Raw genomic sequence first — 144,179 nt, forward strand, 5'->3', positions numbered from 1 at the left:
AGATGAGTGATGAGGGTGAAGGAAAACAAGAGGGAAAGGACAGGAAGCGGCGATGGAGTCGGGGGACACTGAATTCAAGTTTTAGGTAGTGTAGCCAAGGGCTCTTTTTTCCTGACTTTGTTGAGAAGTAATTGATAAATATTCTTGTGTATGGGTTTCCCTGTAGCTTAGCTAGTGAAGAATCCACCTCCAATGCAGGAGACCCTGGTTTGATTCCTGGGTCAGGAAGATCCCCTGGAGAAGGGATAGGCTACCCATTCCAGTATTCGTGGGCTTCCCTGGTGGTTCAGCTGGTAACGAATCTGCCTGCAATGTGGGAGACCTGGGTTCAATCCCTGAGTTGGGAAGATGCCCTAGAGAAGGGCATGGCAACCCACTCCAGTGTTCTTGCCTGGAGAATCCCAGGGACAGGGGAGCCTTGGGGGCTACAGTGCAGGAGACTGCAAAGAGCCAGACATGACTGAGCACCTAAGCACGCACAGCACAGCACATTCTTGTATGTACCTGAAGTGTACCATGTGATGATTTGATGTACACATACACTGTGGAATGATTATCAAGGTCAAGATAATGAACACATCCATCTTGTCACACAGTTAACTTTTTTTTTAATTGAGAACTCAGGATTTATTGCCAGCAAACTGCCAGTGTACAATACAGCATTACTAACTACAGTCCTTTAGGATGGACTGGTTTGATCTCCTTGCTGTCCAAGGAACTCTCAAGAGTCTTCTCCAACATGACAATTCAAATGCATCAATTCTTTGGTGCTAAGCTTTCTTTATAGTCCAACTCTCACATCCATACATGACTACTGGAAAAACCATAGCTTTGACTAGACAGACCTTTGTTGGCAAAGTAATGTCTCTGCTTTTTAATATGCTGTCTAGGTTGGCCATAGCTTTTCTTCCAAGGAGCAAGGGTCTTTTAATTTCATGGCTGCAGTGACCATCTGCAGTTATTTTGAAGCCCAAAACAGTTTCTCAGTATCACTAATTGTCAGGAAATGCAAATTAAAACTGGACTTCCCAAGTGACGCTCATGGTAAAGAACACACCTGCCGATGCAGGAGACATAAGAGACACAGCTTCAGTCCCTGGTCAGGAAGACCCCCTGAGGAGGGCATGGCCACCCACTCCAGTGTTCTTGCCTGGAGAATCCCATGGGCAGAGGAGCTGGCCGGAGACAGTCCATGGGGTCACAAAGAGTTGGACACGACTGAAGCAGCTTAGCACGCACTCACTCAAATTAAAACTCAAATGAGGTGATGTTTTAATCCAGACCTGAATGATGTGAGGGCGTAAGGCATGTGGCTTTCTGGGGAAGAGCTTCCAGGTGGAAAGAGAAGCAAGGGCAAAGACCTAAGGCAGGGTGGAGCTGGTCTGTTGGGGGAGTCACCCCAATATACTGAATGCATAAGACAGTGGGAGATGATAAGGCCAGAAACTTGAAGGGGTAGGAGGGAGGCAGCTCAGAAACACCTGAAGGTCATTTGAAGGACCTTTATTTTCATCAGAGAAATCGGGAGAGGCCATAGGGTCCAAGCAAAGGCGTGCCAGAATCTTTGAATTTTAACTGGATCACTCTGGCTGCTGGCTGGGGAGTATATTGAAGGAAAGAGGCAGTGAATTTCCTCAACTCCATTTTTGACAGTTTTTCCAATTTACAATGATGTGAATACAAGGAGGGAAATATAGCTGTGCAGAAGTAAACCAGGGGGATCGAGAAGAATGGAGTCACTGGTCAGGAGAGAGAAGAAAACCTGGAGAAAAATGGCTATAAGGAGCAGAATGGAGGGCGGGAGACCAGTGTGGTGGCCAAGCTTTCAGGACCACGTGCCTGGGGCTGCGAGCAGGAGGTGTGCACAGAAGTGCTGTCTTGGTGCCTCTACAAGTCTCCTGCAAGGACAGAGGCTACATGCCTGGAGGGTGAGATCATATCCTCCAGGATTAGCAAGGTTTCTCGAAAAAATTTAGAAAATGATTCTCCTCTGATTAGTTTTCATTTCATCATAGTTTGTTTGTCATGACTTTACCTGTTTTAGTCACAAGTTCACAGCCTGTTTACATTAACGTTTAAGCCCCTGAACTTGGGATTCTCAAGGGCTAAGTCTGAACTTTCTGTTAACTAGTATTGATGTTGGTTAAGAAAGCTATACCCTTAAATTAAATAAGGCAAGGCTTTGGTACGAAATCTATTAAATCATTCTGGAGTCTTTTGGAATGGAGAATTTAGATTGCCTTCTTATCATGAAACCAAAAATGTAGAACACTGTGTTCAATTAATCCATTTTTATCTCACAAGAATAGAACTGATCAGTATACATTTATGTGCTTGACCTAAGAGCAGGTGAGGTGGGGGGTAAGGGAGTTCCCTGAGCATTCTCAGGAAAGACGAGATTTGGGACTTGGCCTTGCTCCCTCCCAGGTCTTTGGAGCTTGCTTGTAGAGGGTGAGTCAGCTTACTGTACGAGAACCAGTGTGACCTTCTGAGTGAGAGACATATAGAGATAACATGGTGTAAAAGCTAAGGCATATCCAAACACGCAAGTCAAATCTGCCCACCAATGCATCACACAGCTACCTTCACTGAGCCTCAGGGGAAAACAAGATTTGTGCTACTTATGAAAATGGGGAATAATATATGAAAGTACAGATTTCCAGATTCCTGTGGAAGTTCACACCGTGTTACGAAGCTGGGCAGCCTTCCAGAATGGAGACAGCGCTGTGGAGGTGAGAAACATAACCCACCCAGTCCCCCTGACACCCCTGGCTCCCTGCTGTGTCCCCTGGCTAAGAAGCGAAAGGTCTGTGTTCATATATCCTCATATTTGTGCTGCTTTCCCCCTTTACAATAGAGAAATATTTCTCTGTGCCCGTGTTTCTATTAAGAGTATAAAAGAGGTACAAATTTCCCAACAATTGGGTCCAGTGGGAAGGGGAAGTACCCCCACATGTCTTGGTGGGCATCCTGGCTACATGGGTTTTCCTCTGCCCGACTGATCCCCTTGCTTGCTGCGCCACCAGCCCTGGAGCACTGAGCACTTGTGGTTCATCAGCTCCTGTGCCCATATGAGATGCCAAGGCTCCCTCTTTGGGCAATTATGTTCCGGCATGAGGCTCCCTCCAGACCACTGGGTGCCTGGCTCAGGAGGACACCCAGACCCTGTGCAAGGTTTTTGAAAACAAAGGCATCTGGGAATCAAAGGGCTATGTGGGGAGTAGCTTCAGCGTTGCAGCTAGGGGAGGTAGACCTCTCTGACAAGCCACCACTGTGCCCTCTCTCTGACACCAGACTGTGTGAGATGAAGAGCATGCCGCTACTGCTGCTAAATCGCTTCAGTCATGTCTGACTCTGTGTGACCCCATAGGCAGCAGCCCACCAGGCTCTGCCGTCCCTGGGATTCTCCAGGCAAGAACACTGGAGTGGGTTGCCATTTCCTTCTCCAAGGCATGAAAGTGAAAAGTGGAAGTGAAGTCGCTCAGTCGCGTCCAACTCTTAGTGACCCCATGGACTGCAGCCCACCAGGCTCCTCCATCCATGGGATTTTCCAGACAAGAGTATGGGAGTGGGGTGCCATCGCCTTTCTCTGATGAAGAGCGTAGGATTCCTCCAAGTCTTAGTTTCTCCCTCTGTACCTGGAGATGCTTTTTTTGGCTCTGCCAACCTCAGCATTTTGTCCAGTCACCAAGTGAGAGAGTAGGCATGTGTTAGGTAGTAAGTTCTACCAAATAAGAGCCATTTTCAGGAAATGGATTTGGCTGCAGGGGCTCGTGTGAAGTCAGGGCAGCAGAATGGGGCCCTGCATGGCTGGTCTGCTGCTCTCTGGAGCACAGAGGGTTGGCAAGGGCTCCTGGCTGTCCTGCTACATCCTCAGTGGGTCCTTGAGGAAGAAATCCCCAAGAGTGAAGGCAAGATATCCGTGTTTGTCTAGAGCTTTGCAGTTTCCAAACTGCTTCCCAGGACATTTTCCTCTTTGAGAAGCAGAAATAGTCCCCGCAATTCAGAAGACCAGGTCGTTCCAAACTATTTCTGCTTGAACTGAGAACCATTGCCACATTTTCTTTTATGTTAACTGTTTTGATTGAGCTAATGTATGAAAAGAGAGTGCATTGCTAATACTCTCTACCTGAAGCGGTTGCGTGTCAGGGGCAGGCTCCCAAGCCTGCAGGCTTTATGACTCCCTGCTGCTCCGGGGAGGGGCAGGCTGAGAACCGCCCCTCCCCTGACCCCACACCCCTGTGCCTGCTGCTCCGGGCGGGGGCAGGCTGAGAACCGCCCTTCCCTGACCCCACACCCCTGTGCCTGCTGCTCCGGGGAGGGGCAGGCTGAGAACCGCCCTTCCCCGACCCCACACCCCTGTGCCTGCTGCTCCGGGGAGGGGCAGGCTGAGAACCGCCCTTCCCCGACCCCACACCCCTGTGCCTGCTGCTCCGGGGAGGGGCAGGCTGAGAACCGCCCTTCCCCGACCCCACACCCCTGTGCCTGCTGCTCCGGGGAGGGGCAGGCTGAGAACCGCCCTTCCCCGACCCCACACCCCTGTGCCTGCTGCTCCGGGGAGGGGCAGGCTGAGAACCGCCCTTCCCCGACCCCACACCCCTGTGCCTGCTGCTCCGGGGAGGGGCAGGCTGAGAACCGCCCTTCCCCGACCCCACACCCCTGTGCCTGCTGCTCCGGGGAGGGGCAGGCTGAGAACCGCCCTTCCCCGACCCCACACCCCTGTGCCTGCTGCTCCGGGGAGGGGCAGGCTGAGAACCGCCCTTCCCCGACCCCACACCCCTGTGCCTGCTGCTCCGGGGAGGGGCAGGCTGAGAACCGCCCTTCCCCGACCCCACACCCCTGTGCCTGCTGCTCCGGGGAGGGGCAGGCTGAGAACCGCCCTTCCCCGACCCCACACCCCTGTGCCTGCTGCTCCGGGGAGGGGCAGGCTGAGAACCGCCCTTCCCCGACCCCACACCCCTGTGCCTGCTGCTCCGGGGAGGGGGGCAGGCTGAGAACCGCCCTTCCCTGACCCCACACCCCTGTGCCTGCTGCTCCGGGGAGGGGGGCAGGCTGAGAACCGCCCTTCCCCGACCCCACACCCCTGTGCCTGCTGCTCCGGGGGGGGGCAGGCTGAGAACCGCCCCTCCCTGACCCCACACCCCTGTGCCTGCTGCTCCGGGGAGGGGGGCAGGCTGAGAACCGCCCCTCCCCTGACCCCACACCCCTGTGCGGGGGAGGGGCAGGCTGAGAACCGCCCTTCCCTGACCCCACACCCCTGTGCCTGCTGCTCCGGGGGGGGGCAGGCTGAGAACCGCCCCTCCCCTCACCCCACACCCCTGTGCCTGCTGCTCCGGGGAGGGGCAGGCTGAGAACCGCCCCTCCCTGACCCCACACCCCTGTGCCTGCTGCTCCGGGGAGGGGGGCAGGCTGAGAACCGCCCTTCCCCGACCCCACACCCCTGTGCCTGCTGCTCCGGGGAGGGGGGCAGGCTGAGAACCGCCCTTCCCCGACCCCACACCCCTGTGCCTGCTGCTCCGGGGGGGGGCAGGCTGAGAACCGCCCCTCCCTGACCCCACACCCCTGTGCCTGCTGCTCCGGGGAGGGGGGCAGGCTGAGAACCGCCCCTCCCCTGACCCCACACCCCTGTGCGGGGGAGGGGCAGGCTGAGAACCGCCCTTCCCTGACCCCACACCCCTGTGCCTGCTGCTCCGGGGGGGGGGCAGGCTGAGAACCGCCCTTCCCCGACCCCACACCCCTGTGCGGGCTCTTCCGTTAGTTCCACACCACAAGCATTCTCTCCACGAAGGGAGTGAAAGCCTCTTTCTTTGGATGTATCTGGAACCTTTAACTTCTAATGAAATATTTCACTTTCCTCTTCTGTTTTTATCAGGTGGTAATGCAAGCCACTAGAATAACAGGGTTTTGGGAAAGCAAGCTCCCAAATCTAACCTCCATTCTTGCACCCATCCAGTGCTTCTCCTCTGCCCCAGGGCACCTGCAGGAGAGTGGCTCTGGCAAATTCCCCAGCGCTCTGTCCAGTCTCGCTTCTCTCCACTTCAGAGCGAGGGTTTCTACCATTTCCTATGGGAGATCTGGTCCCAGTTTATCATCTCTGACATTTACAGCAGGAAGATTGAGGTCGTTGGGAATGCTGGGCTGGGAAATGGGGCCGGCTGACTTGCATGGACTTACAAGGCGAGTGGAAAAGATCCAAATGACTGAATACCTAGGAGATATCTGAGGAGCCATAAAGCAGTAATGATGGGTAGTCTTGGAAGGGCACAGCATACCTGTGGCCACTAGGCACCTGTTTGCAGAGCGATTCCTCAGCTGCCCAGTGACTGACAGCAGCCCTCCCTTTAGAAGAGGCACCAACGTCCGAGAGATGTGGCTGTAGAAACACTGACAACTCACCCTGGGGACACAGTGGGCAGGGGACAAGCTCTGTCTCCCCCAGACTGACACTATCTATTTCCCCTCTTCCTTCTGTCTCTTTCTTCTTTCATTTTAAATAACAGTCTTATTAAGATACAATTCACACACTATATAACTCACATATTTAAAGTATATAATTGAATAGTTTTTCTTATTCACAGATACATGCAGCATCACCACGGTCGGTTTTGGAGTGTTTTTATCACCCCCCTCCGCCCCACCCAGTCCCATACACATTAAAATCACATCCCCAAGAAAGTCGTGAAAGAGAAAAACAAATATTGTATATTAAGGCATAATATGGAATGTAGAAAAACAGTGCTAATGAACCTATTTGCAGGGAAGACTTAGAGAAAGGACTGTGGGCACAGCCAAGGAAGGAGAGGGTAGGATGAACTGAGAGAGTCATATTGGCGTGTATACACTATCATGTGTGAAATAGCTGGTGGGAAGCTTCTGTTCAGTGCGTGGAGTTCGACTTGATGCTCTGTTATGACCCGGAGGGTGAGATGGGGATTGGGGCGGGAGGCAGGCTCAAGAGGAAGGGGATATATACATACATGTTATAGCCGACTCATGTTGTTATACAGCAGAAGCCAACACTGTAAAGCTCCAACTAAAAATAATTTTTTTTAAAAACTGACAACAACAAAAAAAGAATCGCGGCCCCTTCTCCCACCCTCAGCCCATCATCAAGCAACCCCTTTCTTCTTATCGCTGTGGATTTTCCTGTTGTGGACGTTTTACTAAGTGGAACCATACAATTTGTGGTCCTTGGCATCTTTTACTGGGTATCATGTTTTCAAGGTTCATCCATGTTGTAGCATGTGTCAATACAGCACTCCATATAAGCTAGCAATTCCCCCACACACGTACCCAAGAAAAGTGAAAATGCATGTCTACACAAAAACCTGTCCATGAATATTCTCAGTAGCATTATTCATAAGAGCCCCAAAAGTGGAAACAACTCCAGTATTTGAGTGACGAATGGATAAAATTTATTTATGTAATTAAATATTATTTGCAGATGAAAAGCATGAAGTATTGATACATGCAGCAACATGGGTAACCCTTGAAGAACACATTGTATAATTCCACTTATGTGAAAGGTTCAGAGAGAAATGTCTGTAGACAGACCGTAGATTAGTGGCTGCCAGGGGCTGGAGGAGACAAATGAGGGCCAGTGACTGCAATGTATATACACTTTCCTTCTGGGGTGATAAAGATGTTCTGGAATTATTAATAAATAGTGCTGTTGGTTGCACAGTGTAGTGACTATGTTAAAAATCACTGAGCTGTACACCTTAAATGGATGCATTTCCTAAGTGAAATTCTCAACAGAGAATTTAAAGGAGTAGACGGAGGAAAAAGAAGAAATAAAGACTGAGTCGAGCTTTGGTGTTTCAGAGAAGATGGTAAAGGTCCATCTCTTCCTGCTTCTGTCTGCTAGGTACAACCAAGGCTCTGGGAATAATACAACAGGCAGTGAAACTGGAAAAGCTGAGACCCTTTTCTCCCACTAGAGACACTAGGGCAGCTGGGGTCACTGTGAAGGGGATCCTGTGACAACACATGTCTGGCCAGAGAAGCCCCTAGTGTCCGGGAACCTGACCTTCCCTACCTGTGAGGTCATGCTGGTGCTTTTCCTGGAGACACGTGTCCCACCTCCTTTGGTAGCACCAGCAGGATCAGTGGGAGTCCCAGAAGCACCAGATAAATAAGCAGACTGAAATGAGATGGCAAAAGCCTTGATGATTAGATTGTCATTGGAACTACAGCCCACAAAACAGACCAGTATCTGTGTGTTAAAACTGAACAGGATGACAGCCTGCTAAAATAAAAGATTTAAATAACTCAGTCTTCCAACACCAATCATCAGCCCACCTTTATGCAGGCAAGACTGAGTCTTTCAATCTCCATGGTAGTCTTGTGCTCTGGAAGCATAAAAGCTATGTTTTTATTGTACTTTATTTATGTATGTATTTATTTTTAGATTTTTTTTTTTTTATGTGGACCACTTGAAAAGTTTTTATTGAATTTGTCCCATCACTTCATGGCAAATAGATGGGGAAACAGTGGCTGACTTTATTTTTCTAGGCTCCAAAATCACTGCAGATGGTGATTGCAGCCATGAAAGTAAAAGACACTTGCTCCTTGGAACCCCACTCCAGTACTCTTGCCTGGAAAATCCCATGGATGGAGGACCCTGGTAGGCTGCCGTCTATGGGGTCGCAAAGAGTCGGACACAACTAAAGTGATTTAGCAGCAGCAGCTCCTTGGAAGGAAAGTTATGACCCACCTAGACAGCATATTAAAAAGCAGAGACATTACTTTGCCAACAAAGGTCCGTCTAGTCAAGGCTATGGTTTTTCCAGTGGTCAGGTATGGATGTGAGAGTTGGACTATAAAGAAAGCTGAGTGCAGAAGAATTGATGCTTTTGAACTGTGGTGTTGGAGAAGACTCTTGAGAGTCCTTTGGACTGCAAGGAGATCCAACCAGTCCATCCTAAAGGAGATCAGTCCTGGGTGTTCATTGGAAAGACTGATGTTGAAGCTGAAACTCCTATACTTTGGCCACCTAATGCAGAGAGCTGACTCATTTGAAAAGACCCTGATGCTGGGAAAGATTGAGGGCAGGAGAAGGGGATGACAGAGGATGAGATGGTTGGATGGCATCACTGACTCAATGGACATGGGTTTGGGTGAACTCCGGGAGTTGGTGATGGACAGGGAGGCCTGGCGTGCTGCAGTTCATGGGGTCGCAGAGTCAGACAAGACTGAGCGACTAAACTGAACTGAACTAAACTATTGAATTTGTTGCAATTTGTTTCTGTTTTGGGTTTTTTTTGGGGGGGGGGGCACAAGGTATATTCAATCTCAGCTTCCTGACCAGGGATTGAACCCACACCCCCTGCATCAGAAGGTGAAGTCTTCACCATGGACCACCAGAGAGTCCCTTTTGTTGTATTTTAAATGTTTCTTTTCTTTTTTTTCCAGATTGCAAAATGATATATGTATATTGAAAAAAATCCAGAAAACAGAAATAGAGAAGAGATTATAAATCACCTATAATCTCACAACTCAGAATATTTGTATGTATGTGTGCATATGTATCAGTATTACTCATATATCATTCCAGTCTCCATATTTTCATATACAGAAAGTTTTTTCTTTTATAGAAAATAAAATTACTCTATGTATAACATATTTGTAATGTATCCGTGCCCTATAGAATATTTCCATTTCTAACTCATTAAATGTTCTTCCTACATCACTTTCAGTGGTTGCATAGTATTTATCACATCCCTGTAAAGAATGTGTGTTAGTTACTTTTGGGCCACCTACTCGACGCTTACTCCTTGGAAGGAAAGTTATGACCAACCTAGATAGCATATTCAAAAGCAGAGACATTACTTTGCCAACAAAGGTTCGTCTAGTCAAAGCTATGGTTTTTCCTGTGGTCATGTATGGATGTGAGAGTTGGACTGTGAAGAAGGCTGAGCACCGAAGAATTGATGCTTTTGAACTGTGGTGTTGGAGAAGACTCTTGAGAGTCCCTTGGACTGCAAGGAGATCCAACCAGTCCATTCTGAAGGAGATCAGCCCTGGGATTTCTTTGGAAGGAATGATGCTAAAGCTGAAACTCCAGTACTTTGGCCACCTCATGCGAAGAGTTGACTCATTGGAAAAGACTCTGATGCTGGGAGGGACTGGGGGCAGGAGGATGAGATAGCTGGATGGCATCACTGACTCATTGGATGTGAGTCTGAGTGAACTCCGGGAGTTGGTGATGGACAGGGAGGCCTGGCGTGCTGCGATTCATGGGGTCGCAAAGAGTCGGACATGACTGAGCGACTGATCTGACCCTTGTACAGTACCCTATAGCTGCTCGATACATTTTGGATGAATGCATGGATACAGCTCTGTGGCTATACTGAGAGCCACTACACCTGATTAGTTTCTTTGTTGGCCCTCAGAGAAAGAAAGGGCCTGTGTCCAGGCTTCTGGGAAATCAGCAGGCAGCAGCTATCATGCGTCCCACGCTCACAGTTCTGTCCTAGGCGGGCGGTCCTTCTGCTCCAGTGTTTCTGAGTGGAGACGCAGCCTTGCTGCTTCAGGTCCCACAGGAAGGGAAGGCTCATTTATTGGCCCCCCGGAGAAGGCTTACTGCAATTGCAGAACAACTGTTAATTCTGCCCTCCCCTCCCAATTATACCTTCAGGCCATTGTACCTTCAGGCCATTGTTCATGTGTTCCTATTGTATTTCCCTCTGAAATGCCAATTTCCCACTGGCAAAGTCAAATCTGACACCAAGATCCAGTTCCAGGGACCTTCTCATTAGACCTTCTGTGACCTCCTCTGGCCCCTCCGCTCACTCCCCTTTACCCCTCACACTCAGTGCAAGCATCAGACAGAAGCCTTGGCTATCTGTTGAGTAAATGTGTTCCTGTGTCTGTTGCACTCATTAGACTGCAAATCCCCAGCCTGGCCTCAGTCCTCACTGAATGCTTTTTTGGAAGGATTAATTGGCAGGATGGGCCTGGTCTGCCTCTGCAGAGGGGCAGAGGGGCAGAGAGGCAGAAAGGCAGAGGGCTTCAGGCCCGACAGCACCTGACCTCGAAGCTCTAGAGGTAGTGAGATGGCAGCTGCCTGGAGTGAGGCTGGTGCTGCCCAGGGAACACGTGTGCCTCCTTTGCCATGCCTGGAAGCCAGAGAGTTGCCAGAAGCGGGAGAAGATGAGGATTCTTTGGCATGCTTCCTAACCATGCTTTATGAAAGGGAAAGTCATTTTTATTGCATTTATTTAGAGAAGGGGTTATAGGCACTTCATCTGGTGTTCACTTCAGAGCAGCTGTTCAGTATTACCGAGGAGAAAAGACGAGGGACTCATGCTCCTTATTCCAAGCCAGAGAATCCGAATCAATAGACACAATGGCGTCTCTCGTGACAGACACAGTTCCTGGAGCCGGGAAGTTTTCTCTCAAATCCCTGAGGTCTAAATTTCAAGATTTTTTTTCTTTTTACCCTGAGGCCTCATTTGGTCAACAGAAATTTCCTGGCGCCAATTCTGAGCTTGCTCAGGGCTGGGTCTGGGGTCTGGAGCTCAGAGATACATCAGAGCTGCCATATTGCAGTGGATTTTTCCACCGCAGGAGAAAATGCAGGAGCAGAGGTTTAGACATAAGCAAAAGATACAGATTCTGGCTAGCTTCAGTGGTGAAAGAATTTATTGGTTGTGTATAGACATTCCCAGTTCAAGCGAAGATTGGCAAACAAGACTTGGAGAACTAGCTGTAACCAAGTAACACCAGATAACAGGATACACAGCCAAGATCAGCCCCCAGAGCAGTGTTTCAGATGACTCTCCCAAGACTTTGACTGTCTTAATATTTTCTCAAGTGTCCCTGAATGTTTTTGTGTCTTTTTCTCAAGTTTCAAGGTTCCAAATGGAAGCGACAGATTGGCCAAATCTAGGTCACCTATCTGAACTCTGCATGATGGAGAGCAGGGAGGAATAGCTGGATTTCGAGTTCCTCGGGGAGTGGCAGGCCGGAGAGACCCTGCTCACAATTAGCACATCCACTGAGATGTCTTCCTTTAAAATTGATCTTTTGATTACAGAGGACCGTCGAGATTTTCTAAGGTAAGGATTGTATTCTATTTCTTAAGCTGCGTGTGAATTTTAGTAGGACAATATCCAAGTCAGTACAGTGGGATAAATCACTACATTACTCCCATGCCTCACCAGAAAGCAAGACTTGGACCTCAGCTGTGGGAAAGTCAGTCTGAAGATTCCAGTTTGTGGACATAGGTGCCTTTTGAAAATGTTTATATTTTGAATCTTTTATTTTCTGAAGACCTCATTTCAAATTCAAATTTAACATTCCAGTGGTCAAGGTTATCTGTTTTCCTGGGTTCTGTTAAGGCAGAGTTTGCTCAAATCTTACAAAGAAATACTTTGACTTGCCAGTAACTGGAAGAAATACACTTCTATCCTCAAGAGAACTTAAATCAAATCTCTGTGGTTTTCTAGCCTAGTGAAAAGACTTGGAGTTTGAAAAGAAGGTGGTCTTGAGCTGTCTAGTCACATCTTTCCTTAAATTACAGCTGAACCACAGACTTACTCTGTGGAGTAAAGAGTTGGTTGCCAAGGTTTTCATGGTGCTATCATATCTCCTTCCTTCACACGTGCTTGTTGTGACACCTCAAGAATACACATCTGATTAATGTCAGAAGCATTTTGGTATCACTCACACTTTTTATTAACAAGCATCCATTTTTCTCCTGGATAACCCAAACTTACAACTTTATCTAAGCATCACTAGAATTTCAGTTGCATCTGCAAATGTTCACGTATTCAGCATTTGGTTTTTGAGTGCCTACCAAGTTCCATAGTCAAGGGGATGGGGACAAATGAGATATGGAAATTCCCTGGAAATTATGTTTTGAGGTGGAAGACAGATCAGCAAAGGGTAACTAGAACTCAGAGTGCAAAGAGCTCTGGGTGGGTTAATTTCAGGGCACCACAGGAAAACGTTCCAGCAATATTTCTATTCCAGCCTGGGAGTCGAGGCAAGTGGCCAAGGTTGGGAAAATAAAAGTGGACAAAGAGAAAAAGAAGTATGAGAGAGAGTTAAGAGGGTAGAACTTTTTGGATCCTCGGCTATGTGGATCTGGAGTGGTGACAATGTGGGAGGGAAAAGAACAGGGAGGCCTCTCTGGGACTGCCCTGGGGAGGGGTCCCTGTCACCGATGTGAGAAACCCTCCCTGGGACTGCCTTGGGGAGGGGTCCCTGTCACCGATGTGAGAAACCAGAGGGTGAGATGTTTAGGGAACCAGAGCAGGGGAGAGCGTGAGTTCAGGCTCAGAAACACTATTTGTTGTTGTTGTTGTTGTTGCTGAAGGAATGTTCAAGAAAATCTTTCAAGTTGAGACCTTAAATCCTCAGAGTGCTGGGAAGATTTGTACTTCAAAGTCAGCAGAATATACCTGATTCACAAATGGATGAGTGAGTTCAGAGGAACTGGGTCTAGTGAGAGGAAAAGGCATCTAGAACAGAAGCACACCTACTGCTAACATATGGGTCACAAAGTGAAAGTCCTCAAAGGAGACAGAGGAGGAGCGAGCTCCAGAGAACAGCCAATACCTTGCCAGAACTTGCAGCTCCCTGGTAAATGTCCACTCACAGAATTCAGTGGCTCTTTGATTTGACTCAGAATTTATCTAAGTTCAGATGGGGGTGAGAAATGGGGATCAGGAGAAGAAAATCTACTTTCAAGGCATTACTGAACTAATACCAAACTGCTGGCAACATCTCAGCTGCCTAAGGCTGTGATTTCGTTTAAGGAAAACTGGAGCTTGACTAGGAATTTAAAAGGAAATCCTAGGGAACTAGACTATAATGGGAAATTTTTAAAATCTCTGGTATTCCTGGAGATCTGAAAGGCTGCCCACATGCACAAGGCTGTGCAAATGGGCAGAAAAGACCTAGGAGAGGAGAAGTCACCAGTCCAGTCTACAGGAAAAGGTTGTCAGACATTCAAAGAAGCGAGCAAGTACACGACATTCATAGGAGGAAACGAAGGCTGGCAAAGGACAGAAAATGTTTTTGAGGGGCATAGGATTTTACTTACTATGAAAAGACCTTTCAGAAGCTATAAATATATTCAAATAACTAAAGGAATGCATGCCTAAGGAATTTTTTAAAAGTATGACAATGACATCTTACCACACATGTCAAATAGAGTGTCAAATAGAATGTCAAAATAGAGAGGACTCACATACACTTCCGAAAAATTGAAACAGAAACTTTGAAGATGAAGTGAAAAAGTCACTAAAGGAATTCAAGAACAAATCTGAGTTGGAAAAGAAAGAATCAAACAAAAAATATAAAATCTCTCTTACAGGATTGCTATAAAAATTAAAGAGGATATATGTATAGGTACCTGACATATAATAATCACTCAATAAATAATAGCTGCTCTTATTTAAAAAAAGAATCAGTGAACTTAAACACAGTTCAGTAGAGATTACCTGGTCTGAGGAGCAGAACAAATAATGAAGAAAAATGATAGACTGTCCGTTTTGTGAGAAAAAGGCATCACATAATAAACCAGGCAAAAACTAGTTTGAGCAGCCTAAATATTCCTCAGGTGACGAAGGACCAACGAAAGTAGTGTATCTGCTCGCGTCCATAAGCTGCAGGGTAGACCAGGAGGCACAGGGAAAGCCAAGACCTACAGTTCAAGTCTGAAGGTCACTTGCCGAAGAATTCTCTATTGCTCAGGGGAGGTCAGTCTTTTGTTCTATTAAAGTCTTCAGCTGATTAGGTGAGTCCCATCCACATACGGAGGGCAATCTGCCTTACTCGCAGTCCACTGATTTAAATGTAAATCTCATCCAAAACCACCTCAGAGAGACACCAGAATAATACTTGATCACAGTCTTGGGCACTGGGGTGAGTCAAGTTACACGTCCTCAGCAACCGGAGCCTCAGAGACCTGTAGAACAGTAACAGATAATTCAACATTTGTGTTATCAGAACTCCAGAATAAAGTGCAAAGACAGTGGGACTGAGAGAATATTAAAGGAAATAAAGGGTAAAACTTCCCAAATTTGGTGAAAGATAAAGCCCTGCGGATTGAAGAAGCTGAGCAAATTAGGAACAAGATAAACCAAAGAAAGCCATGCCAATACACGTTGCAATTAAACTTTAGAGAAGTGAAAACAAAAACAAACCTTAAAAGCAGCCAAAGAGAAACAACACACAATCTGGAGAGGAACTCCACTTGTAAAGACAGTGGATTTCTCAAGTGAGACCATAGATGCCAGAAGGAAGTAGCGTTTTATTTTAAATGCAAGTTTATTTTGAGATATAATTAACATACCACAAGATTCACCCTTTTAAAGTGTGCAATTCAGTGGATTTTAACATGTTCACAGGGTTGTGCAACCATCATCCATTATTTAATTCTAGAAGATTTCAACCCCATTAAAAGAAGCCTTGTACTCATTAGCAGTCACTCCCTTCTCCTCCCGCCTCTCACTTCCTGGCAGTCACTAATCGACTTTTCCTCTCAATGAACTTGCTCATTCTGGACAATTTCTGCAAATAGAATAATATTATACGCAACCCTTTGTATCTGGATCTTTTCACTTATCTGAATTGTTCAAGATTTGTATGTAACTAAATACACACACAAATGAGTACAGGGAAAGCTAGCGAAATCTGAATAAGATTTCAAAGTCAATATCATACTTGTGATATTGTACCATCGTTTTGCAAAATGTTACCATTGGGGAAACGGGATAAACAGTACATGAGATCTCTCTGTACTATTTTCTATAACTGCATGTGAATCTATAGTTATCTCAGTAAAAGTTTGATCTAAAAGGCCAAGAAAAGGTAGAAATTATAGGGAGAGAATCCAGTGAGCGGTAAGTAAGAAGATGAGAACGTCAAGAGGTTTTTAAAGAAAGGGAGAATGCAAATTACATTTCAGATGCGTTATTCCAAGAAAGAGAGAAAATTGTAGGTCATGCTTTTTACTTTCATTTACTCTGAGCTCAGACTCACCTACCTTTGAATGGGCTCCACATGGTCACCACTGCCCAGTCTGTACCCTCCATGCCGACAGGCTGACCTTTGATAATGGACCATCCCAGGGCCCAAGGGGACACCCTGTAAAGTTGAAGGAGTGAAGTTTCCACTCCGAGGTCAATATTCCTCTAGATATTAGAGGTCAGATCTAGATCTGCAATCAAGCAGAAATGATACTCCTGAGTCCCCTACTCTCCACATTACTTGGGAAGAAAGCACAATTACCCACTTGCCCTGTTTGGGATTCTGGAATCCAAACCCTGAGTCTTGGGTAGCCATAGCAGAGTGGTGAGTGTGAGATTCCATAATTAGCAGCCTCAGATGGAGCCTGGGACCCTCACTTACCCACTGTGACCTCAGGGGACTCACTGTCCCTCTCTACACTTCTATCCTAATCTCTGAGATTGGGACACTGATGGGATTCAACTCAAAGGCCTTCCATGAAGTTTTGTTTTTTTTTTAAGATATGTAGGGCTCATCCCTCTCCCCTTGCACACTCTGGTCCTCTTCCCCAGGGTCATCCATCGGGCTTCCCCACTGGCTTCCTTCCTAGACGTTCTTTGCTTCCTCTCCTCTCTAGGAGGATCAGAGCCTTCCGCATGAACTTCCTGTGAGGTCAATGCTGAGCAGAGAAACAGGCCTGGAGAGTTAACTGTCTGATCTGGATTAAGAAAGAGAGGAACAAGGGGATCATCTGGCAGAAATAAGGGCAGGATCGGCATGGGGGCCACGAGAGCCTGGGGGCTCATCAGTTGCCTTCATCAGAGTTATCCATCCCAAGATGTCTGGTGACTGTCACCAGCTCTAGGCTCATTTAACCAAGTGCAGTGATAGTCTTGGCCCAGGTATAAGGGAACCGTGGCTGAACAAGATGCTTACCCCCACTGCTGGTGCCTGGGGCCAAGGAAAACCTCGGGATCTCCAGGACCTTGTTGAACTAGGGGCATGGGGTCTCACATTAGCCAGGACTTGAGCAGGATTCTGAGATAAGCTACTTGATGAGAAGTGGCATGCTCTGGAAATGTGGTTCTTTCTAGTTTTCTTCTGTTTTTTCTTTGCTTTTCTTGCAAACAACCCCTGGGCTTTATTATAAATAGGCTGAAATTTCCCAGAAAAGCCATGTAACAGACAGTAGTTAGACAGCAGCCCAGGCCTAGGCCACCCAGCATGCATAGCCTCCATGTGCCAGGACCAACAGACAGTAGGTAGATCTACTGACCAAAGCCTGCCTACAGTCCACCGATCTCGCCCCACAGCCCCCTGGGCAGCCACTCCCTTAGGGAGGAGCAGGTCCCCTCCGGGCACTCTTGGTCCACTTGGCGTTTGTTGGTGGTTCTGTGCACCTGTGCCCACTCCAACACCTGACTGAACATCCCAGGCCACAAACATGGCCAAGTGCGCCATCTTGGGCTTGACCCTGGGCAGTGCCACTCGCTGTGGCTTTCTGCTGCCGTGGTTCCTTCTCAGTATTCCCAGTCCCAAGGGAGGACTGACACTTCAACCTCCACCCATAGGAACGCCAACATATATAAACCTCAACCCCAAACTCCTAAAGTGTGGTGCCTGGTGGAAGAGATATATACTCAAAATCAACACCACACAGCTCAGAAGGGACCTGTGAGCACAGAGTAAGCTGGAGAGGCTCCCAGAGGGGATGATGGGGCCACCTGGGCATCACCAGGCAGAGACAGCACCAGCCCAGGGCCACAGGACAGTTCCTCAGGGACAGTTTTTCATAGTTGCCCACTGGTGACTGCCCTGCTGAGGATCCCCTGAAATAAGAGCTTCAAGACTTCCAGAGTTTCTTTCTTTCTTGTTTTGATTTCCAGAGTGTTAAAGACAATAGGACCAGGATTAATCAGGAAAAAACCAGTGATGAAAAGGGATGAATGTCTATCATCCACTTAGGAAGCTCGAGGTCCTTCTGAGGTGGTTCCTGAAGGTGAGCCATTCAGGAGCCAGGTGGGCCTCTCTTGGTCAAGGTGAGAAGAGGTGCCCATGGAGGGAGCAGGAGGCATGGGCAGGACAGGGAGGAGTTCCCCATCTACCAATGATGCAGAGATGCAGAGATGTGTCAAGTCAAAACTTGCAGCATCTTCTGCTCCCGTGGATGGCACAACCTCCTCTGAGTGACTGGTTCATCCACTCCTCACAGATCCCACTTCCCCAAGTCTTAATACGTCCCTGAACATACAAATGTAAACCTGATGGCACGTGAATACATAACTATACCTCAATTAGTGAAAATAAAGGAGACTGCTCTCCTGGAAAATGTAGAAGTGATTTCTATCTCAACAAATAAATCACCTATAACCAAAATGGAGGGCTTCCCAGGCGGTGCTAGCGATAAAGAACCTGCCTGCCAACGCAGGACATGTAAGAGATGTGAGTTCAATACCTCAGGAAGATCCTCTGGAGGAGGGCATGGCAACCCACTCCAGTATTCTTGCCTGGAGAATCCCATAGACATAGGAGCCAGGGGGCTACAGTCCATAGTGTTGCAAAGAACCTGACACCACCAAAACCGCTTAGTACACATGCATGCACACTCAGCCAAAACGGAAAGAAGAAAGAACAAGGCAGGATTGAGTAGCTTCACAGTTTGCAGCAATATTTTCTGGGCAGTGAAGATGCTCCCTCCACAGAAGACAAACCGCATTGGAAAGCAGGTTTGTTGAGGACTATGTCAAAGAGTCAAAAGCCTGGCATCAAATCCAGAACCTGCCCTGAGCACGCCTTTCCTTCACACTTCAGCGGCTGCTTCAGGGTGCCTGGTCTCCCCTAACGCCCCTGGGAAATCCTCATCACCCAGGCTAATCACTCAAATCAGAGGTCCACTTAATGAGGAACCCTTCCGGAGGGCATGCAGGGTTCTGGAAGCATCAGGCAAGCATCAGTCCAGCACGAAACAATTAGTCCTGCAGATACATTTAGGCTCCTACCACCAAGGTAAGGGATGGATTTTTTCCAAAGTGGAAAACATATGCCCCGGAAAACAGACACAGCCAAAGGGTGCCATCCTAGGGGCACTCAGTATTCAGGTCTAACATTGGTCACGAGGGGATGGTGCCAAAGGAGAGAGCAGGTCCTCAGAGAGCACAATAATCCAAACGGCTAACATTTATCAGCATCTTCAGGGTGCCAAGCATTGCTCAAGGTGCTTTATGTGGCTAACTCATTAAATTTAACTATCCTATGTGGTAGGCTCCTAACTCGCTCAAAGTTATCCAGGTAGAGATTCAGTCTGACTTCCAAGCCATTGTCCTGTACTAATCCATAAAGGATGCCCATATGATCATGATCATATTGAATTCTTTAAAACTCTGATGAAAATGTCCACTCCAGTATTCTTGCCTGGAAAGTCCCATGGATGGAAGAGCCTGTTAGGGTGCAGTCCATGGGGTTGCAAAGAGTCGGACACGACTGAGAGACTTCACTTCACTTCAAACGAAGATTCAGAAAGGAGAAGATAATAGGCAAGGGGGCTTAGACAACAAGTAGGTGAGAGCTCAGTGGGGATGGTGGTAAGATGGACAAGCACAGAGGAGAGACTCATCATTGAGCAAGGGGAGGTCTGAGCTGCTAGGTGGATAATATGGAAAGGGATGCCCTGGGGACTGTTCGCTGCAGAAGTTGCATCATAGACACAGAAGTTGGAAGCAGCACTTCCTCCTGATAAGGCTGCTGTTTGATCCACTGGCCAGTTACGCCTTCCGGGAGTTTTCCCCCATAGCCTTCTCTTTGTAGGACACAGTGTTAGCATTAAAGATCATCTCAGAACAAAGGTTTGCCACACAGAGCTCAAAACTAGTCACACACATGCTGCTGAGATCTCACTGTGAGCCTGACCCCATGTCCCTGAGGCTGCTACAGTCCAGCCCTCCAGACAGCTGTATCCAGTTGTCTGTGGGTTCATGAAAACTGCTCCAAGAGGCATAGGAAAGAGAGGAGCAGCTCCACATGCCTTGGGGTTGTTTGCTGGTCATTTTCAAGTTTAAGCTGTCGGTCTGGGGTTGAATGACCAGAGGTCCTACATAGGTCTACAGGCTTCCAAACATGGGTTATGCTTTGAGAAACAAAGCGGTACAAATTCCAGATGCTTTTGCTAGACAGTCAGACATCTGGATATTTTAAAAGCAAGAGTTGTAATGGAGCTTTTCAGTTTTCTCATGGATATTTGGCTTCATGTAGCTGCAAATGTGAATCAAAGTCTAGAAATAATCTGTGGATTTGCACTGCAAATTCAGAGGGTACTGAGCTGGAACTGCCAAAATGAGGGTCCACACCAGCCCAAGCTAATGTCTTGATTTTCTGTTATTTTGAGATGATGACAGCACGTGTGTGTTATATTATAACAATCTGCCATGGCATTAATAGTCCTGGTGTGTGATAAATACAGCGGATCCCAAAGGAAGTCCATACAGAGGTTAACTCCATTCAAACGAGTTATATATAGCTTTTCTCTCACTAAATTCTAGCAAGCCGCCTTCTATGTTCAAGCAACATTACATTGGAGCAATATTTTGGTATAAATTTTGTTCAAGTGATGAGTGTTTCCAGGGCAGGATTTCATGTTACCCTGGATTGTGTGTCCTGTGATGCTGAGGGTAATTAGGAGTGAACGCATAGCAAGCCTGTCTCTTCGGGGAGGGGGAGTCCCTTGGAGATTATTACACTGAAGCTGTGGAATGGATGAGCCCAATGGGGCTGGACTTGGGAGTCAATTATGGGCCATTTCCAAGGTGGGAAGAATATAGAGTGATCCGCAGAAGAGAACACACACTGATTCTGTCAATGCTCGAGGCCACGCAGCCGCTGGGCTCGGTGCCGCTTGCTGAGAATAGCAAGATGAACGTGTTAGAGAGCTTGGGGTGGTGTGGGAGGCCCAAAGCTGTCGATACGCCCAGGAAGGGAAGCCCCGAGTCCTAAGTCCTGCTCTGTGCTGGGTTTGCTCTGCGACCTGCTCTACTTCTCAAAGGTACACACGAGCATCTTGACAATAGGCCCCATGCAAAGCACCGCGGGGACCGCTCCCTACAGGCACCTCCCTTGTGACTACAGCTTCCATCTGCTCTATTTGAATGAGTAAAAGAGGAGATCTGGCAGACAAAACGACCTCTGCTTGGAGTCATTCTTTAAGAATTCTGGACTGAAAAATTCCTGAGTGAAATGAGAGGCAGAAAATGAGGTAGTCTGTGCACTGGATCACAGTCTCTGTGAGATTTGGTGTGTGGTTGCGCCGAGCATACTGAGGAGGCATGTCACCACGCAGCACGCACTTAAGGCCTCTGCTGGCCATCTGCTTTTTTGTGACATTCACCCTCCCTTTCCCATCCTGAAATCTTATTTCAATTTGTCACTTTTGAAGAGAGGAAAAGTCTTTATTAAAAGAAAGATACAGAAATGTAGTTTGGATGAAAAGGTTATTAAACACCAACTAGATGATTACTCTTAGGTAAGGGGTGTAGGATGTTATCATTGTTAGAGGGTCTCTAGCATGTACCCTTGGCTCTATCTTTTGCCTTTTATTTCTAACATTAAAAAAAATGTTGGGTGAAGATGGAGCAGGAAAGCTCATCAAATTTGTGTAGGGGAAAGAAGCAAAGTTTTTAAAAGATACTAATGAGTTGCCTCCAACAAAGAAATACAGGAATGTTTTTATCTAGTTGTCTTCTTGCCAAAGAAGAAATTTATGTTCATGATAACATTTAAACAATTTTAGAAGAAATTTATGTTCATGGTAACATTTAAACAATTTTAAACATATACAATATCTCATTCCAGATACTCTAATCATAGCTGTCTTGAAATAGCAATTATTAATGGCTTCTTGTATACTCTTCCATAAAATTTTATTTCTATGCAAATACAAAGGTGTAAAGTCATATGTATATGTGTGTACATTTAAATCTACACTTTTTTACACAACTAGGAGCTGCTGCTGCTAAGTCGCTTCAGTCGTGTCCGACTCTGTGCGACCCCACGGACTGCAGCCCACCAGGCTTCTCCGTCCATGGGACTCTCCAGGCAAGAATACTGGAATGGGTTGCCATTTCCTTCTCCAATGCATGAAAGTGAAATAGGAGCAAAGTTATATAATTCTTTGTATTTATTTTTCTGTTTTGGTCAATAAGTGCCATTATACACCAGAGAAGAAAGTGGAATTTGACCCGAGATCATGGATTTACAATGTCCCCAAAGGCTTCCCTGGTGTTTCAGATGGTAAAGAGTCTGCCTACAGTGCAGGAGACCCAGGTTCGATCCCTGGGTTAGAAGATGCCATGGAGAAGGAAATGGCAACCCACTCCAGTATTCTTGCCTAGAGAATTCCATGGACAGAGGAGCTTGGTGGGCTATAGTCCATGGAGTCACGAAGAGTTGGACACGACTGAGCGACTAACACTAACATCCACAAAAGGGAAGGACTGGAGAAGAGCCAGCCTCGCAGCTTTCTCCGTGACTTGGGGTTTCATATGGCTATAGAGGGCTCAATTTGATATGTTACTTATTATAACAGCTGTGGCAGTGGTGTTTTAAATGCATCTGTGACCTTAAAATTGAATTAACAAAATGATGGCATCTGAAGATAAAAAGTAATTATTCAAATCTCACACTTGAGGAAGAAATAGGTAAATTGGAACTTAGAGCAACCAGAATGGCAGGAGGGACTGAAATTCATGTCAGATGAGCTTTGAGTGATGCACTGACAAACTGTATCTCCTAGGTAACAGCACCACCCCACCACCACCACCAGATACCCGTGAGACATGATGAGAGTCCGCTTATAATTTTTATCTTATTTTGGCTAAGTTAAGAGGGGTCTTGATGGCTACATGAAGGTGAGTGGGCGAGGGAGCATCTTCCACAGGATCAGTTGCATGGATTTAAGATCGCTGAGTGGGGGCCCCACCAAGGCCACTCAACGTGGAGCTGGGTACCACCACGGTTTCACCCAGCGGTGGGTCCCCTGGCTCTGAAAGTATTCACGTGTAAAGATAATCATGTGAAAGAAATACCATGACATGATATTTCTCAGTCTCCGATTTCAATAAAACTCCTTCTATTGGACTGGTTGCTTCCCATAAAAACTTCTATAGAAATTTCAAGTTTAGAAACACTACCTTCAAACAAGTTAAGCTGTATCTTTACTGCAGACTTTCCCAGGAAGGAGCTAAGAATGCACTATACCACAGAGTGATTAGACAACGTAACGTTTTTAAAGGCATGCGTGTCCACCCTTGTACAATATAACAGAGACTGGACAATTTCGGGGCCAGGGGTGTTCTAGCTCACAGTTTGGGAAACCCTGCTCCAGCACAAGGAGGCCTCCTTGAATGACCATCTGGGTCTTTCTGAGCCTGCAGCTGTGACTCCAGATGAGTGTGTGTCTACAAGACAATCTAACCCATGCGGTGGACCTCGCAGACCAGGAACAGCAGACATTAGGTGTGTGCTCCCCCGTGTCACAGGCATGCTGACACACTTCATGAATATTGTCTCATCTCACACTCAAAACAAGCCTAGGAGGAGATCGATCAGATTCATGCCATGATCAGATTCATTCTACTCTTCCTCTTGAGGGAACAGAGAGGTCTCACAGGATGCCCCAAGTCACACAGCTAGGGACTTGAATCCAGGCTGAGTGCTTTGAACAGTGTGCTATTAACTGAGAGGAGACATCAGGCACTAAAACTTAAAAAAAAAAAAATAGGAGCACCTGTGAAGTATATATCTTCCTGGGAGATTGCATAATCCAGTCTGACTGGAGGACTTTGGCTTCCAAAAAATAAAGACATAGAATGTGTGAGTCTGTGGGAGGAGGGGAGGGCAGGGCAGCTGAATTCTCAGAACAGAGAGCTGCCTGTTCAAACAATTTGCAACTTTAACATATCATCATAGACCTGCCACAGCGTCTGCTGTTCCACCGTTTGAAATAGATTTATTTGATAAAGATAGACCAAATCTCTGAGCATCACTTCATGCTGTTGAAGATTACCTAAGAGGGAGCATCAGTCATTTCTATGCTGGCAGGAATTTGCATCGCTGTGTTTGTGATTTCTAGCTGAGTGGAGGTTGGGAGGAAACATGAAGAGAAAGTCAGAATATGTTTTACTGAAAGCCCACCAGGGGGTCCATGCGGCCTGTACTGGTCATCAGGAGAGGCGGCCAGGAGATGAATGTCCTGTCAGTCCGGGAGAACTTCCAGATGCCGTGGGGTTCTAGAGACATGGGGCGGCGTGCTCCCCAGCAGCTCCAGCCTGTCTGCTTGCATCCAGCTCTCTTTCACTGGGTGCGTCTCCCAGATCCAGCACGTTCAGGTGTGGGGACAGGGAAGGACCTGCTCGCCTTCTGACCATGTGCCCATGTGTTCTGCCTCAGAGATTTCAGAAGGATGACCAGCAAGGTAAGATGAACTGGGGCGGGGGGTAGGTGTGTCCTCCAGGAGGGCAGCACATGGTAGAAGCCCCATCCATGGTGCACCCCCATCCATGGCGCACCCCCACACCCGCATCCTGGGCCTCAGAGTGATGCCAGTTCCAAGGACCAGTCTAATGATGTCTCAAGTTAGGCATTTTGCCTTAGGCCTGCTTGTATTAATACCAGACTTTGCTTGAGAGCCAAGAAAATGCAGATTAACTTTACCTTCCTCATGGCAACCAGTGTTTATCTTGAAGATGGGAGGGGAAACCCGGACCGTGCTTCTCTTCTCATGCTTTTGGAAAGCGCTGGTGCCATTAAACATTCCCAGACTTTGGATCCTCCCAGGCCCTCACCCTGTGCACATAGCTCAAAGCCCGGGGAAGGGGCACCATCCTGCCAGCCTTCTGAGAGATACATCCCTCCGAGCTCAGGAGGGGCCAGCTAGGCTGCGGCCAGCCTCAGCACAGAGCTTTTCACCTGAACAGGAACTGTCAGGAGTGTGAATGAAACACAGAACAGGACTCCAAAAGGCTTGCAGAGATTTACGGCATATTTCAGACCACAGAATCTTGTAAAGTAAGATCCCAAAGCCTGTCTGAGCAAAGCAGGAGAACTGGCCATCATAGGCAGCTCATCGGGAGCTGTGACTAATTTCGCCTTCCTCCACATCAGTTCTTAGGTCTCCCGGGTGATCTCTGTTACTGGGCGTCCTCAAGCCCTTTGTCCTTCCCTCCCCAAGTCTGGGCCTTCAGGTAGCAGGGTGACTGAGTGAGAACACAGCTGACTTCTGGGCAGAGGGTTCTTGAAAGGCCACAGCACAATCAGCATGATCTGGTGAAGCCAGAAGGAGCAGACGAGGGGTTGCAGACGTGGTCAAGCCCTGAGGACCGATGGCTTCTTGTCCTACAGGTCATGATGGCTATGGGTGGAGATGCCCTCAGGCTTTACTTGGAGAGAAAACTTTCTGGACTCCAGCAGCAGGGATTTTCTGAAGTGGCCCAAGGATGGGCTGGTCACAGTCTCATTTAGAGGGCTCGCTTCTTTTCCCTTTTTCACTTTCATCCCTTCAGGAGTGTACAATAGAGTTTCTCAGAGTCTCCACAACAAGAGATGATGCTAAGAGACCCAGTGCAGATACGAGAATCCAGCCATCTTCCCAACCAGTTTACAAATAGAAAACAATGTCTAAAACAGTCTTCTAATTATGTTTTCAAAAAAAAAGTTTTTAATAAATATCTATTACTTATTAATGTTAACAAAGTAATGTTCTTTTTTATTTAAAATGAATCAATATTTTTTAAAATTCTCAGTTTCAGCTGCTAATATGGTAAATGTTGATCAATATAACCCACATAAACAAAAGTTCTTTGGCTCCTCAAGAATTTTTAAGCATATAAAGTAATCCTGAGAGTAAGGGTGAAGCGAAGTGAACATTGCTCAGTCATGTCCAACTCTTTGAGACCCAATGGACTATATAGTTCATGGAATTCTCCAGGCCAAAATACTGGAGTGGATAATTTCCCTTCTCCAGGGGATCTTCCCAAACCAGGGATCAAACCCGGGTCACCCACATTGCAGGCAGATTATTTACCAGCTGAGCCACAAGGAAAGCCCAAGAATACTGGAGTAGACAGCTTATCCCTTCTCTAGCAGATCTTCTGGACACAGGAATTGAACTGGGGTATCCTGCATTGCAGGCTGATTCTTTACCAACTGAGCCATTAGGGAAGGCCATAAAGAGAGTTTCCCAAGTGGAGATGCCAGAGATTGAACCTGGGGCCTCATGCACACTAAGCATGTGCTCTGCCACTGAGCTATACCCCCCTGACCTAAGAAGTCTGAGAACCATCAAAGGTGGATGGGACTGAACTGGAGAAGACTAGATTAGAGAATGTTCCACACAGGATGGTGTGGGTAGGGAAAGGCTCTCACAGGGTCACTTGATAGAAGCCAGAAGTTTTCAAATGTTTCTAAGCCACCTGGGGGTGGGGAGTGGGAGGCGAAAGGCCCTGAAGACAACCAATCTTCTTCCCTGCAAAGAGGGCTCACTAAATGTGAAACAGGAATGGGCTAGCTGCTGCTGCTGCAAATCACTTCAGTCATGTCCGACTCTGTGTGACCACATAGACAGCAGCCCAGCAGGCTCCCCCGTCCCCGGGATTCTCCAGGCAAGAACACTGGAGTGGGTTGCCATTTCCTTCTTCAATTCATGAAACTGAAAAATGAAAGTGAAGTCACTCAGCTGTGTCCGACTCTTAGCGACCCCATGGACTGTGGCCCACCAGGCTCCTCCATCCATGGGATTTTCCCGGAGGGGTACTGAAGAAGGAAGCCATAAGGACTGTGGCCCACCAGGCTCCTCCATCCATGGGATTTTCCCGGAGGGGTACTGAAGAAGGAAGCCATAAGGACTGTGGCCCACCAGGCTCCTCCATCCATGGGATTTTCCCGGAGGGGTACTGAAGAAGGAAGCCATAAGGACTGTGGCCCACCAGGCTCCTCCATCCATGGGATTTTCCCGGAGGGGTACTGAAGAAGGAAGCCACAAGCCCAAGAGATCCACTGCTGCTGCTGCTGCTGCTGCTGCTGAGTCGCTTCAGTCGTGTCCGACTCTGTGCGACCCCATAGACGGCAGCCCACCAGGCTCCCCCGTCCCTGGGATTCTCCAGGCAAGAACACTGGAGTGGGTTGCCATTTCCTTCTCCAATGCATGAAAGTGAAAAGTGAAAGTGAAGTCGCTCAGTCATGTCCGACTCTTCACAACCCCATGGACTGTAGAGATCCACTGTTCTGTACCAAACGTCCCCAAAACTTGCACTTAAGATAACAACTATTTTATTACATCTCATGACGTTGTGAGACAGGAATTTGGTCAGAGCTTAGCTGGTAATTCTATTTCACATGGTGTTGAGTGAGTTCCTTTGGTGGTTGGTCCTCGGTGGCTGGGCTGTCCAAAAAGTACAGATGTCTTTACTCACATGCCTGATAGCCAGGAGGGGACAGATGGAAGGGTGAGTCCAGCTGGGTCCCTCCCCTACCTCAGCAGTGTGTGGATTTCTTCCATGTCACGTGAGTCGGGGCTCTCGGAACTGGCATGTGTCACCCACATGATACTCGGCTAGTCAGGATACCGGCTAGTCCACATTCTAGGGGAGAGTACAAAGGGCCTCCTCTTGAGAGGAGGTGTGTCAAAGAATGCACAGGCATCCTGAGTCGGCCACAGCCACCTTCACATCTCTCTTTTCCTTATTCATGTAGGACTTACTGAGTCCTCACAGTACATAAGGTTCTGAGCTGCATCATACGGAAAAGGGTAGGATAACACTAATATGTATAGTTTATTATGTGCCAGTCACTGACCTAAGGGCTTTACCTATGTTGACCCATTTCATTCTTGCATTAACCTATTTTATGACAAAGAAATTGAAGTTCAGAGAAGTTGCTCAAGATAAAAGGTAAAACTCAAAACTGCCCCAGTTTGTCTCGACTTCAAAGCCTGTGTTCTTACCCCTATCCTAGAGGGTCTTGCGTATCTCATCTGACACAAGTCCTGCTTCAAGAAGCCCATGTTTTGTGAGCAAAGTAAGGTATCTAAACAAATAACCACAACAGGGCAGGAGTAGTAAACCAACAGCTCCAGCCGTGTTCAACGGCCGGCCGCAGGGGAAGGAGGTGACTGTCAGTTGTAAAAACCAGAGGTTTTACAGAGAATATTTCACATATCTGTTTCTGGGTACAAAACCAACATAGTGGCCTGAAACACCATTTGATTATCACTAGCGTTGCATTCGCTGCCCTGGCAAAACACCATTTGATTATCACTAGCATTGCATTCGCTGCCCTGGCAAAACACCATTTGATTATCACTAGCGTTGCATTTGCTGCCCTGGCAAAACACCATTTGATTATCACTAGCGTTGCATTCGCTGCCCTGGCAAAACACCATTTGATTATCACTAGCGTTGCATTCGCTGCCCTGGCAAAACACCATTTGATTATCACTAGCGTTGCATTCGCTGCCCTGGCAAAACACCATTTGATTATCACTAGCGTTGCATTCGCTGCCCTGGCAAAACACCATTTGATTATCACTAGCATTGCATTCGCTGCCCTGGCAAAACACCATTTGATTATCACTAGCATTGCATTCGCTGCCCTGGCAAAACACCATTTGATTATCACTAGCATTGCATTCGCTGCCCTGGCAAAACACCATTTGATTATCACTAGCATTGCATTCGCTGCCCTGGCAAAACACCATTTGATTATCACTAGCATTGCATTCGCTGCCCTGGCAAAACACCATTTGATTATCACTAGCATTGCATTCGCTGCCCTGGCAAAACACCATTTGATTATCACTAGCATTGCATTCGCTGCCCTGGCAAAACACCATTTGATTATCACTTAGCATTGCATTCGCTGCCCTGGCAAAACACCATTTGATTATCACTTAGCATTGCATTCGCTGCCCTGGCAAAACACCATTTGATTATCACTAGCATTGCATTCGCTGCCCTGGCAAAACACCATTTGATTATCACTAGCATTGCATTCGCTGCCCTGGCAAAACACCATTTGATTATCACTAGCATTGCATTCGCTGCCCTGGCAAAACACCATTTGATTATCACTAGCATTGCATTCGCTGCCCTGGCAAAACACCATTTGATTATCACTAGCATTGCATTCGCTGCCCTGGCAAAACACCATTTGATTATCACTAGCGTTGCATTCGCTGCCCTGGCAAAACACCATTTGATTATCACTAGCGTTGCATTCGCTGCCCTGGCAAAACACCATTTGATTATCACTAGCGTTGCATTCGCTGCCCTGGCAAAACACCATTTGATTATCACTAGCGTTGCATTCGCTGCCCTGGCAAAACACCATTTGATTATCACTAGCGTTGCATTCGCTGCCCTGGCAAAACACCATTTGATTATCACTAGCGTTGCATTCGCTGCCCTGGCAAAACACCATTTGATTATCACTAGCGTTGCATTCGCTGCCCTGGCAAAACACCATTTGATTATCACTAGCGTTGCATTCGCTGCCCTGGCAAAACACCATTTGATTATCACTAGCATTGCATTCGCTGCCCTGGCAAAACACCATTTGATTATCACTAGCATTGCATTCGCTGCCCTGGCAAAACACCATTTGATTATCACTAGCGTTGCATTCGCTGCCCTGGCAAAACACCATTTCATTATCACTAGCATTGCATTCGCTGCCCTGGCAAAACACCATTTGATTATCACTAGCATTGCATTCGCTGCCCTGGCAAAACACCATTTGATTATCACTAGCATTGCATTCGCTGCCCTGGCAAAACACCATTTGATTATCACTAGCATTGCATTCGCTGCCCTGGCAAAACACCATTTGATTATCACTAGCATTGCATTCGCTGCCCTGGCAAAACACCATTTGATTATCACTAGCATTGCATTCGCTGCCCTGGCAAAACACCATTTGATTATCACTAGCATTGCATTCGCTGCCCTGGCAAAACACCATTTGATTATCACTAGCATTGCATTCGCTGCCCTGGCAAAACACCATTTGATTATCACTTAGCATTGCATTCGCTGCCCTGGCAAAACACCATTTGATTATCACTAGCATTGCATTCGCTGCCCTGGCAAAACACCATTTGATTATCACTAGCATTGCATTCGCTGCCCTGGCAAAACACCATTTGATTATCACTAGCATTGCATTCGCTGCCCTGGCAAAACACCATTTGATTATCACTTAGCATTGCATTCGCTGCCCTGGCAAAACACCATTTGATTATCACTAGCATTGCATTAGCTGCCCTGGCAAAACACCATTTGATTATCATTAGCATTGCATTCGCTGCCCTGGCAAAACACCATTTGATTATCACTAGCATTGCATTCGCTGCCCTGGCAAAACACCATTTGATTATCACTAGCATTGCATTCGCTGCCCTGGCAAAACACCATTCGATTATCACTAGCATTGCATTCGCTGCCCTGGCAAAACACCATTTGATTATCACTAGCGTTGCATTCGCTGCCCTGGCAAAACACCATTTGATTATCACTAGCATTGCATTCGCTGCCCTGGCAAAACACCATTTGATTATCACTAGCATTGCATTCGCTGCCCTGGCAAAACACCATTTGATTATCACTAGCGTTGCATTCGCTGCCCTGGCAAAACACCATTTGATTATCACTAGCATTGCATTCGCTGCCCTGGCAAAACACCATTTGATTATCACTAGCATTGCATTCGCTGCCCTGGCAAAACACCATTTGATTATCACTAGCGTTGCATTCGCTGCCCTGGCAAAACACCATTTGATTATCACTTAGCATTGCATTCGCTGCCCTGGCAAAACACCATTTGATTATCACTAGCATTGCATTCGCTGCCCTGGCAGTTTTCCTCTTCCGGTGGTATTGACGGACAGGCTGGGAAGCGCGGCTGGGAGGTCATCCAGGGCTTCAGCTCAGTTCTGGATTCCGCAGAATCATTCCTCAGTTCTCCCTGTGGCCGCTGGGGTGGCTTCATGGCACACTGGCTGGATTCTAAGAAGGAGCAAACCAAAGCTACCAGGCCAAATAAGTGCCATCCCCAGACTGGACAGAATCACGTCTGTTTCATCCTATTGGTCAGAGCAGTTACAGGCCCAGTCGTGTGACAACATGCGTGGGAACTTCACGAGGGCCTGAACCTCAGAAGGTGTGTTTCGCTGGTGTCATTGAGGCAATAGTCTATTAAGAAGAAAGACTGTAAACTGATATTTGAACGACAGTAGTATCCTTTTCTCCTGTTTTTATTCTGCCTCCCGCTTTGGTTGTTTCCATTATAACTATTTGTCGTGTAAGTGTTAAAAATAAATAGTAATGTGTTATAATACTGGAAAAATGTGAAAGTATAGATACGTAACAAAGACAAGCAGGGTTTTGACAGGAAGCAATGGGACAGTTTGAGTCCTCTCTCTTCGTCAAGAAAGAGCAGACCAGAGGGAGAGACATGAGCAAAGGAGGGGAAGTGAGGTTGTTTTTCATGGAAAAACCAACGAGTTTGTCCACTGAGAAGGAAACAAAGAGAGATAAGAGAACAGGGAGATCCAGCCTTGAAATACAAATAAATGTAAACCTTTGTCTTTTCTTGCTATCCCGGGCTGACTTCCTGACTTCAGGTAGCTCCTCTCTATGTGATGGCTCAGAAGCCAGAAGCAGCCCCCCTCACGACGCTGCCATCTTCAGCGCAAGGCCCCCAGAGATGCTGCAGAAAGGAAAAGCCAGGTCACTGGGTTGTGCCGGGGTTACCACTGGTGCGCGGGGGCAGAGTCACTGTTTCTTCGACTGGAGTAGAGTTACCATCCTGTCTTGGGAGGTTGCTGCTTTCACGGTCCTCTGGCCGAGGAGAGCTGGCTTTTGTTGGGGTGTGTTTCGTCTGTGACCATTGGTGCCTCTAGGTAACTGGCTTCTTCAGCCCCATGTTTGGAAAACCTGAAGAACTCACCACAGTGCGGTCCTTGGCTCCCAGGTTTCTTAGGTGGTCTTCCTACTCTCTATTTTACAGTCCACCTAACGTTTGTTTTCTATGTAAGGTCTGGCGTTTCCAGTTGTACTTAGCAGGAATAATATGGTTAAAGCACTTTACCTTTCCATAAGAGGAAGTCTCTTACACCTTTTAAATATGGTTGATACTTACATACATAAACATTCCCTTTATTCATAAATAAGTAGCAGCATAATATATGCTCTTTCTTGCCCATCTAGCTTTGATCACTTCAGAGCAGATGTTGGCCAGCACACGACACAGCATGTGGAGCTGTCCCCCACGGCTGCTCGCTCAGTCGCCCCGCTGCGTGGGCGAGCCCAAAGCTCCTCACGGACAGCCACACGTGTCCATTTTAGTCTTCTCCTGCGACAAATAGTTCCACGGTGAATATCCGGTACCTACACTTACATATTTTCTTACTTCTACTATCCTGGTATAAAGTACCAAACACACATAAGTTCACTACCTCTTCATAGTATAATGTTTGAGGTTCGTAACTGCCATATTGGGAAGGTTTTGGGTTTTAGTCTCAATAGAAACACCAATTGGCCCTGGCGATTTATATTCATGTACTCTAGACCAAGTTAAATTATCCTTCTAAACTTCAGTTTTCTCAAATTTATTATAGTAAGTACCATTGTGTATGTCTATTAGGTTCTGAGCACTGTTTTGATTGCTTTATTTATTTCACAAGTATAAGATTGGAACTCATTTCATAGTCAGTGATCGGAAAGATTTAGAAAGGCTAAGAAACTAAAGGACAAACTCTGGATGCAAGTTCAAGCGTGCCCGATGAAGAAACTCAGGCTTTTCCTCTGATCTTCGCCTTCTGTGTTAAAAAGAGAAATAGTACTGCTTGTCTCTCAGGGTGTTACAAGGATCAAATGAGATATTAGCTATGAAAAGATTTTTAAACCATGACTCGTAAAGTACACATTCATCATGATAATCTCTTACTTTCCTTGAAAACACTTTGTGGACACCAGTGTCTATTCTCACTATGACATTTGGTAATCTTCCCATAGAGCAATCTCTCATGCAGGTGCTTAAAATCACTTATTTCCTGGTGACTGCATGAATCACTTTCTTTTTAGGGGTGGTCCTCTACACATTTCCTCTTCCCCCAAGGACGTCGCCCTGTTCTCTTCAAAGCTGCTGTGTTCTGAATGACGCACTGTCTCCTTGGAGGTCTTGTCATGGCAATGTGACATCCATGCGAGACCTTTCCCATGTCAGCTTACAAGAGCCAAAACAATTTGGGTGAAGTTCAAGGGTGCTCAAGGGAAAGGAAGAGAAAATGGGTACGGGTGACGATGCTGTCTTCCAGGCTGATGTGAATTAGGAGTGGGAGCGGGATTCCGGAGGATTTTCTGGTTCATTCTTTAGTAATGGTGCGCAAGTGCCTATCTTTACCCACCATCAATTAACCAGGGGAAACAATTACTGTTACTGGAGATAAAATAAAGCTGGTCCAAGCATGATTCCAATTAATACTAATTCTCCATTAAGTATTTATAACTTAATGATTGTTCTCCAGATGCTATTTTCAACTGTAAGAAAAATAACAAGCACAACAATTCAAACCCACAAAAATGACATGTTGCAGATGAAAAATGGGCAAAAGGTCAGTCTCAATTAAAACAATCTGTTATTGTTTTCTGGTGTTCAGCTAAGCGCTTTATTTTTCAAATGTTAAAGTGAAACACACATAACGTGAGTTTGGCACTCGGCAGCCTGCTCTCCTCACTCCAAAGCCCTGCAGATGGTCTGGTGAACAGGATTTTTCGAGTTCTCCCCTCCTGATTCACTCCTTTTCTGCCAAAAGGCTTAAACGTTATGTTGCTGTTGAAGAGGATGCAACACAAGCAAACTGATGCTTTTCCTTTTTAACTGTGGCTGCTTTGTTCCCCTTTTCTGTATTGCATGGACCTTGGCAAGTGCAGAAGGGACCACTCAGTCTGGACTGAGTCCAGGTATCTTATCAAGATAAAAACATTTTGTTTTTGCCAGTTATTTAACATCTCACCATTTCCCCACTCCGCCTCATTCCCATGACATTCTAGTGAAACAGAAGACACACAAGACGGTGCTGCTTGTGCAGTCCCGGAGGTTTCAGAAAAGTTCAGTAGTTCCAGAAAAATGTTATTTTTCTATAATGCCCTATTATCATTTTTAAAATGGGCAATCAGCCCCTTGCCCAGTCAATTAAGAACTGATTGTATTTGCAAATATTGATTACTCCCTTATATATGAAGCAAGGGGCTTCCCTGGTGCTCAGACAGTAAAGAATCCACCTGCAATGCAAATCGATCCCTGGGTCTGGAAGATCCCCTGGAGGAGGGCATGGCAACCCACTCCAGTATTTTTGCCTGGATAATCCCCATGGACAGAGGAAGCTGGCGGGCTACGTCCATGGGGTCACACAGAGTCTGGCACGACCGAGCAGCTCAGCACAGCGCAGCGCAGCACGCAGCGCGCGTGGGGCAGGCGCGACCGAGCAGCTTAGCACAGCTCAGCACAGCACGCAGCGCGCATGGGGCAGGAGCGACCGAGCAGCTCAGCACAGCGCAGCACGCAGTGTGCGTGGGGCAGGCGCGACCGAACAGCTCAGCACAGTGCAGCACGCAGCGCGCGTGGAGCAGGTGCCCGGCCTGAGCTGCTAGGTCTTTGCTTTGTTTACCTGTTTGTTGTTGTTTTTATTGTATATTTTGTTTTCTTTTAGTGGGTATAGAACTGATAGGATTTGGGAGAAAATGCCAATTTAAATCTGAAAGCCTTTTTCAGTTTTTTCCAGATAGTGTTCTTAGTTTTTGTTTTTTTTTTAAACACTTTGGGTTCAAGAACTGAGCCTCAGGAGACTGTAGGAAGGGACAACGGCCTGAAGCTCACTTCGCGCTAAAAGAACCAATATGTACAGTGGACTTAGCAGGCATGTGTGAACTTTGATGGTGGCTTTGCAGGCAGCACTGATCTAAGACTTGAGGATGCCTGTGGTCCATGATGCAGGGAGTCAGGCGGATGGATGGTGCGTGGACAGCGAATGCTGTGGAGGACCGTGGAGGGTGGTAGGTACTGAGAAGAGGAACATACAGGGTCAGAGTCACTCATTGCAAAGGAGATCCCATTACAGAACTCTTGAGCATGATTTTGTCAAGAGCTAGAAAAACATGTGTCAAATTGCTGCAGAGACTATTAGGAATGGAAGTAGAGAAGGCCAGGGTCTGCTGGAGGTGCTGAGGGAGCTGAGGAATTGCACAACTTTACAGAGGCTGGAGGTGAGGTCTGCTGGGAAGAGACAAGCACCCTCAGCCCTGGCTCCACTTGAGGGATAACCAAGGGAGGAACCTCAGGGAGCTGAAGTCCTACAGGAGCAGGGGCTGCTTCACATCTCTCAAGGCGAATGTGACCCAGTTTGCACACACAGGTGGTGAAGCCTGGAATGTTCTCGTTACCTATTTAATCCAATTCTCAGAAACCCCCACAGGGTGGATATTAACAACTCTATTTTAGAGATGAGTAGACAGACAACAGGTCAGGAAGCAACAGTTAGAACTGGACATGGAACAACAGACTGGTTCCAAATAGGAAAAGGAGTACGTCAAGGCTGTATCTTGTCACCCTGCTTATTTAACTTCTATGAAGAGTACATCATGAGAAATGCTGGGCTGGAAAAAGCATAAGCTAGAATCAAGATTGCCGGGAGAAATATCAATAACCTCAGATATGCAGATGACACCACCCTTATGGCAGAAAGTGAAGAGGAACTAAAAAGCCTCTTAATGAAAGTGAAAGGGGAGAATGAAAAAGTTGGCTTAAAGCTCAATATTCAGAAAATGAAGATTATGGCATCTGGTCCCATCACTTCATGGGAAATAGATGGGGAAACAGTGGAAACAGTGGCTGACTTTATTTTGGGGGGCTCCAAAATCACTGCAGATGGTGATTGCAGCCATGAAATTAAAAGACGCTTATTCCTTGGAAGGAAAGTTATGACCAACCTAGACAGCATATTCAAAAGCAGAGACATTACTTTGCCAACAAAGGTCCATCTAGTCATGGCTATGGTTTTTCCTGTGGTCATGTATGGATATGAGAGTTGGACTGTGAAGAAAGCTGAGCGCCGAAGAATTGAAGCTTTTGAACTGTGGTGTTGGAGAGGACTCTTGAGAGTCCCTTGGACTGCAAGGAGATCCAACCAGTCCATTCTGAAGGAGATCAGCCCTGGGATTTCTTTGGAGGGAATGATGCTGAAGCTGAAACTCCAGTACTTTGGCCACCTTATGCGAAGAGTTGACTCATTGTAAAAGACCCTGATGCGGGGAGGGATTGGGGGCAGGAGGAGAAGGGGACGACAGAGGATGAGATGGCTGGATGGGATCACTGACTCTATGGACATGAGTTTGAGTAAACTCCAGGAGTTGGTGATGACAGGGAGCCCTAGCGTGCTGTGATTCATGGGGTCACAAAGAGCTGGACATGACTGAGCGACTGAACTGAACTAAAACAGACAACCAGAGAAGTTGATCCATTTTCCCAAAGTCACAGACCTGGCAGGTGGTAAAGCTCAGGTTCAAATCTATTCTAGTGAACAGAGTGAGGTTTTCCTCTTCTGCTCAGCCCTTCATGGGGAGAAAAGCAGGGAGACAGACACAGAAAAGCAATGAATGCCCTGAGGTAGGTTGGAAGAAGCTTTCGTATTGTCAAAAGCAAGGTCCCTTACTTTATAGAGTGTTTACTCCAAAAGAGCTGGAAGACCAAACTTCCCCCCAACCAGTTTCCCTGAAGAAAACACTGGAAAAAAATATATTATCCAATCTTAGTGGGAGGCAGGTGAGCACAAATATTCTGGAGTTTGTGGTGGAAGAATTAGGGGTGCAGTGTGTGGGTGTGTACTGAGTCGTGTCCGACTCTTGAGACCCCATGAACTGTAGCCTGCCGGGCTCCTCTGTCCATGAAATTTTCCAAGCAAGGACACTGGAGTGAATTGCCATGCCCTTCTCCAGGGGACCTTCCGGACCCAGGGATCGAATCCAGTCTCTTGCGTCTCCTGCATTGGCAGATTCTTTGCCACCAGCGCCACCTGGACAGCACTAGGGGTGAAGGGTAAAGAGAAGGTATCTCTCCTGCCCACCGCTGAGCAGCTCTCTGTGACCTGATAAAGAAAACACAGTTTAACGTCCTCTAGGGGCTCTGTGTATTTATGACAGTCCAATCGTGATATTTTCTCCCTGCGGCCAATGCCCTTCCAGGAACCACATAGAGACAAGTTGGGAGCTGCCATTTGAGATACTGAACTGCAGTTTCTCAGTATCCTCTAGAGCCCAATGGACCTGAGGAGCTTTCCGTCACTGAATGGCACCAGCAAGAACAATGAATTTGCAGAGTTTCACTGGGAGGAGCTGTGAGCTCTAAACTAGGTCCACGCAGCACAAAGAGTGGGTTGACGGCAAGAATGGCATGTTTTCTCTCAGAACGTGACTCGTGCTGAGTCTGTCCTCACCTGCAGCTCCATCAGAAGGAGTGTCTGATGATGCTGATCCGCAGGAGGAGAGGGAACTCTGAGCAGTTCCTCTCTTCCTGAGGTAGGGGGGCCACGGGAAATAACAGTCAGAAAGAAAGAAGTGAGTCCCTGTTGCCTATCCTGATGAGCTCTACGGAAGGAGAGGCAACTCATTAAGAAAAGGAAGAACCGTCTTAGCTTTGTCTTCTGAACTTCACGTGAATTTCTGGTCCTTCTTCCACAGACCCTTCTTTCACTAGCATCCATCCCATAGGGATGTAAGCTTCTCTGATTCCCTCCCTCTGCTTCTGCATAGAATGGGGAAAGGAAACACGGGGCATCCTCCCTTCAGTGAAGGAGCGAAGGACAACTCAGCCTCCGTGTTTACACATAAATAGCAGGAGGTTTGGCAGGGGCTGGGCTAACACATATGCCCCCTTCAGGATCCTTGCCAAGCCCTTCTGAGAAGGCTGGAGTGCACCCACTGTGCCTGCTGTTGTGGCGGTTTCTGGGGACAGGCTGTACCTCCCACCCTTCGTTCCCTCCCACAACAGATTGCCTTCCCTTTCTTCCCAAATCAGTGTGAATTCGAACAAATTTTAGACCTTGAAATCAGATTCAGGACAGCCATGATGTGCCTATGTAGAAAGGGGAATATTACAGGAAAATGTCGTTCTAAACATGGTTTTTAGCCCAGACTGAAATTCTTTCCAGATGCCTGCACAGCTTGGCAGAGGCTTGTAGGAGCTCTTTTGATCTGCACCCGTGGACTGTAACTCTATCGTGCTCTCAGTGTGGACTGCCCCAAGGGGGGCATCACTCGTGTGTGTGTGTGTGTGTGTGTGTGTGTGTATGTGCACCCGCGCATGCACACATGCAAATCACTGGCATGCAGCTGCTCAGACTGGGATCTGACTTGGGTTCTAGCCTGCCTCACACAACCCTCTGCTCAGTCTCCTCACTCGTGAAGTAAGCCAGTGTGCTGAGTTCATGGTCTCTGGACCACTCTGGGGTTCTGATGTGCAGGTAAGTTGCTCCCTGATGAATGCTGTAAACAGGGTTTGGGTTGGACTGTTCAGAAAGCCCCCAAAGGCCGCTTTCGCTCTAATGCACTGCATCTCTCCAGCCCCACGTGCACCACCAGGCGTGGGCTTGGCACCCCTGGACTGGGCACACCTGGAGGGAGGCTCTGATAGTGCCACTCTGGGAAGTTCCTCACCACGCCTCCTTTCCTGATGGTGTCTTTCTTGGCCCCACTGCCCCCCTGTACTGATCACACCAGTGTCCTCCAGGGCAAACCCTATGTCTGGTTAGCCCGAAATATCTGGCCTTGGCGCTCTTTGCAGGCCTAGGATCCCTTGGAACAGAGCATTCAGCCTGGCCGCCATGTGCCCTGTTAAACTTCTGTGGGTATCGATGGGTGTGCCAATTTATGAAAGGCTGGCCGTAGAATGCTCAGAACCAAGAGTCTGGTCAAGCCTCCTTAGACAGTTGATGATGCCCAGAATTGTGACATTTCCTGGACCAGCCCTGGACTTATGTGAGACTGGGTCTGGCAAACTCCCCAGCAGGCTCAATCAAGTGGCCCTAGACTCTGGAGAAAGCTGTATCCTGTCTGAGCCATACTCAGGATTCTATCCCAGCCTAGCAACCCTTCCTCTCCAAAGCTCATGCCCAGGGCAGTGAAAGTGAAGTCGCTCAGAAATGTCCAACTCTTTGCAACCCCATGGACTGCAGCCCACCAGGTTCCTCCGTCCATGGAATTTTCTAGGCAAGAGTACTGGAGTGGGTTGCCATTTCCTTCTCCAGGGGATCTTCCCGACCCAGGGAATGCACCCGGGTCTCCTGCATTGCAGGCAGACACTTCACCGTCTGAGCCACCAGGGAATCAAGAGCATACCAGTTCAGAAGGAGCATGATTCATTGTTCCTCTATAAGCATTTATTCCTGCTGGGACTCGGCTCTCTTATCAAAGAAAAACCAGAGATAAACACATCAACCATATGAAAATCTTAATTGCTGTGTTCTATGAGATCAGCTCCTAGTTACATCCTGGCTCTAAAAAACTACACTGGAATAACCAGTGGCTATACCCCAGGTCCCGTTTTAAGACTTCAGGCTTCCTGTTGATTTCAAACGTCCAAAGCAGCCAAGTTCATTGTCACGGATGTTGGCAGTGGCTGTCAGGAGGGACTCACCCTGAGTCAAGCTAGCCATACCACGCTGTGCTGCTCACCTTGGGGTCCCTGAGGTCACCTGAGGGCCAGCTTTGCCCAGGGATGGGGACTTTCCACTATCCCACCATTATTATTCCATTTTATTTTCCGTATTTCTCTGTTCCTTCTTAAGGGCAGAATTCTGCTTTGCATCTTTGAATCCCTGGTGACTTGTGTGATATTCAGTTTATAGTAGATGTTCAATAAATGCTTTTGAATGCATGGATAAACAGATGGTGGTTATTACTTTGCTGAAAAGGCTAAGAGCTTGAAACTACTTGTTTAAGGCTATTGCCATCATTATGGGCTTTATTCTTGCTTGGGCCAGGAAATAAGCATTTGATCCTGAACCTTGAACATTCAGCTCCTCTTTATTCATGCATCAGTACCCATGGATGTAGAATGAGATCACTGGGATAAAGAATGCTTCTGAGTCCCACAAACCTGCTATTCTGGGCTCCATGTCAAATGATGTCAACTGTGTCTGACCAGAAAATACATTTCACCTCATTTATGTGGTAGGAAATCACCTGACTTTCCTGTCTGCCCCTTTGGAAGACTTCAGGATTTGAGGCAGTTAAGAACATCTGCCTGGAGTGAGGTAGGCTTGAGCAAGGAGCCCCATGCGTGTTGTCCCAGTCATCTGTGACTCGACTGTCTTCAGCAACAGGCCTCGTTGCTTCTGCGGCCTCGTACACACGCCAGGCACCATCGCAGCCGCTGTGCTATAGACGTATTCACCAGCATCTGTAGGACGGGGACTGCATTCGCAAATCACTACATCTGGCATCCTGGCTCCTTCCCTGAAAGGAAAAGTCTAACTTTGCCAAACCCTAGTTTGGTGACTTGAACTGCAGAGCTTCAGGTCATGAGAGAAAGAGTCGCAAGCCAGCCTAGCACTCTGGACCCTCTGTGTGGCAATGCAGGCCAAAGTTCAGGGAGGAGGGGAGCATCTTTCAACTTCCAGGGGGGCCTGCCTGCCTCCACAGGGGCCGTCAGCCACACCCATCTTCCGTAGGTGAGTCATCCTATGCTGATAGCAAGGTTCAAAGACCCTGCGACCTAAGGATTTCCTGGAAGATAGTGATCAATTTCAATTATTGTTCAATTCTGTTGATAAATGGATACACAAATATTGGTTCTATTTCTCTGGAAAACCTTGCCTAATACACAAGGTTCAGTTCAGTTCAGTTCAGTTGCTCAGTCATGTCCGACTCTTTGCGACCCCATGAATCGCAGCACACCAGGCCTCCCTGTCCATCACCAACTCCCAGAGTTCACTCAGACTCACATCCATCGAGTCAGTGATGCCATCCAGCCATCTCATCCTCTGTCGTCCCCTTCTCCTCCTGCCTCCAATCCCTCCCAGCATCAGAGTCTTTTCCAATCAGTCAACTCTTCGCATGAGGTGGCCAAAGTACTGGAGTTTCGCTTTAGCATCATTACTTCCAATGAACACCCAGGGCTAGTCTCCTTCAGAATGGAACGGTTGGATCTCCTTGCAGTCCAAGGGACTCTCAAGAGTCTTCTCCAACAACACAGTTCAAAAGCATCAATTCTTCGGCGCTCAGCCTTCTTCACAGTCCAACTCTCACATCCATACATGACCACTGGAAAAACCATAGCCTTGACTAGACGGACCTTTGTTGGCAAAGTAATGTCTCTGCTTTTGAATATGCTGTCTAGGTTGGTCATAAAACACAAGGTAGGGGTGCGAAAGTGTGTTTAATCGTTCACCCATCGAAGGGCACCATCTTGGCTGCCTCCAGCCTTCGCCTATTATAACTAAAGGTGCTATGAACATTTAGGTGCAGGTGTTCACACACCTTTCACTTCTCAGGGATAAATGGCCACGAGTGTGATTTCTAGGTTGTGTGGTAGTGCATGTTTAATTTTGTAAGGAGTTTTCATGCTCCTTCCAGTGCGGCTGTGCACTTTCCCTTCCTAGCAACACTATACGAGTGAAGGGATTTCTCTATGCCGTTTCCAGGGTTAGGTGACTTCCCATGTTTTTTATTTTAGCCGTGACTTTAGATACATAGTCATATCTCATTTTGTCTTTATTTGATTTTTCCTAATGGCTACTGCTGTTGTGCATCTTTTCCTGTGCTTATTTACCATCTACGTATACTCTCCAATGAATGTAAATTTGTCTTTTGTCCATTACATAACTAGATTTTTTTTTTTTTTGCTCTTGCATTTTGAAGATTCTTTCTATATTCTAGATATGAGTACTTTGTCAGACATCTGATTTGGAAATATTTTCTTCCTATTTTAGTTATCTTTTCAACAGTGTATTTTACAGAGAAAATATTTCAAATTTTGATTTAGTCCAGTGTATCAAATTTTCCCATCATGAACTGTGCTTTCAGTGTCAAGTGTAAGAACTCTTCACCTAATGCTAGCTCCAGAACTGGTTCCAAACAGGAAAAGGAGTACATAAGGCTGTATATTGTCACCCTGATTATTTAACTTATATGCTGAGTACATCATGAGAAACCCTGGGCTGAAGGAGGCACGAGCTGGAATCAACTGGCGGGAGAAATATCAATAACCTCAGATATGCAGATGACACCACCCTTATGGCAGAAAGTGAAGAAGAGCTAAGGAGCCTCTTGATGAAAGTGAAAGAGGAGAGTGAAAAAGTTGACCTAAAGTTCAACATTCAGAAAACGAAGATTATGGCATCTGGTCCCATCACTTCATGGCAAATAGATGGGGAAACAATGGAAACAGTGACAGACTATCTTTCTGTGCTCCAAAATCACTGCAGATGGTAACTGCAGCCATGAAATTAAAAGACGCTTGATTCTTGGACGACAAGTTATGACCAATCTAGATAACATATTGAAAAGTAGAGACGTTACTTTGCCAACAAAGGTCTGTCTAGTCAAGGCTATGGTTTTTCCAGTGGTCATGTATGGATGTGAGAGTTGGACTATAAAGAAAGCTGAGAACCAAAGAATTGATGCTTTTGAACTGTGGTGTTGGAGAAGACTCTTGCGAGTCCCCTGGACTGCAAGGAAATCCAACCAGTCCATCCTAAAGGAGATCAGTCCTGAGTGTTCATTGGAAGGACTGATGTTGAAGCTGAAACTCCAATACTTTAGCTACCTGATGCGAAGAGCTAACTCATTAGAAAAGACTCTGATGCTGGGAAAGATTGAAGGTGGCAGGGGAAGGGGATGACAGAGGATGAGATGGTTGGATGGGATCACTGACTCAATGGACATGAGTTTGTGTAAACTCCAGAAGTTGGTGATGGACAGGGAGCCCTGGCGTGCTGCAGTCCATAGGGTCACAAAGAGTTGGACATGACTGAATGACTGAACTGAAATGAACTGAATTCCAGAATAATTTCTCCCATTCTTTCTTCTAAAGGTTCTACACTTTCAAATTTAACATTAACCTGTTATCCATTTCGAATTAATTGTTCTGTAAAGTGTGAGTACTGTGTTGAAGTTTATTTCTTTATTTTTGTTGATGGATTCCAATTCTTCCAGCATCATGTGTTGAAAAGGCTATTCTTCCTCTTTTGACTTGCTTTGGCAACTTGGTAGGTCAGTTAGGGATGTGTGTATAGGTCTCATTGATTCAGTGCCTTGTCTCTACCAGTGCCATGCTGTCTAGATAACTGTAGTTCTAGAGTAAGCCTTAGCATAGGGGGCCTATTTCCATCTCGCTCTTCTTAGCTTGATCTTTTTTTAGTACTGTGCCTTTCCGTATAAGTTTTAGAATAATATTGTCTATCAGTACAAAAAGAAAAACTTCATGGGATCTCAATACTAATTGCACTAAATCTACAGGTCAATTTGGGAAGAACTGACATTTTTCTGTTGGGTTGACAATCATAAGATTCTCTGCTCCCCTGGGGTCCCCAACCCGTATACCATCCTGCTTGCATCTGTATGGTCCTCCTTTGATGTCTCTTGTGTTTATTTCCAGGGTTTATAGTTGTATTTAAGAGGGAATGGGCAGAGAGAGAGAGACATGGGTCTACCCCATCTTTTGAGCAGGATGATAAGGTTAGATTTGTTTGTGTAAACAAGAGGCAGTAGCTGGAGTCAGCTGAGTCTGCATTCAGTGCCACCCTTCCTTCTTACTCCACGCAGGGTCTTTGTGGAAGCCTCCCTATGTGTGTTTCCACTCTGTGAAGTGTGGCGACTGGGAGGATCTACTTTATAGTGTCTTTGTGGAGAATAAATGGGGCCATGGGTCTAAAGTCCTCACTGCAGTGACTGACATGCCAGTTATTGTCCACACAATCGGTGACTCTAGAAAAGTGTGGGAGGAAAAGATTGGAGCAGGATAAGATTCAGAACAGAGAGACAGTGAGGAAAATTTGTAATTGTCCAGGCAGAAATTATGAATGCCTGAATCAAGCCAGTGATGGCAGGACATTTCTTTCTGTAAACATCATGTGCTGGGAATACCAGCTTGGTCAAATCACATTAGGATTCTTAGGTAATCGAAAACTCTGAGCACACATTCCTCCCTTGTATAAAAGCGTAGCACTTGGGGGAAAGGCTCAGGAAATGCCTGAACCCTTAACATTTTATGACTAGCTCCTCTGGGAGCTCTGTGGGGGCAGGGGAGCTGGAATCCAGAACAGAGATCTAGGCTGGGCCTCCTTAGAACTACAACAGAGGAGTGGCCATGCTATGAGGCCACAGTTGTCCCAGACCCTACAGGAGGACCTGGTGTTGAAAGCCAGCCTGTCACCAACTCTTAGGGGCTGTCAGGGAAGGAGCAGACCCTTTCCCGATGAAGACTGAAGGCTGGAGAGAGTGGTCTTGCAATGGCAATTCTGTTTCCTTCAGGGAATAAACTTTTTTGAGAATTTTCATTGAGATCTGTACTGCATCACTTCCTATCCCTAAAGTTAACCAGAGCAATCTGGTGCACTTGACTGGAGTCACGGCCTGGTTCACAAACCACTCACTAGTTGTGTGACTCTGAGCAAATCACATCATCTTTCTGAACATCAGTTTTGCATCTTTAAGTTGAGAGTGCTAGTTATATAGAGGGAACCCCATGATATCTGACCTTATAATATTGGCTTTTTTGCTATGGCAGTCATTCAATTCTGCACACGTGATAAACTCACATAGAACTGTCCATGCACACATTATGCTAATATCAACTTCCTGGTTTTGATATTGTCCTATATTACATAAGATGCACCCATAGTGGGAAGCTGGGTAAAGGGTACAGGGACCTCTCTGTGCTCTTTGAAACTTCCTGTGATTACATAATTATGTCAAAATAAACATTTTTTAAAGTTAAGAAAATGCCAGTGATGGCGTTCCCTTAATAATTGGTGTGAAGATCAGACATGATAACAAATGTAAAATTGTCGTGTAAGCTGAAAGGCAGTGTGTACTCTGTGCATATGTTTCCTCTTTACCCTAGTCCTGGTGTGTGTGTGTGTGTGTGTGTGAATGCATTCAGAAGCTGGACAGCTGAATATCTACTTTGGTTACTCTTTGCTGGAGAGACCTAATCTCCAGGTGAATAAAGGAAAGAGAATCAGAGGCAGGGTGGGGATAGACCCTGCACCAAAGCCTCACCAAAGCACAGTCCCACAAAGATTTAAGTGCAGTGACATTTTCTCTCTCAAGCATGTGGGTGCTGCGGTCGAAACACACACCCTTGCTGCAGCGATGGATTGTGAGGTCACCTGCGTTCTACTCCCCTCTCTCTCGCTTTTCAGCTACCTGCCTTGGGACTAATCTCTCAGTTTCCTCCTCAGTGTAGAGACCACACGCGGTGGTGAGAGTGGCGTGCCCAGCACAGCACCCAACACAGAGAATAAACATTTATATCCTTGGTGTCCTACTGGCTCCTTCCATTAGCACATGGGGTGATAAGCTGGGTTACAAATTTACAAAGAAACTCTTCTTTCAGGGAAAATCATTTGGCCTGAGCTCCAGGAGTGTCTTAATTCCCGGAGACAACTGGCAAAGCTGTTCATGGGGACAGACATCAAGAGATCTGGCACATTCTGTGACTATGAGGGAGTTGTTCTGCAAACCCAGAGTGGCTGAGTTTTGCCATGTGGTTAGAATGATCAAGACTGGTTTGAGCAAGGCAAAGCCCCTGATTCTTTTACTAGAGCAGGTCTTCTGGTCCTAAATGGCCCCAGAGTGAGAAGGGCTCATGTGTGGTTGGGGCGCGCAGCCTGTATCCCTGCCGCTGCTGCTTTCCAATTCTGTGGCCGTGGGTGATTAGCAACATCTGATTTGGCACAGGGCCTAGACCTCTGGCATTGAATGTGTTGATCACAGAATTGTAGCATAAGGAGGCTGGATGGATGCTCAGCTCCTTCCCTGCAGAGGAGGGGAAATGAGGTTAGAGAGGGGAGTAATTAGTCCAAGGCTGTGGAGTGAAGGCCAGAGCCAGGGCTGCCTGGCTGACTCCAACACCAGGCTTCCTTCCATTGTAGAACAAGGGCTTTGCTCAAAGTGGTGGGCTTACTGTGACACACCCAGGCCCCTTGACAGCCAGTGGGCTCAGCTGCAGCTGAGTCTGAGCTGGCCCTGAAGTGAACCACCAATCCCAGCTTTTTTCAGTCTAGGCTTGGAAAGCCAAGGGGAGAGGGAAGCTAACTCCCGGTATCCAGGGAGAGGAGAGGAGAAGGGAAAACGGCGTTGCCTCCTGGCTCAATGAGGGCCCCATGCTCTGGGTTTCACCCCCTCTTCCAGGGCAGTGGCTGTAACTCCACAGGCTCCCGCACAGGCGCCATGTAGATGCTTGTCTTCCCTCTTCAGAGGCCCTTCACTGACTAAAGTCTCTCTCGTCCTCACCAAGGCTGGATTGATCATGGTTTAGTCGGTAAGTTGTGTCCAACTCTTTGCAACCTCATGGACTGTAGCCCACCAGGCTCCTCTGTCCATGGACTTTCTCAGGCAAGAATACTGTGGTGGGTTGCCAGTCCTTTCTCCAGGGGATCTCCCTGATCCAGGGATCGAACCTGGGTCTACCACATTGCAGGTAGATTCTTTGCCATCTGAGCCACCAGGGAAGACCAAGCCGGGTTAAGTCCCTCTTTTCTGTGCTTCCACAGCCCTCTGGCCATGGCGGGTGCAATGTCTCCCTCAGTGACTCAGTCTGAGAAGAAAAGATTGCATTGCTGCTTTCTACACGTTCTGGACTTGAAAAGCATCTGGCCCCTGGCAGTCATGTGACAGGTGTTTATCAAAAGAAAGTTAGTGGGCTCCAGACCTTTCCAGTTAGGCTCCAAGCCTTGAACGCTCCAGCAAGTAGGATTTGGGGAACTTCTTCAAGAGCCTGTGCCTGACACTCTGGAAGAAGCTAACCTACACAGACTCAGCTCCCTGGGGCCGCAGTGCAGAGGACATCCTGATTATGCCAAGAACAAGAGAGGGGAGCCAAACCCCTGGGCGACGCGCTTCTCCCGCCACTTAACTGGCAGCTGCCTTGCTCATGGCCCTTGAGGGAAAGAAGCCTGGCATGGGTGAGAGCCGTGGAGAGACCCCTGATGTGGGCATGCGGTGAGAGACCCACGAGGCGTGACTCCAGGGAAGTCCTGGGTGGAAGGCAACCCTCCACGTCGCACTTACTGTACGAGGCAGGCCTCCTGGGGGTGTGGGCCTCGCGGTGCTTACGCAGGCTCTGGGCCCCTTGGGTCAGAGAACCGACATTGTGTGGCGTCATCCAGAGACGGCCCTTGGCCTCACCATGGATGCACACATGCCCTGTTGCTCCCCAGACCCAGGATTCTTTCTTTCCTTTTTAACTTTTTGTTTTGTATTGGCTTATAGCTGATTAACAATATTGTGATAGTTTCAGGTGGATAGCGAAAGGATGCAGCCATACGTAGACAAGCATCCCTTCCCCTTAAAGTCCTTCCCATCTCGGCTGCCACATAACATTGAGCAGAATTCCCTGTGCTCTACAGTAGGTCTTTGTCGGTTATCCATTTTAAATATAGCAGCATGTACATGTGTCCATCCCAAGCTCCCTAACTATCCCTCCCCCATGGCAACTGTAAACCAGACCCAGGAGTCTTGAACCTCATCTCCCAAGTGCTCTCTGGCCTCATGTTGCTTGCAGGTTCAAGTCCAGGTGCTGGGCTTTCCTCTACCTGGTCCCGTTGACCTCCTGGGCACAACTTCAGCCACATTCTCCTTTCTACATCCAACTCCACTCCAGGCTCAATAGTTGCTGCATTCTTTCAGGCCCCAGGTCTTTGTTCTGGGGTCCCACTGCCTAAAGTAGACACCTCTTTTTACTCTGCTCAGTTAAACCCTCCTCTTTGTTCTTAATGCCCCAAAACAATGTCACCTCCACACAAACTCTTCTCCAACATCCCATTGGAATGAAATCTCCCTTTTCTGGCATGCACACAGTGCTTCTGTGTTCATTTTATAACATAACACTTCATGCTGTGTTAGTTAGATGGTTATAACAGTCTATGATCCATCCTCTCCTCCTTATTCCTGGTAACTCGGCTTGAAGTGGGGCTCAGAATCAGGGCACAGCAGGTGAATAAACATGTGAGTGATTGTAAGGATAAATGAGAAAGATGAAAAGTCTGTTTGGTTATTGGAGGCACCATGGGGAATCTTTGCAGGCCGGAAGACTTTTGTAGGGATTTCTGGGCATGGTAGCCAAGATAATATGGTATCCAAATAGCTGGTAATTGTCTCTATGGAAACTTCCAGGGACGCCAGCCACTGGCAAGAGTCCTGGAGGAAGGAAGCAAGACCTGGGGCAGGAGGTGGCAGTGGGGGTGGATCCTGTTACTGCTTCCCAGAGAGGCAGCACTGTGGAGTGCCCATCCATGTCTGGGCTATAGAAAGATAGGTGGCTAGGCAGTCTTGGCCTTCTCTTCCATGGCTTAAAGAAGTTCAGAAATTTCCATTTGTTTTTTTTTTTTTTAATTTTATTTTATTTTTAAACTTTACATAATTGTATTAGTTTTGCCAAATATCAAAATGAATCCGCCACAGGCACCTTTTTTTTTCTGAGGAAAAAAATACGGATTAAAGCATCGTTGATCCCCCTGGAGCCCTGCAGCCAGCATCTGTGGTCCACGCCCTGACTTGTTGGCTGCGCAGGGAGGTGGTCCCCACAGCTTCATGATCCCCACACTTTTTCTGGGCTGCAAAAATGTGCGGGCTTGACCAAGTTTCAGAATCAGTTATAGCCCTACTAGCAAGGACAAAAATGCATGATGATGTGGTTACAAGGACTTGGAGATCAAATAAGAGTTCCCGGGACAGTTTGAGGAAGGCAAAAGGAGCCAGACACAAAAGTAATGGAATGAAGTTTTGTGCTGGGTGACCCCAGGCCACTCACTTAACCATTCTGAGATTTACATTTTTATTTTTCCTGTAAAAAGGGATCCTATGTCACCTAATAATCATGTGAATCCCTGCCCTAGTTCCTCCCAGGATTGTGAAAGAGCAAAATCAGTGTGAAACAGGATGCTCTCTTAAACAAGGGAGAGCTCTGCAAATGTGAGTCATCCTTAGTTAGACATGGCAAGGCTGCTATGAAACTGTGAGGTTTGGCCTACACACTAAATTCTGGAACTCTCTTTCTAAAACTTCACTTTAAAGCAGATGGAAACACACTTTTTTTTTTTTTAATTAAGGAATAAATCCCCCCAAACAGAGAAAGCATGCCTGTCTACTTATTTGGGAGTGCCTGTTGGATATCTACAGGCATCCTGTCGATTTTGAATATAAATCTGAGTCGTTCCAGCACTTATCCTTGTTTAGCTAATTCAATTTTGAAGTAGATTTTGTTTAGACAGTGATTATCCATTTGCTCATTTGCTTCAGGCTCTCCTGCTTTTCCTTTGTGGGAAACTTGAGGAAACTTCCCCTGTGCAGACACCCTGAGCACCTCTGGGTTCAGCCAGCTTATGGGAAGCCGGGAAGCCGTGGTCTCCACAAAAGCCCCCAGTACTGTAGTTACCAGGGCAGCTGCAGTGAGTGTGGGGTTGCCAAGCAGATTCTGGAGTGACATTCTCAGGAAAGAAGTTGTGGGAAAGGTTGAGAAAATCTAGTCTCTGAACACATTTGTTTATATAGACAGATCCTACAAAAAATCCTTACCAAGGTCTGGAGAGAATCCTCTTGAAAGTCCCTTGGACTGCAAGGAGATCAAACCAGTCAACCCAAAAAGAAATCAACCCTTAATATTCACTGGAAGGACTGATGCTGAAACTGAAGCTCTAATAGTTTGGCCACCTGATGCGAAGAGCCGACTCATTAGAAAAGACCCAAAAGCTGAGAAAGACTGAAGGCAGGAGAAGGGGATGACAGAGGATGAGATGGTTGGATGGCACACCAACTCCATCGACATGAGTTTGAGCAAACTCTGGGAGATGGTGAAGAACAGGGAAGCCTGGCATGCTGCAGTTCATGCCAGAGTTGGACTGGCATGGATTTAGACACAACTGAGTGATTGAACAGCACAGGTCTGATGCACAATCTGCTGGAGCTGGATCACCACACTGACCCCTGCATGGTTCAGCTGTGTGGTGTCAGCTCATAACCCCCTTCCTGTGTCCCGGAGGAAAAGGATCTCTCGTGAATACTTAGGCAGGGTTTCCTGTAACGAGCATTTAGATTCGCCACCAGACATTCAGGTTTCCCAAGCTTTGTCCATCAGAGCTACATTTCTTTGGCAGGGAAAGTTCTAATTCCATCTGTTCTCACCTTTGTCCTGGATCTATCAAATAGTCTAGCATTCCATAATTATATAATTGGTCTTCAACTAACTGTCAGATCAAATCAGATTAGTCGCTCAGTCGTGTCCGACTCTTTGCGACCCCATGAATCGCAGCACACCAGGCCTCCCTGTCCATCACCAACTCCCGGAGTTTACTCAGACTCACATCCATCAGTCAGTGATGCCATCCAGCCATCTCATCCTCTGTCGTCCCCTTCTCCTCCTGCCCCCAATCCCTCCCAGCATCAGAGCCTTTTCCAATCAGTCAGCTCTTCGCATGAGGTGGCCAAAGGACTGGAGTTTCAGCTTTAGCATCATTCCTTCCAAAGAAATCCCAGGGCTGATCTCCTTCAGAATGGACTGGTTGGATCTCCTTGCAGTCCAAGGGACTCTCAAGAGTCTTCTCCAACACCACACTTCAAAAGCTTCAATTCTTCGGCACTCAGCTTTCTTCACAGTCCAACTCTCATATCCATACATGATCACAGGAAAAACCATAGCCTTGACTAGATGAACCTTTGTTGGCAAAGTAATGTCTCTGCTTTTGAATATGCTATCTAGGTTGGTCATAACTTTCCTTCCAAGGAGTAAGCGTCTTTTAATTTCATGGCTGCAGTCACCATCTGCAGTGATTTTGGAGCCCAGAAAAATAAAGTCTGACACTGTTTCCACTGTTTCCCCATCTATTTCCCATGAAGTGAAGGGACCAGATGCCATGATCTTAGTTTTCTGAATGTTGAGCTTGAAGCCAACTTTTTCACTCTCCACTTTCACTTTCATCAAGAGGCTTTTGAGTTCCTCTTCACTTTCTGCCATAATGGTGGTGTCATCTGCATATCTGAGGTTATTGAGATTTCTCCCGGCAATCTTGATTCCAGCTTGTGTTTCTTCCAGTCCAGCATTTCTCATGATGTACTCTGCATAGAAGTTAAATTAACAGGGTGACAATATACAGCTTTGACAAACTCCTTTTCCTATTTGGCACCAGTCTGTTGTTCCATGTCCAGTTCTAACTGTTGCTTCCTGACCTGTATACAAATTTCTCAAGAGGCAGATCAGGTGGTCTGGTATTCCCATCTCTTTCAGAATTTTCCACAGTTTATTGTGACAAGTTATGTATAACTTGCTACTTTGCCCTGCAAAAGTTTTCTGGCATTTTCAACATCTGTGTCTCTGAGCATCAACTGACAAAAATGTGGTCACAGCCTAGGGCCTTGGTCACAATAGTTCTTTACTCATTGATTTATTTCCTCTTTTCTTTATTCTACATAAATTGCTGAGTATTTCTATGATCCAGGCCCTGCTTTAGGCACTGGATCTTCAACAATGAACCAAGTGAGCAAAAAGTTGAGCCAGGTGGAGCTCACATTCTGGAGAGGACAGACAGACCACAGATGAGTAAAGTATGCAGGATGTCAAATAGTGAGAAGTGATACGGGGGAAATACAGCAAAGCAAGGGAGAGGGAGTGTTTGGAGTAGGGTTTGCTGTGTTAGGAAGGGTGGTTAGTAAAGGCCTTCCTGCTGCTGCTGCTGCTGCTAAGTTGCTTCAGTCGTGTTCGACGCTGTGCGACCCCACAGACGGAAGCTCCCCCATCCCGGGATTCTCCAGGCAAGAACACTGGAGTGGGTTGCCATTTCCTTCTCTAATGCATGAAAGTGAAAAGTGAAAGGGAAGCCGCTCAGTCGTGTCCAACTCTTAGCAACCCCAAGGGCTGCAGCCCACCAGGCTCCTCCGTCCATGGGATTTTCCAGACAAGAGCACTGGAGTGGGGTGCCATTTCCTTCTCTAATGCATGAAAGTGAAAAGTGAAAGGGAAGTTGCTCCGTCGTGTCCAACTCTTAGCAACCCCAAGGGCTGCAGCCCACCAGGCTCCTCCATCCATGGGATTTTCCAGGCAAGAGTGCTGGAGTGGGGTGCCACTGCCTTCTCCGAAAGGCTTTGCTGAGAAGTTGGTATTTAAACAAAGGCCCAGATAAGAGAAAGCAGCCCGTGCAGGTGTCCAGATGCTAACGCACTGCCACTCTAGGGGCTCGTTTAGGAACGCTCCTCTGTACCAGACACTGCTCTATGCAAACGGGACCCAGAGAGGACCAGTCTGGAGCCTGGATGCCTCTTCCATCTCAGGCATAAAAGGCCTCAGCTTGGGGTCACATGATGATCATGTGCTTTGGCAGGTGCTCAAAGCAGGACTGATCCATACTCAGAGATATTCTTGGGCAGCATTTCTTAAGTTTCCAGAGTTACAGAGGAGTTCCGGGGCAGGAAGAAGGTATTCGCGAAGCTCTGAGGACATTCCAGCAGGACTCAAAATCTCAGTTATTCCATGGGTAGCCAGCTCCATTATCAAGCAGTACACGTTGCCAACGCCTCCTTCTCTTGCCTAATGCTCTTCTATCCCTCAGGTGAGGAGAGGGTGCATCATCAAGTCAGGCTGAGGGTCTGGGATAAGCAGCCCCAGGATGGGAACATGTAAGGTTGGCTGGCTCTGGATGGGCTCTTTGCAGGAAAAAATAAGACATTGACTTAGCCCTCTTGGAAACGGGAGCTATTTAAGTGTACCTATGGGGCTTCTCTGGTGGCTCAGATGGTAAAGCGTCTGCCTGCAATGAGGGAGACCCGGGTTCAATTCCTGGGTCGGGAAGATCCCCTGGAGAAGGAAATGGCAATCCACTCCAGCACTCTTGCCTGGAAAACCCCATGGAAGGAGGAGCCTGATAGGCTACAGTCCATGGGGTCGCAAAGAGCTGGACACAACTGAGCGACTTCACTTTGACTTTCATGGGTGCCTTGAGACAGCAGGATGTTAGGAATGACGGCACTCCAGGAACCGTTGCAGTCCCCCTTAAATTTTTATTCATCAGCATCATTGACCCAAACAGCATCACCATATATGTAGATAATTTGGAGGGAAACTAGCTGGGGAAAGTTTAATGAATATTTTCACTGGAGCAAAGATCTCTCATAAAATAGGGAATTAAACTTTGAAAAAGCCATTGTGGGAGTGCTGTTTGGAGCAGACGCTTTGATGCTGTCAGCGTCTCCTGTGTTCAGCGGGTTGGGTGGAGATACCCCTCCTTACGCTGCTGTTCACCACCATCATCCCTGGTACCCAGGGACTGGGTGCTCGCTTCTCCTGCAGGCAGAGCAGAGGAGGTGGGATCTCATGCCCCTGGGCAGCCTGCAATTTTCCCATTTGTCCGCGTGTGTTCTCAGTCTTTCTCAGACGTTCCCAGCCGGTGAATCCCAGATTGTTCTCATGAATCACTTGCGCCCTAATTGGGCCTGCTTGCTTGGCTCCTCCCCGTCTCCCTCCCCTACTCCTGCTCAGGCCTCCCGGGGTCAGAGCTCACACACCCTGTGTGCGTTCTGCTGTGCCAGTCCCTTTAGTTGTGTTTGAGTCTTTGCAACCCCGTGTAGCCTGCCAGGCTCCTTCATCCATGGGGATTCTCCAGGCAAGAATGCTGGAGTGGGTTGCTATGCCCTCCTCCAGGGGATCTTCCCAACCTAGGGGTTGAACCCGAATCCCTTATGGCTCCTGCATTGGCAGGCTGGTTCTTTACCGCTAGTGCCACACCCGGGAATCCCAGGGAAGCCCTACCTGCAGCCAAATCCTCAACTCGGGGTCTGCTTTCAGAAACCTCAAACAAGAACAGCGACTATTTCTGGATTATAAAGTCGTGCTCCTGAGAAACAAATGCCATAAGATTCATATATGATTCGTAAAAAAGCCAAGAAGTCACACTAACATTCAGTTCAGTGCAGTTCAGTCGCTCAGTCCTGTCCGACTCCTTGCGACCCCATGAATCACACCACGCCAGGCCTCCCTGTCCATCACCAACTCCTGGAGTTCACTCAGACTCACGTCTATCGAGTCAGTGATGCCATCCAGCCATCTCATCCTCAGTCATCCCCTTCTCTTCCTGCCCCCAATCCCTCCCAGCATCAGAGTCTTTTCCAGTGAGTCAACTCTTCACATGAGGTGGCCAAAGGACTGGAGTTTCAGCTTTAGCATCATTCCTTCCAAAGAAATCCCAGGGCTGATCTCCTTCAGAATGGACTGGTTGGATCTCCTTGCAGTCCAAGGGACTCTCAAGAGTCTTCTCCAACACCACAGTTCAAAAACATCAATTCTTCGGCGCTCAGCCTTCTTCACAGTCCAACTCTCACATCCATACATGACCACAGGAAAAACCATAGCCTTGACTAGACGAACCTTTGTTGGCAAAGTAATGTCTCTGCTTTTGAATAGGCTACACTAACATTACTGAGAAGTAAAAGGTGATAAATCCACATCCCTGCCTTTTTGCTGTGTTTTGTGATGATCTCGGACATATCTCATGATTTTCAAGTTCCTGCTATAGATGCAAAAGTGGGTTGCCATTTCCTTCTCCAGTGCATGAAAGTGAAGAGTGAAAGTGAAGTCGCTCAGTCGTGTCCAAGTCTAGCAACCCCATGGACTGCAACCTACCAGGCTCCTCCGTCCATGGGATTTTCTAGGCAAAAGTACTGGAGTGGCGTGCCATTGCCTTCTCCGTTGTACAGATGAATTATATGCAATTATAGTTATTTTTTTTAAGTAAAAAGAGAACAAGCTAGATACCTATCATAATTATGATTTGCTTTGTCTTGGAGCCTATTAAATAAGATATGAATTATAAATAAGAAGATACTTTTGGAAAACTGCACTCAAAGTTGATCATTTTAGGACAGCATGTAGATAAACTCAAGAGGATCAAATCTCAGAGAATAAGAGTTTAATAAGGTGGCCCAAATTTTTTTTACAATGATAGCCTTTCTACACACAAGCAGTGCTTAATTAGGAAATGCAGTGCAAATGGAGATGCTATTTGCATATCAAAGAACTCAAAGTCTCTAGGGTAAGTCTGATAAAATAAGTATAGGATCTAAGTCACGAAAACATTTCCCCAGAGATGTAAAAGAGGGTTTAGGTAAACGCAGAATCTTCACAGGTGTCAGAAGCTTGGGTCATCTCTTCCCAACTGACTCCTCATTTCCATGTAATTCTCATTAAGGTGTTGATAGAAAATTCTTCGGAAGAAGCAATGCTTATAAAACATCCATTTCTGTTATGAAGAGAGAGTCCATTAAAGCAAAGTATCCAACTCAGATGGTCTATACCAGTAGAGCCTCTAGAAACAGAGACTTGGCCGTGCTCAGCGGGAGCAGCTGGGGTGGGGGTGGAGGAAGAAACCAGCGGCTGCACTGGGAGGAGGAAGGTGTGGAGACGCGGGCATCAGGGCCAGGGGCCACTTGGCTCTTGGAACAAAACTAAATCTCGGAGAGAAGGGAGGTCGTTTGTCCCCTTTTTTTAATTTTTATTTTATGTTGGAGGGCAGCTGATTTACAGAACTGTGTTTGTTTCCGGTGTGCAGCAAAGTGATTCAGTTACACAGACGTGTGTATCTGTTCTTTTTCAGATTCTTTCCCCATTTAGGTTATCACAGAATACAGAGCCGCGTTCCCTGAGCTGTACAGTAGGTCCTTGCTAGTTCTCTATTTTAAACACAGCAGAGTGTTCCTGTCCATCCCAGATTCCCAATCTGTCTCTACCCCACCCCAGCCCTGTTCTCTACGTCTGTGAGTCTGCTTCTGTTTTCTAAACAAGTTAATTTGTGTCATATTTTTAAGATTCCACATATAAGCAATATCATATACTTATCTTTTTCTGTCTGACTTGGTGTGATAATCTCCAGGTCCATCTTCTTCTGAGATGGAAGGAGAGGAAATGAGGACAGATGCAGAACTTGGGACACAGGCAGCAGAGTCCCTGTCATCACTCAGCTTCCATTGTCCATGCTTTTATGTTTTAATAATTCAAGTTGTACGTGAACATGTCCTTGAAACTGCCAAGCGATATAGGTGAAATACAAGCTCCCCTTGATCACATTACCATCCTAGTCTCCTGCCCAGAGATGGTCAGTCCTTTTAATCTTGTTTTTAATCTTGTGTCTCTTGCTTCTATCTATAAATAAACATCGACTACAGAAATATGCAGTTTTTGCTCTGTATTTCTTTAATTTTCTTTTTTTTGAATGAGATCACACTATACATATTGTTCTGCAGCTTGTATTTTTCTTCTTACTGTGTTGGGAATAATTCACCTGAGCACCTTCAGAACCATCTCCTTGTTTAGCTGCTGCGTAATACTCTGCGGTAGGCATGTGTTTAGCTGCTGCATGATACTCCGCGGTAGGCATGTGTCGGAGCCATTCAACCACTTCTCATCCACAGAGAGACAGATTGCTTCAGTCGTTGGAAACTGCAACCCCTCTGTATCTCTGTGTGTAGTTTGTTTGTTTGTTTGTTTTTTCCTGGAGAGTTAACTGGAGGCTACATTTTCCTCAGGCAAGGGGGAGGTTGGAGCCATAGGGTGCTGTCAGGGAGAGAAGCCCAGGTTGAGTGAAGAAGGTTTGGATTGGGCTGGTGGAAACCTGAGCGGTGGGTGCACAGGCAAGGCAGGTGGGAGGGTGCTGAGCCTAGACACCCCTGGGCTCGTCCTCGCCAGAACCGGGGTGTCAGGGCAAGATGCTGCTGGGAGCAGAGGTTGGTTATGGCTTCCTATCAGAACCACCCCTTAGCCCTGAGAACTTGATGGGGGTTCACACTCCTTGATGCAACTTGGACCTGTTGAATCAGAAACTCTGGGGGTAGGGCCTGGCCATGCAGCCCTTAACCAGCCCTCTGGGGGGTTTAAATGCACTCTAAAGTCTGTGAGCCACTGTTTAGGGATCTCCATGGCTTTCAAATCTACTTCTGCTTTATTGGCTATGCCAAAGCCTTTGTGTGAATCACAACAAACTGTGGAAAATCTGAAAGAGATGGGAAAACCAGAACACCTGACCTGCCTCCTGAGAAATCTGTATGCAGGTCAAGAAGCAACAGTTAGAACTGGACATGGAACAACAGACTGGTTCCAATCAGGAAAGGAGTATATTAATGCTGTATATTGTCACCCTGCTTATTTAACTTATATGCAGAGTACATCATGAGAAACACTGGGCTGGATGAAGCACAACCTGGAATCAAGATTGCCAATAACCAATAATAATTCTCAATCAAGATTGAGAAATATCAATAACCTCAGATATACAGATGACACCACCCTTATGGCAGAAAGCAAAGAACTAAAGAGCCTCTTGATGAAAGTGAAAAAGGAGAGTGAAAAAGTTGGCTTAAAGCTCAACATTCAGAAAACTAAGATCATGGCATCTGGTCCCATCACTTCATGGGAAATAGATGGGGAAACAATGGAAACAGTGACAGACTATCTTTTTGGGCTCCAAAATCACTGCAGGTGGTGACTGCAGCCATGAAATTAAAAGATACTTGATTCTTGGAAGAAAAGTTATGACCAACCTAGATAGCATATTAAAAAGCAGAGACATTACTTTGCCAACAAAGGTCCATCTAGTCATAGCTATTGTTTTTCCAGTAGTTATGTATGGATGTGAGACCTGGACTATAAAGAAAGCTGAGCGCTGGAGAATTGAAGCTTTTGAACTGTGGTGTTGGAGAAGACTCTGAGAGTCCCTTGGACTGCAAGGAGATCCAACCAGTCAATCTTAAAGGAAATCAGTCCTGAATATTCATTGGCAGGACTGATGTTGAAGCTGAAGCTCCAATACTTTGGCCACATGATGCGAAGAGCTGACTCATTTGAAAAGACCCTGATGCTAGGAAAGATTGAAGATGGGAGGAGAAGGGGACAACAGAGGATTAGATGGCATCACAAACTCAGTGGACATGAGTTTGAGTAAAGTCCGGGAGTTGGTGATGGATGGGGAGGCCTGGCATGGGGTTATCCATGGGGTCACAAAGAGTCAGACACGACTGAGCAACTAAACTGAAATGGCTCTAACAGGACCCAGGCAGCCCCGCAACACAGCCTTGTGAACCCTGTGATCATTCCTTTCTCCAGATACCCTTTCCCAACCTGCTCATTTTCTTACATGTTCTGTTGTTTGGGATTCACCAAAAACTGCTCACACACGTTTTCTCAGTTGTCACTGTGACATTTCCAGGAGGGCATAATTATCCTCAGCTGGAGTCCCAAGACATTAAGCAACTGCCCAAGATGGCACAGCTAGTCAGGAAGGGCAGGGCTGGACCCCCTTCTGACTGATGGTCCCCCACTTCACATGGGTACTCGAGGCCCCAGCCTCAGCCTAATCCACACGGCCCAGTCCTGCACCCTCCCCGCCAACATTCTCTGCCCACATCCAAGCTAGGCAAAGATGGCAAAGGCCCTGATCTCTTTCCCCATCCCACTGAAGAACTGCAAAGAAACTTTTATTTCTCCAAGTGATTCTCAACCTCGCATATACTAAATCTACAATAATAACTTACAGCATTTTGATGGCAGACTTCTGGGTGAATTTAACTCAATCTCTTCTCTCTTTCTCCTTTGCTGTGCCCCCACCTCGCACGTGGTCAGCTCTCTGCACCAGTGTCAGAACAACACCTAGAGGGCTGAGTGCTTCCCAGTGATGGGGACAGTGTGGGGACGTGGTGACCATCACTGTGTTGGTCAGCATGGCTGCTTCTTTCTCAGGATGGTCAGGTTGGGCTGAGGCTGCCCAGAGGACGTATCCCTCAGCTGTTTAGATTCACAGTCAAGCCTATTCGTGTGGAAAGGCTGGGGAGTGGAGTGACCATTTTATACAGAGCCTCCCTTCTCTCAACACCCCACCACCACTTCTGCCTGGCTTTTCTAGAATCAGTTCTATGGTGATGGCTCATTCTCTTTTAACTCTCTGCAAGGATAAGGGATTGACTGGTACCAGGGACCACTGATGGGTGTCTCCCCTCCCCTCCCCTCTTTGCCATCTCTGTCCGTCCATTCTTACCATTGGAGGCCCAGCTCACATGGTCTCCAAGCCCTGCACTCGAAGGCCTGGGTATGGAGGACAGAACTGTCCCCTGCTCTGTGTTTCCCGACAGACCAGGGGCGCCACTCCCAGGGCCTCCCCATGACAGGGCTCTGGGGTGAGGAGCACCTTAAGATGCACAGACAGCATATGGAGCAGACCACGTCACCCACAAAAGATGGATCTCACAAGCTGCCGTCAAGGCCGGAGGGGGCAGACACTGTCCAGGCCTCTCCTGACGGCTGTTTCCTTAGGAAGCTGTGATTGCAGAGCGGCAGCCCTTTCCGTCTGCTCTGAGATGTCTGGTCATCCCTGGATGAACATTTTTCTGGCGCTCCTGTGGAGAATCGCTGTTCCCCTGCTCAGTACAGATGGTCTTGGCCGACGGCTAGAGATAAGCAGGTAACAAATCACCCGCTGTAAACATGTGCAAAGATAAGCATAAAAGAGGGACATAGTAACGTTTATCATCTTCTCACAAAAACACACCAAGGGCCATGGGTGAGGCCCAGGTTTAAATAAAGGGACACCAAAAAGCGTCCTAGGTTCTATACAGGGTGGGGAGCGGCCACGGGACCCGAGGACTCAGGGCCACCAAGGGAGGACCGCTATGCTCTTTCTCTGGTTAAGCCGATCATCTGGGAGGGACAGGTACCCAGACTCTTAGCCACCAGCACACGCAGGCCCACGGGTGGATGTCTTGCTGAACTGTACTCTTTCCAGGCAGAAAGCAAGCAGATCTTTGGGAAAATGAAATTACTTGTGTAGCTGACCCACCCATCCAGATACAAGAAGTGACATTTACACAGATACATTGAGGACCACTGTGTAAGGAACACCTGCGATTTCACAGCCAGAGCCCAGGATGGTGACCCGTACCTCTGGCAAGACAGTAGAGGCTGGTAACCACGGCCTTCTGATTACTGTCCTGGATGTCAAAAGGAAACCCTCCTACATGCCTCTTTAAAAAAAAAATGCTTTAAAAAATCTCAAACATTGAAAACAACACAAGAGGCAAGACATATTCCACAGGCAGGAGAATCAGTTTCAAAGTTCTTACTGATTTGAACTGTCAGAGACAAAAATGAGTTATTTGAATTTAATTTAAAAGGAAGAAAAAGAACGATTGGCCATTGGGATGAAATTTTAAAATATTTATGTGATTTTTTGGGCAATTTCTCTGGTTCGTCCTTAATATCCTGCCTGGTACATCTTCTGCTCGTGGACCATGAAACAAGAGCCTCTTCTCACTAACTCCAAAGAGGCTTCCAGAGCTTCTCCAGGCATTTCCAAAGTGCTAATGTTTTTCTAAAGAGAGAAAACTGGGTGGTCTGGAGGGAAAGTTAAGCTCCGTTTACATCACTCCCCAGGGTGCAAACAACAGCCTCCTCTACCTTCTCTTCCTCTCCTCCTTGGCGTTCAGCTAAAGGCACGCCAGCCGCTGTCATATTTTCTCCAGACTGTGGGGTGGTTCTCCTAATGGACTAGAGCTATTTTCTTGTAGGTGAAGCTAAACCTGAACTCAATTGCCCATAGAGTTCCAATGGCTTACTTCAGGCGACTGCTGGAGTGAAGAGAACATGTGGACACAGAGTCCTGGACACAGGCCATTTATACGGATCAAAAACAAGCGCACAGAGGCGAGCGCCATGCAGGGCGAGGCGCACTCCAGGGACGGACGCGCACTCAGCACTTGGTGTGTGGCTTTAGCTTTAGTGTTAAAATGTCAGGTGTGTTAGACCTTGTCACCAGAAGGGTTCTGAGATACTGCTGCTTATTTTGGTTCCTAGGTTTCAATTAAAACACAATGCATTGTCCCTTTTTTTTTTTCAGTCACTTGTTTAATCATGAGATTATGGGCCATCATAAAAACTTCATTGCTCTCATATTTCTTCTTGGCAGAGTAGAGAAAAGTTAATTTGGGATTAGGTCCAGAAACATTTGACCAAGCCTTCCTGCCATTTATTACTCCAAAGGCTCTGACAGTGCTAACGAATGTCTGAAGCGTCTATCATTTTATAAACACTCGGCCCCCCAGGGTGGTGCCAATTAAATCTCCAACGAAGGACTGATGAGGGCCATCCGAATAAGAGGTAGTGACCTTTTTAACAACTTTCCAAAGGCTTGGCCTGAACTGAATACAGCCATGTGCGAGTCCAGGGGGAGGAATCCGCTCCTTTAGGGCCCCTGCTGAGTCCTGCAAGGGTTTCTGCTACTGAAGATGACATCCGTCTGAGCTGTAATTAAGGAGATGCAGGTGATGGTGGTGATGGGGAGCATCCAGCCCCAGGCAGCCACAGAAAGAGAGTGGATGCTGACACATTCCCACGTGCTGGCTGGGAGCTGAGGTTTGGGACTGTCTTCCTAGAAATTGGAAGTGGGGGGAGAGATTAGAGAAACATAAAAACTAGATGATAAAGTAAGCTCTAAGATCAGCTGGGCACATCCATTCTGGAAGGGGACGTGATCTGTCTCCATCGGAACAATTAGAGAAGCTGATAGGGACAGCTTGCATCGTGTTTTAAACATGGGACAGCGCATTGTGTTTTAATGTGAAACGTCGGCTGTGGGCAGGGGGATGGTCTGTCATGCAGCTAACTCACCAAGAGGTAGCCCTGAAGAGTTACAGGTGCAGACTGCTTATCTTTAAATTGGGTTTATTCCTTGCTTTTTAGTTCCTCTCTGTTAAAGTAATGGTCTCAAACTTCATCTTCCCATTCAGACACTAAAGGGCAGACCACAACTGTGTCTTGAAAAGCCACCAGGGAAAGGAAGATCTGGGGTGGGGGGGCACGGGGTGGGGGGCATTCTGCCCCAGAATGGTGTGCAGGGACCATCTCCCCATCTCCTAAAGGGTTAACAGTCAACACCTCTTACAGCCACACTCCTCAACACCATAACTCTCTCTGGTTTTAAGATGGAATGCAAGTTGACTAAAAGTCAGAGTTGAGTTGAACAGTCTGATTCTCCCACAAATATTTGCACAAGTCCCACACAGAGATGGGGGCTGCCGGGGCAGGCGGTAGTGAAAGGTGAAGAAAGCCAGGTTCCACACAGCACAGCTGGGTCATTAACAAAGGAAGCAAGAGGCTCAACCACTGGAGCCACCAATGGAGAGTCAGAAACGTTAGAGGCTGCATTTCTCGGGATGTGGTCTGTCCTGACCCCCCACCCCTCAGTCCCTGGGAGTTTGGGGGAGCTCCAACAGTACTCAGAGGACTCGGTAAAGACGAGGCACGTACTAACAGGTGGCAGCAGCTCTCTAACGGACTCAGAATTCAGTATCAGCTTTGCCGTTCTGTTTTCTTGTGGGGATAGTTTTCTTGTTTCTGAGTGGATAACAGACAGTGAGAGAAGATTCCAGAACATCCATGTTTCCTCTTCTGGAAAAGACTTCGCTTTGTTTCCAGATGCAAACAATAAAAAACAAACAAAGAAACTGGCTGGCAATGTGCTGCCAGATCCCATCACACTGGCTGGTGTGGAGGACAATTTCCCAGGTTCTGGCAGTCAGTGGACTGTCTTTTCATCTTGAATCAGTGAGTTTCTTTCATTTTTATGATTTGTTTTCATGGGCACTTTGTTGGGGAATTGAAAGAGATTGTTTCAAGCCCTTCTTACCAGATACCAGTTGAAACTGGAACCTCATACGTGCAACTGCAAAAGAAGGTGGCCAACTTGAACTTCGAGAATCCACAGAAGCATGATTCTGTGGCCAGTTGCCAAGGCGGTGCGCCACCAGGCGTCCCCGCGCTCAGCCATCCCCACCTTGCGTTTTACTACTTTTCCCAGCATGCCTCTCACGCCGCCTCCAGACGGCTCATTATTGCTCCCCGTGCTTTCCACACTCCCTCAACTTTGGGCCTTGTACCTGTTGGCTGCTCCTTCTGGAATGAGCTTTTCCACTCCATCTGCATCCCTCTATACACCCATAGGAATGTCTCACACCATATTCCACACTCGAGACTTTCCTCCAGTTTCCAGCCCCTGCTTCAGCCTGGTTGGTTGTGTGTGGATCATTCACATCTGTGGATACTTAGCCATGAACACAGTTCCTGGGTCCAGATCATGCTCTTAGAACCTACCAGGACCCACAGTGCAGAACTTTCCATGTAGGACACTCAGCTAATCTTTACTAATTAAAGGAATGAAAGTGTTCCATAAAGCGAAATAACTAAACCCCATTAGATTTCTTTGAAACATGTGGAGCATTTTTAACCCATCCAGTTTTTTTTAATTTCATACTCTCCTATCCCTTACCTCAATATGCAGCTTCTCATGTGTATAGATTGTGGGCTTGGCAGGGGTCGGGGGGGGGCGGGGGTTGGAAAAAAAAACAAGTCTGTGTATTTCCCTTTTACAATGTGTGAGACATACACACCCATCATAAGTACAAAGAAAGGTGGGTTCTACTGAGCCACTGAGCATACATAATGAGGCCCTGCTAGCATTTACATTTGCGCTTCATCTGTTTTACTATAGAGAGCAAAAAATATGAGAAAAGTAAAAAAAAAACAAACATGAAAGTCTAAGTCACACAGTAGCGTCCGACTCTTTGCAACCCCATATAATGTTTCCCACCAGGCTTCTCTATCCATGGGATTCTCCAGGCAAGACTGGAGTGGATTGCCATTCCCATCTTCAAGGGATCTTCCCGACCCAAGGATTGAACCTGGGTCTCCTGCATTGCAGGCAGATTCTAGAAAGTGCTGTTAGTTGAGGGGGACAGTTTATAATTAACCAAAAGAGGTTATTTTATAGTGCATCCAGTTTAAAAAGGAAAAAAAATGAGCATATACTTCTTAAGTGTGATTCAAAAGATCTTCTTAAGGGTAGTGTATTAGTCAGGATTCTCCAGAGATATAGAAGCAGTAGTATGGATAGATATAAAGATAGAGATATATAAACACAATTGTCTATCTATCCATGGGGCTATGTAGAGAGAGGGACAGAGACAGAGAGACACACAGAGAGAGAGATAACAACACAGAGAAAGAGAGATTGACTGGTTTTAAGGAACTGGCTCATGTGATTGTGGAGGTGGGCAAGTCCCAAATCTGCAAGGCAAGCCAGCAATCTGGAGATCCAGGGAAGAGCTGATGTTGAAACAAATCCAAAGGCAGTCTGGAGGCAGAGTTCCCTCTTTCTCGGGAAGTCAGTCTTTTTTTCTTTAACTGATTGGATGAGCCCTCCCCTGCTCCCTGCCCATTATAGAGGGTAAACTGCTTTACTCAAAGTCTACTGATCTAAATATTAATCTTACCTAAAGAATACCTTTATAACAACATCCAGATTGGTGTTTGACCAACTATCAGGGTACTGCGGCCTATAAAATTTAGCACATAATATTAACCATCATAGGTAGTATGTGATCATATATTATATATATATTTTGGGGGGAGGAGGTTACTTTACTTGAAAAAAGAAACTCCGGCTATACTGTGGAATTCTCGGGAAATTCTCTGTTAATATTACTGGCCTCCACAGAAAGATTTAAAACTATAAAATGGGAAACCTGGGTCCCGGCAGTAGCGATCTAAACTGCTATGGAATGCCATTGAGAGCAGACATCTCTGTTGTCTGTGTGCCTGCTTCCCAGAGGAGATCACCTTTGTCACGGCAGCCCTCAGGCCTTAGGGGAGGGAGCCTGGAATATTCAGGAAGGGGACTTCCTCCCAGGTTAATGACCCACAAGCCACACTTGAACCAAGGCCTTCACCCTGAAGAGTGTGTGCAGAGGGGCTGATCTGGGAAGAAAGGCATAAACAACGCCAGATGCAGACTTGAAAGGTGTCAGAGATGGCAGGATGTGCTTTAAATTTCATCAGGCTATTGGTGGAGGAGAGAGGTCCAGTTTGTGCTACGAAGCTCAGAAGGCAGAAGGTGTGAAACCGTGGAGGTTGGTGATGTATCTCAAGTCAACACAGAGCACGGTGAGCTGTCAGCTGTGAGGCACACTTTTCCTGCTGCTCAGGCTGCTGGATCACCTGTGGGGTGTGACGGCAGAGGGCAAGGCCCAGCAGCCTTTGAGATCCCTCCCATCATGTGGCCCTGGAGGTGGTGGTCTGGATAAAGAATCAGGAGCAAATGTGGGAGGTGTTTCTAATGGAAGACAGAGCCAATTTCATAGATGGTGAAGAGTTGGAAGAAGGCCGATCCCAGTTTGGACATGTTAATGTGAGGCTAAAATGCCATCCAAGGGGTGCTGCTCTATAACCAGTGCAGGTGAGGCTTTGGAGGGGACGTGAGAGGGTGGGGTCAGATTAGTTTCATGGTCATTTCTCAGAGGACAGTGGGTTAGAAGATGGATCTGATATTGCACAGGCTGTGTTAGAAGGTGATGAGGGAGAGCAGAGAGCCAAGAATCCTACCATACTTCCTAGGGGTGAGGACTGTGGGTCCCCATCCAAATATCATCTGACCTGTATCCCAGGAGCGGAAACCTCATGGGAGCTCACTGGAAGATGTGCTAAAGGAGATGCCATCTTGGTGCACCTTAGGAGACAAAGAAAGAAAGAGGGAAGGAGGAGCAAGAAGAGAAGGCTTGGGAGAAGGAAAGACAGAGGGATGGAGAGCCATTTGACTCTCTCTCATTATACACACACTTATATATAGCTAATTAAGAAATACATTGACTATTTTCCAAAAATTCGAACATTAATTATAAGTGCATATTCTTACTACTTACCCTTCACCTCTATTTCCTTCTTTTTTGACTTTCCTGGGACTTAAAGCCAGAGGCACGGCTGGATGGCCATCTCGATATGGCAGCTTGGCTTTGCTTGCAGGGTGAAGACAGAGTCTCACATGCTGATGGGGGGAGATGGTGGGTTCTGGGCCAGTTAGCGTGTGCCTTTCCTTCGAGCCCTGGGAACCCTGAGAATAATGAGTTACTTCTTCCCAGGACTATTATTTATTGCATCTTCAGTACAGATTTATGAATGTGTTACTTGCTTAAAAGTTGTCTTTTCCTTAACGAAAGAGCAGACATATCCTGTGTCAGCACTATCAAACTATGGGAAAATGTTCAAAGGAAAAAGATGCTTATGGTCATATCCTAGAACCTTGATTAATAGAAAGATACATATTAAAAGAACACTCCTGAACTTCCAGGCTCTAATATTCACACTTTTGCAAGTGTGGAAAATAAGGCCAACAAGCTGGAAGTGACGTGTGCACAGTTAGGTTACATGGCCAGGTCATCACTCAGTCCTGTGTTTTCTGGTGTGAAGAATAATATTTATTGCTGCTGCTGCTATTGCTGTTTAGCTATTAAGTCATGTCTGACTCTTTGGGACCCCCTGGACTGTAGCCCACCAGACTCCTCTGCCCATGGGATTTCCCAGGCAAGAATACTGGAGTGGGTTGCCATTTCCTTCTACAAGGAATCTTCTCAACTCAGGGATTAAACCCATATCTCCTGCTTGACAGGCAGATTCTTTATCACTGAGCCACCTGGGAAACCCATAATAGTTATTATTCCTATAATAATAGCATATTATGCTCATAATCCAGTAAGGGCCAAGATCCATAGGTGTACGCAAAGTTCAAAGGCAATGGCACAGAATTCATGGTGAGTGCTGAAAGATGAGGGGGAAGCACAGGGTCAGTCTGGGAGAGCATGGCTTTTACTCATGTGCCAGATTCCCCTAGTTCTTCCTTTCACACTCGACAAAAGATGACCTCCCTAAACAGCTGTGGTTCCTGTTAGGAATCAGGTGCTATTTTGATGATTTTGATATTTGATATTTTCTTATAACAAAACCCAGGAATGCTCAAACACTAACCCAAAGCACAACAACGCCTCTCTGTGAAATTCTAGAGGGCAATACATGCTCAAAGCTGCACAATTAGTAGTATGTACACTGATAAAGCCCCACACAGGACTGTCTGGAAAACTGAGCCACAGCCAGGGGTGCAGCCTCTCCTCCCCTTCAAGCCCAAAGAGTGTCATCAGCTGACTCCTGAACGCAAAGCCCTGACACCGTCATGGGAACGGTGAACGTGACTAAGAGGAAAGTGAGGAGGGTCTGCTGCGAATGCTGAGTGATGACGTGTGGATCAGCCTATGGTTAGGGGACCTGGGTAAGAGGAGGGTCAGAGGGCAAGGTGTGAACCAGCCTATGGTTAGGGGGACCTAGGGGGAGAGGAGGGCCAGAGGGCGAGGTGGGAAAGAAGACAGGGAGAGAGGGAGGGGAGAGAGTACGTACAGACTGTAAGCACGTCATGAGTGGGGAATGGGGCTTGGCCAAGAGCAACTCGTAATTGAAGTATTATCGATATTAGGTCCTTGAACACAAGAGAGAGGGAAAATGTGAGAATCTCAAGAGGAGGTAATTGAGTTCTAATTGAAGGCAGATTCACCTATTTGCACAAATTAGGGCCAGAAGTCCAGTCCCTACAACTCTTTGTGGGAGGTGGGGTGGGGAGGTTCAAGAGGGAAGGAACATATGTGTATCTATGGCTGATTCATGTTGTTGTATGGCATAAAACAACACAATATTGTAAGGCAACTATCCTCCAATTAAATATAAATTTTTACAAAATAAAATAAAAAATAAACCTTTATTGCTTGGGAAAGGCAAAGAGGAAAGGCATGAAATTTCCTCTTCCTCCAGCGATAGTCATAGGAGAGCAGCCTCCTCTTAATTTGCACCACTGGGTCCACCCTGCTACTCAACATCTCCCCCGCTTGCTTGCTTGCGCAAGGCCTCACCTATTAGATTGCTCTTTGACACATTCACCCCTCCATGGAAAGGGAAGTGAGGGAATCAGTGCCAGATGTGCACACGCATGATGGATGGATGTGTTGGGATGCTCACTTGTCACTGCTCACCTCATAACACGGCTGCTCCTTTCCTTCAGGGCTAGCCATCTGTGACTCGGTGACACTGGACTGGTCCTATGCTGTCAGCTCTGCGTCCATCTCTGTGAGCTACGTGCTCCATGGCCTGGCTGAGTTTGCCCTCAGTTGACTGTGGAAAGGCACGAGCTCCCTCTAGAAAAGTGTGTTAAAGAGAGATGCCCTCAGATGCTGTCTGAGGGGAAAGGGTTGGTCATTAGAAATGTGGGAAGCATGAGACATGATAATTAGGACATAGCTTATTCCCTTTATTTCAGAAATTGGCAAAAATTAGTTAAGACCTCCTCATCCCTGTGTACTTAAATTTGGAAATTCAAAGCTTTGTTTGAAAATAATTTGCAGGGACTGGAGAGTATTGAAGTTTAGAGTTGGAAGGAAGTAGAACAATTAACTTTTAAGAGAGAAAAGGAAGAAAGAGATTATCTGGTGTGATTAGCCTTTTCCAGCTCTCTCCCCTATTGTACAGATGAAGAAATAAAAGGTCAAAATTATAGTTTTTACATATAAATTCAGGAAAAATCCATTAAAAATAAAATGTTTATGCACACTATATCTAATCTTTCATTTTTGAAACACGTCAGTTTTATTAATAATTTAAAAAGTAACTTATATGAGTACACACAGATCTTTTCCAGTAATTCCCCAATTTATTCTCTTATGAAATGTGACTGTCTCAATATTCACAATCTACTCCTAGTTGGGCCGCTGGGTCATAATGTAATTCTGTGAATTTTTTTCTCATTTATATTCATCCTTACGATTATTGGAGGAGAAATATAAATGAGAAAAAAATTCACAGAATTCATCCTCACGATTATTTGTGCTTCCCTCATAGCTCAGTTGGTAAAGAATTCACCTGCAATGCAGAAGACCCCAGTTCGATCCCTGGGTCAGAAAGACCCGCTGGAGAAGGGACAGGCTACCCACTCGAGTACACTTGGGCTTCCCTTGTGGCTCAGCTGGTAGAGAATTCCCCTGCAATGTGGGAGACCTGGGTTCAATCCAGGAGACCTGGGTTCAGTCCTTGGGTTGGGAAGATCCCCTGGAGAAAGGAAAGGCTACCCACTCCAGTATTCTGGCCTGGAGACCTGGGTTCTATCCCTGGGTTGGGAAGATCCCCTGGAGAAGGGAAAGGCTACCCACTCCAATATTCTGGCCTGGAGAATTCTGGGGTTGCAAAGAGTTGGACACGACTGAGTGATTTTCACTTTCACTTTTCACTTTCACAATTGTTATTCTATGGATAATTATCTATGAATCAAAAGAACAAAAAAGTATCTTATGTCCATGATTTTGAAAACTTGGTATTATTAATGTATCATTAATACCCAAAGTGATCTACAGATTCAATGCAATCTCTATAAAAACACCAATGATATCTTTTGCTTAAATAGAAAAAGCCATCCTATACTTCATATGAAGTTTCAAGGGACCCTGAATAGCCAACAGAGTATTGAAAAAGAAGAACAAATTTGGAGGTCTCACAGTTCCTAATTTACAGGTGTAGTACAGAGCTAGGGTAATCAAAATAGTATGGTACTGACATAAAGGCAGATATATAAACGAATGGAATAGACTAGATAGCACAGAAATAAACCCTTACACACATGGCCAAACACTTTCAACTAGGGTGCCAAGCCCATATAATGGAGAAGGACTGTCTTTTCAAGAAATGGTGCGAGGAAAATTGAACGTATATTTATAAAAAATAAAGTTGGATTCTTATACTATATAAACAGTTAACTCAAAATAAATCAAAGACCTAAACACAAAAGCTAAAACTATAGCAATCCTAGAAAACATAGAGAAAAATATGACTTTGGATTTAGTGATGATTTCTTGGACACAACAACAAAAGCACGGGCAAAAAAAGAAAAGTAGATGAGCTGAACTTCCTCAAAACGGAAAACTTTTATGCATCAAAGGATACTATCAGCAGAGTGCAAAGGAAACCCATGGAATAGGAAAAATATTTATAATCATACATCTGATAAGGGGTTAATATCCAAAATATCTAAAGAACATCTACAACTCAACAACAAATAGAAAAACAGCCCAATTTTAAAATGGGCTGATGTCTTTAATAGCTATTTCTCTAAACAAGATATACAAATGGCCAATAAGAACATGAAAAGATACTCAATACCATTAGTCTGCTGCTGCTATTGCTCCTGCTAAGTCGCTTCAGTCCTGTCTGACTCTGTGCGACCCCACAGACGGCAGCCCACCAGGCTCCCGCGTCCCTGGGATTCTCCAGGCAAGAACACTGGAGTGGGTTGCCATTTCCTTCTCCAATGTGCTGGGAGCCAGCATATTGCATATTGAGTGCATATTGCATATTGAGTGCAGCACTTTCCACAGCATCGTCTTTCAGGATCTGGAATAGCTCAACTGGAATTCTATCACTGCCGGGAGCCAGCGTGAGGAGCTCCGCCCGTGGCAAAGGTCATGAGGAAGGAGGCCTGGCATACGCAAAGGCGGATCGAGCCTCAGGAGTCCCCCTGGAAATTCTCGAGCATCTACCCCCAAAACCAGAGTCTGCCTACTTTCTGCTTTGTGCTCTCACCTACACCTCTGACTTTACGGGGGGCTGTCCCCCACTACCTCTCTCTGAAAAAAAGTTAACTTACAGCTCCAGTTAATAATTCCTGGGTGTGATAGTGTTTCAACCTACAAACTCCTTTGGAAGTCCTCTAGCCTGCCTGAATAGGTTTTTCTGGCCACATGTGATTGCTCAGAGCCTCCCAACTGTGAGAGGCATGAGATGTTCTAAACTGTCTAAATACAGATTCCTTAGAGCAGTTAAAAGATTGATTAGAAATTGTATTGGTGAAGGGATTTTCACTTCTTGGGCCAATGTTTGCTGCTAAGTCTCCATATCTCTTACCTGCTGTGTTCCTGGGAGTGTATTGATTAATATAGTTGGTTTAAGTAGTAGCTTTAATGTTTGTAACCTTGGACCCTTGAGTTAATTCTTTTCTTGATTGAGCCCACCTCACCTTTGCCCTATAGGAATGAAGCTTTGTCCAATGCTTTTTGGAGGCTGGCGCCTGACTTTAGAATAATCACCTTTAGAGAAAAATAAGTTTCTTAAAATGTTAACAGGCCTCCGGGCCAGAAGATGATGCAAATCACCTAAACTTTTGCAAATGATAAGTTTGCAGGAAGAAAGCCTGGCTTGCTGCAGGACTCTACCCCTTCCCCCATTGTCCTCTATGCATAACTTAAGGTATAAAAACTACTTTGGAAAATAAAGTGCGGGCCTTGTTCACCGAAACTTGGTCTCCCCATGTCGTTCTTTCTCTCACCTTCTGGCTGAATTATTCAGCCTCTTTTCTCCACTGAATTTCCTCACTGAGCTACCCTTATTTCACCACTCTTTATATCCCTAATTAACGTTTAATTAAGCAGTTGTTTCCTGATCCTCGCCGACGCCGTCCCCGCTTCGAATTCCCTGGATCAGCCGGGGCTGGACCCCGGCACCAATGCGTGAAAGTGAAAAGTGAAAGTGAAGTCGCTCAGTGGTGTCCGACTCGTAGCGACCCCATGGACTGCAGCCCACCAGGCTCCTCCATCAATGGGGTTTTCCAGGCAAGAGGACTGGAGTGGCTTGCCAGCCACATCACACCTACTAAAATGGCTATTTTTAAAAAACAGAAAATAACAGCAAGTGGATGTGAAGAAATTGTAACACCTACACATTGTTGGTGGGACTGAAAAATGGTTCAGCCACCACAGGAAACAGTTTAGTAGTTCCTCAAAAAACTAAACAGAATTTCTCTATGACCAAGTAAATTCACTTCTAGAAATATACCCAAAAGAACTGAAATAGGATTCAAACAGATGCTTATATACCAATGTTTATTATGGCATTATGTACAATATCCAAAAGGTGAACAACCATAGCAGCCATCAAGAGATAAATCAATAAACATATGCATGCAATGGAATATTATTCAGTCATAAAAACTGAAATGCTGACATGTGATATATGCATGAACTTTGAAACATAATGCTAATTGAAATAAGCCTTATAAAAGGACAAATATTATTATATGATTCCCTCCATGTAAAATAAAAAAAAATTTATACAGATAGAAAGCAAATTAGAGGTTATCAGGGGCTGAGTAGAGGAAGGGAGGGGAGAATTACTGCCTAATATAGTTTCTGCTTTGGGGTGACAAAAAATTGGGGAGAATATATAGTGGTGCTAACTGTAAAACACTGTGTAATGCCTCTGAGTTATATAATTAAAAGTGGTTAAAATGGCAAACTTTAGGTTATATATATTTTCAGTCGTGTCCAATTCTTTGTGACCCCATGAATCGCAGCACACCAGGCCTCCCTGTCCATCACTAACTCCCAGAGTTCACCGAAACTCATGTGCATTGAGTTGCTGATGCCATCCAGCCATCTCATCCTCTGTTGTCCCCTTCTCCTCTTGCCCCAAATCCCTCCCAGCATCAGGGTCTTTTCCAATGAGTCAACTCTTCACATGAGGTGGCCAAAGTACTGGAGTTTCAGCCTCAGCATCATTCCTTCCAATGAACACCCAGGACTGATCTCCTTTAGGATGGACTGGTTGGATCTCCTTGCAGTCCAAGGGACTCTCAGAGTCTTCTCCAATACCACAGTTAAAAAGCATCAATTCTTCAGTGCTCAGCTTTCTTCATAGTCCAACTCTCACATCCATACATGACCACTGGAAAAACCATAGCCTTGACTAGATGGACCTTTGCTGGCAAAGTAATGTCTCTGCTTTTTAATATGCTGTCTAGGTGGGTCATAACTTTCCTTCCAAGGAGTAAGCATCTTTTAATTTCCTGCAATATAAACAAATTTAAAATGCATTCTCAGTAATAAGTGGGCTCCTCTTTTGAAAGAAATTATGCCACAAGGAACACTGCTTTGCTTCCACTCTCTTCTGCCTGCTGATGCTGTAAACTTGGGCAGGCCATTCACCTTTTCTGGACATCAGACGCAATTTAGATTTAATGATGATTTATAGAGGAGTAAATGTGCATGTATTCAATAGGCTTTGTTAATATATACGATCTGTTGTCTGCAGAGAGTCCTCTCACTAACATAGAAAGAAGGAATAAAGTCTGATGATAACAAATTTCCAATTTCTGTTTTTCTGTTTTAGACTCTTTTGTTCTTCTTCTTCTAATTTGAAGCCTTTTTTCCCCTGGCCAAACGCACACATAACCCAGCTTACACTGGAAGGGTTTTATTGCCAAGATAATTTTTTCGGTATTGGCAATGCATTAATTTCCACTGCTACTCTGAGGGCCCATTCCATTTCTCCATGTCTCCAAAGTGGCCCCAGAGCATTAGCCTGTCCTTGTCCCTCTTAGGGGCAAGGAAGGAATTCTTTCTTGCAGTGTTACTGGTGAAGATTTATTTCAAGTTTCTGAAGGGAAGTCAGGTAAATTGACCTCCAATATACCCTTCAGCCATGAGATTCGACGATTCCTGGATTCTAAAACCTACTGAAGAAATGAGATATGATCCACTTCTCTTTCCATCTGTCCCCCAATAAAACGAACAGGACGGGGCCCCAGGTGATTTCAAATCTCCTTTCATGGATAATGGAATTCAGGTTTTTGTAGATACTGATCTTTATGACTCTTCTTTATGCAGCTTAAGAAGGTCTGACCTATTATTTGGACCCAAATCTCCCCTGAATCACGTTCCTTCTGATTTACATCCAGTTCAGACACATGGTGCTCTTTCTTAACTATATTCTGCTGGGAGAGAAAGGAAATATGAACTGTGACAATCTGCAAACGCCTTCCATAGATTTGCCAGACTTGAGAAAGGCACGCAGGATTTTGTGTGGCCCTAATTAGTGTGTTCCTTCCACCCTCCTGGTTTCTGGAAAAGCCCTGGGTGTAACCGACAGCAGGTGGGCAGTGTCTTCCTGCAAGTCCTTTCCCCACAGCCCCGCAGTGCCCAGTCAGAATCACCACAGGGCCCTGTCCACACTCAGGCCTGACTCGGTACTTTCTGCTCCTTTGACTTCTCCCAAGCTGAGCCTCTCGGTCCCTCAAATTCAACCCTTGGAACTTGGTCTCCCACTTAGTAAGTTCTTCTCTGTCTTTCATTAGCTCCTCTGATTTCATTCCGGTCCCTTCAAAACTGTTCTCCACACAGTTTCCATAGTACTAATTGGAAAATTCAAATCATATTATGTTCACTGCTTTTGTTCAAATAGAATTGTCACTTAAAATGATGCAAAATATTTGCCTGGTGCCATCAAAGCTAAATATATAAAACCAGATACATTTCACTTGTATTATGTCTAAGACTTTCATTTTTGTGTTCGCAGGTGAAACTGGTCTGTGGTTCTCCACCTTTTGTGGTTCTTATCAGCTTTGTTATCAAGGTAATGTGAGAAATATTTCCTCTTTATCTACTTTTCTTGAACATTTGTGTAAGATTAGAGTTAAAATTTGTTTTCCTGTTTTCTTCTTCCTTGTTTTCTCCATAAGAATATTTTTTTAGTAAACATTTAATTTAAACCTTTTTTATCTTATTCATAATTGGCTTAGTAAACATGTTTCTCTATGAACTTGATTATTTAAATTTAGATGTTTCTGTACTTATTAGGATACACATATGGCTATTTTAATTAGAATTAATTAAATTAAATATTCAGTTCCTTACTCACACTCAGTAGCCCATGTAGTTAGTGGCTACCATACTGGGAAGTGCAGACACAGACCTTCCATCATCATGAAGTTCCAGTGGACAGCCCTGGGGTAGAGTATCCTCTGTCGGGTATTTTCGCAGCTGGCCTTTTTTAAGCACTGTGTCCTAGCACACATCTCCATCAGTGAGTCCACGGCCTCCACATGCCGTCACTCTATTTTATTTTATTCATAGACCTGCCACTTTCCAAAAGAATCTTATTCATATGTCTTCCCCTGTTTTGATATATATAGCCCATAAGAACAAGGGCTTCTCTATTTTTTTTTTTTTACCACTGAATCCTCAGAGTATACAAGAGGGGCCTTGGAGAGAGGAGGTGTTCAAAAACTATATATTAAGTGAAGTAGATTGAATGATAAGGGAACTACATTGATGGCAAGTTAAGATTTTTACATTAAAAAAGACATAAATTTGTACATAATAGTATCTTATCTTTCTAATCTATAGTGCCCCTCATTTTATTCTAAATAGTTTTCATCTGTGCCCTTTCATTCTCTCTTACTTATGTCGTATTTGTCAGGCACACCAGAAGTTTGTTTATTTCATTGATATCTTTCAAGATAAAACAACCTGACTAATGATCTCTATTGTATATTTGCTTTCTCTGCCATTAACATCTTCTCTTACTTTAGTGTTTCCTTCTTTTCTCCATCTTTGGGTTTATTCTGTTAATCTTGTGCTAACTTTCTTTTAACTTAGTTCAATAATGTAAGCTTTTTCTACTTTCTAACATAAGTAAAAATATTTAGGTCTCTTTTGATGTATTGTTTCAGCTAAACACCATACATTTAGATAGGTTGTATCGTCACTAAATTTTTAAGGATTTTTAAGAATGTCCATGTCTCCTTTGCTGCATGAGGTAGTTACAGGAGTGGCTTTTTCTTTTTGGTTTTTGTTTTCTTTTTAGTGGTTTCTTTATTATTATTATTACAAAATGCATGAGGCTGGTTTTAGTTACCTTACATCTTGGTGAGGAAAATCTTTTCTGCATGTTACAGATTCTTTGGAATTTGTTGAAACTCGCTCTAAAGGTTGATACTTGGTGAATTAAAGCACACATACACCATGCGTTCTTGAGCAGAACGTTTGTTTAATTACTGGGTACAATGTTCCATATGTGTCATTAAATTTTTAATTTGGAATATATTGTTTTTCTGCACCAGAAGTGAGGCTGGCGTGACCCTCGTAGGAAAGAAAAAAAACAGGAAAAAGATAGTCCTTTCCCTCCTAACCTTGGGCTCTCCCTCTAGCGCCATCTGGTGGCAGAGACTAACAGGGAGTCGCTGGCCAAGAAGAAGTGGTGTTTCAGGGTCCAGCCCCATCACCACAAAGCCTAGTATAGGAAGATGAACTCAGAGCAGAGAAATGATGTCTTAATAACTGGCACACAGGCTATGGAATTATGATTATGATTTGCTTACTTGTGTATGCCTGGTGTTCCAAAACATTGCTACAAATAGCATCGAACCATGAGAAATTCATCGTGGTGGATAAAATCGCTAACCTGGATTTGTAAGAACAGCTCTAGAGGGAAATGAAAGCAGTGATTCGATAACTCTTTTGCAAATCTAGTCTTTCCTGTGTCTTACCTTTTCAAATACCTCTGTCCACCCATTTACCTTTGAAGTGTTCCTTATTCAGTAGTAAAAGACCTTTATGTAATGAAATAAAAAGAATTTTTATTAGATGGAAAAGTCTCCAAATCATTTTAGTTTATCCATGTGGTCCATACCATTGTATCCACACCGTGTTTCTCAGGCCTCGCTGATGTCACTGATCATAGCTGCTCACAGCCTAACCAAAGAGGCCGCCCCATACTTTGTGAAGTGTAACAAGGCAGGGTCCGTTCATACTCTGATGCAGCATACCAAGTGTGTGGAGGCTGCACGGACGAAATAGAACCTACTTCAGGGGACTCACACTGTGACAAAAGAGGAAAGACATGCAAAGTTGACCATAATAGAAATATTCAATCATTTTTCAAGGCACTGGTACATTTCCACATTCCTTCAGCCCAAGCTGCTGGCATAGTGAGTAGCAGGCTTCCCTGGTGGTTCAGATGGTAAAGAACCCATCTGCAATGCAGGAGACCCAGGTTCAATCCCTGGGTCAGGAAGATCCCCTGGAGAAGGAATCACTACCCACTTCAATATTCTTGCCTGAGAATTCCGTGGAGAGAGTCCTAGAGTTGTCCAACTCTCTCCCTGGCTCACAGCCAGTCAGTAATCAGATGCAGTTTATTTTCACAGCAGTGTCTCTAGGAATCCCAGTTCTTTTCTTCCCAAAACCTCTTTTAGAGGACCTCACCAGCCCAGCTCCCCTCACTGCCCAGTTTGGCTTTCCTTTGCAGCCTCATCTCTTGTTTCCCCATCTACCCCCATGCTGCTTATTTACATTCCCTGGACCTTGTATCTGCTGCCTCCTACCCTTTACCATTGTGATCAGAGAAGGAAAGAATGATTATTCTTTTAAACATATTTTGGGGAAAAACCACTTTTAAGAAATTAGTCCCAGGGAATGCTCACATTTGAAAGGGAGTCATCCTGATTACCTTATCCAGTTTTACAATTTGGATGTCTAAAATGATTAAAATTATTTTAAAGAGTTCATTTTTTTCATTCTCTGGGGGAAAAAATGCTGAGTCGTTACTACTCACAATTTACAAAATAAATATCCATGTATTCACAAATGCTTCTTTGGAAATTTTATAATGCTTCCAAGGACACTTATGTAATTTGCAGGGTCTACTGGCTCAGAGGTAAAGAATCTGCCTGCAATGAAGGAGACCCAGGTTCAGTGTCTGGGTCAGGAATATCCCCTGGAGAGGGCATGGTGACCCACCCCAGTATTCTTGCTTGGGGAATCCCATGGACACAGGAACTTGGTGGGCTGCAGTCCACAGCGTAGCACAGAGTCGAACATGACTGAAGTGACTAAGAGGCAGCGGAGCAGAATAAAAATGTAAGACCCTGACTTGAAAAACATCTTTAAAATGTCAAGAAGGCGATATTTGGGCATTCCAATTCCTGAGCTCAGAGCCTTCTACAACTGCACAGGTTATATGCCCAGGAACCCAGCCTTGGCCCTTCCTTTGTATCCTTCACTTTATTCCATGGGAATTATAAGAAATATGAGCTACGTGCAAGACTTAAATACATGAACTTCGCTACTATGAAGCCCTTGATGTTTCCAGTAGAGGCAGACAACCTCTTGGTTAAGAGAACAGCACCGAGAACAAGACTGTGTGCATCTGGCCCTAATGCTACCTCTTACTAGAAGGTTACTTAGCTTTCTGCAGCTCAAGTTCCTCACTTGTAAAGTTGGGATAATAAGAGCCCCACACCATGGAAATTAGTCTTAAATATTCATTAGAAGGACTGATGTTGAAGCTGAAACTCCAATACTTTGGCCACCTGATGCAAAGAACTGACTCATTAGGAAAGACCCTGATGCTGGGAAAGATTTAAGGGAGGAGAAGGGGACAACAGAGGACGAGATGGTTGGATGGCATCACCGACTCACTGGACACGAGTTTGAGCAAGCTCCAGGGGTTGGTGATAGACAGGGAAGCCAGGCGTGCTGCAGTCCATCGGGTGGCAAAGAGTCAGACATGAGTGAGCCACAGAACTGAACTGAACTGATGGGATTCTTATAAGGATTTAATGATTTGATATAAGTAGTGTGCTGAGGACAATTCTTGGGATGTAGAATGCTCTATAAAATTTGCGCTATTAAAATCAGAAAACATGTCTGATTTTACTTTAGCTAAATACTTTCAATATGTAGCAACATTTTATTACAAGCTTGAAGTACCAATTAGAAAAATCAAGCAAATTACAAAGTTGCACAAATTCCACTTAGAGCAGTAGGATCGGGCATAAAAAAGAAACAAGTAAACTTTGAAGCCAAGTCTAAAGTAAGTTATTAATTGGTGAATTGATTTCTTTATTCTTTCCTTTTAAAGTGCTCACTTTTGCTTACTGATTACCAAAGAGCTGGAAAGGCATGAATGAAGAGAGCAGAATCCCAGCCGTTAGAATGCAATGTGCAAAACCCCAAGGAAAGTAAGCAAATACCACTCAGAATGCTCAAAGGAAAGCCCGTGGCTTAGTCCTAGATGAGAGTATCATGGACAGAATCTGAGAAGTCCTTTTAAAGGTGATTGTTAAACTATCTCTAGAAAGATGAACTGACATCTCCCAGGTAGATTCATTCAGGGTAAACAGTATATTCAAAAGAATAAAACATAGACAGAAGTCACAGGAAGTTGAATGGAGTACGGGGAAGGGGTGGGCAGTGAGACAAGTCACACTTGACAAGGCGACTGCTTGGAAGGCAGTGGGTTCTCCTTGTTTGAACAGCATCATGATACACCGGGACCTTGTCCAGGGACTATGATCCCGCTCCTCTCCTCTACCCAGCTGACCCAAAGGCAGATGCCTGATTCAAGCTGTGTTTAGAAAAAGTGCTCTTTTTTGTTGATTTGATGTTTGCAATAGAGGAGATACTTTTGCGCTGGAATGCATGCTGCAATGTTAAGTCGCTTCAGTCGTGTCCGACTCTTTGCCCCCTGTGGACTGTAGCCTGCCAGGCTCCTCTGTCCATGAGGATTCTCCAGGCAAGAATACCAGAGTGGGTGGCCATGCCCTCTGCCAGGGGATCTTCCCGACCCCGGGATCCAACCCTTGCCTCCTGTATTGCAGGCAGATTCTTTACCGCTGAGCCAAGGCTAGACACAGTATCAAATGGAATTTAGAATTGAAAGGCTGTTTTAATCTCTGCTATTGTAATATGACAACTAAATTCAGGAATCTATCCCTTGGTAGACTGTATATGATACTTTCTGTTTAATCACAGAACTTAAACAGAAATTTTGGCATTAATGGTAAGAAGGGATTTTTGTTTGATGGGTATTTGCATTGCTGCTAAGTCGCTTCAGTCATGTTCGACTCTGTGTGACCCCAGAGACGGCAGCCCACCAGGCTCCCCCGTCCCTGAGATTCTCCAGGCAAGAACACTGGAGGGGGTTGCCATTTCCTTCTCCAATGCATGAAAGTGGAAAGTGAAAGTGAAGTCGCTCAGTCGTGTCTGACTCTAGCAACCCCATGGACTGTAGCCCACCAGGCTCCTTTGTCCATGGGATTTTCCAGGCAAGAGTACTGGAGTGGGGTGCCATTGCCTTCTCCAGGTATTTGAATTAGAGAAAGGTAAATTCTTTTTTTTTCCATCAGCTATCAACTATTTGACTCTAAGTCTACACTGAGTATTTCACTTCAAAAAAAGGAAATCTATTTTTTAAAAAATAAGGGGGGGAAAAAGGAAAAGAAAAGAATGCATGGAAGAGATCCAATCTTCTTGCAAAAGACAGATGACTTCTTGTGTTGATTTCTACCCTTGTTCTCAACTCCCTGAGAGCTTCCACGCTGCATCCAGCACACCACCACCCCACCTCTACCCCGCCAACTCAGTTTTCTGTGGATGATTTGATAAAAGCCTGCATATTGAGTTTTGGCGTGATTTCCAGTCCATTTTGTGGTGATCTCTGTTGGTGGAATTTTGTCAAACACTGCTTTCAGGATAAAGCAGAACACCAGGCATCAGGGAAGAAGGGAAGGGGATGTGGGTCCTGGTCACATAAGGCATCTTGCCTATCAGTGTCTGAGAGCACACGACTTGGTGAATTGTGGGTGTTGAGTTCTTGTCAGTGTGGTCACCAAAGCCCTCTGGCAAAGTCGGCGGTGCCAAGCCCTTGCTGGCGTCAGGTTTTGTACTCCCTGGAAACCACAGATTAGCTGGCAACTGCTGTTTCCTATCAGATCAATTTGGAGATTAGTTGGGAAAAGTCCATTTTGCTTTGACCTAACGCTGGTCATGCCAAATGCCTGTGAGATTAAATAGCTGCACAGATATCTGTCAATATACACACACTAGATAAGGATCATTTACGTATAAGCACAAATCAGTTTTCAGTTATCTTTGACAGAGTCGTGGCACAGTTAATAAAAATTACTTAGGTTCACATTTGGACTGAATCAGGTAGGTAGACTCCTGTGTTCATGGAGAACAAAGCTTGCTCTTGGTAGCCAACACTTACTTTCCAGCTTTACCATCTAAACTCTGTGCTTCAATTTCTTCATCTGTAAAAAAGAGGTAATCATATTTATCCTCTCTCTTTCATATGGTACTTTGACAGTTAAAATAATTGAAGGGAAACTTTGAATTTTGAGCCCAATTTATTTTCTCTTTTATAGTTTGTACTTTTGTGTTCTATCCAAGGAATCTTTGCCTAAACCAAAATAACAAATATTTTCTCTAGGTTTTATTTCTAGAATTTTGTGTTTTAGGTTTTATCTTTAGATCTACGGTCCATTTCAAAGTGATTTCTGTGTGTGGTCCAAGGGAAGAAGGGAAGGTTTTGTTTCATTTAATTTTTTTTAAAACCAGGTTGGTCTTTTTTTCTAGCATAGTTTGCTAAAATATTTTCATTTCTCAATTAATTTCTCTGAATATTTGGTTGGAAATCAATTGACTATCCTGTTTAATCAATCTATTTGTTCATCTTACACCAATTCTACATTGATGACTTGAGCCTTACAGTAAGTCTTAAAACTGGGTAATGTGTCCTTCAACTTGGCCCATTAAAAAAAAACATTGCTAAGAAAATGAACAGACAAGCCACAGATAGGAGAAAATATCTGCAAAGCTAGCGTGCTGAAGGACTTGTGTTAGTTACTCAGTCGTGTCCAACTCTCTGTGAGTCTATGGACTGTAGCTTGCCAGGCTCCTCTGTACTTGGAATTTCCCAGGCAAGAAAATTGCAGTGGGTTCTCTTTCCCTTCTCCAGGGGATCTTCCCAACCCAGGAGTTGAACTGGGATCTCATGCCTTGCAGGCAGATTCTTTACTGTCTGAGCCAGGCAGATTCTTTACCCGCTGAGCTACAGGGAAGACTGTGGCAGTGACTGCACAACGGCAAACATTTGTCAAAACTCACAGAACTAACCTACAAAGACTGGTGGTGCGTGGGAATAAACCTTAACAAACCTGATTTTAAAAAATCATTAAGTAGTTGGCCTGAATGTCCTATCACATAAAAGCGCTTGGTCCAGCTTCAGAATTGTCTACCTCCCTTGGGAGAAGGAAGAGCCAAAATTTCCTGTGTGGCAAGTGTGACTGTGATCCTAGGCAAGGCTATATGCTCCCTACTCTTCCTGTTTTAAAACATTGGAGTTTACCTTATTAATAATGTTTAGAGCACTTGTGAATATTATCTGTCTTATCTATCTATCCATCTACCTATGGAATCATGATGGCTTGTAAATGGGTGAACCCATTTTAGAAAACAGTTCCTCTTTAACCCATAAAGTTGAATATTTACTTTATACCCACAATTTTACTTACTTATATGTCCTTAAACAAGACTTTCACACAAGAAGTTCACAGCAAGACTACACACAGAAATTCTGAAAACAATCCAAATGCTTATCAGGAGGAGAGTGCATGAATAAATGCTGGTGTATTTACACAATGAAATGTAAACAAACCAAAGAGACGTGCTGTGATATGAATAAACTTTAGCAATAGACAATTAAATGTGAAAATAAACCTGGGAGATTATACACGGCATCGTGCCTTTTAATAAAGTGAAAATAAATTAAATACAAAATACAATTTTAAGGAATGCAGAGGGATGAAAACTAGGAATAAAACAAGGAAATCCTGAACACAAAGCACCAGCAGCGGCAGCGACCGCGGAGCCGGTGCGCAGAGGCTGCTTCCGGCTCACTCTGGTTCCCACGGCAGCGGCGCCAGCAGCCAGGGATCACGGGCTCTGCCCGCTTTGCATTCCGTCTCCAGTTTTTTGATGAGAAGTGGCCTCATGCAGTTTCCAAAATCTGGGTCGGCTCACTTTTATCCTTTGGCTGCTACATTTCCTCCATCATGTCTGTAGCCTTTTGATATGTGTGTTCATTCGTGTCCAACTCTTTGTGACCCCATGGCTGTAACCCTCCAGGCTCCTCTGCCCATGGAATTTTCCAGGCAAGAATACTGGAGTGGGTTGCCATTTCCTACTCCAGAGGATCTTCCCGATCCACGGATTGAACCCAGGTCTCTAGGGTCTCCTGAATTACCAGGCGGATTCTTTACCAGTTCAGTTCAGTTCAGTTCAGTCGCTCAGTCGTGTCCGACTCTGCAACCCCATGAATCGCAGCACGCCAGGCCTCCCTGTCCATCACCAACTCCTGGAGTTCACTCAAACTCACGTCCATCGAGTCAGTGATGCCATCCAGCCATCTCATCCTCTGTCGTCCCCTTCTCATCCTGCCCCCAAATCCCTCCCAGAATCAGGGTCTTTTCCAATGAGTGAACTCTTCACATGAGGTGGCCAAAGTACTGGAGTTTCAGCTTCAACATCAGTCCTTCCAATGAACACCCAGGACTGATCTCCTTTAGAAAGGACTGGTTGGATCTCCTTGCAGTCCAAGGGACTCTCAAGAGTCTTCTGCAACACCACAGTTCAAAAGCATCAATTCTTTGGCGCCCAGCCTTCTTCACAGTCCAACTCTCACATCTAATAGTTTATGATTTAAGAAATAAATTATAATGAAAATTTTAAATTTCTAGAGTTAAACAACAATAGTACCATCAGCCTTCAGAGTAGTGCTTCGAAGAAAATCTGTACCTCTAAATACTTACAAAAGAAAAAGAGAAAAGCTAAAAATTAAATATTTAAAATTATAAAGTTGGAAAAATGACAACAGGATGATCTCCAAAAGAGGTGCCGTAGAGAAGATGAAACGGTCACGCTGTGCCATAGGTAAAACAAAGCAAATCAAAGCAAAAACTGAAAACCAGGCAAGTATCTACAGTGACAATAAAGAGAAAACAAAAAGCAACCAATATTTTGAATATGAAAGAAGACATAAATCATTTTAAACAGAGATTTAAAATATGATAGATGCTAACAACTGTAAAACCAGAGAAAAATGGAAAAAATAAAAAACTTGCAAAACTGACACTAAAAGAATTGAAGCAACAGTTGTAAATTTTCTGAAAAAGAAAAGCAACACAGGCTTACACTGTTTTACCAGCGTTTGCGTGTGCTTAGTCGCTCAGTCGTGTCCGATGCTTTTGTGACCCCATGGACCGTAGCCCGGCAGGCTTCTCTGTTCATGGGATTTTTCCCAGGCTAGAATACCTGGGTTGCGGTTTCCGCCTCCAGGGGATGGGCCCGACCCAGGGATTGAACCTGTGCCTCCTGCATCTCTTGCATTACAGGTACATTCTTTACCACTGAGCCACAGGGGAAGCCCAGTTTTACTAGTAAGTTCTGTCAAGTTTGGGGAACAAATCATCTCTCAATCTTTTATCACAATTCCAATAAAAGGAAAGAAAAAAGTCTATGTCAGTTCGTTTTAAAACCAGACATGGACATTTTGAGGGCGTAAAGTTATAACATTGCTTTACCCATTAATATAGATCAAAGAACTTTAAATAAAATATTAACAAATTGAATCACACTATATAAAAAGACAACCAACCAAAATAAACCTGGCTTTATACCACTTGTGTATAAAACACCTAATTTACCACGTTAATAGATTTTAAAACATATAATCATTTCAATGGATTGAGAAAAACCCTGAGATAACAATCAATATATATTCACAATTATAAACTTTTAGTAATCTACCAGTATAACGTCACTTTCGTGACCTAATAGAGGGTACCTGCAAAAACTACTACAGCAAATGCTGTGCTGAGTGCAGAAGCATTAGAAACCGCCCCATCATTCCCACTTCTGGTCAGCACTGTGCTGAATTTCTACAACAGTGAAATAAGGGCAGGAGAATAATCAACTCAGTGCAGATGGATTAGCAAGCAGAAAATAGACCAGTTTAATACCAGCTAATGTGATCCTTATATGCAAAAACCTAAAGAACATGTAAATTATTAGAAAAGATACACAGATTTAAAATTGTATTTAAATTTTAAATACTACCTATTGACCACCAACAAATAATAGAAGATCTAATTTAAAAGACACTGACGTTGAAAATGGTAGAGAGTATCAGAACTTAATAATAATTCTAACAAAAGCATGTAAGTTTCTGCAGGAAGATTTAAGTGGCATAAGAGATGTTAAAGATGGATCGACTAAATGGAGAAGGATGCTGTGGTCATAGAGACAAACAAATTATTAAAATGTCAATTATCTAAAAGTCAATCTATTGATTCAGTATAATTTTAACTCAAATCCCAACAGGGTTGTTCTTAAAACTTGACATGCTTGATCCTGAGATGTGTTTGGGAGAATAAAATTCCAAGAATAATCAGAATACTTCAAAAGAAGAGCAGAGAAAGGAAACCTTTAACGCAAATATTAACCCATAATAATTAAGACAGTGTAGTACTGACCCCAAAGTATATCATCAAGGAGAAAAAATAAAGCTCAGAGACAGTTGTGTGCACATAAGGAACTTTAGTGAGATATACAGTGTACCAGATCAATGGGGGAAAGAAAGTATGCAAAATGATTATCCAAGTAGTTTAAGCTGTTGTCAGCTGAGCCTTTTATTTAATGGGGGGAGTAGATTTTTCTAGTGCAGTATTCACTATTAATTATTTAAAACACATGTTATTCTTAAGAAATTCAAGAGTCGGGTTTGCAATTTGGTTACAGATAGACAAAAAATCTTATTAAGAGATGAGCGGAGCAGCAGCTCTTCAGGAGTATTTGTTGCTAAACTCTTGAATGCAGGGCAGGTCCCCAGTGACGGGACCCAACACTTCCATTTACAGGACAGTGTGCTCTTCCATGTAGCCCCTTCCAGCAAGCTGTGGCCCTGGACAGAAGGTCTCTACCAAGTTTCCCCAGATGGGTCATGCCCGCAGTTTATCCTGCCCTGCCCCCAACAGCTGTACTCTGCTGTGGCATCAGCTGGAAGGAGAAGCACCACCACAGCTGGACAGGAAGTTCGCATCTAGCTTCAAGCCAAGGACCCTGGGCTGAGCTCACCTTGCAAAGACTCTGAAGTGATTGTACTCCTCCTTAGAGAATGGTGAGGTCTGCAACCACAACCAACATCTCCTCACAGAAATCATAATGGAACACAGGTCCCCCTGTGTTAGTTCATTCACTCATTCACCCATGATTCACTGTCAGTCATTCAATAAATGTTCATTGAGTCTTACCAGTTACTGTGTTCCAAATGTGGCAACTGGACGGGTTCTGCCATAATATAGAACTTCACCTCTCCTAACTCATCAAACCAAGAATGGGAAAACCAACTGAATTTCTGTGGGAACCACTGAAGGCACCAGGGATTCTCCCTGTGCTAAACTCTCCAGGACCATGTAATCTGAGTGGGAGTGACTCAGAGGGCAAGGATACCACCGCTAGCACACGCATTCCGTAGCACTGAGTTACTACCTTCAGTGAACCAGGGGAAGTCTAATCACCTTCCCTCCTCCCTCAACCAGGATAATAGGGGGCAGGACGTGCCAGGCCAAAATACCTTTTGATGCTCAGAAAAATTCTTTTCAGAGCTATTTATGTGCATGTGTGCCTGTGGGTCTGGGTTTAATAAAAGCCTGTACAACAGCCAAACTATCAAAATGTTTAAGAACCCACAAGTATGTGGCTTACCTCCTAGAGTTTTTCATGTCATCGACAATTGAGATGTTAGAATCACCCAGCTAATGTGAGAGACAGCCGTGGTACGACAGGGCGGGCCCTGACTTGGCATTAGAATGCTGGCCATTACTGAGCTTCCCGGTTGCCATGGTTCCCAAAAGGTCCCCTAAACCCTGTGGTCCTCATGTGCTTCCCAAAAGGGCCATTTCCAGGGTGCTGAACAGGCCCACACATCCTAGTACCGTGTTCTTTAAACTCAAGATGCATTTACTCCATCCACTGATTCGAGTAAAAGAAGACACAGAAGTAGGTGGTAGAGGGAACTGCCTTTCCCACTCCCTGCCATGCATCTTCCTAGACGATTTTATGTCTTCCGGGCACAGCCACGGTCATCCGTTCTGTGTGAGCTCGTTCATCTCAGTTAGCCCTCTGGTAGCCCATGTGTCTTCTGGTGCCTCATCTCCTTTCTGAGATTCTACTTGCAATTCCATTTTTTTTTTCCCTACCATACTTACTGTCTCATGAAGCTCCTCTTTTTTATGCTCCCTTTTTAAGGGAGCAATTGGCCTTACATATAAAATGACAGAAAATTTTGTTCACTTCACTTAGCGGCTGGAGAATCACAGTGCGGAACCCAGACTTCTGAGGAGGCCACTGCAGGACAGAAAGTGGAGATAAAGTGGGGCTGTCACAGGACTCAAGGGAAGGAAGAAGGGCAGTTGTTCTGCAATTGTCTGAATTTAAATCTTCAGGGAAAAGAAAAGGTATCTAAGGAGGACTTTAGTGAAGGTTTTCTATCTATTAGGCTGTGTAAAACCTGTGCTGTGTCTTCCAGATAATTTAGGATAAAAAGCTGGATCCATTCTCTTGGTTTAAGGGAATACACAGATGCTTCTTTAGTGAATACATAGATGCCAAAGGCATCTTTTTATCTCCTTCTCTTTTCTTCTTTTCTTTTTTCCTCCCTCCTTCCCTCCCTTCCTTCCTTCCATTCCTTGGCAGTTCCATGTAGGATCACTAAATTTCTTGTATTCCTAAGAACGAAGTAGTCAAAAGTCAAACTCAAAGTGATATAACTCAGATCCCTTCTAATGCAAGTCCCAGTGTCTTGGAAGACCAGACACTTAAATAGTTGTTTCAAATAGTAGCTCTGTACCCAGATTACTCTGTAGTTTTGGATAACTCATTCAACTTTTCTAAGCCTCTATTCCTTCCCTTGTTAAGTGAGGCACTCTTAACAATGGTCCATTAGATTATCATTGTAAGGGCTGAATAATAAAATATACACTTTTTTTTTAAACTACAGAGTGATTACATCTTAAGTGACTCTTTTAATTCATTTCAGTCTTTTCTTGAATCCTCTGATTTAAATTGGCAGAACACCTATTTGAAAATGGCCAGTGACCGCAGTATTTTATTCCAGTGTGAACGAATCTGTGTCCGCACAGGGGCCCTGGGCCTCCCTGCCCAGCCTCGGCTCTCAGGGCTGCCGGTATGTTGTTGTGTGTCACAGAGATCGATGCAAGAGGAGAGCGCACTGATCCTGGTGTGGAGGCAGGGAGTTCTGCCAAAGCCATCTGCTCAGAGAAGTCAGAGGCCACAGACAGAGAAATGTGGTTTTAATTTTTTGAGCTAAGAAGTTTTATAAAATAATTTTCCCCATTTTTTGATGTGAGGCCTGAAGGAAAATAATAATAAAACAAAACTGGAGGAGAGAAGGTTTTTTGCCAAGTGACATTTTCCCTCTTCTTTCTGCATCTATTCCTAGAAAAAAGACCTTGACGAGTGCAGGAAAAGTGTTGGCGGTGTACCAGACCTCCTTGTTTCGCTCCTCATCATTGTGAAAGCAAATTTGTTTTGGAGTATGAGAGGCTAAAGCCCCCACCTCACTGCTGGTTTCAAACAGTGAGTAAGGATAATGATGGTAACATTTATCAGGTGCTTACGTCATGCAGGCACGATGCAAAGCACCTTGCCAGAATGATGGTGTTCAGTCCCTGCAACCATCCTAGGAGGCTGGCAGAGAGAGGACACCCAGGCCCAGGGTGGAAGTGGTAGAGCTGAGGAGTAGTCTCTTATTAAGGGGCCTCTCTTACTCCTGAGTGCACATTCTTAAGCACAATGCTGCCTTTCTGATTTGGGAATTACAAGCCAAGCTTAAATCCTCAGATTGGAAGTTTGAAATGCTCATCTCAGAACCACAGATACACAGAATTGTAAGCCTACTCATATTGCCCCAGTTCTTTGAAAATCATGATTTTTTTCTTCTTTTTATAAAAAAAAATCATTTCTTTATTTGTATTTATTTTCTGGCTTCGCTGGGTCTTTGTAGCTTGTGTGGGCTTCCTCTAGTTGCAGTGAGCGGTGGCTATGGTTTGAGGTGGTGCGTGGGCTTCTCACTGCGGGGCTTCTCTTGCGGCAGAGCACAGACTCCAGGGCATACGGTCGTCGGCAGTTGCAGCTCGTGGGCTCTAGGTCTGGGGCTCAGTAGTTGTGGCGCGTGGACTTAATCACTCCACGGCATGTGGAATCTTCCTGGACCAGGAGTCAAAGCTATGTCACCTACGTTGGCAGGTGGATTTCTATCCACTGTGCCACCAAGGAAGTCCCCACGATGTTTAAGAATGGAAAGCCAAGGCAATGGAAACCCCGCTGAATTTCTTGTTTTAAAGAAGAAAAATAAATTTTCAGAGAAAATCCAGGAGTATCCCTTTCTTTGATGTTATTTTATTGCCCTTCTTGGTTTTTGGAGGAATGAACTAGGAAGTGAAAGTGCTTTCCTGGGGAGAGGATTTGTAACATCTGAGCTCACTGAGATGGTCCAGCGAGGACCAGAAGTCCTCTGCAGAGTTGCCTGCCACTCCGCCTGGTGCTAATTCTGACCAGTTGTGAAAAGGCATAGTTCAGATTTGTGTTGGTAAAAGCCCCAGTGAAGGGTGTTCATGGGAACTCTCCTCACCAGTCTCACTTCACTGACAGATGGTCCTTCTCCCTTCTCTGCACAGAGCATCCTGGCAGATGCCCAGAGGAGGTAAGTGCCGCCTGGCAGCGCCTCTCTTCACTACTTGTCTCTCTCCCGCCACCAATTCTGTACGGGCTTTCCAAGACTCAGCTTTTCCCCCCCACACTTATTTTTGCCAGTTGTATTTGTTATTTTAATTGTAGACTCTAACATTTTGTAAATTGGTAAAGTATGAGGGTGATAAAATTCATGTGTGAAAAGAGTTGTTTCAGTGAAAATTATCATATTTATCAAATCTAAGACACTTGTTGAGTTTAAGTCACTATGTTATGTATAATTTAGAATGAAAGAATACTGACAATTAAACCACGCTATACTATTGATTGTACACTATTCCTGTTTCAGAGAATTTTAAATGTGGAAAAAAATTTAATTAAAAAACTTTTAATGTATATTTTATATTTGTATATAGATGGGCTTCCCTGGTGGCTCAGATGGTAAAGAATCTGCCTGCAGTGTGGGAGACCCAGGTTCGATCCCTGGGTTAGGAATATCCCCTGGAGAATGGAATGGCAACCCACTCCCGCGTCCTTGCCCAGAGAACTCCACAGGCAGAGGAGCCTTGCCGGCTAGAGTCCACGGGGTCACAAAGAGTCAGACGCGACTGAGCGACTTCACTTTCACTTTCACAATATGTGATTGTGACTACACAATCACATATTGCAATTTTATCTCAATCACACAAATTAGGTTAGCATGTAGGACATTTAAATGAAACAATACAGTAAAAAATAGTAGAGAATCAAAAACTCTATACAGGAAGTATACCTAAAGCATGAGAATTCAATATTCATTAGTGTTTTATCTTCAGTTTTGATTGACACTAGATGCTAGCAAATTTTGAAATAAGCTGATTAAGATTTGTACATTCAGTTAGTATAAATGACTTCTTAGTCATTTACATAATGTATAGTAGAGATTTGTCACAAGGCAGGTTGCAGTGTTGAAGGAAAGAAGCTCCTTCCTATAATTAGAAAGGATCCCCTGAACTGCACTCAGCTAAAGACAGCCAATGTGCAAGAGAGTAAAGCCATCATAGTAATGTGGCTTCAAGGAACGTAGGTCTGATAAGGAAAATAACCTAAGCTTCTATTTCCCATTAAATGTGAATTAGAATTTATAAAATAAGTTAAATCATTTGGAAAAACTCTACAGTGAACAGACAATTGTGACCAAATACGCAGATGACTATTCACAAACACTGTGACCCAGTAAAACCTAATGGCATAAATCCAAAAGAAAAGCATATGTATATATACACGCACATATACACCATAGGAGACACACATAAAAATACTCACTACAGAAACTGGAACCAACACAATGCTCATAAATAGAAAAGAGGATGAACCAAATTTGGAATAATCACGTAATGGAATATTACACAGCAGTCAAAACTGATAACAGTGGGAAAAAAAGTTTGGCTGAAGCTAAATATATAATATGAAATGATAAAAATTACTTATAGCATAATACTCTTCTTAAAATTATAAGTAATTTTAAAAAACTGTACATTTAGTTTTGGGAATATATATTGATGTAATAAGACTAAATAAACAGGAAATTAGTTAAGAAGGACATGATATTCAGGATGGTGGTTAACCTGGGTTGAAGGGAGAAAGGAGCTGGGAAAAGGGAAAAAATATGGCTAGATGTAGTTTAAATTCAAAATGTTTGTTCTTCTTAAAGGGTGGTTAGTTCCTGGGTGTATTATATGAAACGAGATGCCAGTCCAGGTTCGATGCACGATACTGGATGCTTGGGGCTGGTGCACTGGGACGACCCAGAGGGATGGTATGGGGAGGGAGGAGGGAGGAGGGTTCAAGTTGGGGAACACATGTATACCTGTGGCGGATTCATTTTGATATTTGGCAAAACTAATACAATTATGTAAAGTTTAAAAATAAAATAAAATAAAAAAAAAAAAAAGAATTAATTGAATAAAGGAAAGCCATGCATTATGGTGATGTGTTAGGAGCCAGGGGTTACCTGTTTCTGTGCAACTGAGGTCCAGGTGAATGAATCAATATGTGAGCAAAGTGGATCTCTAAGTGCCGGCGTTTGAAGATTATAATAGGATGTATGCTGTGTGCTATTGATTCATGTGATATTTAAAGTCTGTTGTGGATGCGGTTGCTCGTTGGACACACGTGTTATGAATGTCTCCTCCACTCTAACCCTGGACTTTAAAAACAAAAATCTCTCATATCTTAGTATAGACGGATTTATCTTTCTTTTCTCTCACGGTCAGTCGTGTTTGTGTTATTTTTAGGGGGAAAAAACCCAATACCTTTCTTTATGCCAAGCTCCCAAATACATATTATATTCTCCTCAAATAGCTTTATTGTTTTACACTTCACATTTAGGTCAAAATCTTTCTGGAATTTACATTTTTGTTAGGTGAAAAGAGGGGTCTAGTTCCATTATTTTTGCCTAACGATATGTTATTAGCCCAGCGCCTTTTAATGACGAGGCCGTTGTTTCTTTCAGTAAACTCACTGTCACTTTCCTCACTGATGTGTGAGTTTGGTTTTGCATACTCCGTGACAGTTTGCTGTTCAGTTGGTCTTTTTTTGCACCATTAATAGATTTATAATATCTTGTGATATCTGATAGGATACATTCTCCAATTTGACATGTCTTCTTCCAGATTGCTGTGCATATTCCAGATTCTTCAGATTTTTGTATGAATTCTACAATCACACATATATATGACTGCAATTCATATGTGTATGTGTACAATCATATCTGTCTACACTGTATAGACCGAGCTTGCATACTGAGAATAGTTCACTTAGTCATAATGTACTATTATTTTTACATATTATTGGATTTGATTTGCTAATATTTATTGAAGGACTTATGCATCTCTGCTTATGAAGTGATTAATCTGTAGTTTTCCTAACTTACAATGTCCTTGTGAGGTTTCCAGATCAAAATTTCGCCTGACCCCATAAAAAGACCTGCTGGTCTTATCCTCCCTTCTTTATAGAGCTTCTCTTTCATTTGCTCCTGTTGACCCTGCTATGCTCAATTTGGATCTTACTCCTAGTATTTTCTCCTCAGTTCAAGTTTCATCCCTGAACAAGGGCTTCCCTGGTGGCTGAGAGGTTAAAGCGTCTGTCTGCAATGCAGAAGACCCGAGTTCAATTCCTGTGTTGGGAAGATCCCCTGGAGAAGGAAATGGCAACCCACTCCGGAACCCTTTCCTGGAAAATCCCATGGTCGGAGAAGCCTAGTAGGCTACAGTCCATGGGGTCACAAAGAGTCAGACACGACTAAGCAAATTTCATTTTCTTTCAGAAAAGTTTCGTCCCAGAAATGAGTCTTTTGGGGTTGTCTTGAGAATCAACAGGGCCCAGAACCCTCCACAAACCATCTGACGCTATCATGGCCCCTATACAATGGCAACCCACTCCAGTACTCTTGCCTGGAGAATCCTAGGGACGGGGGAGCCTAGTGGGCTGCCATCTATGGGGTCGCACAGAGTCGGACACGACTGAAGCGACTTAGCAGCAGCAGCAGCATACTCATCCTCAGGATAAAGCCTGCAAAAGACCCTTTCAGTGATGCCTGGTGGCTTCATAATAACCTATTAGATGATCAGTTGTAACTCTTGATACTTTAGAGATTCTCTACTTATAAACGTGGCCTTCCCTGGTGGGTCAGTGGTAAAGAATCCACCTGCTGATGCAGGAGATGTGGGCTTGATTTCTGGGTCGGGAAGATCCCCTGGAGAAGGAAATGGCAACCCACTCCAGTATTTTGCCTGGGAAATCCCATGGACAGACGAGGCTGGAGGGTTACAGTCCATGGGGTCACAAAGAGTCAGACATGACTTAGAGACTAAACAACACAACTTATCAGTGTAGCCAAATACCCCTTTGGCCTCCCTCCACTGTCTCCTATGACATTTAAGACCGTGAGAATCTTGTTACAACTGATTGTTTGTCTCCACTCACTTATATTTTGATGTGTATCAGGATGTCTTGTCACTGAGTATTGGACTTAAAGTTGTTTGAGACGTTTTGGCTTTTGTATCCTGGGTGACCCCAGGGACTGTTTGGAGGGGTGATCCAACTCATGGAACTCACAATGTCTTAACCTTAACCAATCGTCTTGCCGCTCAGCTGTATCCAACTCCAGACATCTGTACCAAGGGCCAACCCTGACAAACAATGAGAAATGCCTCACGGCTGAAACCTTAAATGCAGGCTCACGTTTGTATCCTTCTTACTCTCCTTCTCCCACACCTTATTACAACTATTGTTTAAATTCACAGAGAACCCAAGGTTGTTTTTCTCTCCATGTTCTCCCAATTAGACGTTCTCTCTATCTCTTTCTTTTTCTCTCTCCTCTTCTTTTTTTTCTCTCTCTCTCCCCTCAGCTTACCCCAGGGCTACAGATCATGATTAGACTGGAAATTCCATGAGAGGCATAGCCATCCATTTCCCCCAGTAATGCACATGAAGCTGAACACGTTATCAACTCTCAGTAAGTATCTATTGAATGACTAGCACAATCTCACAACTATAGACTCGCCATAACATGTTCTCCATTTTACTCAGTGCCTTGCATTTGATTATAACTTGTTTTGTTTGCTTTTGACATGCTTCTTCTCTTGTTATTCTCAGTAGTTACTTCAAACTTTTAGTTTCAAATTAAGTCTCTTACCAACCACTCATTCTCAAGCACTGTTATTCATGATTTTATTCATTAATTCAACAAATCAGTTGCCAGAAACTCTTGTATTGGGAGCTCAACAGTGAGCAAAAGAAGGCACGGTTCAAGCTCTCATGGAGCCTACAGTTTAAGGGAGGATACAAACATGACTCAAATAATTAGGGGGAAATTATAATTCAGATACATTCTCTGAAGAAGAGGGACTTGGCTATGTAACACCAATAATAAAGCAAGCTGACCTAGGTAGGAGCATTCCAGAAGGCTTCCTACAGAATACCATTTGGATGGCACTGCGGTGGGTGCGTTGGAATTAACTAGAGAGAGGCAGGTGAGTAGTGGACGGAATCCTGCCTGAGTGAAATACCACTTTCAAAGCCCTGATGGCTTCCTTCTGTGTCTCTTGACTACACAGATTAAAACATACAATCTGAGGATGCTAGCACTCTGGCCTCTGGCATCCCAATTCCTCACTTTCTTAATATATCCATTAGTCTCTCATGTTAATAAAAATTTGCTGTAAGAGGCAGAATTCCTCTCCAAGCCCCTTTGGCTCATCTAGTCCCTCCCGTGACTTCACCACACTTTTTTCCCCAGATGTCTAGATTAGATAAACATAATTGACTTTGTACATCTTCAGGCCTCAGTTTTCCTACTTATCACATGAGCAGTTTAGATTCTGGGAGCTCTAGGCCATTCTCAGTCCCAGCAGCTTCTGAAAGGAGTTCCCTTCAGCTGATAGAGGGCAGTGGCAATTACACAGCATTTTGCAGAGAAAGGAGGCCCACTGTCTTGATGCAGGCCTGCCTCACCCCATGCCCTGTGTCTCTGGGTCTCCACTGTGTCTACATTCCCACAGCCCCTGGTGACAGCTCTTTCTGTTCTGTAAGTACAGGATGAATCAGGTGTCGACAGAAATCTGCCGAGTATTTGCCCTTTTGGACAGTGGGAAATGAAAGCAGACCCCTGGATAAAGCTTACTAAACTGAGGGACAGACTGGAGCCAGGCTGAAGGAGTCAAGCAAGGGAAGGGGTCAAGAGACCCTTCCCCCAGGGGCCTAGAAAAGCACGTCCAGGGCTGGTCCTGTCTCTCAGTTTCCGTGGTTTTCACCATCAATCCCCTGGTTAAAACACCACAGAACATGTTAAAACAAACAATGCTGTTACCAGGTATCATTAGCCTGAAACAAAAGCAAAGCAGCCACTGCTATCTGTTAATTGATTCCAGAAGTTAAGCATTGTATGCTCTTATCCTAAGGATTTAGGGCAAGGTCATAGGCAGCTGGGAATATACTTTCTTTTTGGAACAGTGGGGCTTGACCTAGAGGAAACTCTCTTGATTTCAAATGTACAAGTTCTTGTCTCCCAAGTTCCTTTTTATATCATCACTTCCCCTACCCTGTGGACATCCCGCCCTAAGGGACGTGGCTCCCACCCCACTCTTCTCCTCCAGGCTGGTCCTTGCTGCGCACCTTGCTCTCATTTCCTCTCCCTCTCTCTTAGTGACCCTCTCTATCTCTCTCCCTAATCCGATTCATGCCTTCAACCACTTCTCAGACCTCATCTCTGCTGGTCGTCTCTCCTCCACTTCCGTTCCCATCACATTCTGCTCATTATGCAGGGAGAAGGCCCAGCCTTTTGTGCACTACCTCCCTGTTTACACATCTGTCCCCCCGGCAGACTTTGAGCTTGCCAAGGGTAGGAATCATACTGTGTGTTTTTCAACAGCATGTAGGGCAGGACCCAAGATGTAGTGGTCATCGATAAATATTTGCAGAATTAAATCATTCTTACTCAACCCTTCAGCCTGGGAAATGGTTCAGGAGCAGCTGCTCCCTTATTTTATAGATGATGTTTTAGAAAAGATCAGCCAACTGGCCTGTTCCTCTGCATCTGGCTGTAGCTTCGTTTTTGATGCCCTGCTCCAATTATGGATGCAGAGCCTGAAGCTCTGGGCCCAACTCTGTCTCAGGGTGTAACTCAACTCCGTGCACAGGGCCCCTCTGAAGCTACCAGGCTCCTTCCCACAGCTCTTCCTCTTAAAGAGCATTTCAACACTGCTTCCAATGGAGTGACCCAAAGCGTGGTCTGCAGATGGAGTAGCCCGACCAGGAAGTGAAGAGAGTTTTGGCTCCAGAGGAAACAAAAGAACTTGTTCTCCCAGGCTCTCCAGGGAGCCCTGGCTAAAGAGGAATGAGCCCAGATTCTGTCTCTGCTCAGGCACTACGGGGCTGGGGCTGGGGTTTGGGGGTGAGTGGGTGCAGACACGGGACTGCACAGAGGACCCTCAGGCGAGTTGTGGGGCTCCACTGGATTCCAGGGTCACCAGCTGCAAGAGAACAGCCCTGCAACCTGAAATCCTGAAGATTTTTAACCCAAACAGTTATAAATCCAAATGTGAAGCTGAGATCACTTTTATGTACCCTGACCCACTTATTCTAAGATGACTTTTTTTTTTTTTTAATGGACTGGAAGGCAAATCCAAAACAAATTCCCTCCTGTGCCAGTAGTCTGTGTTAGCTGAGGTAAGTGGGAGAGGGCTCTCCCAGGTGTGGAAACCACAGAGTCTCCTGGGCCTGTGTTTTCAGTTATGTTAAAATCCTTAGGCTTAAGCCCATTTATCTGTATTTGTATTTTAAAAGTGGACATTTCCTGTTCTTTTGAAGACTTAATTCCAAGTGTTCCGGATTTCTGGTGTGTTTCCACAAAATATGGTGGAAAAATTTACTAAAAAGAGTTCAAAGCTCACAGAGTGAATTTTCCTGTAGGCATGTGCCTTGGCTTAAACTTCAAGGCAAGCGGGGTAGAAAGGACAGCATAGCTAGAACCCACCTAAGCGAAACTTTTATTTTGGAACCCGTATTTGGAACACTGGTTGAATCTATAACCATAAACATTGACCCAGATGTATTCTTCACTTGTGTCTTTCTCCAAAAACAAAAAGGACAGGAAGCTTGTCCTCCATCGCAACCCCAACTGTTATGTAAACTTAATCAGTGAGCATTTACCAGCAGTTTTCCTGGGTGAGACCCACTTCAGACCCCATTTGAAGATGGGGATATAGAAATACAGAAGAAACTTACAGAACTGAGGGGAACAAAGTGGGAAGTTTGGAGAGGAAGGTCAAGAGTGATGTCCTGGATGTTTTTCTTCAGGGAAGGAGCCAGAGTGCAAGTCATAAGTTTTCCAAGAAGAACTGACAATAGCTCTTTAAGGACAAAGCAAGGGGTGGGCCTTTAGCAGGTGGAGAAAAGGGATGGCATTTGGGACAGAGAGTAGACCAGGGCCTTTGGGAACGTGAAATTGCAAGTATCTTCAAAGGTGGAGGAAGTTGAGATGAATGGATGGCAGGGTGGGCGAGAAGAAGACAAAACGCAGCCCTGAAAGAGTCAAATTAGGAGGGAATGAAGATTCCAGGCCAAGGCACCCAGGCACTGGGGAGACATTGCCTTTAAGCAAATAACATGTTCAGATTTGATGGTAGAAAGACTTCTATTATGCAAAGCTTTGAGCACTTTATACCTGTGAATGGTGCAGGTGATGAATAGGAGGGTAAGATGCTAGTCACAGAAAAGCAGAGAGGAAGTAGCTGTAGACAGATGGGTTTGAGATAGCAAAGATAACAGCAATGGCCTAGGGAAAAAGAAGCCTTTAGACCAAAGATGCCCAGTCCCAGAAGGCTGGGGTGAGGAGCAGGAAGGACTCAGTAATATCTTACGAAGTTTCATACCGATGATGCCTTTGTGACAGTGATCACGGCATGATGACAGTCAGTGTTCACAGCATTTGTTATGCACAGCTTGAAGCACTTTATGTCTGTGAACTCATTCCAGCCTCCCTAACCTTCTAAGTAAGCGCTGCACTTATCACTGTTTTACAGATGAGGAAACTGAGGCACGGAGAGATTGAGTAAGTTGCCCAAGCTCACACCGTAAATGGTGGACCTAGGATCCAAGCCCACACGGTCTGGGTTCAGAAGCTGCAGCTTTGCCACTCACCAGATACTTGATTAAAGATGTAGACTACAACCAGAGGAGAAGAAGATGACTTCAGCTTTGGACAAGTGAGATCCAGGCGCCTGCCCACCCCGGAAGACATGTGCAAGGGCTACTGGAAGTGCATTAGAGCATCTCGAGTTCACAGAACTGCCTTCACACAGAAGACCCATAGGCCTCGAGAAAAGCAGTGCAGTGCAGCCAAATTCCCAACTCCCACTTGCGCTCTGCCAGTTACTAACTGGGTCAAATCACTTCAGTCTGGACCAGTCTCATCTATGAAATGGTCATAAAGACACTATTTAATGATACAATGCGGATTAAATAAGACAAGCTGCAGGGGTAGGCTCTGGTGTATAGACGTGGCTGATGAATATCTAAATCCCCTCCCAGGAGTGTGGTGCTTCATAGGAAGTGAAGTGAAGTCGCTCGGTCGTGCCTGACTCTTTGTGACCCCATGGATAGTAGCCTGCCCCAAGCTCCACCGTCCATGGGATTTTCAAGGCAAGAGTACTGGAGTGGGTTGCCATTTCCTTCTCCAGGGACTCTTCCCACCCCGGGGATCGAACCCGGGTCCCTCGCGTTGTAGACGGACGCTTTGCCGTCTGAGTCTCCAGTGGAAGACGTTCATGGGAGGTTGCCTGACACTTAGAGACGTCGCTGCAGTTAAGAGCTGCATGGTCAGAACCATCTCCTTAAGGTCAGGAGAAAGCTTAAGGAGGTTGCCTGACACTTAGAGACGTCGCTGCAGTTAAGAGCTGCATGGTCAGAACCATCTCCTTAAGGTCAGGAGAAAGCTTAGGGAGGTTAGCGATGTAAAAAATTAACAAACAGAGGCCTCAATTAAGCAGAGTCAGGAGACCAGAAGGAAGCGCTCTCATGCCCTACCAGGATAGCAGAGCCCAACGGGAAGACAAAAGACTCCTCTTCTTTGCTGGCAAGAGCTCAGCCAACGAAAACCCACCGACTCTTCATTTACTCTAGCCCTCCTGGCTGTCTTTCTCCTCTATAAAAAGTCCTCCTTCCCTTCCCATTTGAGGGCTTGCATGTGGCTCACCGTGGTTGCAGACCCCAAACTGCAGTTCTCTGCTGATCCAAGATAAACCCATCTTTGCTGACTGCCTATTTACTTCAGGTCAACAGAAATAACCAACCCCATGCTTCCTGTTCCTCAATAGCAGCCTGATATACGGAGTGGGCTGCTCTGTGACTGGCCCATTTCCTGGCATTCACGGGTGGTGGCCTACTATCTGCCTGGCATCACTCCCAGTCTCCAGGAACATAAAGACCACCCTTCCATTTCCACCAAGGGATGAGGAAAGACAGGAAATAGCCCAGGGAGAAGTGTCTTAGAAACAACAGCTTCTAAGTTGCATCCGGAAACTTAGAGCTAATGTCCTTCCCTGCTGATATGGGCCGTGGAAGAAGGAAAGGCCAAGCCAACGTCTGTTAGCGCAAGGGGCACTTTTTAAATGAAGCGCAGCCTGACAGTGCAAATAAAGTGCTATATCTCTTGAAACACGGCAAATGTTTTCAGAAATAGTCTCAGTTCTTATATGCAGGGAAAATACATATAAGCATTTAAAGGATTCAAACTGAATGGAAACAGCATTCAAAAATCTAGATGGAATGTCCAGTTGAAAGGTCTAGCCACTTTAAGTAGCAATATTCAAGGTGGTTACAGTGGAAATTAAGGGAAGTTGAGTAGAGAAGTCCACCGTCTTGGCAAGAATCAGTTTGGGTAACAGCCAGGCTCCTGGGCCTTGACCCCAGGTCTCTGACTCCTATACTGAGTGCTCTGGTCTCTGACTCCTATACTAAGTGCTCTGGCAATCTTTGCCTTGCTTGTGGCCCCTGGACGCAATGTGGTGGAGGCCTTTCTGAGTGTTTCAAGGCTGCCCCATTTATGCCTGATCTTGGCAAGAGCACAACTCTAGGAGCAAGTGTGATTGCCCTCCTTGGCTGGGAATTGTGATCCATGTGCCCCTTGGGAGGAAATAAGAAACACATCTTTCTGCTCTAACCCTCTGGAAGGTATCTGGAAAAACTTTAATTTTCATTCCTAGGAGGTGACACTATTCTCTCCTTCAAATATATACAGGAGAGTTAAATTGCCCCTTTAATATGTTCATTATTAACAATTACATGCTTCGAGCAATTATAGTGGACAATTATAGTTTTTTGCTAACATAATTTTAACTTTGTGATTATAGCACATATTTGTTTTCTTAAAATGATGCCATCTTTTCGTAAGGTTTTATTATTCATATCTTAGTGGTATTCAATTTATCTATCAAAACCCAGTGCACCCTCAGCATCGCTAGGACATTCCCCTAAGGCCGTTATCCAGGACTGGCAGATTTTTCTCTGTTCCAGCCACTGTTTAGGACTGATATCTGTGATGGCTATGGGTTTACATGACTTTTCCTAGGAACTAGGGCATGAACCCACTGAGCATGAGAAGACTGTCTTTAGTCATTACAGTCCCAGGGCTGCGACAGCAGTCAGCTCGCGCTGTGTCTTCATTCCACTAGAACTGACTTTTCAATCAAGTTCTGCAACTGGGTGCCTACTGATACTATGACAATAACCATGAAGCTCTAATCTTGCCCTCTGTCTGAGGCTGGTTCCAAAAACCACAGATTCCATATCTGACTTTTTATTTAAGATCTTCCATTTACAGGAAAATGAAAAATTTCCAGTTTACACAAATGAGTGTGAAGCCCATTGTCCAAGAAATAGTTTATATTAACTGCCTGGAAACACTGGGCTGGTAAGACATACCAAGTGCAGCTTTTGGAATGTGCTCCTGCTTCTAAAAGAGAAACCCTACGCATGCATGGGTGGTCCCTTCCACATGTAACAACTTAGACTTTAAGATCTCCTGCAACACTTGGAGCCCTCTTTTAAAAAGACTGTAAAATGAATGTTTGGCCCATACATTTCACGGGCCACTTGGGCAACAGCCAATTGTCTGCCATAAATGGGTCCTGTTATTCCAGTGCACATTGAAGGTCAACTGTCCCCCTTAAGAAACACTCCAATTCCTGGTTAATGACTCCCCACCGACCCAGTGGTAGAGAGGGCTTTCTTTGGGAATCTCCATCTTCCTAATTCTCAGGAAGGCTTGTATTCAGGAAGTTGTTGCTTATCCTTGAATCATTTGCAGTGGAATGCAGTTATACTTAGCCTACTTGGCAGTATTAATAAATTTGATTTTGGCAAGAAAAGACGGGTGTCCACGGACTTTCACTGCTCGTATTAGTCCTCTTACCGCCCTATAACATAGAACTTCTATGGATTGCTACAATAGGAGTGCCTGCTGTATGCAAGCCCACGTGCCTTACCGTAAGAAGGAGGAGCGTGTTCTTATCATTTGCAGTTTATAGAAAGGGAACCTGAAGTTTAGAGAAGTTAAATACCTTACCAGGAGCCAAACAGCTAGCAGGAGTGGTGGCTAGTGCTCCCAATCGGAGCTATTTACTGTAAATATTATACTCCTGTAAACATTTATTTACTGTAAATATTATACTCTGACTCAATGGACATGAGTTCAAGCAAGCTCCAGGAGATGCAGAAGGGCAGGGAAGCCTGACATGCTACATACAGTCCATGGGGTAACAAAGAGTTAGACACAACTGAGCATTTAACAACAATTATACTCCTGACTGTTTTGACACACATCCAAATAAGTGGGCGGGGCGGGGGGTCAGAAACAATCTGAGGCTTCCCAGGTTGCTCAGTGGTAAAGAATCCACCTGAAAATCAGGAGAATCCCGTGCACGGAGGAGCCTGGTGGGCTACAGTCCATAGGGTCACAAAGAACTGGCACAACTGGAGTGACTTAGCACGCATGAAGACACAATCCAGGGGGCCTAGTGCTGCGAAGATGCCAGTCTAAGCACTGGGCGCTAAACACCACATTCTGCCCCAGAGTCCTTACCCAGTCCAACTGCCACTCACCAGACATATGATACTGTTGGCCGTAAGAGAAATCGTACAAGGACTACTCAACTACTCAAAAAATACACTATTGGAAAAACAGGCTTTCTGACAGTGTGGGAGAATGTTATCTTTGTAGACAAAGGGTAAAATCATTTGAAAGATAAAATGGTTATTTATTGCATTTTTCCATGCTTTACAATTGATTATGTACATTCAGATTTGGAGGTTATATGGTAATGTGAACCCTGATATCTCAATCCACAATTCCAGATTTCTATAGAAAGGATTAACAGAATGTAAACATAGACATCACCCCCACTGGCAATAAAACAGAGTTATATCTATGCAGAGAACATTTTGCTACAAATAGAACAGATGTGTCTGGATTGGAAGAGGCAGAGGACTGACTCCAATTTCCCTTCTCTAAAAGAAGACATCAGGGAAGAACTAAAACTCCTGTCTCAGAGGAGTAAGTGCTGGCTAGAAGGGAAAGGGGTAAAATCTACTTTGGGAGAATTCCAGAACAAACAGCACATCTACGCAGAAACCAGAAAGCAAAGCCTCCTCCTATTCAGGGAGCAGTTTGGGGGAGAGAAACCCCAATGTTTTTATGGCTATTTTGTGACTCTTTACCCAAAGTCAGGCCTGGTAGAATAATCAGTGATTAGATCATAAGTGCAGAGTGGAGAGATCTCAGCGGATGATGGAAGGTATTCGAAGAGATGTTGGAAACCCCACCACATCTTTCCCTGGAGGGTGAGGGAGGCAGGTGAGTTTAAGACATGTACCACAGGTGGGACTCCCCCGCCCCCTCTCTGCCCAAATCTATGGGAAGGACCGAACAAATTTAGATACGCTTGAGGAAACCTGAGGATGCCAGGAGTATTGAGCCACCTCCCTGAATACAGCACGAGGAGGAAACCGCACACTACTCAGCAGAAGCCCTCCCTCTGGCAGGCATGCGTGAGCACTAGGTCGCTTCAGTTGTGTCTGACTGCGTGACCCTATGGACTGCAGCCCGCCAGGCTCCTCTGTCCATGGGGTTCTCCAGGCAAGAATACTGGAGTGGGTCGCCACGCCCTCCTCCAGGGGATCTTCCCGACCCAGGGATCGAGCCCCACTCTCTTACGTCTCCTGTGTGGGGAGGCAGGTTCTTTACCACTAGCAGCACCTGGGAAGCCCTAGGGCAGGACACACGGCCAAAATGATGGAAAGAGCCGGTGCAGCACCAGCCAAGGGAGGCGCTTGGAGAAACGCCCAGCAGCGATGCTGGTGGCTCCCCACAGCCGCAGTCCAGAAGCTCCTGCAATCCTAGCGCGGGCAGTGTGGAGCAGATGGAATTTAGGAGTCCTGGTGTTAGAAAAGGGGAGGAGGCCCAGGGTGGGGATATCATCCAAAAGAGATAGCAACAGGGTTTGTCACAGCGATTTTGACTGTTACTACCCTGGTGGCTTAGAGGGTAAAGCGACCACCTGCAATGCAGGAGACCCGGGTTCAATCCCTGAGTCGGAAGATCCCCTGGAGAAGAAAATGGCGCCCCACTCCAGTACTCTTGTCTGGAAAATCCCATGGACATAAGAGCCTGGAAGGCTGCAGCCCATGGGGTCGCAAAAGGTCGGACACGACTGAGTGACTTGACTTCACTTCACCTTGAAGGCCAGGTGGCACTGGCGGCAAAACCAGGGATTTACAAGGATGCAGGCCAGTGTGAAGACTTGTTCAGACTCCATGTGCAGACACAGAGCCCTACTACCCCACCGCTAGGGCCACCAGGACACAGAGCCACCCGCCCCCCAAGACCCAAACAACACATTATGGAGAGTGGTGGGGAGGGGAGGAAATAGGAAAAAACCAACATTTACCCCAAATAGACTATTTTCAAAAAGAAGTGATTTGGATGCTGCTAAACGGCATGTTTAAGTAACCCTCTCCAGCATCTTCAGTACTCACCAGGGCAGGGAAGTATGAGAAAGATTAGATCAGTTATAGAAAATAATGAAATGTTTTTCTGAAAGTTGTTTAAGATTGTTCGGGGAAATTTCTGCCATAATCTTACTAACATCTGACCTGTACCTATTGTATATAATCTGAGATATAGATTTAATTTATATAGAAGTAAGCATAATCCACTCCCTTCACCACCATGATCACAGAGAACTTAATGAGTCCAAAAGAGAAAACTAACTTAAGAAATTTATTGAGAAATCAGAGAAGGATAAAATATGGAAATCAGGCTAAAGATGAGAGAAGCGATACGTCTTGAGGGAAGCGATACATTTGCCCTTGTGGGGTAGCCCAGTGGTGTGAACAACGTGCCCATCACTGTGCACACCTTTCTTTGCACAGGGACTATTTCTGGGCTGAGCATACGATTCATGACCTGGGAGATCAGGATTTTTGCTCAGTGATTGTGGGAAGAGGTATGTCTGGATGGGAGTGAGAACAAATATGACCCTGAATGCTGCTGGAGACTACCCTGAAACCACACAAGAAACCAACCTGGAGATGAAGGCAACACAGGGGCACAGAGCCAAGGGTGGGAACTCTGCCTATTCCTCGCCTGACGCGAGAACTCCCACTGGATTCTTCAGAAAGAACCAATATACTTGATTTATTATTTAAGCTAGTTTAAGTTGCACTTTCTGTTATATTCAATTAATATAGAAAGAGGGGGAAGATCCAGAAGACTGAATATATATTTAACAGGAAACCCATAAAAAGAAAACAAAGCAGATGCAGTTAATGCAATAATATGAGAAACAGTCAAAGATGATTTAGCTGAACTAAAGAAACCTCAGTTAGAAAAAGTTCGCTAAGTACTAGCAAAATTAATTAAAATAATCCTGTGCCTAAGCATTTATTTTCTTTTAATTTTGAGGATAAAAAACCCCAGAAGCATCCAAGAAAGACAAAAAGAAGAAGCCAAGGAGGGAAGGAAGAGGGAGAGAACGGAAGTGGGAGCAGGAGGAGGAGGAGAGTAGAAAAGGGGGAGAAAATTCTAAAGGAACAAAAAATCAGTCTGGCTTCAAACTGCTTGCAATTCTAACAAAAGACATTAGAAAAGAGTCTAGTTTTAAAGGAAAAATAATGATAAAAGAATTGAAAGACTCTATGCTTAGATACGGGACTTCCCAGGTGGCGCTACTGGTGAATAATCTGCCTGCCAATGCAAGAGACTCTGTGTTCCCCTGGATGAGGGTGTGGCAGCCCACTCCAGTATCATTGCCTGGAGAATCCCACGGACTGAGGAGCCTGACAGGCTGCAGTCCACAGGCTCACACAGAGTCAGACACGACTGAAGGAACTTGGCACACAGGCACGCTTGGATAAATCATCTACTTGTGCAAGATGCTTACATTTTTGTTTATGAAAAGACCCCAGGTTTGAAAACAATGTCAGCGGGATGCACCTGCTGACCGGAAGATGAGCCCATGTACCGGGGTTACATTGGAGCTTCACAAAAATATTGGCGGAAAAGGATGAAACTCACATTTCTAACCAGAGCTCACTGTAAATAATTATATGTTGAAAGTTTATCAAATAACTGTTGGTTATTAAAAATGATATTATACTAATATATTATGTTAAATAATTACACGGAATGATAACATTTGAATATTAATCTCAATCTGGATATAAAGTTCCGACAGAGAAAAAACTGAAAAGGAAAAGAGTTCTGAAATAAGTAATTTAGGTACTTTGTACAGTGTTTCAGAGCACAGGAAAGTAAGTTGCAGGGGGAGGAAAACATTGCAAATCAAAGCTAATCACAAAATCTTACAAAGATGTGACAGAGAAAAAAGACTAAGCAACCCTGTTTTTTAACCAGTATGGAATATTCTAACTAGAATAACTAGAAATAGAACCCAGAAGATAATTCAAAGAAGTACACATACTGTGAAGTTGTACCAGAGACTACATCGTGCATTTATCAAACTCCATTTCTTTTTCCACCTGTGCACACGGCTGTAACCCATTTCCCAGCCTGTTTTGCATCTTGGGTGGAATCATGTATCTTAGACGGAATCATGACCAGTTCTCACCGCAGAATGTGAATGTGGTAGGGAGTGTCACCAGCCACAGGGGTGGGTGTTCCATCCTTCAAGCTCTCTTTCTTTCCTGCCACAGGCTGGAGTTAAGGGATACAGAAAGGACGCTATGCTCCCCGGAAGATGGTGGCCCCTCCAACCGCAGAGCTTGGGCTTCTAATGACTGTACGGAGCAGAGGCCCTCATTAACCAGCACTTGATAAACAATGGAAGCAGCAAACACGTTACTGCACGAAGGCACTCGGAATGTGACATTTTTGTGACAGGAAGTAATCTAGTCTATTAAAAGCATTTATCCCAACATTTTAAGGATGGCTTAATATAAAAGTGAAATAATATATTACAATAGGAAATTACAGAAGACAAAGTATATAATTATTTCATTAGCTCTGAAGAAAGCATTTAAGATTTAATACCCATTTCTGATTGAAAACTATTTTTTAATTCAGAGAAACTATGAATAAACAGATACGTATTTTCAGTTGGCCACAAATACATGAAAACCATATTCAAACCAATTGTACAACACAGTGGTACAGTTTTAGAGATATTCCAATTAAAGACAAGATAATAATGCCTAAGAAAAAGTTCTAGCCACTGCGTATGGCAGGAAGCTTAACAGTTGTAATCATTGGAAAGGAGACAAACATATAATTCACATATGCTGAAAACCTATAACAATTAACTGAGAACTTTTAGTTAATAATAAAATTCACCCTGGTGGTTATATACAACAAACATACAAAATTCCTGAGAGTTTTAATGCATCAGAAATATTCAGTGAGGAAAACCCTATAATGAAGGTCCGTGTTGAAACAGAGAGGAGAAGAAACAAAGAAGAAAGAAGGGACTTGGGAGGAATATGAAGAGGAGAGTGTACGATGTATATCTGAAAAGTTTTAAACATTATTGAGTAACACAAATAAAAATAGAATATACTGAGAAACATGACAGGCTGTATTCTAGTTAAAAAATGCAATAGTACACAATTTCCAAATCTCAAAGAATATCCATAATACTGTATCTATCCTAAAGAACTTTTTCCCTATTAGGCTTTGAGCTGATTATATTTTTTTCTAATGGGTTTTATCTAATTTGGGCTTTTTCTTTATTGAAGATGTAGTTTTATCCGAAAAATTAAACTAAAGAATAGAGTTTAGAAGGACAGTTACTTTTAAGCAAATAGAAATGTTTAAGGGGAGATACTATTCCTGGCCTGCCTATGTTAAGGGCTTAAGTCTGATTCCACTCCACGTCCAAGCAACATTGTTCCAATGTCCTCAGAAATCTCTCCTAGTTTTAAGGGTGCTCCCCTCTTGGCTCTGGCCCTTGACTCTGCTACTGCTCCGCAGCCTCCCTGGGATTTTTATTACCTGTCCCTGATGGAAGGAGGTTGTGGTCTTCTGTCTAAGAATGCTTTCAATTCTGATATGTCTTTAATTCTATGCTCATGACCCTCTGCATCGGGCCAGGCTCTGCCTGCCATTCCAAGAGAATATCTTCATTTCATTAGAAGAGAAGGAAGAAGCAGGCAGAACACGGACTTTGTGCTCCCCGCCGGATCTCAGGACAATTTCACTTCTGGTCGCAGTGAGATTTTTGACTATCCTTGGGCCAAAATTGGCTTTTACTCTGAACACCCCAAATTTCTTTCAGAGGCATGTTCCAAGATGAATTATTCTGATTTCCGGGAAAAATCCTCCATGGCCCCTAAACACTCTTTCCTTGCCATCCACAGTGGTATGTATTGGCCCTGGGAAGCGTCCCCACAGTAAGCAGTGACTTCATTAAGGATTGAACGAAGCCATGGTTTTGATTCTCAGCTGCACTGCACTACGTGAATTGCCTGAATTACTTCAGTGCTCTGTTGAGACTAGATGAGCCAAGAAGCAACTGAATTAGGCATCAGAAGAAATTCCATTGTGACTTCGTATTATATTTTAATTAAATTTTAGTTGAATATATGTCTTTGGCACGCTAATGTACTTGAATGGTCTTTTCAAAGAATTAGTCATTTTAGGAATGCAGAGGGAATACAATTTTCGACCCATCCTTCTTACTTTCCAATTGAGTTGACTGTGACTTGGAGAGATTCATTGACTTCCCTAGAGTCGCACAGTGAGTGGCAAGCCCAACTCTGTGGCATCCAAGGTCTGTCCCAGGACTGAGGAAGGGGCTTCGCAAGTCACGCGCAAGAGGAACATCATAGCAGCAAGGTCGTGGAGCTGCCATGGTCCCAGCCCTGAAACACGTGGCGTGACTGGCACGGTGCTTACTTTAGTTTCTAATCTTACTCAGCCAACCATTCAGCTTATCTGGACCACTCTTCCCTTTAGCTTCAGGCTTGGGGCCTGGGCTCTAGATTGCTGCTAAATTTTTGTCGTGAGATTAAACTCCAGGCCTCCTAAATTTCAGAGAACAGTTATCCGTTTACACCACACTCTTATCTTCAATGATACTGGTTACAGAATTGAACCTGTGGCATGTAGCTTTCCAGAAACCAGTGCTTCATGAGTTAGAAATAATTCAAAAATAGTTTCCTCTGATTGTTAATCTAGGACTTCATTCCCTCTTGTGGCTAAAACTATCATTGAAATGAAATGTAGACTGTTAGGGGCTTCCCAGGTGGCTCCGTGGATAAAGAATCCACCGGCAATGCAGGAGATGCAGGAGATGCTGGTTGGATTCCTGGGTTGGGAAGACCCCCTGGAGGAGGGCGTGGCAACTCACTCCAGTATTCTTGCCTGGAGAATCCCCACGGACAGAGGAGCCTGGCAGGCTACAGTCCACGGGGTCACAAAGGGTCAGACGCTACTGAAGCAATTGAGCACGTAATAGTCATGTAGACTATTAGGGCACGTTTATTCACACGTTTATTCACGTTTGGGTTCACAAAGAGGAAGACTGACAATCCCTTGCCAAGCAGCTCCTTGGGGAAGGGTGGGAATCCTGCAAATCCACGCCCCTTGTGCTGGTAGATGGACCTGGAACCCTGTTCAGTTACTGTGCGATAAAAAGCAGGGAGTGGTTGGGCGCATCACAGCAACATCGCCCTGCAGAATTACAGAGGCCCCTTAGGCCAGGTCTCCAGGAGTTAAGGGTGCTCTAAGATCCCCTGCCAACCCTGCCTATGCACACACAGAGGAACTGAGGACTGTCAGTAAAGACTTAGGAGGACCATCTCAGCGGGAGACCATTCAGGCCACCATGATTCATCTTCAGAACCTGGAATGTCTGCCCACTGCTCTTAGACACGTTTCAGCACCATGTTGAGGCTTAACACTTGGCACACAGGCTTTCCCAGCTCTGTTCCTAAGCGGCCGTGCCCTCCGCCTGGGCCAGTCTTCCCCTAGCTGCAGTGCATTCGATTCTTGTGCTGCTGCCTGAAATGACGACATTAGAGCACTCAGCACCCTTTCATTCTGATACGCAGACACCGCAAAAGGGGTTATGATGGACCAAGATACTGACTGGAATCGTCAGATGACGCTAGCTCAGACTGTAAGAGTTTTGTGAAATGTGTGGTGTGAGGAGGAGGTGCTGTTGGAAAGCCCAGAAGACAAACCTAGCAACTTCTCAATGTCTTGGGCGAGAATGCTGAGTCCAGGCTGCAGACATGGCGAAGCAGGGAGAGGGTGGGAGAGGACACAGCTGATGGCAGAGCCGGTACAAGACGGGGTCCGAGGACTGAACTGAGAGTCTGAACACAAGATGGGGAATTCCACGAGGCAGAGTGGCTCTTCCAACACAGAAGTGAGGTGTTAGTCGCTCAGTCATGTCTGACTTTGCGACCCCACCAGGGAAGCCCCAGAGTGAGTGTCAAATATTATGCATGAGGACTTCCTTGAGGAAAAGGAAAATAAAACAACTGCTTTTTACCTGCACTAGTCAGACCTTGGCTGACATTGATATGTTAATCCACCCCCAAAAAAAAAACAGTAAGCTGATAAATGCACAGAAACAGGGCATGAAGAAAATCTAAATGTTTAACTTTGAAAATAAAGTACTTAGAAAACATGAGGCCAGATGGCCAAAGCATTGCTCCATGGCAGGCGAGTTAGGCCATGATTAGCCAGTGAATCACCGGTCCGTGCCTTGCCCTGCCCTATCCTGCGGCCAGACATGGTGCAGGGGCCCCATTTCTGTCTCCCTCGGAGCCACGAGGTAGCCTCCTTGCCTTCTTCGTCACACTCCTGACAATCATTGCCAAATCAGTAGAAACCAAGACAGAGCTCATTTGTTCATCTGAGGTCAGCATTATCTTTGGAAGTAAGAGGGAAAAACTAGTATCAAAGGAGAAATTTTATGGAGGGACAGATTTCACTCAACACAAAGGACTTTTTTTTTTAAAAAGAACAATTAGAATTGCTCAACCATGGCAGGAGTTTACTTTGTGAAGTAAGCAATCGTCTTTCATGTTAATTTTTTAAGGAAAGGCTCTTTAATCATTTGTGAGAGAGAACTCTGTGTGGTGGAGCATTGAATTGTGACATCAAGGCTCCTTCAAACTGTGATGCTTGTGATTAAAAAGAAGAAAATACAATCTGCTGTAATTCCAGCCCCACCTCCTACCCCCGCCCACGGAAACATCTAGGCCTCCGGGCTTTAACCTGGAAAGGTCTCCAGATCCGTGGAACTTGCAGAAACCAGGCAATGTTCTCACCCAAGAGGAAGTCACAGTTGAACAAGGACGCTGATGGAGCCCTTAAAGAAGAGAAAGTCAAACTATAGAAAGGACAGTGACTTGGTGTGTCCTGGATCCTTCTGAGCGGTGAGGAGAATGGGGTCGTTTAAGGAGACCACTGGATTAAAATTAGCTGATGTCTGAGCTTGTTTTCTTTCATTCACCAGCACTTGGCTGAGCACATTCATCCCCACGAGAAACCTCAGTGCTGATACTAGTAATGCCATAGTTTACAAAAGAGGGAACCAAGGCAGCAGAGTCAGCTGTTGGACACCGGTCTAGCTGATGCTAGGGCACCTTCTTGTGGCGGAGCAGGAGAAAGAAATAACTGCAAAGCCCTGGTTCTAGAAGGAGCCAAATACAATAGACAGATGGCTCAATAGACCTCAAGTTTGGAAGAGTGGATTTGAGAGGTTGTCACAACCATCTCTTTCTGTCCTATAAACTACATCATTTGTTCAATCACAGCAACCTGTTGTAACCTTGTGGGGTTCGTCTCTGTCTTCAGCAAGCACCACAGATTCCAGCCTGTAGCAGGGCCCATACCAAGCGTGATAAACCAAAACAACAGATGCAGATCTGGCCGGGTGGTTGTCCACGCTGGCTGCATGTGGGCTTCACAGGGGTGAACTTTCGAGATACCCAGGCCCGCGCCTGCCTCACCCGCAGAGCGCTGTGCTTTTTGTCGGTTGTCAGATACTTCGAAAGCACACAACTGCCGCACACAAGTCCAGCCAGACCGTAGAGGATTTATTCCTTTGCTCCAGTCCCTAAGCCTGTAGAAGTTTCTAACCAGAGGAAAGCAGTATGATTTTAACTTTTTTTTTTTTTTTTTGTGCACCCCATGAGTCATGTGGGATCTTAGTTCTCCGACCAGGTATCCAACACATGCTCCCAGCATTAAGCGTGCACAGTCTTAACCACCAGACTGAACAGACAGATCCCTTACTATGTATTTTTAACATTATCTATAGCATCTTTTTAAAAATTAATTTATTAATTTTAACTGGAGGCTGATTACTTTACAATATTGTGGTAGTCTTTGCCAAACATTAACATGAGTCAGCCACAGCCGTACACGCGTCCCCCGTCCTGGACCCCTCATACCTCCTCCCCATCCCATCCCTCCGGGTTGTCCCAGCGCACTGGTTTTGAGTTCCCTGCTTCATGCATTGAACTTGGACTGGTCATGTGCTTTAGCATCATTGTTCACTCACATTCCTCTTATTAAGGGAGTCTGTCTGGTTTGGGAGCCTGAACTGGTCAGCAAAATTTAATTTCCTGTTGGTAAGATTTAAAAAAAGAATTCTTAACAAGAAATAAAATTTCATGTTCTCTAATAATCTCACTGGATCTTCAGGGCCTCTGCATGTCAAATGCCTGTTGCAAACTGATACTCTTATCACTTTGGAGAAACAAAGTTCCCCTGAAGGGATAGACTTTTGGCAAGTTTGACCTTATTATATTTTTCCAGAAAATAAAAGTTAACATGACTATGAGTAGAGATGGCTTAAGACAAGTCAGAGACCTGAACTCTGGGTTCCTGGACCAGCAATCTGGTCATTCTTCTGTGAACTTGCCCAAGCCACAGGATCTCTCGGGACTCTAGGCCTCTCTATAAAATGAGGGGAAGTTGGAAGGAGATTCGGTTAGGACCTTCCAGCTCTGACATCATCAGATCATGAATCTTAATGAGGAAATCAGACAAGTGATCAGCACAATCTACCAGGCATGTTGCAAAGTGGGGGGAAAAGTCCTTTGGATTTGGAGTCAAACGACTTGTTTCTGCCCAAAGCTTGATGACCTTGAGCAAATTTGGTTTATCAATTCAATCATGTACATGAATTATGTGAAAGTGTGAAACTAACTACAAGCTCTTTTGCAAAGTGGACAAGTTGAGACCCAAAATCCCTTTAAGAAGTTCAGATTTGCTTCCTGCTTCCTAAATGCCCATGTGAGAGTTTGCTCTTTTGTTTGGGAAAGTCCTCAGTTTGGGGTGAACCTAGATTCACCATTAACTTGCATGTAAATCTTGAGACAAGCTCCCGTGCAGATTATTTGGCAGAGACCTGCTGCTGCCTTTCTGAAGACCTTGAATTTGGGGGGCGGGGATTTTTTTTTCCTATTGTTCTCAAAACTGCAAGTTTATGGCTTGTCTTTTTTAGCGAGTAGGCAAGTGTATGTCTGTGTGCACACACTTGAGCGATCACGTGCTTATGTTCAAGCAGTCAGTCCCAGAAAACCTGGGCAAGTGCCCACGTGATTGGACATGCTGGCCTGGGCATCATATCAGATCCAGCCAGGGGGTCAGAATAGATGCACTCCATTCGCCAAACCACACTCAGACTGGACTAGCATCAGTCTCCAGGTGAAGGCACAACTGAGTGATTCCAAATACGTTGTTTGGGGACTATTGGGTTCTTAGCATACTGGTACAAGATCACATTCTTGTCAAGGGAGAGAACTTCTGTTTCCAAAGTATAGATATTCTTGGCACCGATCATCTCAACCAATCTGTGCTCCTTTCTCAAGTGCAAGGGAGTCGCTTATTTATGGAAATTAGACTGTGATACTGAGAGCCCAGGAGGAAGGTGCAACACTGTCAAAGTCGGTGGTACGAAAGTAACCTGACATTGAGCTCAGGCTGTGGCCACTCCCTACGCCAACACCAGACGACTTTCTCGGTAGTTGAGATGCTGCTGGGAAGACGGATTGGTAAGGTGCTTTCTCTTAACTCCTGCACATCTGCATGGCACCAACAGTCCCAAGTGTGGCTGGTTCAGTGGAGGCCCTCCATAGCGGGACCTCGAAACCCCAGGTCTTAGTACATTTATGACTCATAAAAACAGGAGCTAGAATTTGTTAAGAGGATTTCATTTTTTTTAATTGGAGGAGAATTGCTCTACACTGTTGAGTGGGGTTCTGCCATACAGCAACGCACATCAGTGGTAACTGATGCATGTCCCTCCCTTCTTGTGCCGCCCTTGCCTCCTCCCACCCCATCCCACCCCTGTGAGCCGCCACAGAGCACCGGGCTGGGCTCCCTGTGTTATACAGCAACTTCCCACTAGCTATTATTTTACACATAAAATCGTCTACTTTCTCAATTTGCTCCGCCCTCTCCTTACCCCGCTGTGTCCACAAGTGTGTTCTCTTCATCTGCATCTCCATTCTTTCCCTGCAAAGTGGCTCATCGGTACTATTTTTCTAGATTCCATACACATGTGTTAATATACTGACACTGTCCATCACCGAGTCCGCTCCTTCTCCCCGTGTGAAAGGACATGTCACCGCTCAGGAAACTCTGGCACCAAGTGTCGGAGCCATACCTGCCCCCTGTATATCAGGAGATGGGCTCTGCCACACTCAGCTTCTCTGAGATTGCACTTTGGGAGCCCCAGGGTCTATGCCGGGAATCACCTCCTGAAGCCAACTCTCTTTCCAGAGTGCACTGCTTGGGAAACTGCCCAATTTGAAAAATGTGATCACTTTTAAACCTGGTTGGGTTATCTTAGCCTTACTATAAAAATGATTTGTAAAACATCTGTGCTTCATATGGACAAAGCTGGGGAAAATATTCAGCTAGGAGCTACATTCGTTTCACATCTGCAACTAAAATGCTCTACGATTATGCTCTCTCCTGGGAGGAATCCATCCATACGGCCACACGGGAGAGCGGAATAAAATGTGCTGCGCCTTATTTTCCTATTATACACTTGATTTTCATTAAGGCTCCACACACCTCGCTCTCATGAGTGATTTAATGCCCTCCATATTTCTCAGAAGCAGACGGCACTGTGGTGTATGTTGTCTCTCCATGAGATAGATGAGGAAGCTAAGACATGCAGACTGATAGTCACCTCTCTCCACACGATTCAAGTGATCCGACATAAAATCCCTTCAGCCTCTCTTGCTCTCAGGACAGTTGCTCCACCCACTTCAATGTCAAATATGATCACATATGCGTAGAATCCAAAGACAGAAAACACAGATTCATATTATACAATAAATATATGTTTCCTAGCAGGGCACTAGCTCAGCAGTTATGAGTGAACAAGGTTGTCTTCAAATTAATTCATCCAAAATCTACTTTATTGCATGAATCAACCTCTGTCATACATCTATAGATAATAATACAAGTATTTTTTCAAATCAATCATGAAGTGCTGAATCAAAAAATTGTTTAAAATTATTCTAATCATCTGTTAAATGTCTAGATGATGAAGTTCTCAGGTAGTCTTCAAATCTTCACACACAAACAAACTGCCTATAATCTAAAGAACTTATTGGGTAATAAATATTTCCACAGAATTTATTTACTTTTCTTTCATAGAAAGCTTTGAAGAAGAAACTTTATCAGTATCCAAACTAACAATTAGGATTAGATGGCAGCATTTATTGAGCACTTCCTGTGTGCTAGACAGCCTGCTGAACACTTGGCATTAATAAACTCATTTCTTAATAGTAACTCTGCTTGACACTTTGCATTAATGACCTTATTTCTTCCTCGTGATAATCATGCAGGTTGGGGTGGGGGTAGAGTAGCATTGCACTCGATAAATAATTTCCATGAGCTCCTAGATCTGGAAGAACCAGGATTTTATTCTCGACACAACCAATTTACCTTAACCTCCAGATCTGCGCTTCCAATACTGTCGTTATGCCCTATGTAGATACTTAGATTTAAATTCACTTAAAATTCAGTTCCTCAGTCACACTAGCCACATTTCAAGTGCTCAAAAGCCTCATGAAGCCATGGTGACTATACTAACAGGACAGCTATACACCCTCTCCAGCGTCACTGATGGCTTTATCAGACAGTCCTAACTAGAACACACTCCATTTCTTGGAGACTACTGCGATCTAAAGAGAGTCACCATTTGTCTCCAAATTTCCTCACTTATATTGAGGTGGAGGCATGGGATGCTGGGGTGGGGGTGCCTCACTTATATCAGAAGGGTGTTGTACAATGTAAATTTTGGAAATAAATACATTGGCAAATCCCAATCTTCCTTGTCCTCTAAGACCAAATACCACTTAACTATTATAACGTCTATGTTTTTTTTCCCAAATTCCCTTCACTTCACCAGAGAAGAGGAGAGGTGGGGAATGGGAACTCAGGTGTATTGAGTTCCAATAAGGGTACACACAATCTCCTTTAATCTCTTCAGTGGTGTACACAGGGTGTATTATTATCCCCAGTTGCCCGTGAGGAAAATAACTTCAATTACTTGTTCAAATTCCCAGATACAACCCGACCCTTGTCTCTTATAGAGTAATAGTGTTGTGAAGCCAAGGGTCCTTAATCCTTTCCTCCTCCCCCTTGCCCACCTAGGTAATGCACAGCCTATGCGACCTGCTCCCAGATTGCTACTCAAAATTATAGGGAATCATGGAAAGTATATTAAAACACTTATAAACAGAAATGGCATTACTATGGAGATAACTGTTCTATTAAAATAAAAAGATAAATTATTTATAAACTTTTGCATTTTCTGTATAGTCTGGACTGGAAGTCACAGACTTGAATGCCAAGAGAAATTGTGCAGAAAATGTGGATGAATGGAACAAATAGCTGTGGGTTAAAGCAGCAGCGCAGTATCACCTGGAACTTCTTAGAAATGCAACTTCCCTTTCCCTGGACTATTAAATCAAAACACTGGGGGTGGCACCTGCAATCCATGTCTTAACAAGCCCTGTAGGTAATTCTGATTCAAGTTAAGATTTGAGTACCCCTGATTTAAGCAGCAAGAAATGGTAGTGTGATGAATGGATGATGCACCCAGATGGACCCACTCATTACCTTACTGGCATGAAGGTCTAATGTGGTCAGACCTTCTTAGGATTCAAATGTCATGGACGTGGAGGGGAGTCAATGTCAAGTGGAAGGGCAGGATGACTGTAAGAATCAAGAAGCATATTGCAATTTGGAAGCTAATGATATTCTTCTATGTATTTCTCCACAATATTTTTAGTAAACTAAATGGTATACAGATTAATGCTAAATTTTAATTTTCTCATTATCTCTAATAGTTTGAAACACAGCCTCTTAATAGTATCAGAGCGATTCTTGGTCTCCTTTGGAATCTTTTATTACATCCAGATTCTGTTCCAAAGTCACTCATTGTTAGTGCCTGGTTTTCAGGACTCCAGTAGCACCTATCAGTTAAGAAAGTCACAAAAGATACGTTATAAGATACAAAAAATAGGTCATATTCTAGTAACACTAAATATTTAATAAGATCATCAGTATTGCTGAAGCTTCCCACAGAAGTTCTGTGAGGCCTGAAAGAGAGTGGTGGGAACTTCTGTTTATCAGCTTAAGCAGAGCTGCGAAGAGACGATGAAGCCAGAACGCTGTGCTGTGTGTTTGGCGCCCCCTAGACTAGAAATTATTTTAATTTTCGACTTTCATTAAAACTTTGGGTTCCTCAAAATACTTACAATTTTGTACATAAACTGAAATTTATTAGTAATTTTAAGTAAGCTCTGTTTCAAATTGGCCTAATGTGATTGGACTACATTAGAGTTTTTCTTTCATAAAAATTTTATAAATTACTTTCAGTCTACAAAAGACAAAATTGATAAACATTTGCATATTAACCATTCAGATTAATAAACAAAGCAAAGCAAATATTGTCGAAGCTTTTTGTACACCCAGCCTCACTCACATGCTTTCCCTTCTCCTAGAAGTAACTTCTCTTCCAAACACACTATTTTTCATTCCATTTTTTCTTTTACATTTTATCACACATATGTGCATGTCTCCAGAATGTGTTATTCTGTTTTGCATATTGTTAAACATTTTGCAAATGGAGTCGCTCTGTATGTGCATTACTGAAACCTGCATTTTCACTCACTGCCATGTTTGTGAGCTCTGAGGTTGTTGATATTTGTAGGTCAAATTAATTTATTTTCATTACTGGAAAATGGTACATGAGACGAAATTCATCAAAATTTAATCACCATTCCTGCTGCTGATATGATTTTTGGCTAGCTCTGATTTGTGCTCTCAGAAATGCTGGTGCCAGTATTTTCTATTTCTACTGACTCTGCATGTGGTGTTTTTTAAGTTACACAGCCCAGAGAGGAGTCGCTGGGTTATAGAACACTGTAAATGGTTTTTTTCATTAATTAGATATTGCCTTATTGTTTTTCAGGTGCTTATAACTGTTTACATTCCCAAAGTAGAGCATGAGCGATCTTTTTTGAAATGTTTGTTTTCTAATGTTTCAAGTTGTCAGACTTTAAAATATTTTTGTTGATCTTATAAGTGTGGATTTTTTTTTAAAGAATAAACTTATGTTTATTATTTATATTCAAGTTGAACTTCTGGAGGCTAAGCACAAATTTGACCACAGGAAAACTTTGTAATAAAGTTAATTTGGTGCTTCTTTACATAACATGGTGGAAAGAATCTTCTCCTTTATTTTTTAAAAACAACATTAAATTCCTGGTTATAATGCTATTTGCATACTAATTCAAAACTTTCTATACAAAATTAACATTGTGTATTTTATGTTGAATAAAGTAAATTGAATATATTATTAAATAGTTTGATTCTATGGATATTTTCCTCTCTCCAGGTGATTTAAAAACTTAGGAAGGCAAACACTACATACAGTAAAACAGAAAAGGTACATTCCTCTTAGGAAAGAAACAGGAAAAGTAGTTTCCACTCCCTTTATATAGCTTTTCCCCAACCAGTTATTTCAAATTGATCTGTGGATGACCTTTTGGTAAATACCCGCTTTTGTCCACTCTTTCTCAAGGCACCAGAAAAGAAACTAAACATATTCTTACATGATTGAGCAACTGCATTCCTCAGCATCTACACAAAAGAGCTGAAAAACGTATGTCCCTACAAAAACTTGTACATGAATATTTATAGCAGGTTTACTCAATGTTGTCAGAACTTGAAAGCAATGAAAATGTCCTTCAGTAGGTTAATGGATAAATAAATTTTAGTACATCCAGGAAGTGTAGTATTGAATATTATTGTTGTTGTTTAGTTGCTAAGTTGTGTCCAATTCTTTTGCAATCCCATGGACTGTAGCCTGACAGCCTGCTCTGTCCATGAGATTTCCCAGGCAAGACTGTAGAAATGGGTTGTCATTTCCTTCTCCAGGATATCTTTCCAACTCAGGAATCGAACCCATGTCTCCTGCATTGGCAGGAGAATTCTTTGTCATTGACAAACCAGGAAAACACAGTATTGAAAATTATTCAGTGCTAAAAAGAAATGATCTAGTGAGCTATGAAAAAATATGGAATAAACTTAAATGCGTATTTCTAAGTGAATGAAATCAATAGGCTACACATACTGTATGATCCCAACTACATGACATTCTGGAAAAGATAAGACGATGGCGACAATAAAAAAAAATTAGTGGTTGCCAGGAGTTGTGGAGGGGAAAATTGGTGAAGCACAGAGGGATTTTAGGACAGTGAAAATACTCTTTTTATACTATAATTATTGATACATGTAATTATACATTTGTCCAAATCAATAGAATGTAAAGCTTCAAGAGTAAACCATAATGTAAACCATGGACTTTGGGTGATTAGGCCATGTCAATGCAGGTTCATCAATTGAAAGAAATGCACTACTCTTGTGGGGATACTGATGATACTGATAGTGTGGGAGGCTACGCTTGTGTGAAAGCAGAAGGCGTATAGGAAACCTGTGTACCCTCCTCTCAACTTTGCCATCAACCTCAAATTGCTCTAAAATTAAAATATTCTTTGAAAACAGGCAAAGTGAAGCAAAAGCAAAGTAAATGTGGTTCGATGAGAATCAAGCAACATATAGTGAGACTTTTACACCATGATTACTAAAAAGGAATTCTAAATAATGCATCAGTATAACAACATATTTTTAAACTCTCTTAAAATAACCACAAAAAGATGAAGGGATTGCAGTAGAAGACATTTGGAAATCAGCAGCCATGTCTAATAAGTGGCCTCTAACATAGTCAGGAAGAGAACCACATTTTTCTGAATGTTGAGGCCCTAACAGATGCCCAGGTGGAGTTTTCATGTGGTCCCATGTGTTTCTGAGGCTCTATCCATTTTTATCAATATTTTTAAATTTATTTTTTACATCAGATAATTTCAACAAATCAATCAAATTCACTAATTATTCTATTTCATATACTATTTAAAATAATTTAATAGTTTTTCATGTCAGCTATTAAAATTTCCATCAGCTTATTTTTTATAATGAATATTTATTTATAGAGTTGTCTTATTTGTGTAGTTACTGTCATTATATTTTCCTTTAATTCTTTAAACATCATTTTTTTAAAAAATCTTTTAACATATGAGACCTAGAAGTCTTTGTTGGCCCAAAGCAACATCGGGGGTCTTAAAGTAAACATGGAATTCATTTCTACTGTCTGCTTTTTTCCCCCGAGTCTGGGTCATACTTTTCTATTTCTTTGCATGTCATACTTTTTTGTAGTTCAAAAAAATGGAGTAATGAAATAATAGACTGTAAAAAGTCTGGACTCTGAAACGTTTTGTCTTAAGAGGGTTTGGTTTTTTTGCATTAACTTGCCTACACTTATCAGTAGTCTCTGCCTCCCTGACAGTGTGGGGCCACTGATGATTTCCTATGGCTGCCCCAGTGTCTGAGTAGCTTAGGAATCAGCCAACAATGGAGACGAGTGTGTGCTCAAGTGTAAGTCTGTGCTCAAAATGTAAGGCGTCCACGCTGCAACGAGGGCAGTGTGGAAAGGGGGCACGTTCAAAGTTCAGGCAGTTCTCAGATCTGCCCTGGCTTTTACTTTCCCCAGGACCTTCTTACATCTTCCAGGACCTGCATACATAGATTTCCTGTCTTCCAAGGATGTGTAAAAGGGATTTAACCCTCCTATGGCTCTCTAATTTTCCAAGGATTACCCTTAAGTTTCTAGCTGATCTGCCACTCAGCGCAACCGGGACTAACAGGCTAGCAGAGCCATGGATTTTCGCCATTTTTTTTTCCTACTTAGTTTTTTTTTATACTTTTACTGACACCATAAGCCATGAGTTTTTACCCTTTGCTCCAAATCAAGTTAACCACTCATGGCAGCAAAGTTACTGGTTTTCACAGCTAAGCCTGCCCTGGAAAAACTACCACAACTGAGCTGATGGTACGAAGATTAGCTGAAGATTCAGGCAAACAGCCTCAGGCTCCCACAGATTTTTGGGGGGGCTTTCTTGTGGCTCAGCTTTAAGAAAGAAATAAAGCTGAGGACAGAAGAACTGATGCTTTTGAGCTGTGGTGTTGAAGAAGACTCTTGAGAGTCCCTTGGACTGCAAGGAGATCGAACCAGTTCATCCTAAAGGAAATCAGTCCCGAATATTCATTGGAAGGACTGATGCTGAAGCTGAAACTCCAATACTTTGGCCAGCTGATGCGAAGAGCTGACTCATTTGAAAAGACCCTGATGCTAGGAAAGATTGAAGCCAGGAGGAGAAGGGGAAGACAGAGGATGAGATGGTTGGATGGCATCACCAACTCTATGGACATGAATTCGAGTGAGCTCTGGGAGTTAGTGATGGACAGGGAGGCCTGACATACTGCAGTCCATGAGGTCTCAAAGGTTGGACGGGACTGAAGTATTGAACTGAACTGAACTGAACTTGTGGCTCAGCTGCTAAAGAATCCGCCTGCAGTGCAGGAGACCCTGATTCGATCCCTGCCTCGGGAAGATCCACTGGAGAAAGGATAGGCCCCCACCCACTGTACAGTCCCTGGGGTCACAGAGTCCAACACGGCTAAGGGCCTTTCACTTTCACCCACAGTTTTCACCCAAGCTTTCAGCAGCTCTTTATGCTGCTGCTGCTGCCAAGTAGCTTCAGTCGTGTCCAACTCCATGCAACCCCATAGACAGAAGCCCACCAGGCTCCCCCGTCCCTGGGATTCTCCAGGCAAGAACACTGAAGTGGGTTGCCATTTCCTTCTCCAATGCGTGAGAGTGAAAAGTGAAAGTGAAGTCGCTCAGTCGTGTCCGACTCCCAGCGACCCCATGGACTGCAGCCCACCAGGCTCCTCTGTCCATGGGATTTTCCAGGCAAGAGTACTGGAGTGGGGTGCCATTACAGCTCTTTATGAGTAAATGCTTAATTCGCTATATGCTTCTGGTCAATCTCCAGAAGCCCGAAATACTTGCTTTTGATAATTTTGTTTCCTTTTAAACTTGGTTTTGTGGGGTAGAAGGTTTACCATCCTGTTTTCCATAGCCAGAAGTCCCAACCATTTTCATTTATAATATAGGTACATTTACTACAATTTCCTTTGTGATTTATAATCTTGTGAGTTTTTTTTTTTAAAGAAATCCTTCCCTCTCTCCCTTGGGTGTTAAATATGACCTCTCGTATTTCTTCTAAATATACTTTTCTTTATTAATTTAATTTTTCATTCACTTGGAATTAACTATTGCATAGAATATGGAATAGGTTCTAATTGTATTTTTTCTTTATGGAGGAATTATTTTATGTTGGCATACCTCTGGGCCAATCAGCATGGTCTCTATTTTGCTAACATCTTTACAAGTCATGATGGAGTTCATTCTCTATCTTATTTTCTTCTCTTTAGCTATTTTTGGCTGCATGCTCTTGCACATAAACTTTAAAGACAGTTTGTCAAATCCGTAATAAATCTTGTTGGACTTTTTAATGCAGTTGCATTATCCATAGATTAATCTTAGGAAAATTTATATTTTCAGAATAAATATGTTGATTTAAATTTTAATATCAATTTTATAGCATTCTCTCTAGCTAGTTGCAGCATGTATAGGAAGATATCAATAATGACGATCATCAACTCTTAATAACAACAACATCCTTTATAGAATTTGGCTAACACATTTTAATTTTTTTTTTTTTTTTTTTGCATTTTAAGAGAGAAGCTGAAGTTGAATGGTTCTATGAAGACCTACAAGAACTTTTAGAACTAACCCCAAAAAAGATGTCCTTTTCATTATAGGGGACTGGAATGCAAAAGTAGGAAGTCAAGAAACACCTGGAGTAACAGGCAAATTTGGCCTTGGAATACGGAATGAAGCAGGGCAAAGACTAATAGAGTTTTGCCAAGAAAATCCACTGGTCATAGCAAACACCCTCTTCCAACAACACAAGAGAAGACTCTACACATGGACATCACCAGATGGTCAACATGGAAATCAGACTGATTATATTCTTTGCAGCCAAAGATGGAGAAGCTCTATACAGTCAGCAAAAACAAGACCGGGAGCTGACTGTGGCTCAGATCATGAAGTCCTTATTGCCAAATTCAGACTAAAATTGAAGAAAGTAGGGAAAACCACTAGACCATTCAGGTATGACCTAAACCAAATCCCTTATGATTATACAGTGGAAGTGAGAAATAGATTTAAGGGACTAGATCTGATAGAGTGCCTGATGAACTATGGAATGAGGTTCGTGACATTGTACAGGAGACAGGGATCAATACCATCCCCATGGAAAAGAAATGCAAAAAAGCAAAATGGCTCTCTGGGGAGGCCTTACAAATAGCCGTGAAAAGAAGAGAAGCGAAAACCAAAGGAGGAAAGGAAAGATATAAGCATCTGAATGCAGAGTTCCAAAGAATAGCAAGGAGAGATAAGAAAGCCTTCCTCAGTGATCAATGCAAAGAAATAGAGGAAAACAACAGAATGGGAAAGACTAGAGATCTCTAAGAAAATTAAAGATACCAAGGGACATTTCATGCAAAGATGGGCTCGATAAAGGACAGAAATGGTATGGACCTAACAGAAGCAGAAGATATTAAGAAGAGGTGGCAAGAATACACAGAAGAACTGTACAAAAAAGATCTTCATGACCCAGATAATCACAACCGTGTGATCACTGACCTAGAGCCAGACATCCTGGAATGTGAATTCAAGTGGGCCTTAGAAAGCATCACTATGAACAAAGCTAGTGGAGATGATAGAATTCCAGTTGAGCTATTTCAAATCCTGGAAGACGATGCTGTGAAAGTGCTGCACTCAATATGCCAGCAAATTTGGAAAACTCAGCAGTGGCCACAGGACTGGAAAAGGTCTGTTTTCATTCCAATCCCAAAGAAAGGCAATGCCAAAGAATGCTCAAACTACTGCACAATTGCACTCATCTCACACGCTGGAAGTCATGCTCAAAATTCTCCAAGGCAGGCTTCAGCAATACGTGAACAGTGAACTTTCTGATGTTCAAGCTGGTTTTAGAAAAGGCAGAGGAACCAGAAATCAAATTGCCAACATCCGCTGGATCATGGAAAAAGCAAGAGAGTTCCAGAAAAACATCTATTTCTGCTTTATTGACTATGCCAAAGCCTTTGACTGTGTGGATCACAATCAACTGTGGAAAATTCTGAAAGAGATGGGAATACCAGACCACCTGACCTGCCTCTTGAGAAATCTGTATGCAGATCAGTAAGCAACAGTTCGAACTGGACATGGAACAACAGACTGGTTCCAAATAGGAAAAGGAGTACGTCAAGGCTGTATATTATCACCCTGCTTATTTAACTTATATGCAGAGTACATCATGAGAAACGTTGGACTGGAAGAAATACAAGCTGGAATCAAGATTGCCGGGAGAAATATCAATAACCTCAGATATGCAGATGACACCACCCTTATGGAAGAAAATGAAGAGGAACTAAAAAGCCTCTTGATGAAAGTGAAAGAGGAGAGTGAAAAAGTTGGCTGAAAGCTCAACATTCAGAAAACTAAGATCATGGCATCTGGTCCCATCACTTCATGGGAAATAGATGGGGAAACAGTGGAAACAGTGTCAGACTTTATCTTTTTGGGCTCCAAAATCACTGCAGATGGTGACTGCAGCCATGAAATTAAAAGACACTTACTCCTTGGAAGAAAAGTGATGACCAACCTAGATAGCATATTCAAAAGCAGAGACATTACTTTGCCAACAAAGGTTTGTCTAGTCAAGGCTATGGTTTTTCCTGTGGTCATGTATGGATGTGACAGTTGGACTGTGAAGAAGGCTGAGCACCAAAGAATTGATGCTTTTGAACTGTGGTGTTGGAGAAGACTCTTGAGAGTCCCTTGGACTGCAAGGAGATCCAATCAGTCCATTCTGAAGGAGATCAGCCCTGGCATTTTTTGGAGGGAATGATGCTGAAGCTGAAACTCCAGTACTTTGGCCACCTCATGCGAAGAGTTGACTCATTGGAAAAGACTCTGATGCTGGGAGGGATTGGGGGCAGGAGGAGAAGGGGACGGCAGAGGATGAGATGGCTGGATGGCATCACTGACTCAATGGATGTGAGTCTGAGTAAACTCCAGGAGTTGGTGATGGACAGGGAGGCCTGACATGCTGCGATTCATGGGGTGGCGAAGAGTCAGACACGACTGAGCGACTGAACTGAACTGAAGAGTTTTTCATCTTATTTTTATAGTGAGCAGATGTCCAATTTTAAAAGAAAAAAATAGTTATTTAAAAAATGTGTTAAAGAGAAAGTGACTTAGGAATTAGACTAATTCAGGATCAATGACCTCTGTGATGGGGGTGGAATACATCCATGTGGTCCAGTCTTCTGTGCGGTGGTGGCAATGTTCCCAGACCAATAGAGGGTAGGCAGTTTTGTGTTTCTGATAAGGCACAATTTTTCTAATTAAAAAGAGTAGGATTCAAATGCTGATTCCTCCACTGACTTTTCTGGCCATGCCCCAGTGTGGCCAAAGTCCCAGTACAAGGGGATCTTAGTTCCCCTGAGCATGTATCCATCTTGCCTCTCTTCACAGCCCCACAGACTGTAGCCTCCAGGCTCCTCTGTCCGTGGTTAGTTCCCCTATCAGGGATCAAGCCTGTAACTACTGCTTTGGGAGCACAGAGTCTTAACCACCGGACCACCGAGGAATTCCTTCCCTTTATTCTTTTGATCTTCTATTCCCAGTAGCATGGGATCAATAATCTCTATCCCTAGGATTTTTGTCAGTTTTAATGAAACAAAATAATGTAAATCAAAGTAGGTTGGCTTTACTTAAACCCCCAATTCCACACCCTTGGACATCAACCCATCCCCACAGTTTCTGCTGGTGCCTTGAATTTAAACTTGCATGGTTCTCCTATGCTCCATTCCTATTGTGTTGTCTCTGCTTTGTCCTCACATAAACCCAAACATGAACTTGTGATTATTTATGAATTTCCATACAGTTGGGTCATGATTAATTTTATAAAAATTTAGGCAGGGCTCAAGTGCACTGTCTTCTGCCATTTTTGCTGATTCTCTAATGTTTAAACTCTATTCCAAACTTCATACCACAAGGATTGGCCCAGAAACTCAACAGCACATCAGTGCCAAGAAAACAAACAAAACAGACAAAATCAAACACTGGGACAACCCAGAGGGATGGTGTGGGGAGGGAGGAGGGAGGAGGGTTCAGGATGGGGAACACATGTATGCCTGTGGTGGATTCATTTTGATATTTGGCAAAACTAATACAATTATGTAAAGTTTAAAAATAAAATAAAATTTAAAAAAAAAAAAAAAAAACAATAAAATTAAAATCCCCTCGGCAGCTGATTGTCATGATTGAAACGTCATGTGAGTATATTGTGTGTATGTGTCAATATCAGCACGGTGAGTGTGCAGACACTAGTGTAGTAAATGTTCACCTTTCTTCCTTGTTGGCTCATCACCTTATACAATATGAGAATCAGTTTTAAACGCCCATTCCCTTAGAGAGGTTATTCCTCTTAGATAAGTTTCAAGGGCCATGTCCTGCCTCCTTTTCTCTTTCCATACACCTCACTTTCATCCTGCGGGGGACAGCTAGTGACAGTATCTTAGCGTCCCAGAAACATAAATGCCTTCTCTGGCCACATTTTTTAGTCTCATCTATCACAGGGACCGAAAAGTGGAAACAGGACTTGAGGGTTATAGACCATAACTCTGTTTTTGGAGACAGAATTGTGTGGTCCTCGCCTTGCCAGCCCATCTGTTCAACATTAGCCCATTAAAATGAAGTTGTCGTGTTGTGTTCATAATGAACCACTGTGGTTGGAGCAGAGTTTTTTGGGTCCCATAATTCTAAAGAGTGTGCTCACCACGGAGGACATCTCTTAGCATGTGTCAATGTTCACAGTCTGCAGGTTCGCTTAGAATCCCCTTCTGTGAGCTGACAGAGACCCAGGACTCCACACGCATCCATGGGCTTCTCTTCCAAATGGCTCCTAGACTTAATGGCTGAGTTCTGCAATCCTCCAGCTCACAGTGGAGAAAGGAAATCAGAAGATTAGTCTTGCTCCCGGCTTCAAGCTGTGAAACGAGTCCTTTCTCTAGTGGCCTACCGGCTCTGTGTGTCCCCTCTGCTGTGTAATCGTTGCTTATAATCTTTACCACAGATTCTTAAGATTGTCTTCTCAGAGATCATTTTACAGCTGAAGATATGACATCTTAGAGAGTTTGAAAAACTTGCTCAAAAATACACAGCTAATAAGTGATGAGCTAGGATTTAACCCCACTAGAGCTGGCTCTAACCACTCACCGTGTTCCTGGCCTTGGACATGCTATGAACAAGTGAGCAGCACTTGGCATGCTATTTCTGATGAAAGGTTTAGGAAGAGAGAGGAAGCCCCAACTCACAGGGCAAATCAGTGGGCATGCTGGGACCCACGCCGTCAGGCTTACAGCAAGAGATTGTTACTTTCTATATTCGTTAAGGAGGTTGGGAAAGGGCTTGAAATAAGATTCAAACGTCAGTGTTTATAAGCTGTTTGATTTGGGGCAAGTCACTTTGTTTGAGTGTGAAAATTACCTCTTGAAAATAAAAATGAGAATTCTAAGTACTTATATGATTACCATCAGCATCTAGTTCCTCTCCCAAGATGCTAGCTATTCAGAGATTGCAAGGATGCCAACTGCACGCCCATCACACCACCCGCCGTCCAGGAAGGTCCACACCTCAGCACATTCACATCAAGGCCAAACTTTCCACTGTTTTTCAAGTTATTATTTCCACGTTTGGGGGTTGCAGCCTGACTTTAATTCTCAACATATCTGTTGATGCCCAGCAGACTAAAGTGATGCCCAGCACACTAAACAGAAGTGTGTTTGCTTGGAGGCCAAAGAATGTTCTTGAACTATAATGAAGACAAGCAGGACCCAGTGAGTCACCACAGTTGGCTTAAATTAATGAAGATGAGACCAGACAGGTAACTAAGACCTTTATTGTCCAAGCAGAAAAGGAAATAACCTTCCATGGCATCACCCTCAACACGCCTACACTTGGCTGCCTGGTTTGATAGGTTGTCATTCCCCTCCATCGTATGCAATGGCAGCTCCAATCCTCAGACAGCACCTGACCAAGGCGTGGGCTCTCTAGGAGCAAGGCTCTTTCTAAGCCTCTAATGCAAGGCTCTCTTTCTAATCCTCAGCCCAGCCACTAGGCTCTGACAGGCAAGAACACAAAGCAAGTTTGGGAAGTGTTTATCCTCCAATCGGGGGCCATATTCCCACTGTAACTCTCACTTCTCCTTTGCCATATCAGAGAGATCGTGCTTTTATGACCTGGCAGGTATTTATGGCACCTTTGTGTGTTGATTAGGCTCAGCTGGCTTTATTTTACCTTTCAAAAGATACATGGAGCCTTTTGTGTGGTTTTTTTTTAATCCTTCAACCAGGAGACAAAGCCAACTAGGGGAAAAAATGTGGTCCTGGAAAAAATCAAAGGATGTTCTCCAATTTGTGAAATGCCTTTCTTTTTGTAATTCAGTGAGCCTGGGGGGATGTCTCTTTATGGTGTCTCACTTCCAAAGAGTGAGGAAGGGGCTACAGGAGGAAACAAGGATGAAGGACTTGACTTGTACCCAAGCCCATAAAAAGGCTGAGGGAAAGAAGAGCTTCCACCAGAAACAGATAGATCTTGCCGCCCCGATCCTGCACTGCAGAGTTTGGAATGTTCTCTGCAATGTGTCCGCATCAAAGCCTGGCTTTTCAGCTCCCTGATTTATCTGGAGGGATTCACAGGATTAATGGCCTGATCTGGGAAAGCTCACCTTGCACTGTAGATGCAGTTGAAGACATTTCAGGGATTATTGAGTCAAGGAATAATAATAATAGTGTAGTGGTAATTGTAGTAATAACTGTAAGTAATTATTATTTGTTCTGCACCTGGCAATCTGATAAGCCATGATCTTGTGTAATCCTCACAATGATATTACAACATAGGCTAACATTATATTTAACGTCTTGGCAGAAAAACAAAATCTGAGAAATCAGTAGCTAGCTTAAGACCATCTTTTTTTGTAACTAGCAAAGCCAGAACTCGCCAGCTAAGTTCAGAGCAAGCCGGTGCCTCAAGCAGCATAGCACACTGCTGCTGGGTAATTAATACCGCTAATGAGTGAGCTGCGCAAAGCCTGTTGTAAATGGTGACACTCTCCCCAGGGCAGGCTGTTGGTGCTACTACTGTGATGTATGTTGATGCCTGCTTGCCAGCTGCGGGTCACACTCCTCTGGCTGCGCCCATGGCTAAACATTCGAGAAAAGCTGCTGTGTCCTTCTGGCCTCTAGCGCTGTTCAGGTCCTGCTTCTCATCCTTCACTCTGAACTCCCTTTCTTCTCAGCCTGCATCTGAGGCCTGACTTTCTTTCTCTAGCCTCCTTCTGATGGGTGATCTTACTTGACTAGCCTTGAATGGCTTTTGCTTGGCCCCACCTGGAGGCAGTGCTCCTAAGACGCGTGCCTCTGCCCCAGACTGTAGCCCGTCTCCTGCCCGAGGCCTCACAAGTACGTCTCCGTGGTCTCCTGCCCGAGGCCTCACAAGTACGTCTCCGTGGTCTCCTGCCCGAGGCCTCACAAGTACGTCTCCGTGGTCTCCTGCCCGAGGCCTCACAAGTACGTCTCCGTGGTCTCCTGCCCGAGGCCTCACAAGTACGTCTCCGTGTACCCGACTACAATTTGGCCTCCAGTCTTCACCTTTGCCTGTGGTCCCTTCACATGAAACACTCCCTCAATGTTCTACCTTCTCTTGACTCAATTTCAATTTCTTTTTGGCCTCAGCATCTGAACCTGTCAGCTGGGTCGCCGGCCCTGCCCACACTGTCCACCTGTCAGATTCCATCATGTTGCAGCTTGACAATAAGGCAGTGGTTGGAGTCCTCCTTGCAGGCAGGGTCCAGGTCTCAGAGTAACCCAAGTCTTGGCGCAGGCCTGGCACACAGCAGGTGCTGTCTTGGCAAGTACTTAATGAACACCTGGTGCAAACATGAATGAATTCCACACTCTGTGTCAAGTCCAGGACTCTAGAGTCCCTACTTAACTATGTTAAGAGAACTGTATTCCCTCCCTTATCTGGAGTCCTCATCTGAGGACAATGAGAGGCTCAAAGATAGGGCAGTGCCCTGCTGGCAGGCAGCCTGCTTAAGTTCAGAAAACAAAAAAGTCCAAGTGCATGGTCTACAACCAGAGGCTTTTTCTTTACCTTTTAGTTTTGAAATTGATGTAAAACTACAGGAAGTTGTGTAGAATGTATAGGGAAGTCCTGGATGCCCTTCATCCCGTTCCCCCAGTAGCAGCATCTTGTGTAACTACAGGACGATATCAAAACAGGGAAATGACTTTGGAGAGTTCGTTAATGTTATTTCATTGTTTACCAGTTTTGCATCCTTTATTTATTTATTTGTTTGGCTGCATCAGGACTTGGCTGCGGCACACGGCATCTTTGCTCTTCCTCGTGGCACGCAGGGTCCTTAGTTGCAGCATTCAAACCCTTAGTTGTGGTATGGGATCTAGTTCCCTGACCTGGGATTGAGCCCAGGCCTCTGCAATGGGAGCATGGAGTCTTGGCCACTGGGCCACCAGGGAAGTCCCACCTTTGCCTACTTTTATTTGTGTGTGTGCCTGCGTATTCCACACGATTTTACCACCCTAGGCAGATTATGGGGCTTCCCTGGCGGCTCTCTGGGTTGGGAAGATCTCCTGGAGAAGGGAATGGCTACCCACTCTGGCATTCTTGCCTGAAGAATTCCATAGACAGAGGAGCCTGGGAGGCTATAGTGCATGGGGTCACAAAAGAGTCAGACATGACTGAGCAGCTAACACTTTCACTTCCGCAAATTATAGTAACCACCACCACAATATGCAGAAGTGTCGCATCACCACAACGCTTTTCTGTGCACATTTCTTTGTAGCCGCATTCATCCCTCTCTCCATCCCTAACTCCTGGCAGCCACCAATTTGCTCTCCATCTCTAAAATGTTATTTCAAGAATGTTATATAAATGGAACTGTACCATATGTAACCATTTGAGATTGGCTTTTATCACTCATCATTATTCCTTTGAGATCATTCAAGTTGTTGTAGGTACCGATATTGTATCCGTTTTTATTGCTAAGACAGCACTCCATGGTGTAGATGAACCAATTTTATTGAACCAATCATCCCACCAAGGATCTTTGGTTGTTTCATTTTGGCTATGACAATAAAGCAGCTATAAACTCATGTACAGGTTCTATGTGACCATAAGACTTCAATTCTTTGAGATTAAAAATCCAGAAGTACAGCTGTTAGATCATATGATAGTTGAACATCGACTGTTTTCAAGAAACTACCAAACTGTTTTCCAGAGTGACTGAAACATTCTAAATTCCCATTAGCCCAGCGTTCATGATCCAGCATCTCTTCACCCTCACTGGCATTGAGCATTGTTGCTATTTTTTTTTTTTAACTGAAGGATGTGCTTTACAGAATTTTGTTGTCTTCTGTCAAACATCAGCATGAATCAGCCATAGGTATACATACATCCCCTCCCTTTTGAACCTCCCTCCCATCTCCCTCCCCACCCCACCCCTCCAGGTTGATACAGAGCCCGTGTTGAGCTTCCTGAGCCATACAGCAAATTCCGGTTGACTATCTATTTTACATACGGTAATGTAAGTTTCCATGTTACTCTTTCCATACATGTCACCCTCTCCTCCCCTTTCCCCATGTCTCTAAGTCTATTCTCTATGTCTCTTTCTCCACTGCTGCCCTGTAAATAAATTCTTCAGTACTATTTTTCTAGATTCTGTATATATGCATCAGAATATGATATTTATCTTTCTCTTTCTGGCTCACTTTTATTATAGGTTCTAGGTTCATTCACCTCATCAGAATTGACTCAAATGTGTCCCTTTTTATGGTTGAGTAATATTCCATTGGGTATATATACTACAACTTCTTTATCAATTCACAATTTTTTTAATTTCTCTTCCTTTTTATGGTTGAGTAATATTCCATTGTGTATATATACCACAACTTCTTTATTCATTCACTATTTTTTTTATTTCAACCTTTCTAATAGATATGTGTGCTTCCCTCGTGACTCAGCTGGTAAAGAATCCGCTTGCAATGTTGGACACCTGGGTTTGATCCCTGGGTTGGGAAGATCCCCTAGAGAAGGGAAAGGCTACCCACTCCAGTATTCTGGCATGGAGAATTCCGTAAATGTATAGTCCATGGGGTTGCAAAGAGTCAGACACAACTGAGCCACTTTCAATAGATGTGTGGTGATATCTAATTATGGTTTTGATTTGATTTCCCTAATGACATTCTAGGAATCAGTAAACTAAAATGGACTGGAATGGGTGAACTTAACTCAGATGACCATTATATCTACTACTGTGGGCAGGAATCCCTTAGAAGAAATGGAGTAGCCATCAGGTCAACAAAAGAGTCCAAAATGCAGTACTTGGATGCAATCTCAAAAATGACAGAATGATCTCTGTTCTTTCCAAGGCAAAACATTATCACAGTAATCCAAATCTATCCCCCAACCAGTAATGCTAAAGAAGCTGAAGTTGAACGGTTCTATGAAGACCTACAAGACCTGTTAGAACTAACACTCAAAAAAGATGTCCTTTTCATTATAGGGGACTGGAATGCAAAAGTAGGAAGTCAAGAAACACCTGGAGTAACAGACAAATTTGATCTTGGAATATGGAATGAAGCAGGGCAAAGACTAATAGAGTTTTGCCAAGAGAACACACTGGTCATAACAAATACCCTCTTCCAACAACACAAGAGAAGACGACACATGGACATCACCAGATGGTCAACACCGAAATCAGATTGATTATATTCTTTGCAGCCAAAGATGGAGAAGCTCTATACAGTCAGCAAAAACAAGACCGGGAGCTGACTGTGGCTCAGATCATGAACTCCTTATTGCCAAATTCAGACTGAAATTGGAGAAAGTAGGGAAAACCACTAGACCATTCAGGTATGACCTAAATCAAATCCCTTATGATTACACAGTGGAAGTGAGAAATAGATTTAAGGGACTAGATCTGATAGATAGAGTGCCTGATGAACTATAGACTGAGGTTCGTGACATTGTACAGGAGACAGGGATCAATACCATCCCCATGGAAAAGAACGCAAAAAAAGCAAAATGGCTGTCTGAAGAGGCCTTACAAATAGCTGTGAAAGAAGAGAAGCAAAAACCAAAGGAGAAAAGGAAAGATATAAGTATCTGAATGCAGAGTTCCAAAGAATAGCAAGGAGAGATAAGAAAGCCTTCCTCAATGATCAATGCAAAGAAATAGAGGAAAACAACAGAATGGGAAAGACTAGAGATCTCGTCAAGAAAATTAAAGATATCAAGGGAACATTTCATGCAAGCATAGGTTCAATAAAGGACAGAAATGGTAGGGACCTAACAGAAGCAGAAGATATTAAGAAGAGGTGGCAAGAATACACAGAAGACATGTACAAAAAAGGTCTTCATAACCCAGATAATCACAATGGTGTGATCACTCACCTAGAGCCAGACATTCTGGAATGTGAAGTCAAGTGGGCCTTAGAAAGCATCACTATGAACAAAGCTAGTGGAGGTGATGGAATTCCAGTTGAGCTATTTCAAATCCTGAAAGATGATGCTGTGAAAGTGCTACACTCAATATGCCAGCAAATTTGGAAAACTCAGCAGTGGCCACAGGACTGGAAAAGGTCAGTTTTCATTCCAATCCCAAAGAAAGGCAATGCCAAAGAATGCTCAAACTACCGCACAATTGCACTCACCTCACACGCTAGTAAAGCAATGCTCAAAATTCTCCAAGGCAGGCTTCAGCAATACGTGAACCGTGAACTTCCAGATGTTCAAGCTGGTTTTAGAAAAGGCTTAGAGGAAAAAGGTTTAGAAGAACCAGAGATCAAATGGCCAACATCCGCTGGATCATTGAGAAAGCAAGAGAGTTCCAGAAAAACATCTATTTCTGCTTTATTGACTATGCCAAAGCCTTTGACTGGGTGGATCATAATAAACTGTGGAAAATTCTGAAAGAGATGGGAATACCAGACCACCTGACCTGCCTCTTGAGAAACCTATATGCAGGTCAGGAAGCAACAGTTAGAACTGGACATGGAACAACAGACTGGTTCCAAACAGGAAAAGGAGTTCGTCAAGGCTGTATATTGTCACCCTGCTTATTTAACTTATATGTTGAGTACATCATGAAAAATGCTGGGCTGGAAGAAGCACAAGCTGGAATCAAGATTGCCAGGAGAAATATCAATAACCTCAGATATGCAGATGACACCACCCTTATGGCAGAAAGTGAAGAGGAACTAAAAAGCCTCTGGATGAAAGTGAAAGAGGAGAGTGAAAAAGTTGGCTTAAAGCTCAACATTCAGAAAATGAAGACCATGGCATCTGGTCCCATCACTTCATGGGAAATAGATGAGGAAACAGTGGAAACAGTGTCAGATTTTATTTTTCTGGGCCCCCAAATCACTGCAGATGGTGATTTCAGCCAAGAAATTAAAAGACGCTTGTTCCTTGGAAGGAAAGTTATGACCAACCTAAACAGCATATTAAAAAGCAGAGACATTATTTTGCCAACAAAGATCCGTCTAGTCAAGGCTGTGGTTTTTCCAGTAGTCATGTATGGATGTGAGAGTTGGATGGTGAAGAAAGCTGAGCGCCAAAGAATTGATGCTTTTGAACTGTGGTGTTGGAGAAGACTCTTGAGAGTCCCTCGGACTGCAAGGAGATCCAACCAATCCATCCTAAAGGAGATTAGTCCTGGGTGTTCATTGGAGAGACTGATGCTAAAGCTGAAACTCCAGTACTTTGGCCACCTGATGAAGAGAGCTGACTCATTTGAAAAGACCCTGATGCTGGGAAAGATTGAGGGCGGGAGGAGAAGGGGACGACAGAGGATGAGGTGATTGGATGGCATCAGTGACAGAATGGACATGAGTTTGGGTGGACTCTGGGAGTTGGTAATGGACAGGGAAGCTGGCGTGCTGAAGTCCATGGGTTGCAAAGGGTTGGCCAAGACTGAGTGACTGAACTGAACTGAATGGGTGCTAAAATGTTAGTAGCTCAGTCGTGTCTGACTCTTTGTGACCCTATGGAGCCCACCAGGCTTTTCTGTCCATGGAATTCTCCAGATAAGAATACTGGAGTGCGTAGCCATTCCCTTCTCCAGGGGATCTTCCCAACCCAGGGATTGAACTCAGGTCTCCTGTTGCATTGCAGGAAGATTCTTTAGCATCTGAGCCAGCAAGGAAGCGCAGTCAGGCAATACTGGGCTCTAAGATGACAGAAATTAGCCCCTAAACGCTCCTGGCTTCGTGAGTATTTCTATGCTGCTCCCAGAAAGTTGAACTGGAGTCTGATGGCCTCCTTTTTTATGGAGCAAAGCCATCTGGAAATGTGAGTTTGAAGCTTGCTGAACAGGAAGGAGAGAGCTGGAAAGTGAAGTCGAGACTTTATACGACCTTAGCTCGGAAATGATGCACGTCTCTCTTGCTGTGGCCCACTGGCCAGATCTAGTCAGATGGCCCAGGCTAAGTTCAAGAGTCAGGGAAAGCAACTGCTGTAAACAGTGCACATCCCTGCCAATAACAATGAAGACTGAAATTCCTTTCACCCGGAGGTAAAATTGAGCTTGATTTAAAAGAAGTGAAGTCATCTGACAATTTCTATGCACTCATTTTGAGGCTGATTTTTTTTTTTACCCATGCCATATGTTGTAGGCTGAGCTACCTTAAGCTGAAGCATGTGGATGATACAGCTTGAATCTATTTCACGCATATAGCCACACAACATTCACTCTGAGTCAAGCTAACGCTATTGTTTCATGTTCTTTAAAATACTCTGAAGAAGGAGCAATGGTCAAAACAGGGATTAACCCCACATAAAAGTCGGGTTTCAGATGCTGACTGTCCTCTAGGATGTGTAAATATTGTATTCCAAGACAGCCAGGCTGCTGTCTGCTCTCTTTCATTACCAGTGCAGTTGAGGTCCACAGACCAGAATTTGAACTGCTGAACATTAAATTCAGTCTCTGGATTATCGCACAATAAAGGAATTTTTTTTTTCAAAGCCTTAATATGTTCATTTAAGGACATGTCTCTGTCTTTAAGAGCTAGATAGAGTCAAAGCAACATTGTTTTAATAATCATTGGCGCTGTTTTTTATCTAATTTTCCTGGGGACAATTGTTTGGTCAAACAGGGAGAGACTGAGGGAAGAAATGAAACTTGAGGCCTCCCTCGCCTAGAGCTCAGAGGACGACAATCCACCCACGTGACTCAAGTGCCCGTTATCTGGACTGGTGGGGGCATTCTATTCCAGAAGCAGAGATTGGTGAGCTGGACAAACTCTGAGTTATTCCCAAATACCACTTCCAGTTTTGCTTAATGATATTCATCTCATCGTTTGGGACATATCCATTTTTCTTTCTTTCCTAGAACTTACTTCTTAGTATTAATATCCCTCAGTGTCCAACACGAAGCTTCCAGCTTTGACACTTGCCGTGTGGACAGTGGGGTGGGGCAGAAGCAGGCAGTGCCCCTGGATGCACGTTCCCGTCTCTCCCTGTGATGACAACCTCTCCTCAGGTGGGTTTACTTACAGGTACAGCCTTTGAGTACCCTAAATTTCATGTCTGAAACAAAAATGTGTTTCGTAATGAAGTGTGACTAACTTTATTTGAGGGTCAGCTCTGCATCTGACATGAGGGATAGAGGGGTTTGCCTCCCTCCGCTCAAACCTCCAGGGACCCAGGCCAGCAAGGGGCAGTGCCCTCCCAGGAGGAGGAAGCACTCTCCTTGGCACATTCCTAACACAACCAAGGTCTCTGCCACAACCCAGCTCCAAAGCTGTTGCAACTTCGATGCCTGGTCCTCAAAGCCAAGCGGTCACATCATGAGGAACCAGTTTGTAAACTTTTCATCCAGATTTCAGTATCAATCAGCCATCGCCAGTGTATCTGAAATAAGTGATGTGTGTGTATATACACACACACACATATATATACATACACATGCATATGTGTGCATATGAACACACGCAATGTGTGTGTAGATGCACACATGTACATCTCTGCATCTGTATACACATAGATAAATGCACATATCTATGTATGCACATAGATAAATATGTGTATACATACGTATATGTCTGCATGCGTGTGTGCTCAGTCACTAGTGTCCAAGTATTCTGTGACCCCATGGACTGTAGCTTGCCAGTCTCCTCTATCCATGGGATTTCCCAGCAAGAATACTGAAGTGGGTTGTCATCCTCCTCCTGGGGATCTTCCCAACCTAGGGATCAAACCTGCATCTCCAGTGGCTCCTGCATTGCAGGCAGATTCTTTACCACAGAGCCACCAGGGAAGCCCCCTGCATGTGTACGTATATATACATAAAGGGTGTTTGTATTTAACACAAATCAAATACTTGTTTGGAGTATTAGTATATTTCCTTTATGTTTCAAGGCCAGAAAGAGAATGTTTACAATCCTGTGTGCTGAAGGACTCCATGGAACTCATGAACACATAACTCTGAGGCAAGTGCGTTTGATTGAGAAAGCATATTTGCCTCTTGTGATCAGTTTCTTTTGACCCCCAAGGGCACCACACTCCATTAGTGAGATATAAACTCCATGGAGCTCTGACCTGTCCCTGATAAAGTGTCCACACCCCATTCTAGGGAAGGAGGCTTCCCAGTGCAATAGGAAAAAGGGTGCCTTTTTTTGAGATCTGGAAGTTGTTACCAAGCTTTTATCGATTCTGTTCTCCTACACAATTCAGACATCAGAAGGAAAACCATAGCAGGTAACCTCTGGCTGTATTCTCTTTGGAGCTCAAGACCCAACGAAGTTCCTAGGGTGTGATTTGAGTAATCACACCCAACTGTAGGTGGCCCTGGAGGTAACTGGGAACTCTGGGACTGTGTGGGGGCGAAGGGGCAGATGAGTCTCACAGCATCCTTCCAACTTTAGATTTCAGGAGACAAATAAACCATTTTTCCTTGAATTACCCTGGCATATTTGGTATTTACAATTGCAAAGGTCTGAGCCTTGCTATTTGTGCAATTTGGCCTGGAAATAGAGACCTCAGCACTTCTAGGGTCAGCTGTGTGTAAGCGTCGCGCCTCTGCCTACCTCATTTCTTCCTGGTCTTCATAAATTTCACTGCTGTCAGCTCAGTTTTATTCATGGGAGCTAACACAGCCAGCGGCCAGGAAGAGCGGAGTGAGCCAAAGTGTCCATTTGAATCTATTTAGCATCTAATACTGAGAAGTAAAGAAACTGAGGGAAGGGGGGAAGGAAGATGAGATGCTCTGGTGGAAACCTGCTAAACACTGAGAGTGTTTGGCAGGAGAACCTCAAATAAATCATCAGTGGTCTGCACCTCACAAGGAGATACTTTGGTCCCTGGAAACTTGGTGGGGGGGTGAGATATAGGGTAGAAAAGCAAGTCAGTTCTCAGGGAATGTGGTGAAAGCACAGGCATCCCCAGAGTCCTTACACAAACCACCATTCCATGCAGCACTCAAGTCAGCAATCCACAAATCTCTCATCTGCAGACTGGCTGCAGCACTGCAGAGTTAGCGCGGGTCGTATAGGACGCCAGTGCTGGATCCAGGCAGATGCTCCACAGCCCTACGGCTGGCCACGCTGCCTCCAGGACCAGCCAGCTCTACCACCATTCTCCCTCATGCAGTGCACACCACTGAATCCAGAGACACATCAGCTACGTGAGTAGGTTAGACGATCGCCAATTTTCCTGAAGCACAGGTAACCATACTTCCTTGCAGTTAATATAGCAATAGTGTTATTAGTGTAACACTACTGCTATATTAATTATTATACTAATAACACTACTGCTATATTATACTAATAACACTACTACTATATTAATGAATTCTATATTCTCCTCTTCATATAACCAAATATAAATTACTTTATTAAATACTCATTAAAAACCCTTATTTTCTAGAACCTGTCCTTGAGGTTCTAAACTGATTGGGAAGTCTGTAGAGTAGAGTAGACCAGTAGAATTGACCCTGCATTAGAGCTGTTTAATGAGGAAGTGAACATTAACTAGTTTTCCAATTAAAAACTAGTTAAAATTAACTAGTTTTCCATATTTAGTGGCAGCCATATTTTAAAAATCCTAAAGGAAATCAATTCTGAATATTCATTGGAAGGACTGATGCTGAAGCTGAATTTCCAATACTTTGGCCACCTGATGTGAAGAGCCAACTCATCGGAAAAGATTCTGATTCTGGGAAAGATTGAAAGCAAAAGGAGAAGGGGATGGCAGAGAATGAGACGTTAGAGAGTGTTACCAACTCAACGGATGTGAATTGAGCAAACACGGAGAGACGGTGAAGGACCAGGGAGCCTGGTGGCTGCGGTCCATGGGGTCATAAAGACGCAGCAACCGAACAACAAAAAAGTAATTTAAAAACTAAAAATAAACAAGTGAAATTAATGTTACTATACCTTATTTGGTCCAATATCTAAAATATTATCATTTCAACACACAATCAATATAGAAGTGAAGTGAAGTGAAGTGAAGTCACTCAGTCGTGTCCGACTCTTTGCGACCCCATGGACTGTAGCCTATCAGGCTCTTCCGTCCATGGGATTTTCCAGGCAAGAGTGCTGGAGTGGATTGCCATTTCCTTCTCCAATATAGAATTATCAGCAAATACTTTTCATTCTTTTTTCAATATTTTCTACTATATGCTATACTTACACTCATCTCAATTTAGGTAATCTTCAAGGGTGGGTAGACTTTTACACTTTACAAAGATAATTGCACTGGGTGTAACATTTTAAATGGACAGATTTTTTTTTTTCCTTTACTGCACACACACAAAAAACGTTATTTTATTGTATTTTGGCTTGTATAGTTTCAGACAAGAGATCTGCTATTATTTTTATTGTTGGTCTTATGGATATAATGTTTTCCTCCCACCTGGTTACTTTAGGAATTTTTATTTGTGCTTGGTTGTGAAATCTGTGATTTGAGTATCATATGTCTTCATGTGATCTTCCTTCTGATTCTCCTGCTTAGTTAGGGCTCATTGATGTTATAGGACTTCTGGGTTTGTAGTTTTCACCAAATCTGTAAAATGTTTGGTCATTTATGTTTTCAAATATTTTTCTCTTCCCTTCTGGGGCTCACATGTTAGACATTTCATACTGTACCGCGCTTCACCGAATCTCTTTTATTGTCAGTCTTTGTATCCTCTGGTGCTTACTTGTAGTTTTTATGTTGCTTTGTCTCCAAATCTACTTTTCTTTTGATGTGTCAAATATGCAACCATTCCCACCTAGTGAAATTTTCATTTCAAATCTTGTATTTTTCATGCCTAGAATTTCCAGCTGGTTTTTTTGTATCTCCCATATCCCACATCATGATCACATTTTCTTTAAACACTTGAACATATTTATACTACTTGCTTTAATATTCATGACTGCTAATTCTATCATTTCTGTTATCATTTCTCAATGATTACATATATTAATTAATTTTCCTTCTAGTGAGTTATATTTTTCTGTTTCTGTACATGTATAGTAATTTTTTATTGGATGTCAGACATTGTGAATTTTGCTTTTTAGTTCCCCAGATTTTGTATTCCTTTAATGAGTGTTGGCTTTTTCCTGTAAGGCAGTTAAACTACTTATAGAGTAGCTCAATCCCCTCAAGCCCTATTTGTTAAGCTTGTCTAGGATGGGGTTTGAGGAGCTTAGTGTACTCAAAGGATGGTTTAGTCCCATTTCTAAGAGTTGACACTTCTGAGATCTCTATTAACTGACCCATCTATTCAACGAGATTTTCCACTCTGGGTAGTGGGAAATGGGGTGATTTCCAAGCCCTGTGCAAGCTGTAAGAAACTGTTTATCTTACAAGTTCTCTATAGTTGTTCTTTTCTGGCAATTGTTTCTTGCCTGGAGTCAAGTGTGGCCACACACACATTTAGATTGGTATTCAGCCAAAGACTCAGTTCAGCTTTCTGGAGCTTTTTCACAGTTTAACTCACTCTTTTATGGTATTTTGTTCAACAAATTCTAGCTGACTGAGTCTTCTTGAACTCTGAGCTATGACTCATAAACTCAAGAGACCACTAGGCTCTATTTGAGTTCCTCCATCCTATACTGTGGTCTAGAATTTACTTCCAGGCAGGTCAGAGGGCTCATCAGACTTGCCTTCATTGTTTCTCTTTCTCAGATGTCATAGTCTGGTGCTGCCTATTGTCCAGTGTCTAAAAGCAGACGTCTCATACATTTTGCCCAGCTTTTTAAAACTGCATAATTAACAAAAGTCACTTCATGGATAAATACAGAAGATTTTCTTTTAACTCAAGCTCCTTTTAACTTATTCCAGAAATATCACCTAAATTATTGTTTTAATATGGTAATTAAATTTTTATTATAGTACTCTTGCCTGGAAAATCCCATGGATGGAGGAGCCTGGAAGGCTGCAGTCCATGGGGTTGCTGAGAGTCGGACACGACTGAGCGACTTCACTTTCACTTTTCACTTTCATGCATTGGAGAAGGAAATGGCAACCCACTCCAGTGTTCTTGCCTGGAGAACCCCAGGGACGGGGGAGCCTGGTGGGCTGCCATCTCTGGGGTCGCACAGAGTCGGACACGACTGAAGCAACTTAGCAGCAGCAGCAGCACACATATCAAAATAAGTATATATACTAAAATAAGGTCATAACTATTAAGAGAAAAGTATGAATTTGAATACCAATTGCAATCAACTTGAGGTTCACTGGGGCCATAGCTACCGTACTTTGGGAAACTCTACACAAAAATTATTTAAGTTTTTAAAACAAAGTCAACATTTATACCATAGTGCATGCGTGCTAAATTGCTTCAGTTGTGCGCAACTCTTTGGAACCTTATGGACTGTAGCCTGCCAGGCTCTTCTGTCCATGGAATTCTCCAGGCAAGAATACTGGAATGGATTGTCATGCCCTCCTCCAGGGCAACCTGCTGACCCAGAAATTGAGCCAGCATCTCCTGCATCTCCTGCATTGGGGCAGGCGCTCAGCCTGCTTTATGGTCCAACTCTCACACACATACACGACTACTGGAAAAACCATAGCTTTGACTAGACGGACCTTTGTTGGCAAAGTGATATCTCTGCTTTTTAATACACTGACTAGGTTTGTCATAGCTTTCCTTCCAGGGAGCAAGCATCTTTTAATTTCATGGCTGCAGTTACCGTCCACAGTAATTTTGAAGTCCAAGAAAAGAAAATATGTCACTGTTTCCACTTTTCCCACATCTATTGCTATGAAGTGATGGGACTAGATGCCATGGTCTTATTTTTTGAATGTTGAGTTTTAAGCCAGCTTTTTCACTCTCCTCCTTCACTGTCATCAAATAGCTCTTCAGTTCCTCTTTGCTTTCTGCCATTAGAGTGGTAATCTGCATCTGAGGTTGTTGATATTTCTTCTGACAATCTTGATTCCAGCTTGGGATTCATCCAGCCCAGCATTTTGCATAATGTACTCTGCATAAAAGTTAAATAAACAGAGTGACCATATACAGCCTTGATGCACTTTTCCCTGGGAAAGGCATTATTCTGCTTACCACAGACACCTCTCTGAGAATTTCTTCTACTGATACTACTTGGATTTCCTATCATTCATTTTGTTGCAAAACAATGTTTTAAAAACTATAGTAGTATCCACCACTATCTACTTTGCAAACTGGTGGTTCTTCCCTACATTATCAATGTCCCTCTTGAAGTAATAAATTTTATAGACTGTATAATGATGAGTTTGGTGATGCTAATTGCCATTTTTTGTGCTTTTTGTTATGTGTCATGCAAAATGACAAGCATCATGAATGTTTATAGGTAGTATACATAATCTAATTCAATTCTCATGGTATCCCCATGAGATAAATAGGGTGTAATTATCATCTTATGGATGAGGAAGCACCTTAAATATTTATTAAATCATCACTGGGCTTCCCTGGTGGCTCAGTGGTAAAGAATACACATGCCAATGCAGGAGACACAGGTTTAATCCCTGATCTGGAAGATTCCACATTCCATGGTGCAGCTAAGCCCTCATGCCACAACTATTGAGCCTGTACTCTAGCACGTGGGAGCCACAACCGCTGAAGCCCTCAAGCCCTAGAACCCACGCTCCACAACAAGACATGCCACAGCAATGAGAGTCCTGCTCACCACTAGAGAGCCGCCCCCACTCGCCACAACGAGAGAAAAGTTTGCGCAGCAATGAAGACCCAGCAGAGCCAAAAATAAAAATAAATAAATAAGTGATCACTATCATTACTATGCCAAATGAAATCTTAGAAAACAGGTCAGTTCAGTTCAGTTGCTCAGTCGTGTTCGACCCTTTGTAACCCCATGGACTGCAGCACGCCAGGCTTCCCTGTCCATAACCAACTCCCGGAGCTTACTCAAACTGGTGTCCATTGAGTCGATGATGCCATCCACCCATCTCATCTTCTGTCGTCCCCTTCTCTGCCCACCTTCAATCTTTCCCAGCATCAGGGTCGTTTCCAGTGAGTCAGTTCTTCCCATCAGGTGGCAAAAGTATTGGAGTTTCAGCTCCAGCATCAGTCCTTCCAGTGAATATTCAGGACTGATTTCCTTTAGGATGGACTGGCTGGATCTCCTTGCAGTCCAAGGGACTCGCAACAGTCCTCTCCAATACCACAGTTCAAAAGCATCAGTTCTTCTTTGCTCAGCTTTCTTTATAGTCCAGCTCTCATGTTCACATCTTAGAAAACAAGTTATTTTTAAAAACAGTGAATTCTAAACATCACCATTGATTCACAATTTTGTCTTCCTAACTATAAAATATTAATGATCACAAAATAAATAGGTAATTTTCTCAAAGTTATACTGACTTGCATTCCTGTCTGATAGACATTAGAGCTTTTTGCCTGTTTCTTTTTCGGGGCTTTAGCTGATTCTTTCTGATGCCCTACTTCTCAGACCTTCCTCTTTACTTGAGATTTCTTATTTTGAGTTCACCTCTCAAACTGTCT

The 144,179-nt window shown here is 44.4% G+C and overlaps 1 long non-coding RNA gene and 1 other non-coding gene across 2 annotated transcripts; one reads left to right on the forward strand and one right to left on the reverse strand.

Moving 5' to 3' along the window:
• The first annotated feature begins 11,763 nt into the window (after window positions 1-11,763).
• Window positions 11,764-102,342, forward strand: LOC147342703 (uncharacterized). Its single transcript, XR_015156626.1, has 3 exons — window positions 11,764-12,062; window positions 74,500-74,556; window positions 98,102-102,342. It is a non-coding gene; the product is annotated as an uncharacterized LOC147342703 (long non-coding RNA).
• On the reverse strand, window positions 26,194-26,265 carry TRNAT-AGU (transfer RNA threonine (anticodon AGU)). The gene has a single exon. It is a non-coding gene; the product is annotated as a tRNA-Thr (tRNA).
• Window positions 102,343-144,179: the final 41,837 nt, after the last annotated feature.

The sequence above is a fragment of the Bos grunniens genome, chromosome 28 (assembly GCF_055505025.1).
Source record: "Bos grunniens cultivar Pamir isolate PY7600 chromosome 28, Bosgru_T2T1.0, whole genome shotgun sequence".
In the NCBI taxonomy this organism is placed as follows: Eukaryota; Metazoa; Chordata; class Mammalia; order Artiodactyla; family Bovidae; genus Bos; species Bos grunniens.